The sequence below is a fragment of the Setaria viridis genome, chromosome 3 (genome assembly GCF_005286985.2).
Source record: "Setaria viridis chromosome 3, Setaria_viridis_v4.0, whole genome shotgun sequence".
Lineage (NCBI taxonomy): Eukaryota > Viridiplantae > Streptophyta > Magnoliopsida > Poales > Poaceae > Setaria > Setaria viridis.
Window position 1 is genome coordinate 48433429 of NC_048265.2, and position 102823 is coordinate 48536251.

Consider the following 102823-nt stretch of genomic DNA (forward strand, 5'->3'; position numbering starts at 1 on the left):
AATTTCGAGCCGGACAAATTCCAAGAGGTAAAAAGGAGCATTTCAATTATGCACATTCATCATTAAGAAATGTCATCGAGAGGTCATTTGGAGTTTTGAAGAACAAATGGCGTATTTTGCGCGATTTACCAGCTTATCCAATGGCAAAGCAAAGTCAAATAATTATTGCTTGCCTGGCAATTCATAATTTCATTAGAGAGAGTGCTATTGGTGATGTTGATTTTGAGAGTGCGGATCGTGAGGAAAACTATGCTACACCTTCGGAAGGAGCATCATCTGAAGCAAATGAAGGTGCTACCCAACATGGAGATGAGATCAAAGCATGAACCAGTTTCGGGATTGGATAGCCGATGGATTGTTCAATAGGACATAGGATCCTTTATTTTTTTTGTAATAATGTAATTTTTGGGCTGCACAACAATTTTTGGCTTCAATAAAAAAATGGCTGCCAGCACCTTGGCATTCCATTTTATTGCTTGGCTCAACGTAGAAATGGCGCAATGAGTACCAGGAAGGAATGGGCCAGGAAGGAATGGTGCATGGCGCCAGGGAGAAATGGCGCCAAGGACCTGGCGCCAAGGAGCTGGAGTTCAACCAGGAAGGAGGGAGGAGGGAGAAAAGTGGGATGAGAGAGAAAATAAGGGTATCATTCATTAGGGGCAAACATGTCTTTATTCTTCTCATTGAATGCCTTTTAGCAAAGGGAAGAAAACAGGTTTGGCTAAACTTTAGTTGCTAAAGTTTAGCACCTTTTAGTTGCTAAAGTTTAGCAAGTGGAAGAAAACAGACCCTTAATTATTTAGAAGGTTGCATTCTAAGATATGCCTTATATGTGCTGCTAGCTAGCTGCTGATGGAGGAGGGCATAATAATTGCATATGCATGCTAACTGAATCTCATAAATTGACTGAATAATGAATGTGTCAGTCTGATCGCGCGTCAGGATGCATAACTGCTAGCCATAAATGTACGGCTGTCCGCAGCGATCATGTGATTAATCATATGTTGCATGCACGGCCCAATTCATGTACCCCAATTCAGTACCCCAGCTGCAATGCATGTTCGATTCTCAGCTGGGTTTTACTTTTACTAGCTACTATTACCCCCAGCTTAATTTCCCATGTCAATTTATCATTCATGTCTGCAAGCCTCCTCCTTTCAAGAATTAAGGATACATAGTGCTCCCTCCATTCCAAATTATAAGTCATTCCAACTTTCTTGAAGAGTCAAAGCATCTCAAGTTTGACCAACAATAAAGTACTAACATTCATGATGTCAAATAAGTACCATTAGTTTCTTCATTAAATAAATTTTCATAGCATATCTATTCGGTGCTATAAACCTTTGTGATCCTCTCTATAATTTTGGTCAAGCATAAAATGGTTTTGACTCTCCAAGAAAGTTGGAATCACTTATAATTTAGAACGGAGGGAGTAGCAGCAAGTCAAACGTACTATGTATTGCTTCTGTTTTCATGTACTTGTCAAATTTGACTTTCTTGCCAAACTTTGAGGATGGAAAAGCTGTTTTGTCAGGATATATGCTTGATTTCAGCGCTTCAATTTGATCTGCCGGCCAATGAATCGATGAATATATCATGATCATGGTGAATTGAAGCTACCACATTATAAATTTATAATCGGCAGCTGATCGAGTTAGTGGCGCACAAGCCGGCCGTATATGCTTGGTTGACTTGATATCGCGTTCTGTAGCCGTGTCAACGGTTAATTGACTGCCAATGATAAATATTCGGATGAAGCGAATCGATCGCGATGATTTGACCCTTTTTCATCATGCATTGATCGAATGATCCATCAAATCCTTGGATTCTGTCCACGAACAGAAAGGTAATAAAGCAAAGCATCATCAGAAACTGTTGAGATCAACATACAGTTATGCATTGTCATCATGTATGTGTGGATGACGTTCTCACAGTCTGATCCCTGTGGACGACAGACACACCTTGAGGCTAAGAATATCCACACGAGGAATTATATTGCTTTTGCTGGGATGAGGGTAAGTATTACATTGTCCACAGCAAAAGTTTTATCACATCAAAATGCTGCAATCAACCGTGGAGGCCACACAAGATGGACAGCATCTTGACTAAAGACAGAAACAGTGTATAAGCTGCTGTTGAAGATGACACACTCTTATGCACCTGATCAGGTCACTCATCTGAATAACATGGGCCACACACTGACTGATCATCTCAGGTACATTTTTCTCTCTGGAAACATCACATGATATATTTGAACAGTATTTAAAGAATTTTGAAACGAAGCAAATTAAACCAAAAAATAGTGAAAGCTAAGACTGAAAGTGAACGCTGAATAAGCTTTAACATCAATATATACAGTATATGTGCTCTTAAACATTGAAGAGATCGAGAAAGAAAAAGAAATTAAGGGGACAAAAAGTGTGTTGGATCGATTTGCTTTTCCCTCATCAAATCCAGCACAGTAGCAAGCACTATAGCAGCAGCTAGCTGGGCAGGGCTACACTCTAGACGCTAGCCGGAGATTCTCCTGGGGCACATCAGCACACACAGGGCACATGGAGCAGAGAGCGACACGGCCAGCCCTTCACTGGCACTGGCACACGCTGGTGACTGGTGACATTGCCACAAGTACGAAACCAGCCCACGATGCGTCACCTCGACACGACAGTTTCGAACCCTTTCGTCTCCCTCTTGCTCAGTGCTCCATCTCTCTGCAATGATATTATATATGCTGCGCTGAGCACGGCTGTGATCATCATTTCACTCTCTCCCTGGCATATTTATAAAGATAATAAACATATATCCTTTTTACCTATCTCTAGAAAACCGTGTTTTCCTCACAAACCCGCCTCCCGAGCGACAAATAATAAGAGACGGAGGGAGTATATATACAAGTAATGTCTATATATATCTGCATTTTATGTGCATTGATTATGTTAGCCCCTTAATTTGTCAGCTTGGTTTGGAATAATGCAGGGATTCTTGTGTGGAGCATGCATACACATCACAGTCCCTGCTGGATATGGTGTCCGTATATATCATCAAGTTCTTGTATGCTAAACGTGCCGACGTGGATGCATGTATGCTCAGAGCACTGTAGGCCCTTTTCCATTAATTTGCATAGGACCTGGCCGGACTGGATGTCTTTTCCATGCCAATAAATGGGATCAAAAATTGGTCCATGGATGAAGAATGTCCTCCACACATGCTGCCGCAAGTAGCACTGGATTTTGTTGAGGGTGATTATCATATATAATGTACGAAAATAACTTCTTGCGAAACCATATATCTATAAAAAAGAAGTACCATGCATGTGATTAGAAAAAATAGCTTGGGCTACAAAGCCACATATACATAATACATACAAAGGAAAAAAAAATGCTCTCACTCCCTTGTTCTTGAATAATTGGTCTGCAACCAGTATTTATAACTACTAGGTGAGTGATCAAATTGGAGGATGTTTTCTTTTTTGCAAAAAGAGGATCTTTTTTAGAGGAAATAGGAGGAGCAAGCCCCTACTGTATATTATTATTATTATTATTATTATTATTATACAAAAACAAGAAAGGATTACAAAGAGTTTTACATGCAAAAAAAAGCATACATAACAAAAGCAAAAGTGAAATTAACCGTAGCTGTCTAACCAATCTGAGATTTATAGGTAGTAGTTATTTTTTGCACGATGGATAACCAGTGCAAATTCATACTTTAGAGGAATATTTTATCTAATTAAACGCTAAGGAAATTAGGAAGGTTTTACCTCTGTGGTATCATCAACCACTAGCACTCTAGCAGTGTAGCACCAAAATGCCAGATGAGGCCACCCCCTTTGTTTTTTTTTTTCGTTTGGGGGGGTCAACCATACAATGGGGCGTGCTAAAAGAGTACTTCATGAGAAAGTTGGCAAGGCACGTGGTACATGACCATACGGGGGACGATCAAATCAAATCAGACATCGGGAGAAATTATTGGGCGAGCAGGTGCCGCAGCCTTAAGTACTTGGGCCACTTGAGACCTTAATGAGCTCCAGGTATGACTCAGTTCATGGTGGACGGCGATGGCAGCTGCGCTCTTCGCCCACAAGTGTCGTCGGTCTGGACACCGGCACACGGTCCCTAAATACAACTTGTTGGCCTGGACCAGAGCTGTGCATGCCACACTCAGCTTCTGTCAGAATATGTTTACCGTATAATTATATGTTCATAAGACTTACTTTAGGGACTAAACTAAACTTTAGTCCCCTGTTTGATTCTAGTGACTAAAGGGTATTAAAGCAATTGAACAATGACCAATCTACCCCTAATCATTGCCTGCCCCTACCCTTTTTCCTTCTTTGCCTCCCCACACAGGCACGCACAGCACACGAGAGAAAGGCGGCGCGGGGTACGGAGGCGGCGCAGGGGTAGGGCGGCAGCTCGGCGAGCGGCGGCGTGGGTACGGGGGTGGCGCGCACGGGGGCCCGACCAGCATTTCCAGAAGCAACCAGCCACAGCTAGCAAAAGGCATCGATCCAAGTCCAGGAGTGTTTCCATGGAGAAGAAGCAGAGGAGGGCGGGAGCAGCGGGCGGGTGGCTAGGGGCGACGGGGTGAGGTCCGGGGAGGGCGAGGGCCGGTGGCGGGGCAGGCGGGAGCGGCCGGCAGGCCGGAAGTGGCGGCGGGCGGGTGGCTAGGGGTGGCGGGGGCCGGCGGCGGGACGGGTGGGGTGGGGAGGGGGGAGGGAGGTACAGGGTGTCCAGAGTACCTTTTAGTCCCTATAAACAACTCCTTAGGAACTAAAGTTTAGCAACTTTTAGTCACCCTATTTGGCAATTTAGGGACTAAAGGGGGCTAAATAGTTCCTGAAGTTTAGCAAGGGCAAACCAAACAGGGCCTAAGTCGTTCAAGTTTTCACGCTAAGTTTTTTTTTGTTTTTGACTAAGTCTATAAAAATACTAAATATATAAAATATCAAACTAAACCAGACTGCGAAATATATTCTCATAGCATATTTATTTGATATTATAGATATTAATATATTTTTTTAAACTTAGTTAAAGATGGATAAATTCGACTTTGGACAAAACTAGAACGATTTATACTCCCTCTGCTTTTATTTACATGTCACATTTATTGCTTTATCCTAATTAAGTCAATCTCATTCAACTTTGACCAAGTTTATAAAAAACATATATAATAGCATCTACAATGCCAAACAAACATATGCACTATCAAAATATAATCCATGGTAGATTCAATGAAACAAATTTGATGTTGTAAACAAATTTGATGTTATAAACCTAGTCAAAGTTAGACAAGATTGACTTATGACAAAACAAATGCATAAGTAAAAACGGCGGGACGGGGGATCGGAGTAGCAAATTAGCAAAGATGTAACCCGTAGTGACATAAAGTACTTGTCAATTTACCGAACCTGTAAATTTCACTAGCTAGTTGGCAAGTGAAAAGCGAAAGGATCAAGAGGCCTCGCCGTGTACGATGTCGCCCTCCACTGTGACTGTCCTCTCTCTCTCTCTCTCTCTCTAGAAAAGGGAGGGAAGAAGGGAAAGGAGCGGGACGTGCACTGTTGGAGATTTACTAGTATTTTAGTGCAGTGTGTACTATTGTTTCACTGTAGCAGATCGATGATGGAGGCACGAGGCAACAAGGAGCAAAATAGGCTTTTCGCAACAAGGAGAGCCTAGGAGGCGTTTCTCTCTCTCCCTCTGGGCACTCTGGGCATCATCGATGCGATGGGATGGGACAGGGCACGCGTGCGTGCGTGACAGCACAGAGGAGAGGGAGAGAGACTGAGAGGGAGGCGAGGGGCGACGGAAGGAAGACGAACCAAGGCGGAAGGCGGCTTTAGCTTTTTGCCGTTGCTGTGACGGGTCACGTCGCCATTGACGCCTCCCCTGTACTGCTGCTTCCCTCGCCAGGTCAGCCTCTTCTTCTTCTTCTGGTTGGTTGGGCTACCCTGGCCTACAGGGAGAGCTAGGCTGCCGGACAAACGAAGCAGCTAGCAGCCGGCTCACGCAGAGTGTCAGGCAGGCAGGGTCGGCCGCGACCTGGCTCGGCCCTTCCCTCCGTGGTGTCATACGTCAAGCCGTGGCACCACACAAGTCACAACTCACAAGTCAACGGATACCCCAGCCAGCCACTGTACCTCTGCCCCCCTCTGCTTTCACATACGAGTTAGTGTACTCCACATCTCCAAAAACATAATTTCCCATTCTCTAAAACAAAGTACGGCCCTACGCAACCACAAGTCCAGAACACGGAGACCTGGCAAGAATTTCAGGATGGATGAATCGCTCGTTCTTCAGATTTGCACATGGTGGCCTGCTCAAGACGAAAGCCCGAAACCACCACCAGCTGGAGGGTCATCCTCTCAAGTTCAGTTCCAGAGACACAAGAAAGCACCAGTCTTTAACTTCCAACAAATGCAACTGTTGACAATCTCGGCTGATTTTCTCCTCATGTTAGGAACCAAAATTTACCACCATCAATTACAGATTTGTTAATAAAATGGAGAAGAAAAAAAGGGACTGGGATTTGTATGGGAACTACAAGGATAAGTTATCTCTCCCCTCTGAACCCTACAGCATCTAGGGTCACAAAACATGTATGATATATCAGCCAACAACAGCCTTCCTGCGGTGCAATTCCGCCTCATTCTGGATGCTGGACATAGTAAGCCCCAAACCTCCACTTCTAACTCTGTTTCTATCTCCTCTTCCTTTGCACCAGAACTGTCCCCCCAACCAATGAACTATACACTGTCCGGGACTGGGCTCAAAATTCGCCGCCACCGCCTCCTCAAGTTGCAATATCAGAATCTATGTCTGTACCTGTATCTAAGCTATCCTCCTGTATCCGCCGGTAAAAAAGAACATAAGCTGCCGATGTCTTTATGCTGTCCTCAGTTATAGGACCCACATGACGGTCATCAAAGTCGTACCACCCTTTTTTCACTTCATCCTGCACCAAAGAAGAAAGTAAATCATATGCACCTCTAACACAGTACATGGGGGGCGTTTGGTTTCCTTTGCTTATTTTTAGCATGTGTCACATTGAATGTTTAGATACTAATTAGGAGTATTAAACGTAGACTATTTATAAAACCCATTCCATAAGTGGAGGCTAAACGGCGAGACGAATCTATTAAGCCTAATTAATCCATCATTAGCAAATGTTTACTGTAGCAACACATTGTCAAATCATGGACTAATTAGGCTTAATAGATTCGTCTCGTCGTTTAGCCTCCACTTATGTAATGAGTTTTGTAAATAGTCTACGTTTAATACTCCTAATTAGTATCTAAACATTCGATGTGACGGGTGCTAAAAATAAGCAAGAGGAACCAAACCAGGCCATGAGCTTGCCAATGATGTAAACAGATGCATCCTAAACCAGTCTGGCAAGGCAGGGGGGAAAGAGTACTTACATAAACATAAGCTGTATAGTGACCGCCTCCCATGCTTCCATAGTGGTTGCTGATAGCATACAGTCGATAATTGTGGGGAATCTGCTGGCGCCTGTGACCGATATACTTTGACAGGTCAAGATCATGAATCGGGAAGTCCACACATGTCTCCAGCTTGTTTTTGGTGTATCGGCTGTACGAAAACCTTTTAAGGTGTATTATAAGGATTTCCGGTAACCTCCAAAGGTCTAGCTTCTTGCTGGCCTGCCGATGCTCTTTACAGCCTGGGCAATACCTGTAAAATAGAAGAAACTCAGAAATAATGAACAGACAAGAATAACACTGCGGGTGTAATTCTGTAAGTTTAACCATCACTGTGATTACATTTTCCCCCTTAAATCACCAGTGTTTCAAACAATGAATAGCTAAGTGTTCTACTTCTAACAAAGCTTTGGGAGCTGACATTACAAAGGAGAGTGTGAAAAGTGATGAAAGAAAATTACCACATGTCCTCTGGGCCTAATGGTTCCTCCTTGATAAAAGCTTCCAGGCATGCATATAGAGAACATGTGTCTTGTGGTCTCCTTGAAAATAACACAGCTTTGTAAACCTCTGGAAGAGAATCCAAAGAAGCAAGGTTGTACTGCTCCAGTCCATTGTCCTGCCAACACACAGCCACATGCAGGCGCTTCTGCGGACCTTTCACTGTAATGGGTTGATCCATTTCTATCTTCATGCGTTGGTCCGGGAACCTCTCATTAGTCAGGAAAAATTGCATTGCATCTTCACTCCCTGTTTCATCCTCGAGATTATTGTTGTTTAAGCTGGTGTGCTCTGAGGCATCAATGCTCATATCGGTATCTGCAGTTTCATTAGCCAAATTGCTCTCGCCAATTGTTTGATCAGCATCTGAAACATCATTGTTTGATACTCTGAACGGAGTCATAACCTTCAGGAAAAGGTTGGAGATAGTACTTCCAGTTACTGTATCGGGAAGGCTTGACACGAGTGGGGTGCCAAAACTCTTCCACGACTTCCTGCCAAAACTGGACAGGGATGACCTGCATATCAAAGATGGTGAGAAGAGCTCTTGACATATTTCCTAACCAAAAAATTGGGGAAATTTTGATGGACATATATTGGTGCAAATTCACTAAACTTTCAACCATTCTATATTTGATTGATATGCATTATGCACATCATAGAAATTGCAAAGATTTTACTTACTCCATACGCTGGTTTCTGAAAACCACAATAGGAGCATCTTCACTGTCTTTTGGAAGTCTATATGCAACCAAACGATCTCCGTCTCTAATCAGGGAGATGACTTCAGAAGGTTCATCCAAGTACCGGATAATGGAATTATTGTAGACCTACATGTTGATCATTAAACAGTAAGGAAATATGCTGGGCATTTTTAGCAGCTTTCGAGATGAAAATAATACTTGATGAATACCTCAGCAACAAGGAGGCGCTCATCGTCTCTCAACGAACAAGCGTTGCTTAATGCATTGATAAGAGTCCTCGTATCTCCAGATTTTGGCACACTAACAGTGTAAGGAGATGGCCCAGTGGTCCCATCAGTGCTGAAGACAGTTATGGTCATTGTTCTCATTGTTGTTGAAGGCAGGGGCAAAGATAAATACATAAATGGGTCAAATGTTACAGAAACTTTCTTGCAGATAGGGCACACTAGCGTTGACTTGTATTGACCCTGTCATTGAAGCACCAAAGACAATCAATAGATGATAAAAGAACTTACATACATAGGAAAAAACAACTGTCAAATTATGCACATTCGTAACACTACAGAAATAACAGGCATGACATATCTCAGAGCCTGCACAGATATTGCATGTGGGTGGAAAGGGGTTATGCTTTTGTCCAGCACATATCCTGTCTGTCCACCAGAATAACGGCTATAGATGTATAAGTGCCATGAACTAATTAATTGTATCAGGAGAAGTTCTTGTAAACAACAAGAAGTCTGCAGAGGGTGTTAATATGTTCAGACTCAAGGGCTCGTAATCTCATTATCTGTTTAGGATCAAAGGTTGATAAATTGAGGGAATGGCATGTTTGCATTGGACCGTACAGAAAGAGGCACTTGGTATAGTTTGAAGAGAAGGTCTATCAAATAGTCACTGTGGTAAGACCTTTGGTGAGTTGGTGTCGTATAGCATTGAATCTCCTTTTTCTTTTACAAATTTGTTAACATCTAATTTTGGAGTGAAAATATAGAACTTTCATTCAACTGCGGGCACACAGATGAACTGCAATAAAATGTTAGCCCATACAACTTTTTTCTGATCTTGCACCTCATTGTGCTGAAACTTGAAAAATTATTTTATCACGGGCTCCTTGCCTAGATCGCATACATATCTAATCTGCAAAATGGCATTATAGATATGGATGATTCAATGTTCCAGAAACAGCTGTATATGCCCTAGTTGATATCCCATAATTTCCCTCTGGTGCCCCCCCAATGCAAACAACAGGATTTGTAAAGCTGCTTGCGAGAACATAGAAGGAATATACCAAGAAAAAAGGGAGTACATACTAATTTGTGATAGTAATAGAGAATATAGAAAGGACCAGCAATCTTTGTTATAGAAGAATGTGCATGTGTTGAAAATAGAGCCACTACACACATTAGAAACTAACCTGGCAGATATCAACTATGATAGAATCATTTCGTGCTAAATGGTTGCATGTGTTGAAAATAGAGCCACTACACACATTAGAAACTAACCTGGCAGATATCAACTATGATAGAATCATTTCGTGCTAAATGGTTGCCCCAGTACTCATCTGCAACCTCTTCATCCGGACGACCATCTGAATCCTTTGCTTCAGAATATGGTTTACATTTAACACGATTCAAATCTTCATGGAGTCCATCCAATAGGAAAGCAAGAAGCTCCTACATACAGCACACAAACCTAATCTGAGGAACAGTCCATTGGCATTGCAAATCATTTTAGGAAAGTAAATAAGTAATATACAAGTTATTGCTAAAAAGTCAAGTAACTAAAAACAAATCCCCAAAAAATAAAATCACCCTTTATAAACACCATAAGTCTTGGATATTGCAAGACAGCAACACGATGGACACAGTAGCACCACATCTTGGGGTTCAAGCTACTTAATCTTGAAGCCAATATTAGTAGGATCAATTGGCTATAGCCAGCTATGGCATGGGGCTCAATTTAGGAAATACTTTGGGAGTGTGTGTTTTAAGAGTCAAGATCAACGTCTTTTCAGAAGTGAAAAAGCTAACTGACCTGTGAATCATGTTGGTTAAAGCCACTGAATTGGGGAGCAAAGCGTGCAAGTTTGGCCTTGAAGTGGCGTGGAGCGACTGGGGATCTATCAATAGCCCATAGCTTCCTCAACAAATCGCCAAATGCGTAAGCGAGTTCCCCCTATTTAAGAAAAAATTTCCAATTGAGTTAAAAGAGAAAATATCAAATTCTAAGTATAAATACACTGTATTAACTGAAGAAAGAATGCGTACCTTCATCCCCAGTGGATTATGTGTGTTTATTTCTTTACAGAAATCACCAAGGAAATAGTCAACCAGCTTTGGAGTATGAGCCAAGCACTGTACTGCACTGTTCATGAAACATGTGTTTCCAAGATTATCTAATCCTGTTAAACCAGAGCCAACTTGCTTAAAGCTTCCACTTGATGAATCCAGAGCCATGTCTGTGTTACTGCCATTGCTAAAAACCGAACCACCCAACGTTAATGCTAACCCATCTCTTTTCCCATCAGCACCATTGACCACAGGTTCTGACAGATCATAAATGTGTATTTCTAGAGGCATCTGAAAATAAAGTAAAGTATAAGCAACGTACTACAAAAGTGCACACTATATGAGAGACATACAATCACAAGTGATGCTGTTCGAAAGCTACGTTCGAATAAATACAAGCTGGATAATCTCATAAAACAACAGGGAGAAGAAGGTCACTCTGGATAAGATGGCAAAAACCAAGTCATATATAGCCCTGACTATGGGTCAAAGCCCCCAATAAAAATGTATGTGGTTGACAGCTAACATCCAAGCACCAATTAAGAAAACAATGGGAACTTGCAAAAAATATAGCTCATGCACTAGTCATACAACATTCCTAGTTTACACTGGAATCATATAACTCTATATTTTCTTATATAACTTATAACTTCTAAATATGCTGTTAGGAAGCCAAAAGGAGAAATGAACAGCTTTCAAGAATGTGGAAGAAAATTTGTAAGGACAAAATAAAGGTCAAGTAACTAGACACAGATACCACAAAGAGCAAGTACATAATGAGCTGAGTGCACCTTTAAGGCATGCTGGCCCTTTCTTTTGGGCTCTAGAACATGTATCCTTTGTACAATTATACATTGAACTTTACAAGAACATCAAGAAAGCTATGAGAGATATTGAAGGGACCATCCATGCTCAGTATATAATTTAGAAATGATTAATGTCTACTTCAGAAGAGAACACCTTGACAGCATAAACTTTAAGCAGCAAGTGGTATGCGGAACTAAACTAATGAGAGGAAAACATCATCATTGACATTTTATGCAAGAAAAGATCAAAGTATCTATTAGAAGAATACAATCCCATAAAATTTATAGCAGTATGTAATAAGATGGAAGACTAAATGGAGAAGATACCTCATGATCAGCAGATCTTGAGTCGTGGGACATTCGGTTCCATGCATTCATCAATATGTATGTTGTTCGCCCAGAAAAATCCCATATGTGAACCTAAATACAAATGAGCATGCAATTAGAGGAAAATAACTTCAGGAATCTACCATAACTAAGTAGGTAAAAGGATTCTCAGAAAAATACCGGCTCAGAGTCTGCAGTCAGAATCTTGTTTGCTCTTTTAAAGTTCTCAGCCGAATTGTCCTGATATGTCGAAGTTGAGATATATTACAGAAGCAAACATCAATACTTAAAAAAAAGAACAGTTAAGGCACAGAAACTTTCTTAAGAAACCCCTCTTCCAAACTAAAAGGATAGAGCAGAACGTAAACACGTTGCATGTACCTTTTTGCCAATCTTCACTGTAAGTGCATTATCTCGGGTGACTGAGACTCTTAGCATTACAGGGTAAATATTTACTGAGCCACCATCTTCAGTAAGTGACGTATTGCCCGCGGACTTGGCAGAATCAATATGCCTATGTGAAAAAATTAAGACAAGCTGTGATGAATGGGGAAAAGGAGAATCATCATGTAAGCAAAATAAAAGAGAACCAAACCCAGGCAGCTGAGCATATAGTTCAAAGACCCATAGCCTTAACTATCAAATGCAACACTGCATTAATAAGACGTTAACATGAAACGGGTTTCTCCCATTCAGGAAGATATGTTTCAATGGTTTTAAACTAAAAAAACACGTTCACAAAGGTAGCACCAGATTTCTTGCTCTAAGCCACCCATCCTGATGAAAGCCTCAAAGCAACACCAGATTAATTGCTCTGTGTTGCTTGAGACTTTGATGCATTCCATCAAGGTGATATAAACTCTGAAGCAACCACAGGCTATTAATCCCACATAAAGCTTCAACAAGAATCTCCATGAGAAGTTGTGTTTAAAATGATCGCATCAAACATCCTAAGTACTAACATGTGTGGATGAGCCAAGGCTTTATAGCACAGCTCAGCAAAAAGGAAACAAAAACGGAGTCTAGAATTGCAGTATGGTCTCCTTATGAAAGTTAATATCGGTGTGCCTTTTGAGAAAGATTTGTGGAAACAAAATATGGCAACATAAGTAAGGATCCTGGACATTTAATAACCCATCACAGGCCATTAAAGTTTCCACCGACTTTCCAAATAACCCAAGGAGCGCCACCTCCAGTGCCCACCATGCTTGCATGCAATCCAAGAAATAAAACGGAAAGATTGTGTGCAGGAGCTGTTACTACAAAGTCGTTGAATGAAACCCATCCACGTAGGACCGTACGTACTACCAGAAAACAGCTCACTGGCGCGCCAGTGAACGTCATGTCGGCATGCACAGCAACCAATCATCGGCGGCGCCGACCGCGAAGAGAGGCAATAATAAACAGTTACCCTAAATTATCCACATAAAAAGAACCTATCCACCACACTCATTTCCTGCAGCAAGTGTAATAACATTTCGAAACTACTCCAACATAGGATCGCCATATTCAATGCACCAAATCGCATAGCAGGACTACTGTTGCAATGCAGAATCACTGATCACCCTACGCATTGCCGTCTACCACTACCACCACACAAGCAGCTCATCCAAAAATAAATCTCGCAGGGCATATAACGGCGACAACCATCCAGGGAACAGAGGAGGAAGAAGAATAAGAAGGGAAGTGGCGGGGCTGCCAGTCTCACCAGTCCCGCGCCTTGGTGAAGAGGTCGGCGGCGACGAGCGCGTAGCTCCTCCCCGCCGATGCGTCGGGTGCCTGCTGCTGCCGCTCCTGCTGCTGGTCCTGGTTGAGGGGGTCGTCCGCGCGGCGGAGCGTGTAGGTCTGGTCGGAGATGAAGATGCTGAGCACCCTCATGCCGTAGGAGGACGGCCCCGCCGGCGCGGCCGCGTAGGGGAGCCCGGCCGCCTCGATTGCCGCGCCCTCCTGCGCCTCCTTCCACCACCTGCTTGCGCGCGCATCTCGTCGCGTCAGGTAACCGCGGGGCGGCGGGGCTGAGGGGGGGGGGGGGGGGGGGGGGGGGGGGGGGGGGGGGGTTAGCCCGCCGCGCCCCCGATCGGGGAGCGGGGCTAGGGTTCAGGGTGCGCGGTGCTCACCTGCGGGGCACGAGGAAGACGCGGTCGTCCTCCTCATCGGCTGCCGCGGGCGGGGGCGACGGCGAGGGCGCCGGGGGCGCGGGTGCGGGATCCGGGTCCGGGGCAAGGGGAGGGGCGTCCTCGGCGTCGGCGGCGGCGGCCGGAGGCGGAGGAGGGTCCGGGGGCGCGGGCATTGCGGATGCCCGCGGCGGGGTGGTGCGCGGCGTGCGGGATTGGGATCGTCGTCGTCGGGACCTGAAACGGAAGAGAGGGGAAGAAGAGGGGCAGCGAGCCGGGTCCGAAGAAGAAAGCTGTTGATGAGGAGGAGCGGAGCCAGCCAAGTGAGAGTCGCGTGCGGTGCGGCCGCGCGGCTCGTCAGATGAGAATGGGATGAGATCGATCTGGTCCGGTCCGGTCGGATCGGATCGGTGTCGAGTTGGATCCCGCGACCACGATAGCCACTGAAATAAAAAGAAAAGGGAAAAACAGTGGGATTTGTTCGGGCTGGGCCCGCGTGTCAGCCTCCTCGCAGTAGTACATCCCGCGAGTCGTTTTCATTTCTATCTTTTCCCCTCGTGTCTATCTCAGCAATGCTTGTGCCCGCTGGTTTTGCTGAGAGTTTTCAGTAAGCGCGGTATTTTGTAGGCGAATATACGAATGTTCCATGCTATAAATACACGTACCGTAGCTTGAACATCCTATAAAATCTCAAATATAAACTCGTAGAGCCGTAGAGGATTGCTGCATGTTGCACGTGTAAGGAACCGTGCGCGACAGCCGACAGTAGCAGAGAACCTCTTTTTTTCACGATGAGCGCAAACATTATGCTGAATGCAAACAAGTGAGGTTCGATTTGTAAGCTAGCTTTGCACCCAAAAGGAACCGTTTAGTTCAATTTATGTGTTCTAAACTCTAAAGGTAGTGTAATGCGATGAAACTAAGCACTTTAGTTAGCTGTACAAACTCAAATGTGTCCCTTACCTCATGATCCTTGGGAGTGATAGCTTTTGTGTTAGAGTTGGCATATATAAGTAGAAAGATTTATAGCTCACCCAAATTATCTTCGTGCATGTGCCCTATCTTTGATTTTCGGTGTGGGTTTATATTTGTTCCTTTTAACTAGTATGGTGTGTTCTACATATGTTTTATGCGACAATATGATATGGCTAAGTGTATATAGGATTGATGTCAACTTCCCTTTCTCTTTTTCATGTCGCGTGTGAACAACTCGTTAAAGTTGTACTATCATTTTCAATAATAAAAAGGACTCCTCACTAAAGAATGTGTCTATAAACGTCCATCCACATAATAACAAATGCAATGAGGCAGTTCAATCTTAGTCCTAAAAGAACTATATGCTTCGTTTGGAAAGCCAAATTAATTCTCACCGCCGTGTTAGATGGATGAGAACGATCTAAGGAAACTAAGCTCTAGTAGCAACCCGGCATAGGCCAACTCTATGCTTACAATTAGATCATGCAGTTTGCCTTATGTGTAGCTTGCAAGTTAAAGTCGGCTAAAGGTAGAAGTATTTGAAAAAACAAATTCGTAGCTCTTTGATGTCACTTTCTCATCTTGCTTGTCATGCCACCTTTCATGGTCCTAGCTATCCTTCTCCATAGCTGGCTCTTATGCTTCTTGTACGTTCTTGCAATTAACATCCTGCACTATCCTTCCAAATATGTACTTTTTTAGAAAACTCTCCGAGCATTTGACGCGGAATTGTTGGATGATGATCTCTTACAAGGTTTCGTGATAGTATTTGTGCATATCATAATATCACAAACCGCTTTTACATGGATTACAAAGTGAAGGACGACAATGTGTAATGCTTGCATGTGTCTACGAGGATCTATAATCTAGGTGCTCCCTCCGTTCCAATTTGTAGGTTGTTTTGACTTTTCTAAGTTTATAGATATTATTATATATCTCCATTCCAATATCTATAAAATTTATAAAAAGCTAAAACGACATACGATCAATTGGGACGAAGTCCACTTTGTGCGGGTGGCGATAGCAGCGACGAAGACGGGGGCGCTGCACCTGCACGCCATGTGGATCGCGGCATCCGCAGAGGCATATACCCCTCCGGCGTTGTAGCACGGCAGGAAAACGAAATCCAAGGCACGCGTCGCTCTCGGAGAGGTTGATGAGAAAGCAGCCTCCTCTCGCTCTGACGTTCTCTTCTCCCGGGAATATCCCGGAGCGGATAATGCTACACGTGTCGTGACGTGACTGGGCTCGTGACACGCTCGTGACTTGTTGTTTGCTGTGCAGCATCTTTTTGCGGGCCGGGCCTCCACACGACATGGTGCTGGACTTCTTCTGGGCTCAGGCGCTCACCTCACCAGAAACAACCGTACACACGTGAGGAAAAAAAGTTCACCCCGCTCTCTCGGGACCGGATTGGTTACTGGACCCGGCCCGTACAACACTTAGTGGTGGTGGTGGTGGGCTGCAGTGCCAACCGGCGGGAGAGCCCAAAAGAAGAGAGGTGTAAGAGGTGGGCCGTAATGAGTTTTGGCCCGACTCATGAATTGTGCTCTGGGCCGGCGCGGACGATTCCGGCATTTTTTTATTTTTATATTTTTTTTCTGATTTTGCAAAAATATATAGTCAAATAAAAAATATACACAAATGGGATTATGTTGTCGGTTGAAACGGCGGTGGGGTCCCTACCGCCGTTACCGCCGTTTCAACTGGCGGTAGGGCCTTACCGCTCAACGGCTACCCATCGATTTATTGTGCGCGCGTATCGAGGAATCCCCGTCGTCTGAACCGGCGGGGCTTCTCCACTATAAAGGGCGCGGCGCGCTCCCCCTCCCGCACCGGAGCCGCTGCTGCTCCTTTGAGATATTTTTTTCAATCTCGTAGTTTAGGTAATGTAGTGTAGTGGATAGATGTAGTAGTGCATTGATCTAGTATCTAGTTTAGTGGATCTAAGACTTAGAAATATCTAATGGATTTTAGATATAGGAAAATGTAGCTTAGTTAGTATAATAGATTTAGTTTAGATATTTAGTTCGTAGTAAATTTAGTCTGTTGTTGTATGTAGATGAAATATCTAGTAAAATTATTTGCATTATTAGGGTTACATTTTATTTAGGTATTTATAATGTAGTTTTTTGATAATATTATTAGATTTAGTGAGAACCTTTGTACTTGTTGCATATATTAGTTTGGGTACATGCCTATGATAAATTGAGTTCGTAAGGTTGGTTTAGTGTTACGTAGTTGTTAGTTTTTTGAATTGAAATCGTCATTGTAGTTAACTGAGAGTAATTTGGATTGCCTATTTCGTGTATATTGGTAGACATGTTGGATAGTTTATATTTTCAAGTGTTCTATGGTCCGAGGGAGATTAGATATGGTCTTGAAGGGGTAGATTTGAGTGGATTTTCTTATTTCACGAAGTGCATTCCAAAAGCAAGAGAGAGGACTTGGGGGGCATATGCAGGTGGCTTTGTAAGGATTTGGGTGTTGATAGAGATCAAGTGGATGTGTCTGTGAGGGTTGTTGTTAAAAGACTCCCGACATAAATTTTTGGGAGCTGCTCCCGCTTGAAGGAACTCCGAGCTACCGGGTATATGTAAATGGTTGCATGAGGAAGGATTTACCGATCGTATGGTATGTTCAAATGTTCACAAAGACTGCATCTAGTAGTCACATTGAAGAAGAAATAGGAGGTGCTGAAGTTGAAGCAGAGGAAAATGTGAAGAGTATTGAGGGTGGAAATGAAGAACTTTATTATGATGGATAAGAAGGGGGAGATGAAGAGAATGATGTTGTAGCCCGTGAGCCAAATGGGGAGGCTGATGAGGGAAGAGATTTCTGAGTTAGTAGAGCAGGTTGAGATGGAAGGAGAGGAGGCTAATGGTTCCATGGATGATGACTCGTCCGATGAGGAAGATGCTTATCTTGTCCCGCAGAGCTAGTCAAATTATGACCATTCTACCCTACAGGTCAATGTAGGGGAAAATGTCTCTTGGGAGTATAGGGAGAATGAGATATATGTGGGGTCTTTGTACCCAAGTGGGGATGAAGTGAAGATGGCTATTAAGAGATAGTTCACTTTATTTTTGCAGCGTCAGTTCAGGGTGGAGGAAAGTAATCCGAAGGTGTATGATATCCATTGTGTGTGAAATAATTGCCCATTCAGAGTGTACGCATACAAGGGGAAACGGAAGGATTACTGGGAGGTGACTAGAGTGGTTGAGCACCAATGCTTGTTGGCTGAATTGGAAGGAACACACCGTAACCTCACTGCTGATTTTGTTGCTCAATACATGTATCCTCAGATAGTGCAAAATCCTAGATTCGAGCCTAAGTCCATTATTTGTGCCATGGAGGAGAAGTTCAAATATAAAATCAGCTACAACAAAGTTTACCGGGCAAAGCAGAAAGCGCTGGAGATGAAGTCGGGTATGTTCGAAGCATCCTATGATAACCTCCCTGTCCTGTTGCACACTATATGCCAGAGGAACCCTGAAAGCTTCTACGACGTGAAAACTCATCCATGTGCTCAGTTTCCAGGCAAACAGGTCCTGCAGCGGGCATTCCTCATGTTGGGTCCTTGCATTTAGGCTTTCTAGCTATGTCAACCAGTAATTTGCATTTATGGCACATTTTTGACTGTAAGGTACAAAGAAACAATATTGACAGTTATTGGGTCCGACAGCAACAATCATGTGTTGCCGCTTGCGATCGTATTTGAGGAGAAGGAGTCTGAAGATAGCTGGTATTGGTTACCGGGTATAAAACACCGACTACGGCTGATCTACTTCTAAGGTATGAAATCGACCATCTTCATAGCAATGGGTTTTGCTTCTTCAAGATACTGCGAATATGTCTCGTCGCTGCAGTTCCGAGCAATTCCATTCGCAGCCGTAGCCGTAGCCAAGTCTACCCTTGGGTAGTACGACTTCACGACCACCAACACTTGCTTGCACATGGTCTTGGCTAGGTTGGCAACCTTGGCCGGTGCATCCTTCAGCCTCTCAACTAGGGGCGCGTCTTGACTCCGTCCTCGGGTGGGTCAACGGTGTCAACTACTGCTTGTGTTGCCTTAGTCAATGTCTTGAGCTTTTCAGCACTGCTTCGGGCGCCAACCATAGACTCAACCAGCATGAGTCCGGGCGCCAACCATAGACTTAGCCAGCATGAGAACGAATTTCTTCTGTTGATCTTCTACCTTGTCACGCTCGGCTTTGACTACAGCCAGTCGGGCTCTAAGCTGGTCTACCTCGTCAGCAGCGCGACTATAAGCATTTCACCAATCCAGCACATCGCTACTCAATCTGGCCTCTTGACCCTTGAGCTCTGCATCAGATAACAAAGTGGTCAGGCAATGACTATGATTACATGGAAGTACTCAACTATAAAGGAAATGAGTACTCACCCATAAACTTGTGGTGCAACGACTCGTAGCGGCTTTCCAGTCGATTCCTCTTAGCTTCATGCTCGTGCCTTTCGATTTGAAAGTACTTCACGACTTTCTCATGGCTCTTCAGGTACTCGATGGTGCGGCACCGCTCGTCAACCAGATCCTTCTCCAACTGCGCCACCCGTTGAGCAGCCTCGCTACGCTCCAAAAGAATTTGACTATTCTTCTGAGCTTTATCATACAAGTTCCGCGAACATCAAGCAAAGACTACTGCCAAAAGTGCCAGGACCACAAGGGTACAAATACTCAAAAACTAGCACCACAAGCATACCTGGACAGTAGCGATCATGCCTTGAATCTCGGACTCTGGCAGCAACTCGGCTAGGGGGCTCTCGACTACTCCAATCTTCTGAGATCCCACCACCTCACTTGCGCCAGTCTTCTGCACTGGAGCAAAAACAAGCTTTTGGGTGAACGAGGCTCCAACCTTGGAAGCACCCCTACTCACCACTTCATCGAGTACCATACCTTCCTTCTCGAATGGCACCACACTCTCTGCAATGACTATGGCCTTCTCATTTGTAGTCGTTGTAGTCAAAGCTGTGACATCTTCATTCACGGGAGGAGGGGCGGTATCAACATTCTTGGGGGCTGGCGCTGTAAGATCCTCTAGAGACTTAATGGCATCTTGCAGCATTGCAGCATCAATACCAGTAGAACCTGTAGCTTCGACTTGTGGTGGATCCTCGGCAGTCAAATCCACCATAGGCGCAATCTCCGATACTGTTGCCGACGGACCCTGAACCAACGCAGTACTCGTCGTATCTGGAACAATATCTTCTGTGACTCTGTACCAAACAAAAGACAATCAATCAGTTACTGCATATGGTACTCCATGAACCAACACAACAACATATGAGTACTTACCAGGCTGATCGGGGAGGTACTCGTATACGCTTCTTCACGATAGGCACCGACTGAAAACCCGCAGCTGGCTCGGTCGGTGCTACAGGAGGCAGGTCTTGAACATTCTCACCAAGACCTGAAAGAACTAAAGAGCTTAGACTGTGTATGCGCGACTACAAGCACTGTTTGCGTACTCACCGCCAACATCAACATCAACCATCGTGGCATCGGCAGTTGCTTCTGGCATCTTCACAACATCAGCCAACTCTGTTGCTGTAGAGTCTACTACTCCGTCACCTGCAACCCCAGCCTCATCGACTAGTTGCGCAGTAGTCAGCTCAGAGGCTGTAGGTTCAGGAGCTGGTAGCGCATTATCCACGGGCGCCTCATCCAATGTGGTGCTGACGCCTACGGCCGCATCCTTGGCTATTTAGACTACCTCAGCAGAAGTAGTCTCCTCACTGTCAAATACTGCGGCAGAGGCCCTCTCGATGCTATCGTCAGCATCTTCGACAACCTACAAAGGATAATTATAGTTACAGACAATTCGACTACTGAACATTACATTATAAGTACTCATACCTCAGTTTGTCGCACTCTTGCGGAAGTGATCACCGACGAGGTCACCACATGCTCGATGGTTGGCTTCTTCCGCACCACTGTCCAGTGTCTCTTGGCTAGAGGAGCTGGAGGCACGTCTTCACCATCACCTCCAGTTTGTTCTTCGCCCTCACTGGGCGCGGTTGAGTACCCTTTCAACACTCGGGACTACACAGATAAAATTGAAATCAAGTAAAAGCATTAGTTGGCAGCAATGACTACTAGCAACCATGAGTACTCAAAATAAAGATTGAGTAAAGCAAGTTACCTCTCTAGGTTCATACTAGCTATCGAATTTGCTGATGGATTCGTCGACTACTAGCACTCCTTGAAAACTCTTGAAAAATTTAGCCAACAGTGTCTCCACCACATCATCAGATATATTTCTAGAGGACATATAAGATGGATCCTCAAACCGTGTGTACTCATAGCGCAAGTTCTCGCGCAGCTTCAGTGGCTGAACTTAGCGCTTTAGAAAACTAGTAGCCACATTGATACCAGTCAGTGCTGACTTCTTCAACTCCACGATCGTCACCAGTAAATCTAGCACTTCTTGGCTGTCTTCGGCTGGTTCCTCGATCCATTTGTTCGAGTGCTTGGGTGCATGGCCCGTGACTATTGGCAGTGCAGGTTCGTGGTTCCCAATGTAGAACCATTTCTCTTCCAAGTTCCATGGGAATTAGCCAACTCGTAATCCAAATACACTTCTAAGTTTCTCAACTGGAACCCGGCTCCTCCGAGTACCTCTGTCCTCACTGCACTCGGTTGCGACTTGCAGCGAAATAGCTTCCTAAACAACTCAAAATGCGGCGGAATCCCCAGGTACACCTTGCATAGGTGGACAAATATAGTTATGTGTAGAATTCCATTCGGGTTCAGATGCACGAGTTGAAGACCATAGTACTCGAGGATACCTCTGAAGAAGTCAGAGGTAGGGATGGCGAGGCCTCTCTTGATGAATTGTGCACAAATCACCGTCTCCTTGGGATGCTCCTCGAATTGCCAGGCGTTCGCGTACGCGAGCCTCCAGGATATCATCTCCTTTGACTACAACAGACTCGCAACCACCAAATCTTGGATTGCTGGCTTCTTCATCATCGACATCTTCCAGGTCGCACCTGAAGGCGGTGGCGTGGTCTGATTCATGGGGCCGCACTTGGGCGGAGGAAGCTCCGCTTCTTTCCCCTTCCTAGACCCCTTCTTCGGCGTATGAGTGGCTTTCTCTTTGGGCGCCTCGGGCTTCCTTCCCATCGTTTTCCTAGGTATTCACTCCAGTTGCGTAGGGGAGGTGGGGGAGGCGCGACTACTCTCAAAGCTCGCCAAGGCAAGGCGGGCAGCAGCAATGGCGGCGGTAGCAGCAGAGGCGGCACTATGGTCGCAAGATTGGGCTCTGGCAGATCTGAATGAACGCGTACCGCGGAGCAATGCTGGGCCTTATCTTTTATAACATCGCAATGAATAAAAATGGCTCTGAAAATTTAGGGAAACGACTAGTAAAATCGCGACGATCAAGATTCGCTCAAGATTTATCGTGAGATTAATGCTTAATGGTCATGTTGACTAATGTTGATTACTTCACCGACTGGGAGTAATCGATCAAGTGCTCGGAGACTGCGTATACCTCACCCGTTGGACAAAATTTTCTTTTTCCTCATCAGAGATTAATAAGAGTTCGAAATTGACCCTCAGCCTGATTTTTCGATTCAACCTAAGGTTTGGGGGCTACTCCATATGGAATGCGATTTTCATCGTAATACCATATAAAGACTACAAGACTACTACTCCAAGCAACACCGAATGATTCGGAGAGTACCTTCCAGCCGCATGACAGTGCTTGAGTACTCGAAGACCAGCCACAACAAAAGTACTCAACAAGCACCTAAGATTAGTCGAGTAGTGTCTGCTGAGTACTCGAAACTGTTTCATTTGACTACAAAGTACTCGGGAGTTTGTCGGCCATACATCCCCAGGCCCACGAGTAAACCTTGTACGACCCACTCAAGGGATGTACTCGGACATGATCAGGACATGGAGACTACACTATAGGGCAACGTAGACTACATGGACTCCTATAAGGACTAGTCAGATACAAAGAAACTACTCTACTGAGTTAGAGTAGGACTCTGACCTGTGTTTGATTAGGACTCTTATACTCAAACTACCCTGTAACCCTACTCCCCTGGATATATAAGGGCAAGTAGGGATCCCCTTAAAACAAGTTCAATCCCATATGAACATACAACACACAGGACGTAGGGTATTATGCGATCTAGCAGCCCGAACCTGTCTAAATCGTGTTCCTGCGTCACCATCGACTCCTTGATTCTTGACGACACCCACCAATCAAAACACCACCTCGAGTACTCCCTCGGCAGGTTGCCGGGTATAAAACACCGACAGTGCATGAGGCATATGGGTGCAAACTTCTATAGCCGGACTTGAAGAGTAGGTGCCGCACTATTTTCTGAAGGAAACCATGTGGCAAACTTGGAGGAACGAGATTTATGGATATCGATTACTAGGAGATTTTGTCAACAATCCTGGGAATGCCGCCCACTACATTCCTGACCCTGATCCAGAAATGTACTAAGGGGTCGGGCGATGCAAGAACAGGCGTATCCGAAATGACATGGATCAATCTGAAGCAGGTCCTGATGTTCGCCTCTGCTCCAAGTGCCATGAACCTGGTCACACCTACAAGAACTGCAAGGTAGCGATATATGGAGGTGCGAGTAGCCAAGCTAGTCCATCAAGCAATGACGGAAATGCTGCTACACGAGGTCGTGGTCATCGTGGATGTAGCAACAATGACGGGCTTCTGTGATTCATATGAAGTCGTTATGTTTTAAGTTTGTCTAGTCGTTGTGTCTTAAGTTCATGAAGTGGACGCTTTCATTGTGTTATTGTAACTTAAGTTGTGGACCTAATGTAATGTAATGTAGTATTTAACTTAAGTTGTGTTATTGTGACCATGTAATGTAGTATCATGGACGCTTTCGTTTGCAATACCTCATATGCTGTTTGTTTTATTTCATTTACGTCTTGAAGTCATTATTTTTTCACTACTCGTGTTGCAGGTACGGCGCACCCAATTCCAGAGGGGTACCAGACCCCTAAGTTGCTTGACTCTTCCTTGGACGGCTTTCACAGGTCGTTCATGTCAGCTGTACGGGGTTCCACTCTGTGTTTGGGCACGTAACCCGCTTTCAACAATGCCGATCTATGCGCGTTGGATCCCGAGGTATATCGTACTTAGTAAAACTTATATGTTAAGTTCAAAGACTACTTTGTTTGAACTAATTAATTTTATGCATGGTACAGGTTACGTGCTGCGGGCCTTCTCCCTGTAGCCAGGTTAGTGGAGGGTGGCATAGTCGACGGTGCTGCACGACGAGGGGAGAGGTCCACACAGTTCCACTTCAACATGTCACTGCTAGCAGCTCTGCTGGACCGGTGGCGGCCGAAGACACACACCTTCCACCTCCCGGTTGGTGAGATGACCCCCACATTTGAGGACGTCTCCATGCTACTTGGCCTTCCTTATGCCGGGCCCGCCGTAGCCGTGGTGGACGTCCCACCTAACTGATGAGCTGCTGGGCCGGTTTGCGGACGTTCACCGCCAAGATGGTGCCCCGCCGTACCACACTTTTAGCTCCACACACGGGCCCACGAAGGCGTGGCTCCTGCAGTTTAGTGTGAGTACTTAATTAACTGCATGTCCAAATAATTTTGTGTAACTATTCATAATCTTTGAACAAATTGGATTTTTTTGCAGGCCGAGTACATGAGAGCTGATGCTGACGACGCCATATTAGCGTGACACTTGGAGGCGTACCTGCTGTGGCTCTTCGGCTGGATCTTGTTGTGCACATCGCAGGGGAACTCGGTGCTTAAGCACCTACTTTCTTACGCGAGGGCCATTGTGGAGGCCCCGCTCGACGACGTTCCACATTACAGCTGGAGTTTATCTGTATTGGTAGCCACCTATAGGGGTCTTTGCACGGACTGCTGCAAGGTTGACTCGGCGGAGCCAATATTTCTTGGCTGCCCGTTGCTACTTCAGCTGTGGTTGTACGAGCGGTTCCTGATAGGGCGACCATGCATTGACATGTCCCCCTACCAGGACTTGCCTTCGAACCATGACGACATCGACAGGCCCACGATGGGGTCGTTGTGGTGCTTGAGGAAGGTACGGTGCTTCAACTACAATTATTTGATTCGTATTATGCTCTGCAATTTTCATACTCATAGCTGCCAAATTGTGATTTTATTTGTTGTAGGTATCGTGGGTTGGGGTGCAGATGAAGAAGTCCTACCCAGACTTCGTCGGTCACTTCGACACTGTTGTTGACACCGATGTGAGGTGGAGACCCTACACCTTCAAGGAGGTGCAGGCTCGTGCCCCGTATGGCCTCTCTTCGCTGTGCTATCGAGACATGGAGTATTGGAGGACGATGAGGCTACTTGTCTATGACATCCACGTCGAGGACTACGCGGTTCACCGTGTCATGAGGCAGTTCGGCCTGTACCAGCACTCCCCACTTCTGGCTATGTCTGCAGTCTCGACCGCCGTTCACTGGTACACCCCCACCCTTTTGATTCTCCTAGCAATATAGATTTTTCGTTAATCTAACTCACATAACGATGGTTATTTTAGGGCTAGCCGTCAGGGTGATGGTGGTGGTGGTCCTGGGGTCCAGTGGGCTCTGAGGATGGTTAAGTGGGTTGAGATGTGGACAACCGCACTAGACGAGGTGGTGCATGAGGACCGTGCACACGACGACGACGCTTTCGCAGCGTACCTTTGGTGGTTCTTGCCGAGGACCAGGACGCGGGTCACGTATGTTCCGAGACAACCACTGATAGAGACCGCGCCTATCACACAGATGGAGCCACGCTCGAGGGACGTCAACTTAGACTACACGGTAACCTACTACATTATCTTTGTTACTCAACTTGCATCATGTGGTGTGATTAACTTCAACCATTTCCTCATCCCAAAAGTATGATGTTATTGCAGAGGTAGCCACTGAGCTGACGTACAACATCGAGCACTACGAGCACATGACTACTCATCAGCACCGGATGCTGTATAGGAGGGCCTTGGGTGCCTGCAGTAGGTTCATGAGGGCCATCAACTGTCATGGCGATCGCGGGGACATCATCCTTCCACCACGGGCTGCCTACCCCGTTCGTCCTCTCCATCTCCTACACACCAGGTCGGTATGTCCTCTCAACCACCTGTTCGTCCGCCATCAGCCGGGACGTCCTTCGCCACACCGTCACCACCACCGTCTTGGCATGCCACAGCCGGGCCGTCCACCCTTCCATAGTACGTGATCCCGACACCCTTCCGCAGTACGTGGCCCTGACAGGTACGTGAATGTTATTCTGTCGTACATCATTGATGAAATGTTGTTCGATTCGCCTCACTAACTAATAATTTATTAACACAGCCCCGCAAATGTACGGTGCTTATGGTGGAGCGGGGCCCTCTTCAGCTACACCAAGCACAGAGCTACGACACTACGTGCGTGATGAATACATTTTTCTATTCCATTTTAAATACGCAATGAAACTAACAAAACTATTTCCTTTGTTACATAATAGGGTTCACATACCGCGGATGGGTTTCTGAGGACTCCATCGAGGAGGAGGGACAGAGGTCCAGCGCCCATGCTTGGGTGGACGAATTTTTCAGAGCCGAGCCTGACGTGATCGGTCCCTCCCAGTTGCCTGATGCTCTGCAGGGTCCTACAGGGCGTGACCCAGGACCTCACGACACCACCTGCGGCCGCAGCGGGACGTCTGACTCGCAACGTTGCCCCACCAGACCCGTTGACGTACGACCAGCAGCAGAACAGAGCAGCGCAGCGGGCAGCGAGGCGTGGTCGTGGTCGCGGTGAGCCTTGTTTCAAGCGAGGATGCATTTAGTGCGTAGGGTCACTTGTATGTTTTATCATGTGTATGATTGTGTAACGTACGATGTGTGTTCATTGATGGACTACTCCATCTAGATCGGGAGTTTAATGATTTTCAATGATTTCATGCGTTCATTATACCTCTCTAAACAATTTCAAAAAAAATTATTAGAACTATATAATTGAAATAATTGATAAAAAGGAAGGACAAATAATTTGTTAAAGTAAAAAAAAAGAAAGGGTCCCTATAGCCGTTTCAATCGGCTATAGCGTGACCAAGTCGTTACCGCTAGCTAAAATGGCGGAAGTTGCCTTACCGCCGGCTGGCTGAAATGGGAGCCTTTCACCGTTCCAGCCGGCGAGGCGTACCCCCATGTGGCTGCCGGCACCCTACCGCCGTTTCATACGGCGGTAAGAGCCTTATCGTCGTATCAACCGACGGCATAAACCCATTTTTACAAATCTTTGATTCGACTATATATTTCAGCAAAATCCAAACAAAATAAAAAAATAAAAAAATCGCCAGAGGGAAAGGGTGGCCTGCTAGCTGGAGCGGAGGGGAGCGGGCTGCTGGCTGGGCCGACTGAAGGCTTGGGCCGGTAGGCAGGCCTGGGAAGGTAAGGGTAGGATTTGTTGGTTTAGTTTGTTTTTATTTGTATTCCTTTGAATTTGATTTGTATTTGAATTAGAGTTTAAGTTTTGCATTTAATCAACACTGACACCATAACTCCAAAAAGATCCATAACTCCAAATCAAATACACAAGTTTGAAATAGAGATTTAGGAGAGAGATAGATTAGTTTTTAAACTTGCACACATGCATACACAAAAGTTTTTAAATTTTGAGAAAATTACAACCATGATAATATTTTAAATTTTTTGGAATATTACAACAGGTACCCATCCGTGTTGAGGCTCATGGCAGTGAGCTTGGTCGACTTGCTGGCTGTGACCGTGATGCCTATCTCGGCAAGCTCGATGGCACAAACAGAAAAGGATATGGTCTTGGCTTTCGAATCATGTTTTCCGGTGTAAATTTTTTGGCTTGTTCCTACAATGTGGTGCCGGAGGAGGCCAAGGAGATGCGGCGCCGGTGTGTAGTTTTCATCAAAGAGAAAGGGTTTTTCATGGCCAACGTCGTCTTGACGGTCTGGCAGCAAAAGATGCCTCATCTTTCTAACGAAGTCCTTGGACACCGATGACATGCGGGCATGAAGCTCAAGACAGCCTCGACCACATTCCACGGGATCTGGTTCTCAAGCAGCATGATGCCATGAAGGATGTCGTAGTGCTTAATTAGGGCTCAAAAAACCTTGCAAGAAATCTTTCCAGCTGCCATCATCATCGTCGTCGTCATTCTCTTGTATTCTTTTGTAACGCGTAGTACCACACCGCAGAATCATGAACTGCACCAAGAAGCAACAAGCATCAAAGAACATTATGTGCCGGAAGTCCACATAGCTGATACCTGCCATCACATTCTTGTCGTAGAGGCCGCGGGCTTGGCCTCAGCAACCTTGACATAAACCTCCTCCACTGTATGGCCCTTGGTGATGCAGTAGCGGGCAGCCACGTGCTTCACCTTCTCCGCCGGCTCGAGGGCCTCCCGGTTGTGGTGGTAAGGGCCGATTGCCACAAACCTCGGCACGGTGTGACATGTATCGACGGATTTAAGGCATGGAGGGTACCTGTGCATCTTCTTCTCCATGACCTCGATATCAGCCTTATCGAACTCGCTCGCTACATGTTTGAACACACCGTTAGTAAGTCTGTCGTCGGAGACCTGCTTAGCCATGAATTGGCACAGGTTTTACTTCCGATTTCATGTCATCTCTGACAGAAATTATTTGTACAGGATCATGTCCTGAGGCTGCAGAATAGTAGCAGTGCTCGACCAGCTGCTGCTGCCCTCCGCTAGATCCATCAGCAGGCACATATGTTTGGAGGCTGTAGGTATCAAAAATGTCCATGGAAGCATACTCCGTTGGGAAGCCAGCAGCTGGTTCTTCCACGGTCCAGTTGGCCAGCTGAAACTGCTGGCAAGGTCCCCAGGCTTCGGCGGGTTCCATGTTCCAACAATAATCGTGAAGCTACCTCTGGATTTACGGCGATGAATAAGAACTGCACGGTAACAACTGGAAGTTGATCAAGGGAGAACTAGAGACACTGAGAGACCAAGTTGAGATATACCTTGGTCTATATATAATGAGTGATTGACTGGATGATTTGAGATTTTACCGGTTGACTCCATAGTTCATATGTGCATGTTTATGCTAACGGCTAACCGGAGGTGTTGTGTTGAGTGCGTTGTGTTGTGGAGTTTGTGTAAAACAATTCTCGTATGTTGTGTCTCTTGGCTTGTGATGTGCAGGTGTAGGATGCAATATGGAGGTCGACGGAGCGTGGTGAAGGTCAAGCGAAAGGTTCATGCTGATGGGCTGGGAGAGGCGAAGGGTGAACACGAGTAGGCTTGGACTGAGGGACCTGAGGAGTCCGGGCGGAGTCATGGGCAGTTCACATGGTGCATGGAAGAGCAAGAGTACACTATGATGGAGACGGCATCGGTCAAGTCAAGCAGGATAGAGGTAAGTCGAGTAGGCGGTCCGGGAGTGGGAGCGAAAGACCTGGAGGTGTCAAGGCTTTAGCGGAGGCCGGACACGTGTCCACATTAGGCCGTGCGGCGGTCAAGGAGGTTTGATAGTTTGGGCATGGAAAAACCATCAGGAGGTTCGATGGTTTGGGCTTGGAAAAACCACTGGAGGTAGGTTTTCCAGTTTGGACCTCAAAATGCGGGGAAGCCCGGTGCGGTTGGTGCGGGGTAGGTTCGGTGCGGCTGGAGCTTCGAGATGGAGGGTACGCGGCGGCATTACGAGGCTTGCATCGAGGCGAAGCAAAGTCGTGAAGACGGCGTGTTCTACAATCAACTGGACAGTTTTGCCTCTAGAGGATATTTGAGTTGTATGCTTCATGTAAGGATATTCTGGTCATTTTCAGGATGTCTATATATATGTGGAGTGGCTATTGTGGGCAGCCATCTCTTTGGGTTGGCATGAGGTAGGCTTCTCATTTGTTTGTGAGAGCATTTGGGTGAGAGGTGAGAGGGGTAGAGAGGAGTGAATTTTTGTGTTGATCTTTTTGCCATCCTAACTTTATTTGCGCTAAGGAGTGGCTTGTAACCGAACATGGTGAAGTAATCAAAGAATCAATTTCGTACCAAATTGTTCCATGCTCTTTGAATCTGCGTTTTTCTTTTTCGGGATTTTCGAAGGTATTTTTGGAGATTTTTCGATCTTTGCGTTTGAGCTCAAATCCCGCGAGGTTTGTTAGGAGAAATCGTTGCTAGGACCCTTGCGAGCATATATCATGTGATTCACCTTCAAAATCCTCTCAGATTTGGCTTGGATTTGAAGTTTTCCTCTTTTCCCAAGTTCTTGGTAGGGTTTCGGTCTTCTCCAAAATCCGCGGTGAATACTTGAGCTTTTTGAGATTTTTTCCATGGATCTATGAAACCGCGGAGTGTTGAGGGAGGATTTTTATTCAAAGTTCTTTAGTTTATTATTTAAACTTTGATGATTAGCTTGTCTCGGCTGCTTTGTTCTCAGCTCTAAATAGCTCTCGTGAATTGCTTTGTTTTGCCTGCTAACAGTACTTTGTTCTACTGTCTGTTTATTCAATAGGTGTGTCAGGGGTGTTTGGATACTCGATGCTAAACTTTAGTAGTGTCACATCGGATGTTGGAATGCTAATTAGGAAGACTAAACATGAGCTAATTATAAAACTAATTGCAGAACCCTGTGCTAATTCGCGAGACGAATCTATTAAGCCTAATTAATCTATCATTAGCAAATGGTTACTGTAGCACCATATTGTCAAATCATGGACTAATTAGGCTTAATAGATTCATCTCGCGAATTAGACTCCATCTGTGCAATTAGTTTTGTAATTAGCATATGTTTAATACTTCTAATTAACATCCAAACATCCGATGTGATATGTGCTAAATTTTAATAGTGCGTATCCAAACACCCCAGCTTGTGTGCTAGTAGATTTTACATGCATGCTACTCTGTTCACCAGTTCTTTGTACTGCAACCAGATGCTTATTTATTTGAACGATCAGGTAGCTGTTTCTGGCATGCCGTGTAGCCTGGTTATATGAGCAAGTAATTAAATCTTTCCCTTGCATACATCATCTTGCTCTGGATATATGCTCATGGCCAAGTGTTAAGTTAATCTTTGTATGCTTAATCAAGTAAGAGATTAGTGGTGGCATTGCTCTTTTTCTTGTGCAAACGTTTTAGTGCCTTGTTTTGCTTTGCTTCCGCTATGCTTTGAGCTTTTCTAATCGTTCCTAGGGTGAGCCTGTCATGAGTTGACTTGTGTCGCGATTAGACGCAAGGTGTGTTTGGGGTGGCAATCGGGATAGAGGCCTTGTTTTCGGAGAGAATTTTTTATAGGCTCCCATTCACCCCCGGTCGCCCGTTCCGGTCCTTCAATTAGTATCAAAGCCTGGTTAAGGATCACACCACCTTAATCGCCTTTGTGATCGATGGGGCGATAAGGTAAAGGGCGCTTTTATTTGCGGATTTGGTTTTCGTGATTTGAGCTTGTTTTTCCTAATCCTAACTGGTGCTTTGAGCTATGGCACCAAGCTCTTCTTCTTGTATGTCCTTGTCCTCAGGTAGGAGTAGTAGTCCGGAGATTAAGTTGGAACCAAAAGTGAAGATGGTGATGAATCACCTCGATATGTACTAGGATGGTGTTCTCATGAAGGGTGAGGTCTACCGCGTGCTAAGAGACATGAGCCAAGGTACGCTTGTCAAATGCATCATGGTTCTATACAATCGTATTGATGATTGTGAAGATGAGAATGACTTGTTGAAATACAATGCATCTATGCCATGTTATTCACGTGTTGGTTTGAATAGTAATCTTGATAAGGCTAGAGATGAAATTGCTTTGTTGAAGTCTAATACTTCTTTTGCGTTTCTTGTGAGTCTTTTCTTGCTGAAATTAACCAACTTGACTCACACCACATGTATAGATGAACTTGAGCATGCTAAGGCTGAAATTTATGAAATAATGCTAGAGAATTTTTTAGAAGCTCCCACCCTCCCCTCTGGTCACCCGTCCTGGTCCTTTTGTCACGAGAGAAACACCATATTATATACCGAATAATGTACCTTAGGAGCAGTAATTGCAGCCTCATTACGAAGCATTCACATAATTAATCTTCACCAGCCACGCTAGAAAGATAAAAAATAAATCCTAAAACTTGTGATCAAAATTAAGAAACATCATGTCTAGCGAGAGAGACGTACCAAGGAGAGAAGAAAAAGGAAGACAGGTACAGCCTTAGAGCAAGTACATTGCTACACGTCAGCAGTCTTATAAGTCATCTCATGCAGTGCCACGTAGGATTTTTGATGATGTGGAGGAGAGAGAGCGAGGAGAGAGAAAGAGGTCGTTGCTTCGCGAAACAACTACCTCATGAGCTAAATTGTAGGACTACGAGACAACTTAACAACCATTGTACGAGTTATTGTTGCCATGCAACTCATAATATTTTATTTTTCTTATGCACAAATTAAGGAATTATATATTACTACCAGACAACTTATAGGACAACCCATTGTACAGGTTGCCTGTTAAATCGTCTCAAGATTACGTGTCAATACATGAGACTGCCTATTAGACGACACCAATATACTTGCCCCTTAGCTTTTGGAGTAAGGAGGCTCCTCGTAAGTAGAGATCAGAGCTTCAAATTAACTGCGTCAGAATACCATCTGACGTTGCTCAGCCAATTATTGGTTTACGCAACGTACCCACGTTATGACAGTACAAAGACTGTTCATTTATCAGTTTATTATGATGCCCATTATGTGTACCCAAAGCACTGTCAACCATATTTTTATCGTTGTGAATCCCCAAGCGTGACACGGGCGGCGACCCTGCCACGCCGCCATCGAGCCCCCCACCCCCATCTCCTCCCTCCTCGCCGCCCCATGAGCAGTTCGCCGGAAGCCCGTGCAGCTGCTATGAATGCGGCGGCGGGGCTGCAGCTGCTGGCCTGCTGGCCATGGCAAGGGGGCTGTGCGGGATCTCGGCAGCCGCGACCCCCGCATGCCGTCGCGAGCGCTCGCCGTTCCAGCGATGCAGGCACGAAGGTGGTGCCGCATGCCGTCGCGGGGGTCATCGTCCTGGCCTCAAGCTGCGGCGCCCCTCCAATTTCTCCTGCAGCTGGTTTGGGAGAGGAGCCCCTTTCTTCCTGTGGCTGCCCAGATCCGTGCGAGGGACGTGCAGATTCAGTTGGCCGGAGCCCAGATCTGGCTGGCCCAGACCTGGTGGGCGAGACCCGGCCGGATATGAGCCGGCGGCGGCGCGCGGGCATAGTGGAGGCGGCACGCGGGCGCAGTGGAAGGGGGCAGGCGGCGCCCGGTGCCGCTTGCACATGGGCACGCGGTGGCCGATTGGCAGACCTGCGGCGCGGTGGTGGCCCCCCGGGGCGCGGGAAGAAGAGGCCGCGCGTCGTGGCGGTGGTGCGCGGCGGTGCCGTGAGGGTGCAGGAGGCGGGGCGTCTTCAGCGCCCGCGGCAGCGGCGGCCTGGCGAGGCGCGATGGCTCTACGTCACGGTCCCGGCGCGCGGCGGCTGTTCTTCAGGCAGCGGCGGCGGTGCCCGGCTACGGCGACGCATGCGGCCAGTGCGCGCACGGTCCGCGTGCGGGTGATGGGAGCGGAGCTGAGGTGGCTGGCGTTCCCCTTCTCTTCTCCTCGACGGCGATGCAGGTTCGGCGCCGCCGTGGTGGTGGGGCCGGGGTGGCCTGTGCTGGGCGCGTCTTGGACACCCAGTGCAGGGGTACATTCGTGGCGCCGAGGTGGTGGCGTGGTGCTATGGGCTGTGCCGAGCCATCTCTCCGGTAGGGGCGTTGCGGAGGCGGCAGGGAGCGAGTTACTGCCGCAAGGTCGTGAGCGTGCAACGGGCATGGTGGTGCGCCAGGCGAAAGCCTTCACAGGCACTCTTGCCGATAGCGATGGTGGCCGCGCCCTTGGGGCGTCGTTTCCCTGTTAGGGGTGCCATTGCGAGGCACCAAGACTTGCAGCACGGGGTTCTTGGAGTGAAAACCATGTCCAGTCTTGGACGAGCGACGGCGGTGTTGTTGGCGTCGCATCCTCGGCGCTGCTTCTTGAGACCTGTCTCAACTTGTGGCAGTGAGGGCGGTGGTCCGTTCGGCGGTGTTACCTGTGCGCAGTGACGGAGGCTTCGGTCGACGACCCAATCCGACCGGGCAGGGGGAGTTGTGATCGAGGTCGATGTCCAATCCGACCTAGGTAGAGGTGGTGGGCTGTGTCTTTGGAGGCTTTATATCCGCGCTTGTGGTGTTTGTGATTCCGGTAACGGCACGACGAAGGTGAGGTTTTTGGAGTAGCTCGGTGGTTCCATGACACCACCGACGGCAAAGCAACCCTGGATCCTTGGCGAGTCCAGCGACGAGAGTGGCGAGGCCCTTGTGCGCTTCAAGGTGGTGTGTTCGAGGAGTGGTGTGCGGCGGTGGATGTGGTGAGGTTCCCATGCGCTTGAGTTATCTCGGAGATCCAGGATCTGGCGGTGCTTTGTTTTGTTTGGCGTGCATGGTGCTGCAGCGGTACTTCGGCAAGAGGCACTGCATGGCGGCAGCTCTTTCGGTGTGGTGCAGTGGGCTTCTCCTCATACTTCTGCCAATGCTTGGCTGGGATTTGGGAGATTGATGATCATGTGTGCGTGACTTGAAGGTGACGGTGGCATGGTGGAGGAGTCGTGGTGGCTACTTAGCTTGCAACGGACTACGGCGGCCAGTCCTGCATGGTAGCAGCTGGTTGGCGTAGGACCTCATCGAGGATGATGGCGCTGGCGATAAGGGTGACTTGTCAGCTCTTTCCCGGTTTGTGTAGGTTTGGTGTGGAGTTGAGTTGAGTTTGCAGCCATGTTGATGTTTCAATCCAACCGACTTTTTTGTTGAGCAGAGTTCGAGTGAAGTTACGTGGTCGTGTTGATGTCCCAATCCAACCAGTCGGTGTTTATTGCTGTTACTGTTGTGCCCAGTTTGGGTGTTGTTCTGCCCTATCGGGATCTCCTGTAGGCTGGTTTAATATTTTTATCGTTGTCGTTGTCACTCATGCAAGGGTTCTCAATGAAAAACATTATTATGCAAGAAGCCTTACAGAGCGTTGCAGGTTGATTATACAGGCTCGTTTAATATTTTTACCGTTATCGTTGTCATCAACTCATGCAAGGGTTCTCCATGAAAAATATTATTATGCAAGAAGCTTTACAGAGCGTTGCAGGTTGGTTATATTAATAATAGCAGCATGGTTCTCAATGAAAAACTTTATTATGCAAGAAGCTTTACAGAGTGTTGCAGGTTGATTATATAGGCTCGTTTAATATTTTTATCGTTATCGTTGTCATCAACTCATGCAAGGGTTCTCAATGAAAAATATTATTATGCAAGAAGCTTTACAGAGCGTTAGCAGCCGCACCAATGCTGTTTATCTTGTTCTTTTTTATTCCAATCCAGGTTGCATTATTAAAAACTTCCTTCCTTTAGTCCCACTGCACCAATCATTTCAAGTTTAGGAGGGCTTTTCTCCAAAGCGCTCGTTCCATCGACTGATACCACCATGCTCCAAACGAAGGAGACTTCATCAAGGGGAGAAGCATCCAATGCACGATGCTTCAACCATACATATTTAGCCAGAGGAAGAAGAAGCTAAGGTAGAAGAAGAAAACCAGCTCAAATAAACTTTAGAAAATTCTAATAAATTTTAATAAGTTGCAAAACTGAGAATTTAGGGTGTTGCATTGTGTGGATTTTACCTTTGCATTAAAAATTTCTTCCATAGAAGAGACACCTTTTCTATGAATTTTCTATATAGAAAGGAGAGGATCGGAAAACATTAAGTAAATGAGAAGAATGCACTGGATAATAATTAGGCTAACAGTCACCCTAAACCTAGCGATACGAATTACTGAAATCATGCAGTGGATAATGAGGATCGGAACGGAGGGAGTATGTGGTGAACCACACACAAAGTTGCGTAATGATTGCACGCATTAGCTTAGGCCAACTTGTCACGTTGCATCCATTTGATCCCTGCATAGTTCCCCAGCTTGTCATGTTGCGTAATGATTGCATGGATTAGCTGGCCAACTTGTCATGTTGCGTAAGGGGATACACCACTAAAGTTTAACACCTGTCACATCAAATGTTTGGATGATAATTAGGAGTATTAAATATAGACTAATTATAAAACTAATTGCACAGATGGAGTCTAATTCGCGAGACGAATCTATTAAGTCTAATTAGTCCATGATTTGACAATGTGGTGCTACAATAACCATTTGCTAATGACATATTAATTAGGTTAATAGATTCGTCTCGCGAATTAGCACAGGGTTCTGCAATTAGTTTTATAATTAGCTCATATTTAATCCTTCTAATTAGCCTTCGAACATCTGATGTGACACTGCTAAAGTTTAGCACCCAGTATCAAACACCCCTTAACCGAGGCCGATAGCCGCCGCGCCCGCGCGCATGAGGAGCAGAGGACAGGCCGGTGACAGGTCTCTATTTTTTGGTTTTCCTAATCAGTGTCAGCGACTCATTATTTTGCTAAAATATTTGTGAAATAGTACGTTTAAAATATCAAACTCAGGGGTGTTTGATACCCCTTGCTAAACTTTAGCAACTAAAGTTAAAGTTTAGCAAAGTTTAGCAACAAATTTGCCAAACACCCTTGCTAAACTATGGTTGCTGAACTTTAGCCCTTTAACAACTTTTTGGTTGCTAAATCTTTCTAAACTTAGGGCTGGACACCCTTTGCCCCTCATTATTGCTTATCTGGACCCTCTCTCTCCTCTCCACATTAAACAAGGGCAGACAGGTTTTTCTACACCTCATTAAATGTTGTTTAGCCCATGGATCCAAACAACCATGACTAAAATTTAGCAACTCAAGTTTAGCAAACGGATCCAAACAGACCCTTATATGACCAACATTTTAAACTTAAATGGAACGGAGGGAGTATGTGGTGGACCGCACACAAAGTTGCATAATGATTGCATGTTGCATCCATTTATTTCATTGCACGATTACCTGGACTGTTAATTAGGTAAGTATGCCACAGGAGTTTGAGACTCCTTCTCTCCTTATAAATATCTTGCCATATCAGCAAAATTTGTGATATGGCATGTAAATTAATGCTCATGAAATTCTTCCTAAGAAAATAATGGAATATAATTAAATACTACTGTCTTCCTAAGAAATAACAAAATGAAGCTTTTTCATTTGAGAGGGTTATTTCATTCAACAACTCAAATAGCTCAAGATGACGTGGCACTTTTGGCAAATAAGGAAATGAAACTATCCCTTGGGATTAGCTTTAGACATGGGTGCATCTTGGAACATACTATCCTTTGGGAAATATGTCTTGATATTACTTTTATTTGAACTTGTTGATGTCAATTTTTTTCATCAAAAGTTTTAGTTTATGTTAGAGAAGTTTGATAAAATTACTTAGAACAGCGGGAGTAACTTGAGCTATGTTGCTAGTTTATTTCCATTTAGTTGCCAAAGTTTGGTGGTGCCAAATTACTGTTACAGCACTGTAGCACACTGTAGCGTTTCGTTTGTATTTGTGAATTATTGTCCAAACATTGACTAATTAGGCTCAAAAGATTCGTCTCGCAAAGTACAACAAAACTGTGCAATTAGTTTTTAATTTCGTCTACATTTAGTACTCCATGCATGTACCGCAAGTTTGATGTGATGGGGAATCTTCTTTTTGCATAGTGCTAAAGTTGGGAGTTGGGGGTGAACTAAACAAGAGCTTAGACTATATATACGCCCACGCGCACCACTCCACAGCATAGAAAGCAAGCGATGCAGAGAGAATAGTTTACCTTTGAGAGCTATCCGAAGTAGTGGGCTAGCTGCTAGCAATAGCGCCCAGCTAGTCCAGCATGGATCTGGTGACTGGAGCAGTTGGCAGCCTCGCCTCCAAGCTGCTCCAGCTACTCGGCGAGGAGTACAAGCTGCAGACGACAGGCCTGAGGAAGCAAGTCGAGTCTCTCTCGGCGGAGCTACAGAGCATCCGCCCTTTCCTCGACACGGTCGCCAACGTGCCGTGGTACCTGCTCGATGAGCAGACCAAAGTCTGGGCACGTGAGGTCAGGGACAAGTGCTACGACGTGGAGGATGTCTTCGACACCGTGCTCGTCCAATTGGAGGGCCCTGAGACTGCCGATCCGAGCAGACTCAAACGCGCCATGCACAAGATGGGTGACTTGTTCGCCAAGGTCAAGGCTCGCCATGACATTGCCAACGACATAGAAGACATCATGAGGCAACTCGTAGAGGTTGCCGAGAGGCGTAACAGGTACAAAATTGATGATTCCATTAAGGTCAAGCCTGCATCCAAAACAATCGATCCTAGCTGTTCGGCTCTCTACACAAAGCCTTCACAGCTCGTTGGCATCAACGAGCCAAGGGATGCCCTCATTGAGATGCTGTCCATAGGTGGGCAGGAGAAGAAGATAGTCTCCATTGTCGGGTCTGGAGGATTGGGCAAGACCACCCTTGCCATGGCAGTGTACGACAAGCTTACAAAGATTAATGGACGATTTGATTGCGGTGCTTTTGTTCCAGTGGGACCAAAACCAGACATTAAGAAAACCTTAAGGGACATTCTTATTGATCTCAACAAGACGTCAAATATGATCAATGCTCTTGTTGATAATAGAAGGCTCAGCCTTCTTGGTGATCTAAAGGAATTGGATGAAAAGCAGCTCATCGATTCACTCCGTGGGCACCTTGAAGGAAAAAGGTACAGACCATCCACACATTATTCCTGATTGATAAGTGTTTTATGTCTTGGCATCTGATAAAGCCGATCACAGTTTACTGTAACTAGTCCATCAACCCGTGCTCCCGCACGGGCTAATATTTTTAGAAGCTATTGTATTTAAAAATTATTTAGAAATTAAACTCTTAGCTAATAATCAAAATTGTTTACCTACTAGTCTTTTATTTTTCCAATACTTCAACATAATACTTATATAGGTATGTACCCATCTTTGTCCAGTTGTGATTGATTTTTAATTAATAATTACTCTATGCACTTTTTCATCCATATTCATACTTTTTTCCATTTTATATCACACCTCCAATCCTCCATACATTATTTTTGGCATACAAATCAATATTTTTCATCGATTCCGCACATGCTGTATAAATGGTCTAAATGATGGCACTCATCATGTGCATATACTTTAACTTAGTATTTTTCTATTAACAATGACATAAATAGGTAATTTAGAATCATATATTAGTTTACTTTTTGACATTTTTGTATGATGCATATGAAGATAATTAGATTAAGATTTATGTGTTTACTTTAGGTTATTTTTAATAACGACATACATGGGGAACATAAATACAATTTTAGAATGACATTTTAAGTTATGCTTTATAATGATGTGTATTAGTAAATTGGATGAATATTATGGGGTTACTTTAGATTATGTTTTATAATAGTTGAGCTCGGTAATTTAGATATAGGTTTAGAGCTTATTTTTGAATATTTTAACAATGATAGTGGTGGGGTAACTTTTTAGAAAATATAATAGATCAATGGCTATGATTATTAGAGTTTACAGGATTGGTGTTTGATGTTTTTAATTTTTATGAGAATTTCTCTCTTTTTCTAACTTGTCTCGTGGGAACTAATGCGGAGTATCTAATAGAAAAAAATGAGACTACATTGCTACAAAACTATTACCATAAGCTACCTCTCATTTGTTAGATATTCGAAGACAATACTTATGTAGATATATACTTAATATCTTCATCCAATTGTGATAGATTTAAATTAGTAATTACTCTATAATATTTTCATCCACATTTATAATCTTTAACTTTTCACTTTGGATCACATGTATGCGCTTGAATTTGTTTAATGAACCCTAAGTTTGAGATTCAATTTTAGCATAGAAATCTATATTCCCATCACTTTATATCTTTAATTATAAATGGTACCACACAGCATGCATATAGACCTTAATTATTATATCGTATACTAATAGTGCAAGATATAGACAATTTAGAATCATATATTGTTGTATATTACGTAGGGTTATCTCATGTTATTTTTAATAATAGCATGTGTGGGTAATATAGATGCAAATTTAAGGGGTTATTTAAGTTTTTTAAGTAATAGTGGTAGGCAATTCAGTTGCAAATTAGGGGGTTATTTTAATTATTTTTTATAATGGCATAAGTGGATAATTTTGATTAAGATTAGGGGATTACTTTAGTTTATTTTCTATAATGGCAGAGGTGGATAATTTATATATAGATTTAGGGGGTTACTTTAAGCTATTTTCATAATGGCATATATGGGTAATTTTTTAGAAAACAAAATAGATCCAATGGCTATGATGATTTGAATCTATAGATTGATGGTCGGATATTTTGCTTTTTTGTGAAAATTTGTAGGATTTCTCTCTTTTTCTAGAGTGTCCACCTATGAATCCTAGGTGGCTTCACCTGGAAGCTTCAAAAGGAACCTCCAATTAGTAATAGGAAGATAGGCGTGCATGCTTTGTGCCTTTTTACATGTTCTAGATTATTTTACTGATTCATAGGTCTCGTCGATCATGTGCATAGGTACTTCATTGTTCTCGACGATATATGGGAGAAAGAAACATGGAGATTTGTTGAACTTGCTTTTGTTGACGGTAAATGTGGAAGTAGAATACTCACAACTACGCGTAACTCTGAAATTTCAAAGGAAATTGGTGAAGTTTATAAATTAGATGAACTTTCTGATAAGAACTCCAAAAAGCTATTCTATTCGATAACATTCGGCGGGGAAGAAAAACGTCCTTGTAGTGATAATTTGGATATGGTTTCGGATACAATCATACATAAATGTCGTGGCCTACCATTAGCCATTGTTACAATAGCTGGGGTGCTGGCTAGGAAACCAATAGAGGAGTGGTCTGATGTGTACAACTCGATTGGTTTTGGTCCTGACGAGAACAAAGTTGAAGATATGAAAAAGATATTATCTTTTAGCTACTACGACTTAGATCCTCATCTAAGGACCTGCTTATTGTATCTATGTATATTTCTAGAAGAATATTCTATAGATAAAAGGGAATTGATATTGAGGTGGATAGCTGAAGGTTTTATCTACGAGGAAAGAGGGAAAGCGTTTTTTGATGTCGGAGATAGCTATCTCCGTGAACTCATGAATAGGAACTTGGTCATACCTACAGAGGAGAAAAGCTCAGGGCTTTTACGAGGTTGCCGTGTCCATGACATGGTACATCGTCTCATAAGACAATTGTCAACTGAAGAGAACTTTGCTGTTGTACTGGATAAAGACCAACGGTCATCAGTTGCACAAGACAAAGTTCGTCGCTTAGCCCTCCGAACGTTAACAGAAGAAACTAATTATAAGGATAATTTGGCACGAGTGAGGTCCTTTAATGCCATAATATGTTTTACAAAACTGATTCCCCCAGTGTGCAGCTTTAAAGTTTTGCGAGTCCTAGTTCTGGAGTATTGTATTGGTATGAAAGGTTATCCTATCAAACATATTGCTAAGTTACTCCATCTGAGGTACATTGCGCTATCGCATACACCTGTTCGTAAGCTCCCCAAAGAAATAGGGAATCTTAAGTTTCTGCAAACACTGCTGTTGGATGACACCGGGATAAAAGAACTGCCAGCCAGTGTACGCTTGCTGAAACAATTGATGTGCCTGCGAGCTGATGAGAAGACAAGAGTGCCGGATTGGATCGGGGAGATGACGTCCCTAGTGGAGCTAGAGATGTACCACGAATTGCTGCCGAACTTTCTTCTTAGGGAGGCACCCCGCGTACAGGAGCAAGAGATGCACAGTGGTGCCGACAACAAGTGCTCTACAAGAAAGTTTGTCAAGGAATTGGGCAAGCTGATAAATCTCAGGGTACTTAAGTCTGGCATTAAACTACAAGATCAAGAGGAGGGGAGAGATTTTCTGGCGTCTCTAAGCAAGCTCCACAAGATCCAAGACATATCCATGTTACTGACGGCATACTTAGAGATAGATGTGGGTAGAGAACCTAGTTTTGCCCTCTCCTCAAGCCTCCGTACGCTTCAACTGTTGAATGTGCATTTCTCAAAGCTGCCGGCATGGATGAATGGCCAACGTCTTCCCAACCTCTGCCAGTTGAAGGTGCTGGTGAGTAATACGGACGAACAGGACCTGAGAATTCTTGGGACGTTACAAAAGCTCCGCCACCTCGTGCTAATGGATATAAAAAACCACAAATTAAAACTTACTATTTGTGGGTGTGGCGGATTCCAGAATTTGAGATTCTTACATCTCGGTGGATCGTTACAGTTTGTACCGGGAGCAATGCCAAGGCTTGAAGACATCACTTTTAGTGTCATGGTGTCTGAGTTGGTGGATGCCAACATCAGTTTCGACTTCGGCTTGGAAAATCTTTCATCTCTTCAGTCTGTGACTGTCGGCGTGGACTGTGCGGATGCCTGTCCTAGGGAAGTGGAGGAAGCAGAGGCTGCGATCAGGCACGCTGTTGACATCCACTCCAAACATCCATCACTTTTAGTGAAAAGGATGAATGAGGACAAAATGGGGACCGTGGATGCAGGTTCAAGGGAATTTTCTCGGCACATGTACAAGGTAATCGATTATTCTCTCGCTGCTTCTGATCTGGTTAATTATGTAGTTCTAACATCTCCTTTAATGATCAGATGTTGCGGGATTCCACGCTCAGTGAGCAAATCAAGAAGCTCAATGACCAAATCGACGTTCAGAACAATTGTAATAGCACACTGTATAGTCAGGCCCAAGAAATGGCGCATTCCATACCGGAGGGGCATCCCAGCATTGCAAAGGTAATCTCGTCAGGTCATCATGTGAATGGTTAATACAATGTTCGTACCATATCTAAAGTTTCCACGGTTCTGTTTTAGCCGATCTGAGTTATCAGATGCATGCTACCATAGCTTTACATGCATGCATGGCCAGTAATTAACGGGGCTACTATGGAGCCATTTTTACAGCAGATCCAGTGGTCCTCGGTAACCCTGCTGGAGATGGTGGCGCTCCGAAAGCAACTTGCCGACACATTTCAAACGATAAATGTACGTCAGACCCTGATCAACTGGTATATTCACTTCCACATGCATGGACACAAATCGCATCCCATGTAGTTTTGATTTGATTCCATTCATGTGCCCATCCACATAGGATTGATGTAATTATCTGAAGGATTGATGTACTTTGATTCCATTCATGTGTCCATGTAGCTTTAATTTGATTCCATTCTGGGCTACGTATTTGTACTCCAGATGCAACATATTAAGCTTCAGGAACGATTATTCGAGCTGTACAAAGTTGAAAATAAGCGAATGGCCGCAATCGTGGAGGAACTGAAAGCTGAGCTCAAGATATCTGATAATGTCGCCGATGCTGAGGAGCATGGAGGTACGTACTCCAATGCTAGCTATGTATCTACCCATCTGCAACTGTTTTTTTCTTTTGCAAATAAAGTACCCATCTGCAACTCTCCAGTCTCAACCCTTATCACCATTTTTTTTTCTACTTCAGTAAGTAGTTTATACAGCACCGAGCTAACACTTCGTCCCAAGCTCTGTTTTATGCTCTCTGCATCAACAGACAAGTTCAGAGTTTTTGATAGTTTAAAGAATACATAAAGATTGGGAGTTCTTTCTTCGTAAAATTTACGCCTTCATTTTTTGCAGAATAGAGATTGGGAGTACTATAAAACTGCATGCACTCAAATTCCATGAATTTTTCTGCTTTTGGTGTTCAATGTGAAAACATAACTTGCTAATTCAAAACCTCTGCTTTGAACTTGAACCACTGGATTGGGTGATGCTTATAACCAGCAACATCACGATCAAGTTGTTTCGTGAAATGAAAATGATTAAAAGATTCCAGAGTTCATAGTTAACGGCGGTTGAATACCAAGTTTAGGTAGCTCCTCCCACCGTACTGCATCGCCTTCACCACAATATTCTAGCTTAGCTTTATTTGTGTTTGTGCTTGCGCATGTGAGTGTGTGCGCACGTGTTCCTAATTTATGTTGTCGTCCTTATATATATTTTTTTTCCTACAAACCCTTTGTAGGTTTGTAGACTTCTGCAATCATACTACAAGCTCCACGGTCAACTCGTCTTTTGCAAAGAAGGGAATGTTTGCTGCGTCTTTGTCATGCTTATTAAAAAAGAAAAAAAATCCTCAATAGTAAAAAATACAAAAAAATATTACACTTAGTAGTTTGTTGCTTAATACAAAACAAAAAATACAAAAATATTGCACCTTGTCTTCTGTTGTTTAATTTGGGAAAACCAAATTTTTTGTTCATCATTTCTTCTAACATCAATATTTCTTTCTTAGATAAGGAGAAAAAAACAAAATATATAAAAACATTTAGTATTCTACATTTTTGTTGGTAGGTGTGTGTGGGGGTGGGGTGGGGTGGGGGGATGGTGGGGAACTCCGCCTATGCAGTTACGATTGCATAGCTGGTCCCAAGCCCAGAAAAAGGAGGAGGGACAACCATACATATTTAATGATAGTGGGAGAACTTTTTTTAGATAAAAGGCCATATGGCCCTGCTTTGATTAAAACCAAACATTTTGTTGCTAGGGTTACTATCTTACAATGTCTAGTATTTTTCATACAGCAAGCTAACACCATGAAGAGCAGAAATGACAGGCAGCTTACTGACACTCTCTAGAACACCCTCTAGACACAGAAAACCCAAAGCAAAAGAGCCAAAAAGTTCGGCGATTGTCTTCAACGACCACCAGACTAGCTGAAAAGCTTAAGCATGTCAAGACCTAAAAGATTCTTATGCGCAGGCAAATAAAGTCAGCCCAATGTTGCGCAACAGCCCTAGGAAAGCTTTGCCAAAAATGCATTAAGAAACATGGGCTTGGGCACTGGACTAATTTCATCGCGAGATGAATTCATCCTGCGTGCCTTGTAAAAGATGCGAGAGCCTTCTCAACTGTGCCATCGAATCAAATGGCCTAAGATATCAGGAAAAATTGATCAGGAACATATCAATAACGATAGGCAACAATAATGCACATCAGGAGCGTAACAAATATGCTTATATATAAGCATGACTGCATCAGCCGTTATTGTCCCCATCTACTTCCGTGGAATTGAGTGCTCGGTACTCCAGTAGTTTTTGCATTTTTTTAATATAAAAAGAAGCAAAGGGATAAAATTTACTATATCCAAAAATAGGAAGCCCTGGCCACCTAAAAAACGTCAGAAAAAAGAATGGCTATATCTGAAACCGAATATATTATTGTGATGCACACATAGTATAGTACTCCCTCCGTCTCAAATTACGATTCGTTTGGCTTTTTTGGTACATAATTTTTATATGTACTTGGATATATACTCATGTCTAGATACATAACAAAAGAAATGTATCAAGAAAAGCCAAAACGAATTGTAATTTGGGACGGAGGGAGTACAAGCAAGAGGGCCAAGTTGCTGCGATGCTGTCGCAAGGTGTCAAAGTGACTCTGAGCACTGGCTCTCTTTGCGCAACAGCACCATCTCCATACATGTCGACTCTAATACTCCCTCCATTCCAAATTGTAAGTTGTTCCAACTTTTTTTAGAGAGTCAAAATATTTTATCTTTGACCAAAATTATAGAGAGGATCATAAAGATTTATGGCAGCGAATATACTATAAAAATATAGTTACTGAAGAAACTAATGATATTTATTTGGTATACTAATGCTATTTATTTGATATCATGAATGTTAGTACTTTATTATATAAATTTGGTCAAATTCCATATGCTTTTGACTTTTCGAGAAACTTGAAATGACTTATAATTTGAAATGGAGAGAGTATTTGGTATCATGTTGCGCGTAAACGAGGAGGCCGATAGCCGCCATGCCCGCGCGCATGAGGAGCAGAGGACAGGCCGGTGATAGGTCTCTATTTTTGGTTTTCCTAGTCAGTGTCAACGGTTTATTATTTTGCTAAAATATTTATAAAATAGTACGTTTAAAATATCAAACTTATATGGCCAACATTTTAAACTTAATTGTGGGGTCCATGCACGTGTCGTAGTAATCATAATATTAATTTGATGATAAGTCAAAAGAACTTCACCGGTTGCTAGCGTGTGTTTCATTTGAGAGTAAAGTGGGTTGGGACAGTCCCATCCTTATTTTTTTTGATGAGATCGTCTGGTCTCGTGTTTGGTTAAGAGGGACGGATCCATTCCTGTTTGTTATTGGTTGGAGGTACAGGAACACGTTAAATGGAGGCTGTTTTGTCACCGTTAAGCAAGGGACCCACACGTCATCCGTGGAACCCTCTAGTCAGCCTCCCAATCTAATCTTCTTTCTCTTTCCGTTCTTCGTCGTAGTCACGTTTCTCACCACAGCCGCCACACATCCAGCCGGAGCTCGAGCACCGCCTCCCACAGTGGCAGGCAGCCGCGTGCTTCACCTTCTCCGCCTGCTTGAGGTGGTCGCGGCCGTGGTGGTAGGGGCCGATGGACACAATCCTCGGCATGCTGTAAGATTCATCGACATCTCCAAGGCATGCGGGGTACCTATGCATCTTCGCTTTTATCATGTCGATAGCTGCCTTGAACTCGCCCATTACTTGATCGACCACACTCTGAGCATGACTGTCGTTCGAGATCTTGGCTTCCTCGCTCGTAACATTATTGTGTTGTGAGGATGCAGAGTAGTAGTAATACTGAGGCACGCATCCTTGGAGGCCGCAGGTACCTGGTATGTCGATGGACGCATACTCCACAGGGAGGCCCGCTGCTGGTTCTTCAATGCTATACCAAACTCAGGAGGCTTCATTTGGACCATGTTCAAATAATTGGAGATCTTCCAGGGTTGCTATTAAATTGTTCTATTCTTGAGGATTTGGAGCTTATCGCCTGCTCTGGTGTGGCTGATCTGAATATACCACACCAACTAGCTAAACTTAGACATTTGCTAATTTCCAATATGTGTGTCCACAAGGTCGATTTTCATGTTACCGGCCTTACTCATTTTGGATACAAAGGAGATGTGATTCCTATAGTGCTTCATGGTTGCACAAAATTAGAGAAGGTAACTCTCACATTTCAGATGCCGTTGCATGAACAAGTCAGCAATAAAGGTCTGGGCCATGCCATCACTGGAATTCCCAGTATTTCGGCAGTCAAAGAGCTAAACATACGTGCTTATATGCAGGAAGACCAACCGATCTGGTCCTCACAGGTACCTGGTGTCTATCATTACTTGCCCCCATAATTGTTCAAACAGTTTGTTAATGTCTTCTTATTTATTTTGGTCATGTTTTCAGGTGCATATATAGGATGACAAGACCGACATTCATGTTTGTGAATTTGAGGCATCTGACCTGTGAAATAACTATTTTCACCAATAGCCCAAATACGCACACTGGAATTCTTCAGCTGGCTCACTGTTTGGATTGTGCACCCCAACTGGAGACACTGAAACTGCATGTGAGTACTTTGCTGTTTTCTTTTTGCTTTTCTTTCTTTGTAGACGAACATTAGCCTCCTGTCGATTCAGCCAGATTAACATGCAATTTATCAAATCTTTGGGAAACAGATGCAATACCATGTGATGGGCAGCCACTGCTGGCCTGGTGAGGGAATCCTCCCTATGCGCCGCCTAGATCACCTCAAGACAGTCTACACGAGCGGGTTCCGGTGCTACCGGCCTCAGGTCAAGCTGCTGCATGGCATTCTGGAAAATAGTGCTGTCGCTTGAGCATGTAACCATTGAACCAACGGTGACGCTGTATGTTGATAGCATAGCGCGAACATAGGTGTACCTGAGGACAAGATTTGTGAATGGGCGCACCGTGCCTCGTAACGCTTTGGTAAAGCCATCACTGTCGTAAAAGCCCATCGACAGCGGTGGTTGTAGTGCCGTGCATACAACTTGTATTTACTTAGGGTTGAGTGAGTGAGCAAAAGTGTGTTGTTTACTGTACGTGCTTTGTTTCCATGAGAGTAAATTTGTGTCCGTGTTAAGATTATGACAGTGAAAGTCTTGGAGCTGGTCCTTTTTGTTTTATCTTGAAAACTTTTATGTAATTATGTGGTCAGGTCCTTCAAATAACGTTTGTAGAAGAAGGGATCCCGGATTGGAGATGGATATCCGCTAGCCCCGCTGCCTTGCTCGCCTTCAGCAGTAGCGCCGGATGGAGGAGTACGCGGCGGGCAAGCAGAGGTGGCTGGTGCACCCCCGCAGCGTCAGGGATGCACTCGGCCCTTCCTCCTCCTTCCACCTGGAGGATCTCCTCGAGGTAAGCTCCTTCCCATCTCTCCGCTCCTCTTCGCTGGATCCGAATGGATTGGGGCTGTAGGAGAAAAAAAAACAACAATGAAGTTATTATCTTGGATTCTCCAATGTTTGAGCCTTTGAGGATGACTTCATGAGAAGCCAGTATTTCCTCATCTGTACTATCAACCTGGTTGTTCCTAACTGTGTTTTAGATCCCTGCGCCATATCTAGTACATTCTCCCCATACAGCATATGAGGATCAATGGTGGTCACCCTTGGATGATAGGTGATTGACAACGTTGTGTTAGTTTGATGTTGCTCTTGGCTGGTGTTGTGCAGGTGTAGGATGCGACGTGGCGGTCGCGGCGTGCGGTGAAGGTCAAGCGAAAGGTTCATGCCGATGGACCAATAGCGGTGAAGGATGAATGTAAGTAGGCTTGGACCGATAGACACGAGGAGTCCGGGCGAAGTCACGGGCGGTTCACATGGTGCACGGAATGGCGAGAGGATATGACGGGATGGAGACGGCGTCGGTCGAGTCGAGCGGGAGGCTTGGCGGAGGCCGGACACGCGTCGACATCGAGGAGGTCGTGTGGCGGCCAAGCAAAGATGGACGGTTTGGGTGGTTTGGGCCTCAAAACCACCGCACAGGCAGGCTTCCCAGTTTGGGCCTCAAAACCGGGGGCGAGCTCGGTGCGGGCAGAGCTTCGAGAAGGAGGACGCGTGGCGTCATCGCGAAGCTTGCGTCGAGGCGAAGCAAAGTCGTGAAGTCGGCGTGTCCGTCCGATGCGCGGATAAAAACTTGGACCAAAATACCCCCTCCGTGGGTAGTTATCCTAGTTGTAGTTGTAGGGGTAGTATTGTCTTTAGTCCTAGACTATAAATAGGGATGGTGGGCTGGTTATTTCAGTACCTCTTTGCTTAGAAACTCATTATCTTTTGGCTTAGAGGCTAGTCATATGCTTAAAGTGAGAGGAGAGAGGGAGATTAGAGAGTGATTACTCTTTTCTCTTGATTTCTTCATCTTTAGTGGGTGGGTGAAGGGAGGAGGCTAGTCCTCATCTTGTATAGAAGATGCTCTCGTGATTTATCTTGGTTTATTGTCTCAAATCATGCTAAATCTTTGATCCCGAGCGTTTTTCTTTTTTCCTATTTTCGGAGCTATTTTTGGGTGTTTTTCGTTCATCACGTTTGAGCCCGAATCTCGTGAGATTGGTTGAAGGGAAATGTTGCTAGGACCTTGGAGAGCGTATTTGATATGATACCCCTTCAAATCCCTCACAAATCCGGCTTGAATTTGAGTTTTCTTCAAATCGCATTCTTGAGTTAGGGTTTTTTCTCCAAGATTTGCGATGAATACTTAAGTTTTTCGTGATTTGTCTCATGGATCTATTTTCCTTAGGGGTATTGCATCCTTGTTTCAAGTTTCATCTCGATCCATGGAGATTTGAAGGAGGATTTCTCGTTTGAAGTTTCGGGTGTTCTTGTGTTTATCCGGTTTGTTCTTCCTGTTCTTGCGTTCGTGCTTATGTTTGTGTGCGCAGGCAACCAGGTGGAGCAGCAGCTGGCCAGCAGTCCAACGGTGGTGCTGCTAAGCTGCAACTCGTGGCCCATCGCTAGGAAGCCCACCAGCCACGGCCCAACAGCGACACAGGCCCAGGAGGAGCCAGCAGGCTGACCAGCTGATGAACCAGGCCGTGGCCCAGCACAGTTGCGGGAGCAGGCAAAGGCCCAGCTAGCAAGTGAATCATGCAGCTGCCAGGCCATGCTACAGCAAGCACGCATGGAAAGAAGCTAAGCACAGTGAGCTAAATTTGTTCCTCCCTGTTAATTTGTGCACTAAGCTAGTTAATCCTTGTAACTTGATTAGGTATTTATTTAGCATTTCCCTTTGCTAATCCTTGCTTGTTAGATAAGTATTTTTATTAGATCGTTGCATGATTAGTCAAAGGGAGGTTTGCTAGCGGTCAGCAGTGTCTTTGCTTAATCTCATTTGCTCAAATTTAATGGAGTCGATTCATGATTTGTTTCCGCTGTGAATTGAGCGTTTCTTATCATTGCTAGGGTGAGCTTGTCACGAGTTGATTTGCGTCATCTTGACGATAAAACGCGCAATGTGTTTTGGCGTTGCATTTGGGACATAGGCCTAGTTCTTGTTGAGAATTTTTATAGGCTCCCATTCACCCACCCCCTCTGGTCGCCCCTTCGGTCCTTCAATTGGTATCAGAGCTGGTTAAGGTTTCTCCATACCCTAATCGGTTTCAAAATTCATGATGGCGACATCTGAGCGTTCTTCCTCGACCGCTGCACCCTACTTTGATGGCTCTGATAATTGGTATTGGAAAACTCGTATGAAAGCCCATCTAAATAGTAGGGGAGCAGTGGTTTGGGAAATCACTCAGGATGTGACTTGTGTGATTCCTGCTACTCGACTGACTCAGGATGATAGGGATAAGTATCACACCAACAGCAAGGTGGTTGATATTCTGTTTGCGAGTCTGAGTCGTGCTGAGTTTGATCGAGTTGAAGATCTGTCTCTTGCTCATGAGATTTGGTCTCGACTTCAGAGTTTCCATAAGGGAAACAGTCAGGTGAAGGCTAGACTCTTTGAGACTTATTTGCCTGGTGAGTCTGCCGATGCTTTGTTTCAGCGTTTCTTGGCTGTTGTGAACAAGATGAAAACAAATATCACCGTCTTACCCTACACTGATCATGATAGAGTTTAAAAGCTCTTGTATGCCTTGGATCACGAAGTGTAGGGTACGAAGGTTGATGCTATCATTGAGTCACCGAATTATGAAACACTTTCCACTGATGAGCTATTTGCTAAGTTGAAATCCACGGAGGTTGACAAGAGGCTCCGAGCTAAACAAGGGAGCTCTACTGATCCAAATAGTATGGCTCTCATGTCAGGCTCTGGACAGCCTAAGTCTTTGAGTAACTCTTCTTCTATGTCGTTTGCCTTGTCTTCTTTGGTTTCTGTTTCAGAGGAGTAGCTGGAGGTTCTTGATGATGATGAGCTTGCCTTGATCACTCAGCGATTCATGCGCTTCAACGACAACCGCAAGAACCGGCGAAGGAACAACAACACCTGCTTCGACTGTAGGAAGCCAGGACACTTCGCCGCCAACTGCCCCGACAAGAACAAATCCAAGAGCAGGTACGACTACAACAAGCACAAGAACAAGGACGGCACCAAGAAGAAGAAGAAGTACACCAACCGCAAGAAGGAGCATCACAAGAAGGCCAAAGTGCGTGCCTTCATCACCTCCCTCAGTGACGTCGACTCCAACACCGATGACCACACCGACTCAAGCTCAAGCGAGGAGGACGACGACCGCAAGGCAAAGAAGAAGGACGGCAAGAACTTCAATGGCCTCTGCTTCTACTCCGGCAAGAACCGCGACAGGTACTGTGTCATGGCTCTCAACTCTATGAAGGATGACAAGGAAAGCGACTCCGACATAGAAACTGAGGTAAAGCCTACTACTGAACAGCTTGCTCTAGAAGTAGAAGAACTTAATGATTGCCTGATCAATCAAGATAAACTGCTTAAGAAGGCTGCTAAAGAGCGAGTTGAGCTTAAGGCTAAGTTAGAAAGTGCCTTGATTGAGATAGATATGCTTAAATCTGCTCCTACTATTTCTGATGTTGTTGAGTGTGATTAATGTGGTGTTCATATGGCTAGTCTTGCATCTTTACAATCTAAGCATGCGTTATTGGTAGATGAATTGGATTTGACTAGGGTTGCTTTAGATGAGGTTAAGACTAGGCCTGTTTTGCTTGGTGCATGTAAGTCTTGCCCTGCTTTGCAAGTTCAGTTGGATGATGCATGTGCTAAGCTTAGTGATTTAGAGAAGTCTGAGTTCATTGCTAGATCTAAACTTCCTGAATGCACTGTTTGTCCTGAACTCAAACTTAATTTGCAACATGCTAAGGATGAAAACTCTTACTTGCGCACTGTTCTTAGTTGGGTGTCAAGTAGTGAACCTCAGCTAGACATGATGATTCAGGAGTTCAAAAGGGCTGATGGTTTTGGGCTTGGGTCTGTTATGAAGGGTTGTCATTTTAATGGGTTGCACAAGTTCTTTGATGGGTTGTGTGAGAAGGTGGGTCAAAACAGTGGTGAGAGAAAGAAACCAAGCTACAACCAGTGTGAGCCACCAACTGACTACACCCCTCGAGAGTCACCCACTAAAAATAGAGAGCAACCCAATCCAGCTTGTGAGCAAAACTTGTCTGAGTGTGTGAGAGATGGAGTTTTCATTGAGACACCACCCAAAGCACCCAAGAAAGCCATTTGGGTGGAAAAGCCAAACCACCTCAAGAACAAGCTTGACACACTTCCGGAAATTACTCCTAAGAAACCCCCACCAAAACCCTAAGCTAAGCCCCAACCTAGAGTGAATCCACAGCCAAAACAACCTGCTAGATTCCACTGTGAGTATTGCAAGAGATGGGATCACCTTGAGGAGTTTTGTTTTCGCAAGAAGAAGGCTTTGAGGCATGAGCGTGAGTGGGGCAACAGGGACATGTACCACCTTTCTCATGGTGTACATGCGCCTAGAGCAGCTCCTCCACCTCGTCGTGTGGATAGTGTGCGTGTTGCTCCTTCGCGTGTTTTTGCCAGGCATGCTCCTCGCCATGATCAATATGGTCCAGGACAGCATGGCCATGGTTTTGAGTCTCGGAGTTATAACAAACCACGTTTTCCCCCTATCTTTGGTCGTAGTCCTCTTGTGAGACGAGAGATGGTTGATTTTGCTAACCCCACTCTTGAGCAAATGGTTCGACACTGGTATTCTACTTGTTTTTCTAACCCCAGTGTTGAGTCATTTGCTCATCCTTGGTCTCCCTTTGTTTGAGCAGGTCGGAGGCCTGAAAAACACGTGGCTTATTGATTTTGGTTGCTCTCGACACATGATCGGTGATCACAGATGGTTCTCCAGCCTCACCTCGGTGATGACCAAGGAGTACATTACTTTCGGGGATAATAGCAAAGATATGGTGTTGTCTGAAGGTGTTATCAAGGTGAGTGAGAATTTCATGCTCAAGCGAGTTGCTCTTGTTGATTCTCTTGGTTTCAATTTGCTCTCTGTGTCGCAACTGCTTGATGATGGTTTTGAGGTCCGTTTTAAGCAAGGAACCTCAAGGATTTTAGACTCTCGAGGCGATCTTGTGTGTATGATCGTCCCCGAGGGTCAAGTGTTTTGAGTTGATTTTTCCAAGTTATTTGGTCTCTCTCGGTGTTTAGTGGCTGGCTCATCTTCTGAACTTTGAAAATGGCATAGAAGATTGGGTCATTTGAGCTTTGATTTGCTTTCTCGGTTAAGTGCTCTTGATCTTATTTGAGGTTTGCCTAAATTAAGATTTCAGAAAGATCTTGTTTGTGCTCCCTATCATCATGGCAAAATGGTTGCCGCTTCTCATCCACCTGTGAATCAGGTGATGACTGAGCATCCATGCGAGCTGTTACATATGGACACTGTTGGTCCAACTCGTGTTTGCTCAGTTGGTGGGAAGTTGTATGTGCTTGTGATCGTTGATGATTTTTCGAGGTATTCATGGATTTTCTTCATAGAGTCTAAGGATGAGGCATTTTATTTTGTTCGAGATTTGATCTTGAGGTTGAGAAATGAGCAACCAAAAGATGCCATAAGAGCTATCCGCAGTAACAATGGCACAGAATTCAAAAACGCTCGTTTTAAAACCTTTTGCAATGATCTTGGTCTTGAACATCAGTTTTCATCGCCTTATGTCCCTCCTCAGAATGGTGTTGTTGAACGGAAGAATCGGACCCTTTGTGAGATGGCTAGGACGATGCTTGATGAACATAGGACTCCTAGAAAATATTGGGCCGAAGCCATCAACACTGCTTGCTATGTTTCCAATCAAATTTTCTTGTGAGCTTTCCTGAAGAAAACTTCTTATGAGCTAATGAATCGACGTTCCCCCAAAGTGAGTCACCTGAGGGTGTTTGGCTGCAAGTGTTTCATTCTCAAGCAAGGGAATTTGCACAAATTTGAGTCTCGTTCTACGGATGGGATTTTTCTTGGTTATGCTTCTCATAGTCGTGCTTATTGTGTGCTTAACCTTGAAACTAAACGGATCGTGGAAACTTGTGAGATTACATTCGATGAAACTATGCCTTGCACAACTCCTGTATTTGAAGTTGCAGGTGAACATGAAATGGGGCAAAGCATCTTTGAGGAAGAGGAAGAGCGTGTAGATGGTAGTGAGGAAGAGGATGATGAGATTGACCGAGCTCCAGCTGTTGCACCTGTACCTTCTACTTCTACTATGAGACTTGATAGCCCTACCTCTATTTCCACTACTTCGAGCCATCAACCAGTACCACTATAGGATGAAGAAGAAGAAGATCGGAGTGATCCAGCTGCTATTGAGGGGGAGGCGATTTCAGAGCGAGAGGCTCCACGGCACATTCAGCGTCGTCATCCTCCACAACAGATGATCGGTAACTTACATGAACGCACCACTAGGCACAACTCTAGGCAGATTTCACACTTTGCACATTTTGCATTTGTTGCCTCTTTCGAACCCCGAGATATTGGACACACTTTATTTGATTCAAATTGGGTTAATACCATGCATGATGAGTTGGAGAACTTTGAGCAAAACAAGGTTTGGGTCTTAGTTGAACCACCTCCAAATTGCCATCCTATAGGAACAAAATGGATTTTCAAAAACAAATAAGGTGAGGATGGTTTGGTTGTGAGAAACAAAGCGAGGTTGGTTTCCCAAGGTTTTAGCCAAAAAGAGGGAATTGATTATGAGGAAACCTTTGTCCTTGTTACCCGTTTGGAAGCGATTAGAATTCTTCTAGCCAGGCAACCTATGTTCGTGTGCGCAGGCAACCAGGCGGAGCAGCAGCTCGCCAGCAGTCCAACGGTGGTGCTGCAAAGCTGCAGCTCGTGGCCCATCGCTAGGCAGCCCACCAGCCACGACCCAACAGCGACACAGGCCCAGGAGGAGCCAGCAGGCCGACCAGCTGATGAACCAGGCCGTGGCCCAGCACAGTTGCGGGAGCAGGCAAAGGCCCAGCTAGCAAGTGAATCATGCAGCTGCCAGGCCATGCTACAGCAAGCACGCATGGAAAGAAGCTAAGCACAGTGAGCTAAATTTGTTCCTCCCTGTTAATTTGTGCACTAAGCTAGTTAATCCTTGTAACTTGATTAGGTATTTATTTAGCATTTCCCTTTGCTAATCCTTGCTTGTTAGATAAGTATTTTTATTAGATCGTTGCATGATTAGTCAAAGTGAGGTTTGCTAGCAATCAGTAGTGTCTTTGCTTAATCTCATTCGCTCAAACTTGATGGAGTCGATTCATGATTTGTTTCCGCTGCGAATTGAGCGTTTCTTATCGTTGCTAGGGTGAGCTTGTCACGAGTTGATTTGCGTCATCTTGACGATAAAACACGCGATGTGTTTTGGGGTTGCATTTGGAACATAGGCCTAATTCTCGTTGAGAATTTTTATAGGCTCCCATTCACCCACCCCTCTGGTCGCCCCTTCGGTCCTTCAGCATATGGTTCTCCCATGCATCTCATGTCCAAATTTCAACCTGGTTATTTCCATTGTTCTGAAATGGGTCTAACTCTTCGTAGCACAATCGGGCATAGTTTTACCTTCACTCTGTTCACTATGCTGCCAGGAATTTGGTAAAATGTAAAATCATCTGGGCTCCAGAATTCCATCCTAGCTGAATTTGGTGGTGGTAGATGCATTTCTTTTAGTATTTTGGTTCCTTTGCACTGTATTACCAGTTTCACTGTTGGATTTTTGTGTGCTTAGATTTTCCTTGCAACAAATTAGAACCTCACTGAAGTTTGGTATACATACTTTAATCGTTGTCTGTCATGAATCATGAGTACTTACGATTATCATGACTATCAGGTAGTTTTGATCATAACTCGATCTTTATTGTCCGTTCTTGTCACAGGAAATTCAACTTGTATTGTCACTGCTGCCACTAAAAGAGGCTGCAAGGATAAGCATTCTTTCGAGAAACTGGAGAATGCTCTGGACACGTTTCCCTAACCTTTGTTTTGATGGCGCCAACGACCGGTCCACTAATGATGATGTATCAAAATAGAAAGCGCAGTGTTCATCGAGACAGTAAATTCTATTATTCAGCAGCACAGTGGAATAGGGCTCAATAAGTTCAGCATCAGGTGCAGCCTTCGGGACAACTCCTCAGATCATATTGATAGGTGGATTCGTTTGCAACTGCATCAAAGGCTAAGATTATTGATATGAACCTGTGGCCGAAGAGGAATAATGTAGGACCAACCAGAAATATTTATCGCTTCCCTCTTGAGGCTTTAGATGCTCAAGATGGCCCTTTTATCCAATCCTTGTTTCTCACCAATGTTTCTATTGAGCCACACTTGGTTATTTGTGGCTTTATGAGACTCAAGAAGCTTCATTTGCACCGTGTTCATATAATTGGAGATCTTCCAGGCTTGCTATTAAATTGTTCTAGTCTTGAGGACTTGGAGCTCATCGCCTGCTCGGGTGTAACTGATCTGAATATACCACACCAACTTTATAAACTTAGACATTTGCTAATTCGTTCCAATATATGTGTCCAGATGGTTGAGTTTCGTGTTCCTGATCTTTCTCATTTCGAGTACCAAGGTGATGTAATTCCTATAGTGCTTCATGGTCGCTCAACACACTAGAGGAGGTAACCCTCAAATTTCACAATGCATTATTTGACCGAGACAATAATAGAGCATTGAGTCATGCCATCACTGGAATTCCCAGTATTTCCACAGCGAAGGTGCTAAACGTGCATACACAAATGATGGAAGATCGACCAGTCTGGTCCTCACAGGTACCAGCTGTTTATCATTATCTTTGCTCACCTCGTAATTTTAATGGTGTGTAAATGTTTCCTTATTTGTTTTGGTCATGTTTCAGGTGCACAAGTTGACAAGATCGGCATGCATGTTTTTGAATTTGAGGCATCTGACTTGTAGAATAACTATTTTCACCAGGGGTTCAAATAACCACGCTAGACTTCTGCTGGCTCACTATCTAGATCCTGCACCCCGATTGGAGACACTGCAATTGCATGTGAGTAATTTCCTGCTTTTGTTTTTCTTTTCTTCCTTTGGTTACGAACAGTATCGTCCCATCAATTTAGCCAGATTAACATGTCATTTATCATTCTTTTGGAAACAGATGTCTTATGTTGTGGCGGGTGGTAGCCACTGCTGGCATGGTGAGTAAGCCTCCTTCCATATGTACCGCCTTGATCGCCTGCATGAGTGGGTTCCATTTAGGGGTGGTAATGGATCATGGACTTTGTGCCTCCTTCACATTAATCAACTCAGTTCTATCTATTTTTAGTTCAAAATCATATAATATTATGGCCTGATCCTTATTGAGCCCGATTCTTAAATTTGTTAGGCTAAATTAGAGGACCCTTTACCACACCTGGTTCCATTGCTACCGGCCTCAGGTTGAGCTGCTGTGTGGCATTATGGAAAATGGCACTGCGCTTGAGAATGTGACCATCCAACCATTGGTGACGCTATACGGCAAGAACTCATTGAACATATACATACCTGAGTACAAGATTCGTGATTGGGTTCGTCGTGTATCGCAACGCTATGGTAAAGTGATCAATGTTGTAGAGGCCCCTCGACAGTGTTTGGGTTATGTTTATTAGCAATGTATTGCTCTGAACTGTATGCTTTGTTTGTATGGGAGTAAATTTATGTCCGCGTTAAGATTATGGCAACGTTGGAACTGGTTCTCTGATCTCATCTCGAAAACAAGTTGGTTGTGTATATTGTTGAGAAATTTGATTTTGTTTCCCAATAGATGCTATGTATTAAATTGGAAATCACAAATGTTAAAATTAAGGATATAGTTGTCTTTTTGTAGCTGCTTATGTGCTAACTCTCTGATTAAGCTAGCTCCATTCAGGGCAGCTGATGGATCATGTGCTGAATGATGCACAATGGACAAGATTTCTCTGAGACGTGCTACATGCAAACTAGTTGTGCGGGGTGCCGACGAAGAGAACATATAATGAAGAGACGAGCCCAACTGCTGTAAACATATAACTTGGCATACTCGAGGTTCATTCATCAGAACAAATACAACATCATACGTCGAATTACCCCATTACAAGTGTCAGATCATACATCATGATAGAGTACTGAATACAACAAGGTAGCTGCTACAAAAGAGATCCGTAAAATTATGGAACTGATCAGACGATGACCTGGGTAAAGAACTCTTCCTCTCTTAAGTACAATATTGTCTCTAGGCACTGATCTGATGCACGATGCATCTACTAGAGCAACCAATTTCACCCATGACCAATTGCAGAGCTGTGACTTTGTACACCTGGTGCGATACGCAACAATTTGCCAGCATACTTTGGTACTGTGATATGGGTATGTCAGAACAATCAACAAACCAATACAGAACTGTTCATTTTGGCAGTCTGTTGCAAAACCCGCTATCAATTCCCAAATATGACCAAGTGTTAGCTAGCTAGACATTTTATAGAACAAATTTGTTGGCACTACCAACCATTCTGGAAATGTTAAGAGCAATGGAGTACAATCTGTTCGCTCTTCAACAGAAAGGATAAAATAGGGATGCTGACATATTTACTTGAAAACCATATATTTGTCCAGGAGACCGTCACACTTAGTTCAAATTTGCTTGAGACAAAGGGATGCCTTAGGTAAGCATATGACAACATGTTGGTTCATAACGAACTCATGAAAAAGGAATGACAACAATACTACCAATGGGGACAAACCTGCACAGGAAGCTTAGATGGAAATACATGCACAGGAAGCAGCATCAGAGAACTTTGAAGACCATGTATGTATCAACATCAGATACTTCAGGTCATAAAACCTCCTCATTTTGCTTCGTTTGACATCTTAAACACTAAAGCTTTGCTCAAGCGTAATTATGAATACTGTAAAGCTAAAGCAACACACACAAAACTGAGGATGGACACTATTAATATGATTTCACTGAAAACAGTGTAACATGTTGGTAGAGGAAGCAATCCGAGAACTTTGAAGACCATGAATGGATGTATCAACATTCAATTCAGATCATATGACCTCCTCATTTTACTTCTTCAAATCTCCAAAAAAAAAAAGACATTTGGATTAGAAAATGTAGGTAAAGGAAGCAATCAGAGAACTACATGCGCCCCTCATTTTTCTTCTAAATGACTAATACACATCAGCTCTGATCCAAACATGAAGCATCACTAGGACCAAATTCAGATGACGTAATTAAGAAGCTTGAATACTACTGGAGTACTGGACCAACAAGCATCAACTGTATGAGAGAAGGTAGATAGAGAAAGCAATCAGAGAACTTTGAAGACCATCCAAGAATCATCAACAGACAACAGCACAGTTAGTTTCAGATGGTGTAGCTTCCTCATTTTGCTTCACATCTACTACATGTTTATTCTTAAGCAAAAAAACTAGCTAGTACACATGAAAGAATGTGACCTACTGAAGAAGATAAAAGGAACTTTTAAGCGATCAGAGAACTTTGAAGACCATTTGATGTGTTATCCACACGAAAACTTTCAGATGCTTCAGTCTCCTCACATCGCCGAAGCCAGCATGTTAAACTCAATAAAATGATCTTGAGAAGGCAGCAAAACATCCGAGCAAGAAATACATCCTGAGCTTGTTTGGCGAGACAACGGGACTCAAATCAAACTTCCAGAAATCAACTGCGCTACCCATCCGCTGTCAAGGAATACAACTAACAGAAGTGCTGCAAAACCTCCCTGCAAAGATTGGCACCTTCCCTGTCAAATACTTGGGTCTACCACTCTCTACGACACGGTTAAAGGCGGTGCATTTTCAACCATTAGTAGACAAGGCAATTGGCAAACTGAGCAGTTGGAGTGCTAGAAATATGACACCAGCTGGGAGATTGATGCTTGTCAAGTTGGTGCTAACCGCCCAACCCATTTATCTTCTCACAGCTCTAAATGCACCGAAGGAGATCATGAAGATTATTGATGCTAAGAGGAAGAAAATTCCTTTGGGCCGGCAGTGAAAACTTAACCGGCGGAAAATGCAAAGTCAACTGGATTCTGACAGCCAGACACAAGAAAGAAGGTGGACTAGGAGTGCTACATATGGAAAAAATTTCCAGAGCTCTACGTTTACGCTAGCTATGGCAACAGTGGACGAACGAGGGTACACCTTGGGATGACGGTGACGTCCCCTGCACAAAAGCCGACCGTAAGCTCTTCGCGGCAGCCACGGCCTTAACAATTGGTGATGGCAACAAAATATCTTTATGGGACAATGGATGGATAGACGGCCAAAGGCCAAGAGACATGGCACTGAACCTTTTTGCCATATCAAGAAGAAAGAATAGAACACTATGTGATGCTCTCACTGATGATGCTTGGATCGCTGATTTAGACCTCCTTCACCATGGTCTCTCGATAACACACTTCATAGGGTACCACAGGCTATGGATGGCAGTGAGCCAAGTACAACTCACGCCGGGAGTCCAGAACACCATAGTGTGGAAGTTGATGGCAGACAGGCGGTACAGCATGCAATCAGCATACCGAGCATAATTCTTTGGATCCATGATGACTAATTTCGAGGCACTCATTTGGAAATAGTGGGCACCACCAAAGTGCAAGTTCTTCAGCTGGCTGGCCATTCAGGACAAAATCTGGACGACGGATCGACTGGCGCACCGAGGATGGCAGAGTAATCCACATTGCGTTCTCTGCAACGTGACTCAGGAGATTGGAATTCACCTGTTCACTCAATGCAGTTTTGCGAGGACTATTTGGTCTCGAGTGAGTGTATGGACAAGGTGCGACGCCTTGGATCCAAACTGTTGGATTTCGCACAGCACGCTCCACGATTGGTGGTCAACTTTAGCGGGTGGGCAAGTCGTCGATACGAAAGGCTTGAGAACACTGATCATCCTCGTGTTGTGGGAGATATGGAAGGAGCACAATGCACAGATTTTCCAACGCTAGGAACAATCACTTAGGGCAGCAAATACATGGGTCGCAGCAGGAGCTAAACACCTAGGGCAGTTAATAGAGGTCGTGAGGCGTACTTAATTGTATATTGTGTCACCCTGTTCCCTTTCCCCCAGTCCTAGCCGGGGATGTGAGTGTACATAACTTCATTTTATTTTGCCTATCGGGCTTTCCCCTTTATTAATATAGCAGCAGCTCTCCTGCTGGCTCTTTTCAAAAAAAAAATCCCAAAGTACAACACGGGATCAACAGGGAGGAACAGGGCTGCAGAAACTAAACCACTATAGAAATACATAATATCTTATGGTGCTATATACTCCATCCGTTCTTAAATATATGACACTGTTAACATTTTACTTCAACATTGACCACCAATATCTATTGAACGAGCTAGTTAACTAAAGTAAAATGTGTCACTATGTCTATTGTCAAATGTACTTTAGATTTAACTTGTAGGTTTATCTATTTGCAAAAATATTTGTAGAAAAGATGAATAGTCAAACGAATGAAAAAAATTAACGGTGTCATATATTTAAGAACGGATGGAGTATACAAATCGAAGCTCCAAGGGCCTTGACTACAGAGATTTAAGAGCACAAACCAGTGACAACTGACAAGGCCTCCTGACTAACATGACTGTGGATCATATAGTTCCAAAACACATCAGAAGAACAAAAAGGACCAATAAGACTGCAGAAACTAAACGGCTACAAGACACCAGGTCATGCTGCAGATAAATGTCACCACCACCACCTAGTAGCTTCTGATCTGTGTGAACGACGTTGTTAATCCATCAAATAGATCGATGTAGACAACTGTGCTGCTTTGTCACCATAAGAGCGCTCCCGGATCATGTCAAGATTGCAGACCTATCCATAAAAACAGGTGACAGGGAAAACAATATAATGTTGTCAAATAACAATACACCAATGATGTCAAAGCGACAACACATCCCATCAATACTAAGAAACTACTTATTGAAACAACTGGTTTGCTATATACATAGATTCTCTGTATTTCCACTCGTACATTTGACTAATTAACTTTCAAAGCAACACATGCATGGCAATATAACTTGAATAAATCGCAAGGAGCAGAAGAGCATCATGGTGAAACTAACGATGGATGGAGAAAAGTTGGATGTGCCAGGTGTAAGTGAACCATGGGCCTAACAAGCTAAGGACCTATTTGGCTCCCCTGCTAAACTTTAGCACCAGTCACCTCGGATGTTTGATACTAATTAGGAGTATTAAACATAGTATAATTATAAAATTAATTACATAGATGGAGTCTAATTCGCGAGATGAATCTATTAAGCTTAATTAGTCCATGATTTGACAATGTGGTGCTACAGTAACCATTTGCTAATCATGGATTAATTAACCTTGATAGATTCGTCTCGCGAATTAGTCTAGGGTTCTGCAATTAGTTTTGTAATCAACTCATGTTTAATTCTTCTTATTAGCATCCGAACATTCGATGTGACCTTGCTAAAGTTTAGCACCTCGTATCCAAATACTACTTTAGCACCTCGTATCCAAACATCCCTTAGGCTAGTCCCAGTGCAAGGTTTCATTGCACTGTTTCCAAGGATGCCACTGTGGCGTCCCGCCCCCCCCCCCCCCCCCCGGGGCCGGGCCCGCTTACACCTGGCAGCTCTCTAGGATATCAAGAATTCCTTCACAGACCAGCACAAGTCTTTTCTACGCACTTTGTCCTCACTCGTGCGCACCCGGGAAGAACTTCCCGATCGGTCACCCATCCCGAAATTGCTCCGGGCCAAGCACGCTTAACCCCGGAGTTCTTTGAGGATGAGCTTCCGGAAAAGAAGTTGCAACTTGTTGGTATGAGTATTCTATCAATCCTATTAAGCCTTGGGTTAGGATGTCACATGCTATGGCGGAACCACCTCGGATTACCTTGATTAAAGCACGGTTAAGCCGCTCGACACGCGACACTCATGCCTTAGTCAAGTTAACTCGAAGTGCCGTCGGATTTCCTCCGATTTAACCACTTAACTGGACCGAGTTAGCATGACCCACACGAAGGTGAGCGGTTCCAGAAAATACAACAGGTCCACCATTAGATTAACAAGTTGTTACACCCTCGGTTAGAAATCAGAGTTTTACCAGTTCTAAAGAAAACAACAGAAGATAAAACAAGCGGAAGCTACTCGTCGGGGTCGGATGTCCTTGGTGAGGCCAGCCAAGACATCAATGATCCATCCCCTCATCATCCGAGGAGGGATCCCACTCGACCGACTACCCAGAAGGAAGCTGGGGCGGCCAAGAGCCAGCAGCAAGCTCTGAAGCTGCAACTTCACCTGAAAAGAGAAGCCACAAACAAGGCTGAGCTTCTAAGCTCAACAAGACTTAACCGACCGGTGGTAAAACTACTCCACCACGCCTAGACATGTAAGGCTCTTTGGCTAAGGGGTTTGTTTGCCAAAAGCGACTATGTTGGATCCTTATTTTCAATATTTTAGCTTCAGATTCTAAGTTCATTAACCAGTCTATATTGGCGACTTATGCTAAACAACCATAGTTCCAACAATCAAAGTATAGAGCAAGCATCGGGTTCATTTCATCATCATGTTCCATCTTTACTTAGTGTAGCATAGCGATCAAGCAGTCCCAAACTGTGAGAGGCAGACGAATCGATTCGAGTTTCTTAACCATGCACGGTGAACCTAATCTCACGACATCCGCGCACCACAAAGGGTTGCTTCCTGTGTCGGCCGTCCCCATCAATTCCCAGGCACGTGTCAGGTCCAAACTTCCCTTGGTATGCAATGCTCCACAGTCCCGGCCTCTACCGTACTGTGACTGCACTTGCACCCACATGATGCACCATGGGAACCTCGTTCCAGGGACAGCAGGGGTATAAGCCACGTCCTAGTTCAATCAGGTACTAGGCTTCCCCATCCCATACTAGGTATAAGATTAGTACTTTCAAACACTTGATCACGAACACCAACACTTTCCGACCTTAAGCAATTTCATATAGACAGACAGGGCGATCCACCGACCACCAAAAGAGTTCACCAGGCCCTGCCCCGTCCATCGTCCTTATAGTTGTAACCAGAAGGAGAGCAACCAACTCCTATAACTCGCGAGTGACAGGAAATCACTCGACTTTTACCGAGTCCTATTAAGCAATGCAACTACTCGGACTCATCGGACTAGTGTTCAGATCAAGGGAACTAAGTCATGCATCTAGGGTTTTAAACAACTCCTATTACGTAAATGCACATACAAATGAAGGAAGGCATGTGTAGGTTTAGAAAGTTGGGTTCATGCTCCGGGGCTTGCCTTCAAGCGGAGGGAAGGGAAACTGGTCCTCTAAGGGCTCTGCTGCAACTCCTGCGGTCGACGGCTCAGCTACTGCTCCGTCTTCTGGCACCGGACGCAGCTCATAGACGCCGTCGGCGAGATTTAGCTCTACACGAATGCAAATGCAGGAGTTAGCACTTAGACGGTTATTTCAATAGCAACACTTGCAAGTTCTAGCCCAGAAACTTGTAGCCAAGCTACGGAAAAACTGTGGAGGTTCCAGCTTCGGTTGATAGAGAACAAGACAAAGGGTCAGATTGGAAGAAAACTTATGATCTGACCCTCCAACTCAAGGAATACTGTACCGGGTTCCTCAGACTTATCACAGATAAGTCCCCAAAATCTTACACAGATACCCTCGGGTCAAGGAAAAAGATACAACCGAGTCCTCAGGCGAGGTAGATAAGGGTCGGCTAACAGACAGGGTCGGGCGAGACGGAAAAGGAGTCGGGCGAACAGATAGGGTCGGGCGAGACGGAAAAGGGGTCGGGCGAACGAATAGGGTCGGACGAGACGGAAAAGGGATCGGGCGAACGGATAGGGTCGGGCGAGACGGAAAAGGGGTCGGCAGCTTACCTTCGGTTTATAGGTGAAGCTTTGGGGTCGGGATGGGGTAGACTCAGGCGGAAGGTCTTAAGCACTAAGGCTTGGGCGGAGGCGATGTCCGGCGGTGCTCCAGCGGCGGCGGAGCTTCTTGTGGGCAACAAGGACGCTCAAGCACAGCACGGAGGAGCAGGCGGCTGGGTGGATTGGAGAGAAGCGGGTCTGAGCGGAGAAGGGGAACTCTCAAGAGTTTCCGTGGGATTGCTCAAGTGTGCTCAGAGTAGGGATGGCGAAACAGCAAAGGCGAAGGAACTCCGGTGGAACTCTGGCATTCCCTTTTATAGCGGCGCGGAAAGGAGAGAGTTGGAGTAGCACGAAGACCGGAAGAAAAGGATGGAGTGCGCTGCCATAGCGGCGATTGAGCGGCGAGGGCGGCGGAACAGGACTTCGGAGATAGCGTCTTTGGCCATTGGGCACTGGAGATAAGGCGGCGCAGGCGCGGGTTTGCCGGTGGTTGAGGTTTGGCGGAGGCGGGCGTCGTCGAGCACCGGATTTGATTGGTGTGACCTGGAGAACGGCGCTACAAGCGAGGTTGCCACAGGTGAGAAGACAGGGCGAACGGCGTCGCGGTTGAGCACGAAACAGCGGCATTGCCGGGGCACAGTTCTAGCAAGGCGGAAAAGGAGCTGTCGCTGCCGGAGTCGGGGTTGGCGAGGGAGGAATCGTCGCGTAGCGAGTTCGGGGCGGCGCGACTGTGGAGAGGCGGCGGAAAAGCCGGAAGGCATCGGGCCTTGCAGCCGGAGATCCGATAAGGTGATGATGGGCGCGAGCCACGAGGCGAGTCGACGCAGCAGGCGGCAAAACTCTGCTACAACGGCGTCGGAGCACCAAGGCGCGGCTGGCGAGGGCGCGAGCGAGACGAGGTGCTGCAGAAAGGGTTGCAGAGGGGCTTCCGCTGCGAGTGGGGAGGAGGGCACGAGAATCCATCCGGTCGCGGCCGGCGACTGGGCGAAGCGGCGGGCGTCGGGGAAGTTGAGCCACGCGGCGGGGGAGCTCTGAAGCGGTGCAGGCTGCTCGAGTGCGTCTGCATCGGGAGATCTGGGGAAAAGATTTGCGGGTCCACCCGTCAGTCTCGGTTTCTCCTCTGTTCAAGATTGAAAGGGACACTGTTGTGGAGACTTAGATGGAACCGGCGGGGTGGGTTAGATTCTTCAGGGGTCGGGACCGGGAACTAGAGCGGAGCACTCCTGCTCGAGAAGAGCTGAGACAGGAATTTGGGAACTCGGATTAAGATTAACTTGAATGATTTAACCGGGGTCGTTACAGCCACATCATCCCATGAGGTGTATTCTCATGAATGAAACAGGGAGTCCCAGTGTATAGTTTCATTTCACGATTTCATAGGATGCCCATGAAATTTAATTGTGAGGCATGTGATTGGATATGGTTAGATGAAATGAAATTCTATAGCCCCCAATGCAAGTTTCAATAGGTTTCATAATCTTGGAAACAGTGTATACACAGTTTCATCCTGATGAAACTCCTTCCCTCTCTCACTTCATAACTACCATGCCATGTCATCACATATGCTGATGTGTCACCGTATTTAATGTGCATGAAACCTCTATGAAACTCCTACTCGAATTAGCCTTAAGTAGCACACCAACGAGAAGCTATTTCCCAATGGCTGGAATAATCAAGGAGGCCGGAATGTTTTTGTACCATTTTCATATACGGATATACCTGGCGATGTTAGCAGTGGCGGAAACCTTGCATAGAGGTGACTAGATAATACCACTATACGCCTCTCGAGAAGCAGCGTCTTAAGGTCCAGCGTGTGATAATGCGAATTACACCGTGAACAAGGACCCCGGGACTCACGTGCAATCATGAGTAAATAGACCTCGTCGGCTGCGCCAGCACTGAACCATTCGTAGGTTTTCCCATTGGAGCTTCTGGGAAAAGGGGCAGTCTTGTAAGGCTGCCACTCTTCTTCACCAACACCATTGTTTCGCCAAGTTCTGCGGGAGAGGCGTATTGTGGTATCATCAAAAGTTAACAGCCCAAGCATCCCTTCCCCTGCCTCCACAACGGCGCGGAGGCGTGAACGATTCTTCGACGGGAGCGGGAGGTCAATGGTTGTGAATTTCACCTCACGTGTGTCTAGCACGAGCGAGTAGGAGTAGCCCGAATCAACAATCCAGTGGAAGCAGCCGTGCGCATAGGAGCGCTGATAATCACAACTAAACAGCCTGTGGGGCAATGGCAATGAGCATGATGAGGTGTATCTGGTGCCCTGCCACTTGCCGTTGCCGGAGCAGAAGACAAAGGCCACGACCTTGTTTTCGCTCTCAACGGTGGTGGAGATCACCGAGAATAATGGCGATCTCATATCCTCTATGTCATCGCCGTCGACGTCCTCGCATCGTGGTGGAGCCAGGAAGGAGGTTAATCTCGACCAGTAACGTTGCGAGACGGAGGCCGCCAGGTCTTCGGGGATCGGGGGAAGGAGGACGAACCGCCGGTACAAGGGGTCGCAGACGACGAGTTCGGCGAAGCCGTTGGTGCCGGTGATCCGCCGGGAGTGGAGGACGAGGCCATCGCGCGCGTCGAGGAAGCCCCAGCGCCTCGGCTCGGGGAGGAAGGAGAAGGCGAGGTCGGCGTGCCGCGCGAGGGCACGGGCAGCAGGGGCGTAGCGGTGGGGCGGCGCGACGGGGTGGAAGCCGTGGACGTCGAAGAACCCTAGCACGGAAGGGGCGTGGAGGGACCTGAAGCGGCGGAGGAATGCGCGCGCGGAGACGACGCGGCGGAAGGACGCGCAGGCGGCGGACGCGCGGGTGAGGTCGGCCGCGTCGTTGAGCCGGAGGAAGATCTCCTCCAACAGCTCGTCGGGGAAGGGTGGATGCGCCGCCGCTGGCGCAGCGGCGATCCGGCGCGCCGCCGAGGCCGCCATCTCGTGGTTCGACGACTCGTTGAACGGGGGGCCACGAAAGATGGCCGATCTCGTTGCCATATAATGAAGGCCCACCTCTGTCTGCATGGTAGTTAGCGGGCTGGGCTGCGATATATGGGCCGAGCATAAACTGTGAATCGGAAGAAAGAAGTGAAGCAGAGGCGGCGCTGCCACCCGTCGCCAGGCTCGCCGCACCGCCGGTGATGGTGACAGTCTCCACGCGGCAAAAAGCGTCTGGAGGAGCGCCGCCGGCTCTACCTCATCTTTGATGCCTGGCCGTGGGGATACAGCATCCGCGAGATAGACTTGCGCGTCTCCACCAGTCAGAAGGCTGCTTCATCACAGAAAGGCGCCGCCGCCTCCAGCGAAGGCACTGAGCGGCACTTGCCTCAGCGTATCATCCGCTTGGAGGCACCGCGGGGTACCCCTTGTTCTTCTCCGCCGTTGGTACCAGTGTCGTGGCGACGCATCCCAGAGATCCCTGGGATGATGGCTCGGTGCCCGGTGGCTTCATGCCCAATTAGCCCATCGTCGACGTCCGCTCGCGGGGCGTCACCTTTGGCCCTGGCCAGGTGGTTCACGATGTTCCCATCTACCTCCCTGTCTACGATGGGTTGTTCGCTTTGGACAACTGCACCGTCAGGATGCTCTCCTTGACGCCGCTCTGGCCCCCGCGGCTGGAAATTCGTCGCAGCAGCAACGATGGGTGGTCGTGGCGCGAACTCCCGGAGCCGCCATTCGACAGGCTGGATGTCACTTCCTACGCTGTGAGACCTGGTGGTCGGACCATCGTGGTCAGCACCAACGAGGGCACCTTCACCTTGGACATCGGGAAGCTTGATGATGCGGGGAAGATCGACTCGGAGGAGCTTGTGTGGATGCCACTGTGCAACCAGTGGACGCTGCCATTCACCGGCCGCGGGTACTTTGTCAGCTGCCTGGATACCATTGTCGGGCTCTCCAAAGATCCGGCCACCCTTGGCCACCTGGTGGGCTCCGCCACCGGCGGTAAGCTGAAGCTTTGCAAGAAGTTGTTCAGCCAGGACCCAGCTGAGACCCATGTAGGTGCTACACTCATCTATATGGGAGACGGGAATGGAGATGGGAATGAGTTTTGCCTTGTCCAGTGCGTCTCTGCTGAACATGGCAACGCTGATCAGAAGCTCAAGGAGAGTGGAGAGGTGCCCCGACGCAGTCGCTATCTTTATCGTTTGACAACGTTCTCTCTCAGCTATGACAACAATGGAGACCTGACGACCGGCGGGACTTGCCAGGTGCAATGCTACAAGGTGCCTAAACAAACCACCGAGAGATTCCTCCATGGGTACCCTGTGGCATTTTGGCTGTAAGATGCTACAATCATGTCGTGATAAGGAGTTAGTATCTTTAAATTTAACTCAGTTGTGACTCTTTTGCCTTATATGTTTTAATGATGTGTACACTCAACTGCAGTTCTGTTAATGTATTGCCTTCCTATGTTTAAGTTGTGACAATTTTTTTTAGGATGAGATGCTTCATTGATTCAACTCATACAGCAGCAAGCTTAAGCTGCAATTACTTGGGGGAGGTACTTTAAGTCAGCCAGTTGCCTGCCACCCAACCCTAGTTATGCATCATTTTCATATGTTTTCTTTTTGCGCGCGATCCACATCTTATTTTGGTTCATGAACACACACTTGCATAGTTGCATCGCTAGATTTTAAATCATGAAGGAACAGCAGACACCTCAACTGTTTGGCAGCAACGTTTTGGTGGGATCCTGGGAGGTTGCAACATAACAGTGCTTCTGAAAACTTCATTGAACTGTTTGTTTCTGAACAGCAAAGTAGCAGCAAACAAAAAGGCTGTTTAGCATTGAACATCTGAAGCAAGGATACATGGATTCAGGAGTGCCGGGCTACAACCTATTCACAATGGATGGAGCATACACCTGCCTCTTGATCCATACAATATATGCCAAAGTCTTCTCCTAGTGGCTATACTGGTAACCAAGTAATAACACATCGTCGTGGTCGCCAAGTTTAGCTAGCTAGGAATGCACATTCACTCATCCAGAGAGCTAGGTTTCCCCAACCAAACCCAATCCAACAGCTAGCAACAATTCCTAGCAACTAGTGGTTGTATTGTCAATGAGCAAGTCAATGGCGAATTGGTGATGCTATCATTGTCTTGCTCTCCACCAAGCAAATGAAAACAAGGTCGTCCTAGTGCAACTAGTGGCTCAGGGTGAGTCTCATTCGGCTTTATTTCACTCCCTTTTTACTTTTCAACCGCGAAAAGGAAAGGAAAGAAAATCGCCGCATATTCCCGGGACTTTTTTAAATAGCAATTTTTGTATGGCTTTTATGGAATTTCCAAAAAAAGTTGTGGAAATATATATAATCACTTATATTTAGCTCTATGGTAGCTAGCGCTAGCACGATTGAATAATATTTTAACACATTTTAATTAGAATACATTATTTTGTGAAAACCTTTTAAAACGAAAGCATTTATTTCATCTATTACTTGTCAAAATGCGATCGAGGAGCATAGTTTAATTTGGCGCCGTGAATTTCCGATGTGCGTCCTGCAACATCACATCATTTTGATGTACACATGACGTGAGATCAATGCTACGTTTGGTTCCACCTCCTAAAATCTTTAGTTCCTAAAAAGTGACTAAAGAACTAAACACATTGACTAAAAGTGACTAAAAATTTTTAGGAGGCTTCAATTCCTTTAGGAGCTCCACCCCTCCTAAAACCTCCTAAAACCCACTTTTAACGCGCACTGCCCCCGCAGGCCCGCACCCTCCCCCTACCACTCCCACCCCCGACCATTCCCACTCGTAATCCCCCAACCCGTCGCCGCCGCCAGGCACCTGAGGCGACGCCGACCCTCGAGCGCTCGCCTCCGTGCCATCCGTGCGCACCGACGCCAGCCCCCGCTTCCCTGTTCCCCAGTTGTCCTCCTGCCGCGGCGTCAATTTTGGCCGCCAGAGCTCCCTCGTGCCGCCGCAAGGGCCGGCCACGGCGCCCCTGCTCCCCCGACACCCCTGAAGCTCCACATGCCGGATCCGTCACCCCTGAAGCTCCCCGCCGGATCCGCCCCCTCCCTCTCATCCAATGTCGGCAGCCTCGGCTGATTCCACGCGGGCGGCGGCAGATTACAGTCCCGCGGATCTAGGCCAGCCATGAGCCTGCCGCGGCGGGGGTCCCATGGAGCTTAAGCAGCCGCCCTGGCGCCGGCGGTGCGGTGCAAGGGTGCGACGACGAGCCGGAATAAGTGGATGGTGGTGCCGGTGGGGGGGAGTCCCACGAGGTGGAGCTTGGGAAGCACCGGACCATGGAGATGGTGGGGCTGCCCACGTGCGACCTCTGTGTGCTAAACCCGGACCTCTCCTCCCCCTCCACCATCCTCGTCCGCGAGCGCGCCGTCGTCGTCAACCTCGAGCACATCGAGGCCATCATCACGGTGGTGCAATGAGCATGGTGGGAGGAGCTGAAGATGGGAGGAGCAACTGGTGGGAGGGCAGCATGGTCATTTTGCCACAACATTTATTGCTTTTAGACAGTTTTAGTCATTGGACCAAACAGCCTTTAGAAGGTAAACTAAAGTGGGACTAAAACTTTTTAGTCACTAAAATTAGGAGGTGAGAACCAAACAGGTTAGAAGTCGTCTCAAACCGCCCAATGCGTCACCGCATGTACGGCCCCCAAAAGGAATACGACTTGTGTGTAAACTAACCCCTTGTTTACTTCACTCTCAACTCCCAACTTTAACACTATGCAAAAAGAAGATTCCCCATCACATCAAACTTGTGGTACATGCATGAAGTACTAAATGTAGATGAAATTAAAAACTAATTGCATAGTTTTATTGTACTTTGCGAGACGAATCTTTTGAGCCTAATTAGTCAATATTTGGATAATAATTCACAAATACAAACGAAACGCTACAGTGTGCTACAGTGCTGTAACGGTAATTTGGCACCTCCCAATTTTGCCAACTAAACAAGACAATATAAATCATGAAGCGTGCTGCAATCAGAAAGTACAGTAATATTTTAATTTTTGCAATTTTTTTTGTTAAGCACTTTCCTCGGTATCAAAGAGCACAAGTTGCTTGGCCTGGTTTGGTTCGGTTGCTTATTTTTAAGCACCCGTCACATCGAATGTTTAGATACTAATTAGGAGTATTAAACGTAGACTATTTACAAAATCCATTACATAAGCGGAGGCTAAACAGCGAGACGAATCTATTAAGCCTAATTAGTCCATGATTTGACAATGTGTTGCTACAGTAAATATTTGCTAATGATGGATTAATTAGGCTTAATAGGTTCGTCTCGCTGTTTAGCCTCCACTTATGTAATAGGTTTTGTAAATAGCCTACGTTTAATACTCCTAATTAGTATCTAAACATTTGATGTGACATTTGCTAAAAATAAGCAAAGGGAACCAAACGCCCCCTAATACAATCTCTTTTTTCAAGAAAATACACTACATTCCTCTTTGGGCTTTTTGACTTGTGCGCATGATTTATTGCTTTTAGACAGTTTCAGTCACTCGAACCAAACAGCCTTTAGGAGGTAAACTAAAGTGGGACTAAAACTTTTTAATCACTAAAATTTTAGGAGGTGGGAACCAAACAGGTTCGAAGTCATCCCAAACCGCCCAATGCGTCACCGATGTACGGCTCCCAAAAGGAATACGACTTGTGTGTAAACTAATATAAATCATGAAGCGTGCTGCAATCAGAAAGTACAGTAATATTTTAATTTTTGCAATTTTTTTTGTTAAGCACTTTCCTCGGCATCAAAGAGCACAAGTTGCTTAATACAATCTCTTTTTTCAAGAAAATACATTACATTCCTCTTTGGGCTTTTTGACTTGTGCGCAGGATGGATTGATGGTGCCTTCAACTTGCCCTATAGCATATACATGTGTGGCTATCAGCTTTCATCCCAATGGAACGAAGTGGTGGTCAATTAATTTTCTCCCAACCAAGTGGCTCTGGATTCTTGCTTGTGTATATCATCACCTCCGTGTGCCAATTGTTCATTCAGAATTTCAGATACAAAAAACTCCATCAGACATTAGGATCAGAGATCCACACGAATGCTAAAACTCTCTGCTTTGGCATATACCTTGTTCCCTCTTCCATGATCCCAAAAATGCGTCAAATTTCTGGGTTCCAAACAGGTCACGAAAGAAAATGGTAAGTTGTTTGTGTATGGATGTGTTGATGGTCCCCACATTATTCTAGGTCTGGGACATGAACCAATGGGGCGGCCGGCCAAGCAATTGTGCTCTGAGTTTGTGGCCGGCTATAAAAAAAAATGTGCAAGGTCGGTGATGGCAATGGACAGGTATGTATGCGTCAGATCAGAGCTTAAAATGGTCGGTCTTTGTTTAAAAAAGAACGAGACGAGCAAGTGTCCACATTTTTTGGCGAACGGGACAAGAGCTCAGAGAATTTTTGGCCATGGATTGAGGTGGACAGCATCATTCCAGTGCTTACCACCAATTCTGTAGCCACATGCCCAGATGGATGGACATGTGCATCGCCACTGCTGCTGCAGACCGACCCACATAGCTTGGCTTCGGCCAGGAGCTAGCCCAGGCATGAATATTATTAGCTAGCTGTGTGTGTGAATATAATGTCAGTGGAACTGTCAGCTGGGTTATTATGTTAATGGGTGTTTGAAAACCCTCAACAACCTGTAGCTGATGAGACTGTCAATGACCACCATTTGTCCGGCTGCAGTGCACACCATCATGACCCACAGATCCGGTCACAACAAAGTAGAAGAGACAGACGTCCGTCGGGCCAGAGAAAAGAGAGACGCATGATCAAAGACGTGGACAGCACAATTAAATGGCTCATCAGCGTCCACTAGTATTTCTTAGGACACAAGCTTAGGTAGCCATTCTCTCCATTTGGCAAACACCACCCAACCCATCAGCATCAGCATCGACGACCCTTATCTTTTGCAGAAACTGATGAATGCTGAACATGAACAAGAAAATCCCCAAGAAAAAGAAAGAAAAGCTAAGGATCGATGTGCTTGCACCAAAGTCCAAACCTTGCACACAGTCCCACAAGCAATACCACATCTTCGGGCTAGGCGGCTAGCTAGGTACTTGTTGACACATCCACAGTGTGTGTCATCAGGTCGTCGATCGTGGCGGTGGTGTGTACACTAGCGCTAGTGCACGCTGACTTTTGGGCACGCCTGCAGCGGTTGACATCGCCGCACGAGCCACTTGGGTGGGTGCTGCGCGCACGCGGGTGTAGCGTCGCTTTCCGTGGTTTATGTTTTTTTCTGGCCGCGGAAAATGGGGAGTATTGTACATGTGTGAAACACGCGGGGAGAAGAGAGCTGGGGACTTAGCGTGTGTTTGGTTTGAATAGTTTTGCCGGGATATATGGAGTTGGACAAAGATATGTACATAAGTATACTCGTGATGTCTGCGCAAGTCGGCTTATGTTATATTTCTTCCTACATAATTTAGCTTAGTTATTATAGGCGTCTGATAAACGACAATTCTATTTGTTATTGTCTACGACGAAAAGTATGGATTTGGTAAAGCGAAAACATATCCACCATTAGTATGGGGAAATAACACCCGGCATGTAGAGTTGTGCTTTTCTTTTAGAAGCTCGACGTGCAGAGACATGGCGCTATTTACCAAAGATGATTTGCTTATATGTTATCTCGAGCCATACGCCAATTTTGCGTGCTTCCAACCACGACGTTTGCAATGCACAGTGTGTATAACGCTGCATCGCTGGAAATGCTTGCAGTCACGTACACTTGGGGAAATTCCCCTGCCACGGGATTGCTTGCTTGCACTTGCAGCGCTGTGCGCAGGCATATTCTCTCCATCCATGACCCATCTCTTCTATCTAGCTGGGAAGGGTTGCCCAAGGGATGAGAAATTCTTCGGCACATCGCACATGGCTGCCACCCTAGCTTTAGCATCTCTCATCGCGTCCATTGGACCATCGTCGGACAAGCCCATATATGCATATATAGAGAGAGAAAATTTACTACTTGTACATTTTATTTTTCTTCTTTAATTAATTTCTCTTTCTATCGAGTGCACTTTTACTCCTACCAACTTTACACTGGCTAATTCACCGAAAGTTATAAATCATTTTGACTTTTCTAGCTTCGTAACTTTTGCTACGCATCTAGATATATCGTATATTCAGGTGGCTAGCAAAAATCTATGAATTTTAAAAAATCAAAATGAACTACAATCAATTTAGAAAGGAGGGAGCGGTATTTTAAGTGTTTAGCTAAGGTTAACGAAATGGAGGCTAACTTTTCATCACCTTGTGTTTTGTTTTTACGGTCGTTAGCGTGGGGTGGCTAATGTAATCCACTCTCTCATGGCCCCTTAGGGCGCGTAATCATTCGATGTGTCCACCCAAATAAAACTTGTGATGCTAGCCATGCTACATAGTTTAATGGCTTGGCTTGGCGAAGATCACCATCAAGAGTAGGAGTAGCAAGACGTACACACAGGCACATAGACACGCTTTGCTTTGAATAATGCCTGGTCTTTTGGCTCTTTGTACGTGCGGACATACTTTGTGGCGCCATGATTGAGAAACCAAGCACAGCAGTTGCCCACATAATGTAGTTTAGTTATGTGACCTGACCTCCCCAGCTTTTTGTCTTGCTCCAACAAGGTCGTCTTCTTGTTCCTTAATGCAGCTGCACCCCCATGTACTTGCAGCTGTTGAGTCATTTCCACGAAAATTCAATGAATTATTTGAATCTGCATGGTGATTTCTCTAACAATTGTAGCACCTCGAAAATTGAATGAATTATTTTGAATCTGTGATTGCTAAGCATAGGTAAATTTCACATCACATGGGTAGTATTAGGGGTGTTTGGATACGAGGTGCTAAACTTTAGCAGGGTCACATCGGATGTTCGGATGCTAATTAGTTACAAAACTAATTGCACAGATGGAGTCTAATTCGCGAGATAAATTTATTAAGGCTAATTAATCCATCATTAGCAAATGGTTATTGTTGCACCACATTGTCAAATCATGGACTAATTAGGCTTAATAGATTCATCTCGCGAATTAGACTCCATCTATGCAATTAGTTTTGTAATTAGGTGGTGTTTGGATACAAAGTTCACGGACTAAAATTTAGCTCCTAAAATTGAGTTTTGCTGGGGTGTTTGGATCCATGGGCTAAATTTTAGTCCTCATCAAACAATGACTGATTTGCCCTCCCTCCTCCTCCTCTCCCTCTCTCTCCTCTCCCCTTCGCCGCTGCTCCCTCCTCACCACACGCATCATGCCGCGCCGCTGCTCCCTCCTCACTCCCACTACCACCACCACCAGCAGCAGCGAGATCCGAGGGCTGGCGCGCTCCAGCTCCTCCCGCCTCTCGTCCGCGCGAGCTCGAGCGGCGCCGGAGGCGGCGCGGCCGGCCGGAGGAGGCGGGCTCGGGCGGAGGCGGCGCGGCCGGCCGGAGGCGGCGGGCTCGGGCGGAGGCGGCGGGCGTGTGGGAGGCGGAGGAGAGAGGAAAGGGGGCAGGGGTGGAATTTGTGGTTCAAGTTCACTTTTAGCTCCTTTTAGGACCTCTTTGGGGGCTAAAATTTAGCTCCAAAATTTTAGCTATTTGTCACTTTTAGCCCTCCTGTTTGGATCCCAAGAGCTAAATTTTGGGCTAAAAGTGCAGAGCTAAAATTTAGCCCTTGGATCCAAACAGGCCCTTAGACTATATTTAATACTCCTAATTGTATCCAAACATCCGATGTGACAGGTGCTAAAGTTTAGCAAGGGCACCCCTTAGCAAGCACGCTTGACCATATTTTTAATATCATCAATTCAATGGAGAAAAAAAGATGTTAGATATGCCTTTTACCTTTTGTTGTGTGAACTGGTCACAACTTTAACCTAACAAAACCCACGAAAGACGTCATGCAGCATCGAGGCATCCTCGGTCAATGATCCAACGGCTCTACTTACACGGAGTGCAAGAAGAAACCGGATCAAAAGTTAACCGAAAAATTAGCCCAAGCAGATTATAAAAATATATAAAGAAACACCCCCACGATTAACGGACCTAACTAACTAACTCAGAATTATCCGGAAACTAAAATCCACAAAAATTAAATCAAAATTAAAATGACACCAAGGGCTGGTGGGCCCTCCTCCGCGATATCCACCCCCCCCAGAAAATTACATGCATTACAAAAACTAAACAATAAACAAATGAACAGGTAAAACGTTTTCTTGCTCCCCCTATTTATTTCCTCTCTCCTCTCCTCACTCTACTCCCCCTCCCTCCTCGTCGCGTGCGTGCATCTCTCCTCGTATATTCCCGTCCCAATCTCCAACCCCCTTCCTCCTCAATTCCCGTCCCGACCTGCCCCGACACAAATCCGCGCCCCGCTAATCCCGATTCCGGCGCCAAAATCAAACCTTGCGCCGTCCTCATCCCCCGATTCGAGGATCGATTTGGGCGCGGAGATCGAGTCTTCGCTTGGCGTCGTTCTTGGGGCCGAGCTGAAGATTGTTGGTTGCAATTGGGTGCGGGGCACGATCTTTCTGTGGAGGTTTCGGATTTTCGGTTGGGGGTTGTTGGTAAGTGCGGTCGCCGGGGAGGTTTCTTGCCGGAAGGCCCGTTTTTTTTTTCTTCCTTTCGTCGGAGGAGGCGCCTGGTTCTTTGACCGCCGGTGATGGTGGCGAGGATGATGCGGTGGCCGCGGCCGCCGCCGGCGCGGGATTTCCGCGTCCGGCTGGTGGTGCGGCGGGCGGAGGGGCTGCCGCCGCCGCCGGCGCCCCTCTCGCCCGAGGGGTCACCCGAGGCGGAGGCGAAGGTGTTTGTGGAGGTGTGCTGGAAGGGCCCGAAGATGTCGCCGCTGAGCTCGCTGCGGCGCGCCCAGCGGCCGCCCAGGAACCAGACGCGGAAGGAGGCGCTGCCGGCTGCCGGGACCGCGGCCACCCCGGCCGACGTCGAGGATGGCGCCGCCGCCCCTGCGCCTACGATGGTGGCGGTGGCCTGGGAGGAGGAGTTCGAGAGGGACGCGGCGCTCACGGCGATGTCGCACCGTGAGGCCACCGCGTTCCAACCCTGGGACATCTCCTTCTCCGTCGTCAGCGTGAGCATCTCTCCCTTGTTTCGGCTTCATCTTGCCTGCGCATCTGAGCTGGATTAAATCTGTTTGTGAGCTTGTTCTTGTGACAGAACGAGTAATTTTTTTTATGGTTACATATGCTCCTCTTCTCATTATGATCATTGGCTTGGTGGATTTGATGTTTGAGTTGATTGTAACACTGGATTAATTTTTCCATCGGTGTTACAGTAATTCTCGTTTGGATTTTTTAAGCATTTTATCTTGGTCGTATTGATGGTGAAAGTTTTGACTTTTGCTTCGAAAGGGTCAGGCCTAATTGGTTATTTGTTGGTACCATAGAAAGCTATGTGTTATTAAAATTCCTTTGGGTCTTGTCTTCACAGGGGGAGAAAATTCAAGGGAATCAAAATGATGCTTGAACCGACGAAGGCATCTAGATGGAATTAATCCTTTTTACATAGATATATACGTTCTATAAAGCCCATCATTTTAGGAGCCTTAGCAAAATTGTGCCTGTAGCCCTGAATCTACATATATATTGAAAGTTGCTGCTGATTCTAATTCTGTTTCATTTTTTGTTGTTAGGATGTTTGCATGGCCTCCTTTTATTTTTTTCGTGTAGATGTCACTGGATGGTGTTATTTCTTCTGGTTCCTGTTTTATTTAGTTTTATTTGGTTAACTTAATTAGGAAGAAAAGTGAAACACTTTTGTTATAAATTATGTTGGTTTTGAAATCAGAGTTATTTGAATATGTAATAGTCCAGCTGTCAAACACTCAAACTAACAAATAATCCTGTTGCTGATTACTAGCTAGTCTGGCCTGGCGTAGACTAGTTCAACGTGCAGTATCATCTGTTTAGAAGTAGAGATGGCAAACCAGGAAGCACCTATAGTTTATGCTCCTGTTGCCCCGTAAACTCAGGAGAAATTGGCTTTCATGAATTGTTTCGTTTTGTTGTCCTTGTCTTGCATTGTTATCTTGTGCCCCTTGACACTTGAGACAACAGAAATGCATTAACATTTTTATGGTTACAAGGATACCATTTTGTCGTTTTGCTTTGACATGTTCGCACTCCGTGGAACTGCCATTTTGCCGTGTCATTCCTTTTGGGTACTTTGTCGTTGGCGATTCACCGTTGTATCAGCTATTTTCTTTTAAGTACACTGTGATTCTTAGTAGAGCTTGTCACCCAAGTTCATGCAAACAGATCACAGAAGCTAAAACTGGGGTCATTATTTCCACTAGCTTATTTCGTGAAAGATATTTAAATTTTTATGGGAAAGAAAATCAAGTTTTTAGGGTTTTTAAACAAGAAGAGCTAGGGAAGAATGTATCTGACTTTTCTTGGTTGTTTGGATTAACTCCTGCTGTTTTTTTGGAACCTCCTTTCCTTGACATTATTTTTCTTGTTCCTGCAGGAATCGAATAAAATGTCAAAGAACAAACTTGTTCTAGGAACTGCTTCGCTGAACCTTGCAGATTACGCATCTGCTGCTGAAGAGGAAATTGAGATAATCCTACCATTGTCGGCGACTAGTGGTTCAACTGACTTGTCCCCATCACTTCATGTATGTTTCTTCTCAAATATATGGCTCCATGTATTGGAATACCAATATTTATTTTGGTTCCTGATTCTCATCAGATAGTAAACCATTGTGTGACATTTGGTGTTATTTTTATTTCCAGCTGACTTTAAGCTTGGCAGAACTTAAAGTTTCTCCACAATCACCTGGTGCTTCACAGCGTTCTGTTGTTGTTGCCCCATTGTCACCTTCCTCTGGTGACTCTGTTCCTTCTGGAAAAGATGAGGGTTCTGTCATTAAAGTGGGCCTGAGAAATCTGAAAATCCTAAGAGATCTAGTGTCGACACGGAGGTTCAAAAAGACTAACTGTGATGGCACCGAGGAGAAGTACTATGTTCATAGTGATGGTGCGGAGTTTTCTTGTGATACTGACTCCCTCGATGATGATCTGGATGACAGAGAGCAGGATGATGACTTGGAGGGTTCAACTGTCAGGAAATCCTTCAGCTATGGCTCACTTCAGACTATGAATGTTGGTGCCCTGCTTTATGCACCTAGGATTGATGGAGATGATGAGGGTTGGATACATTACAGTCACCGAAATTCTGATGCTAGTTATCATGTTGAGCAAGTGCCATCCTCCACTGCTGAGGAGCATGCTTCCATCCCTGTACGGCGAAAGAGGAGCATACTTCCAGTTCGATGGAGAAAGACAAAATTGCCAAAGGCCAAAGGGGAGCCTCTGTTGAAGCCATACGGAGAAGAGGGTGGTGATGATATTGACTATGATCGTCGGCTGTTGACCCCTTCTGATGGATCTGTTTCAGAGGTATGTTTTCAGTATCTCTAGATATTTTTAGTTTTGTTTCTTTTTTTTGCATTGGTGTTACTGTTGGAGGTTAATTGACAGCATATCATCTTTGTTTGCAGGGATCAAATGGCTCTACTAATAGTATGGTGTCAGTATTTGGTGATGACGATTTTGTTGTGGGGAACTGGGAGTTGAAGGAAGTATTTAGTCGTGATGGCCACTTGAAGCTTTCTACCCAGGTCTTCTTTGCATCAATTGACCAGAGAAGTGAACGAGCTGCGGGGGAGAGTGCCTGCACAGCACTTGTGGCTGTTATTGCAGACTGGTTCCAAGCAAACCAGGACCTGATGCCAATCAGATCACAGTTCGACAACCTCATCCGAGAAGGATCTCTAGAATGGAGGAAACTCTGCGAGAATGAGACCTACAGAGAGCGCTTTCCAGACAAGCACTTTGACCTTGAAACAGTCCTGCATGCAAAGATCCGCCCACTGACAGTTGCTCCCAGCAAGTCGTTCATTGGGTTCTTCCATCCTGAAGGTACTGAGGATGTAAGTGGATTCGATTTCCTTGATGGTGCTATGTCATTTGATAACATCTGGGATGAGATAAGCCGAGCAGCGGAGTGCTCCACTGGAAAATCTACCCTATACATTGTCAGTTGGAATGACCACTTTTTTGTCCTAAAGGTTGACGCCAATGCTTATTACATCATTGATACACTTGGTGAGAGGCTATCTGAAGGTTGCAACCAAGCATACATCTTGAAGTTTGATGACAACACTACGATTCATAAAGTACCGGCTGAAAAGAAGGAAGCTAATCCTGATTCCAGTGGACGCCTCAAGGATTCCTCAGAGAGCTCCTCAACTGAGCAGGACAGTGGAACTGACACAGAAGAGTGTGAGCTCGTGTTGAAGGGCAAGGATGCCTGCAAGGAGTACATCAAAAGCTTCTTGGCTGCCATCCCGATACGTGAGCTGCAGGCTGACATCAAGAAGGGTCTCATGGCATCAACTCCACTGCACCACCGCCTCCAGATCGAGTTCCATTACACAGAATCATGCCCTGCCGAAATGACCATGCCTGCTCAATTCCCCACTTTTGAGTTCTGTTGGCCTGAGCCACCATCACCAACACCTGCCATGGAGGCCGTGGTAACCCATCCACCACCCATGGAGGTTGCAGTAACCCGTGCTGTTGCCGTTGTATAGCGGGCCACAGCTGCTGCTGAGACCTAGGGCACCAGCTGCTTAGTTTAACATATAGAGCCGCACTTTTCAGAGCAAATTGTGAAGTGGACCAGATCGAAGATTTGGCTTCGTTTCTAGTTTGCTCCGTTTGCTTTCTAATTAAGATGAACTGACTAGTATAGCTTAATTGTCTTTTGGCATGCGTGTGTGTGTGTTTGTTCACTTCTTCCAGGCTTTTGGGAGCTCCCATCATTTTGTAAAGAGAGAAAGGGTGTTTGCTCCTGCACATCTTTACCTGTGAAGTGAGTTTGCTGGACTTGTAATCCTACAATATTATCATTATGTTAATTATCTCCCTGTTCTGCTCTAAACATTTGTATTCTGGTCTTGTTAGTTCGGAGTTATTTGCAATCCGAAAGTTTTTGAAATGTGTAATGTGTGCTTGAATGATATGGAATTTGAAATGCACTGTAGTTGAACTAGGACAAGATCACCAAGTGCGTCCGCACAAATGGACTAATAGTCTCTGAACCAAGCAAAATCGTTGGAGAACGAATGGTTGGATGTCTCCATCAGTGAAAAGGTTTATGCCAAAGCAGACCTCTCACTGTCAAGCCCTACTTTTCCGGCGCAGATCCACCACAAGCAAGCTCACACACTTAAGAAGGCCAAAAACTGTCAAACAAATGAATGAAATTGTTGGTGAGCATATGTTTTTGGTGAATGCGACAGGTGACCTGCTCTGCCACTGCAGAGATAGATAAACACACCGTCCATCCTAAGGTGCATGAACTGTGGTGTAGTATGTGTTTGTGTGTCATGGGTTCATGGCAGGTCAAAAAGATGCATATTTGGATGTAGCCTAATAGCCAATCAGAGCCATATGGATAAATGGGTTCGACATGGAATAAAGTCTTTCATATTTTCACTTTTTTTTAAAATAATTAATTTTTGGTCCTTGTGATGTAGACACGTAGTTTATTGCAAGTGTGAGTTGGCACTCCCTTCTCTTTTCTTGGTCAACGATGACTTGTATACGTTCATCACATGGCCCACAGATGAGGCGATCAAGATGGGATAATATTGCAGAAAGGAAAGAAAGTGACGGCTCAGTTTTTATCGTGCTCTAATTTTAAAGAGTGATGTATGAAATAAAATGTGAAATTCATAAAACGGTAGTAACAGATAACACCTTGCACGACTTGGCTCACTGTTTTTTTTTTAAAAAAACGACTTGACTCACTTGAGTTATACCCTTTCAGTTGAATCAAACCAGGTTCATGTGTTCATTTGACTGTCATTCCAGACAGAAAGGTTCAGAGCTTTACCAACCAAAGATACACCATTTCACACCCAGATTCTACAATTAAATTTCAGAGTTGTCTGATGAAGAGATGGAAAAAAAGGAATGATAAACAGAGCCCGCCTTCCATGGTCCAGAGTCTTGACTGCACATGTTAGTAGAATCACTGAATCGTTCCAGGCTGTTGTTTGTAGTCCTTTGACCCTGCTGATCTGTGCGCAGGCTTGCAGAAATGTTCGGAGCTTCACCAACCAGCCAAGCTGCACCAAACGCTCGGCACTGGATTAAATAAAGCGTTGGAGTCGTAGTACTTGCCACGGCCATTGCAGGACTGAAAAGCTGTTACAACTACAATGCAAGCCCTTTTTGCTGACCAATGGCTGCTTTATTGAGAGCTTCAGAAATCAAAGTGGGTTCAGTACCTGCTTCACCAAATCTTTTCCTTTGAAATCTTCTGTGGATCCCTGAAATCTTGGCAAGATCATTCATGAAGACTAGGAGAGCATCTGAAGACAGATTTCTTCAGAAATTGTGTTGTACAGACACACCAAGAGACAAAAGTATTTTTTAGGAGGACGCAGTATTTGCGTCCGTTTGCAGGTGCTGAAAAGGAGAGCTGGTGGTGGCCTGGTACAACAACAGGGACAAGAGCTGCTGCTGATAGCTTTCCTGGGACAGACAAAGGAGCCTCCACACACGCTCTGAAACTCTGTAGCTCCCGTCCGGAGACAACAGAAAGGAAACCTGATTGAGACATCACTAATCGCTGGTCCGTTGGTCTCAGCTTCTTTCTCGCCGTTTTCAGAGCGACGCACCGCTTCGATGTTTCTGGCACTCGCTGCAGTTCCAGCGAACCATCATCGTTCAGACAGAAGCACCGTAAGCATGTTCAATCATCCCTGAGGGTTTTCAGTGAGATTTTGTTCAGGCCTTGTTTGGGTCCCTTCATTTTGAAGGAATTGGAATCTATTTAATGGAGTAGGCTAATTTATGTTGGAATGTGGCATTCCACAACTTTCCAAAGTTTAGATATAAGCCTATCTTAAATTCATGGGGTGGGAGATGGAAATTGATTCTATAGATTATGGTTATTAGAATGGAATTCAATTCTTATAGCACGCTCTTAGACTCGCTTCTCTATAGTAGAAGTGCAGCATATAAGTATCTCTCCCTATCACCAACTATAATATACAACTATATTCCACATACAATTATATTAGCTTAATTAATTTATGTCTAAATTATGATTATTAGGATGGAATTCAATTCCAATGATCCAAACGGGGCCTCAGAGTTTTCAGGCAAGTCTGAATCTGTACTTGCGGACCTAGTTCTCAACTCTGTTGCTGAAGCAGCAGGACCTGCTTGCTGCAGAGCAAATGGGCCCGCCAAGGAATCCAAGGATGCATCAGAGAGTTCGTTCATTCGTATGGGCCGTGATCGTGGTCGTTTCCTACTTTTGGCCCAGACCAACATTCTCGGTCATGGCCTCGCCGCTATCACATTACAGCCCGCCAACCTGGTCCGCAAGTACATCCATGGCAGAGAAAGAATGGGCCCAGTCGAGCTGAACACACGAGTCAAAAGGAGGGAGAGGTGGTTGTCGGTCATACGCGCCTTTTCCCCCAATAAATAATAAATAAATAAATAGATAGATAAAATATAGCACAAAAGCAAAAATCCGATCGAGACGGATGCGCGCGTGCGGGCCGCTGCGGCGCGTCCACGTCCCCGCCGGCCGGCCCGCCACAGCACCAGCCCCACGGCCCGCTAACCGCAGCCTGTCACGTGCCCCGCACGCACGGCGCCGCGCCGCGTCTCTACTGCTCCGCGATCGTTATCCACGCCGAGGTTGCCACGTGGCGCCCCCGCGCACCCCTCGAGGTAGCTGCAGCCTGCATCCAGAAAACTTCGCGCACGGCTCACGCGCAGGCCCAGATCCCGACAGCAGACACCCCGGGCCCGCGACACGTGGGCCCCGCTCGTCATGAGCTGGGCGACCGCGCCGGACTCCAACAGCGCAGAGTGCAATCCGGTTTTGCCCGCCCGGCCTGTCTCTCAGTCCCGCGCCGTTCCCTGTCCTCCCTCGCCCGCCGCGCCGCCTCCCTACGCCCGGTCCACACACTCCTCCTCCCAAGTCCCACCACGACCAGACCCCATCCGGTCTACCGGTGCATGGACCGCGTCCACACGGTTCCCACCCGTCCCCCCACGTCGTCGGCAGCGCGTGACGGCCACCTCTCCCCGCTTCCACGTCCGTCACGACGCCGCTTCCCCACCACCCCGCCACCACCCTCCCTCCGCACCCGCTGACTCCCCGGTCCCACAACGACCAACGAGAAACGGACCCACGCGTCGGCGACGGTGGTAGCGCAACCCGGCGGGTGGCGTCCTCTCACGGCCTCCGGAAAGGAGCCGTTATCCAAATTAACCCCGTGGGGAGGGGATATAAAAATGGGCCCGAAAATCCCCACGCGCCCGTCGCGTCCCCCCCCCCCACCTCCAAGCGGCGAGAGCGGAGAGCTCGTGACAGCGAGAGAACCATCCATCCATCCCCCCCATGGCGACGGACGGCGAGCAGCAGCAGCAGGCGCCGCCGGCGGAGGAGGTCGTGTCCGTCGAGATGCCCGCGCCCGAGGGCTGGACCAAGAAGGTGGAGTACCAGCTGTGTGTGTCTATGTGCTTATGCTTATCCGTTCCGACCGCTCGATTGCGTTGCTCTGCTCCGCTCCGTTCGCGTCGAATTTCGGGGTTCCGGGGTGGAATTCGCGGGGTTGAGGGTCGCCGGCGCGCGGAATTCGGGTTCCCCGGCGCGAATTCGCGCCGAATTCCAGTGGTCTCGGCGGTAGCTGGTTTCTGCTGTCCGAGAGGTTCCATTTTTGCGTTTGGGGTTCCTAGGGTTTCTCAGGTTTGGTTTGGCCAGGCGAACGCGCGCGATTCGTCTCGGATTGGTGGTGCTCGTGGTGGCCTCGCGAGCATATGCAGCTGGATTCGTGCTGGGAGTAGGTGGCTCGTGGGCTCGGCGGGGAGTGTCCGAGCTCTCTGCTATGGTTGGTGTAGGTCGCCCACGGCCTTTACCTGCCCCTACAGGCTGTCGCGGTCGGCGAACCGCGCCCTATTCCGGACGCATACGGCGATAATTCTTAGTCCCGGAGCTCGATTAGGCGCTATGCTAGGGCTTGTCGAGGCAGGCCTGGGGGAAATTCCCAAATCTGGCCGGGTCCTGTCGCTGTTCAGGAATCAGGATAGGTGGACTTAGGCTCTACTCCTAACCCCAGGGCTCTGTTGGTCTGTCTTGGAGTGGAAACGCTTGACCTTCGACCTTGGATTCAGGCTGTTGACTTGCTTCGTTTGCTCGTGGTACTGCATTTGTTGTGAAGCTCGAATGGGGAATGTTTTGCAGGTTGGGGGCTTGGGGCTGATGCCATTAGGGGTGGTAGGATTTAGGTCTAGCACAACCATTTCTAATTCAGTGTTGATTATTTGATGATGGGCTAGAGTTTTTAGTGCTTTGGTTGACCTGAAATGGTTCAGCTTTTTGTCCACTGTATTTGCAGTGAAGCTTGAATGGGGGAATTTTCTGCAGCTTCTAGCTTGTCAATTACTGCTCTATAAGAATTTAGCTTACCGATTTACAATTCGATGTTGGTTATTTGATGATAGGTTAGACTTTCCAGTGCTTTAATTGGACTGAAATGGGTCAGCTTTTTGTTCATACTGAAGCGGTGTTTTCTCTTTGGCTGCTAGTGGTAGTGTATTTGCGGTGATGCTCGAGTAGGGAATTTTCTGTAGCTTGTAGCTGTGACAATTACTGCTCAATAGGACTTTAGCCTAGCAATTTCTAATTCGATGCTGATTATTTGAGGTTAGAGTTTCCAGTGCTGGGTTCAGTTCTGTCTTGAAGTGCTTCATCTAGTATTTAAGATTCAGGTACATGAAATTACTTAGCATAGTCTATTTGTAGTGAAGCTGGATTGGGGTATATCTCCTGCAGAGCTGTGGTAGTTACTGTTAATAGGGATTTAGCTTACCCGTTTCAAATTCAATGTTGAATATTTGATGATAGGATACAATTTCCAGCATTTTGTTCTGTTTGGCGTGAAATGCTTCGGCTGTTATTTCAGATTCAGGTGGTTGATGTTACTTGAGTAGTATTGTATTTGTAGAGTAGCTGGAATGGGGAATGTTTCTCAGCTTGGAGCTGTAGCAATTGCTGGTAATAGGGTTTTGGCTTACCCATTTCTAGTTCGATGTTGATTATTCGATGGTTTCTGCTTTAGCGAATCTGGGCATATATTGATTCATGGGTTTGATTTTGCTGTGATTAGTACTAAAATTTTAGAATGAGTGCCTGTTGTGCTGAGTCATGCAAAAAATGAAAGCACGCTGCAACAGAACAGGGCGGTGCTGTGCTGGTATGGGCTACTACGAAAACCCCATCTGCTCAGATGTTCTTGTATTGCATTATCACCCTCCTGAAAGTCTCGAAGGTTCAAGATTTGAGTTTAGGAATATGCTATTAGTTTATTATCGGATGTGCTGGTTTCAGTATCCAGGTTTTGAACTGGATAACAGAAATGTGCCAAACTTACTTAATAGTCCGGGAATTGCTTCTACTGGGTAGTCTAACATGGTTAGTTTCTATTTTAGCCGGAGATTAATGATGCTTAAGATTTGCTGTTGGAGGTCCTCATATTGTTGGTTGGGGTGCACTTTTTCATGTAATTGACGGTTGGAGTATCTAGTGTTTCTATTGGTGGGAAGCATTGAATAGCTCAGGCAGTTGATATGGCTTGTCGTCTAGCAGGATTTATTTCTGTTTTTAGCTGGGGAAACCGACACTTGAATGCCTGATAGAGTTCAATCTTGGAATAATCCAAAAAGAGTTCTTAGAGCTGGACATAGTTGTTGTGGATTGAGGAATTTGCCTTTAATGTCTTACGTTACCACAATAATTTGACCGTTTGAGGTGACGTTCTACTTCTTTGTTTGCTACCTATTTTTGCGATTCGGTTATTAACTGTATGCAATTTTGTCATGCTCTAGGGCAGCTAGGGTACAATCTGTTGGCCATATAGCAACCAGACACGTGGCGGTGCTAAACTAGTCAGTAGTCACTAGGTTTCTTGTTGTCAGTTGTTGTGTTGAATTGTTTTTTGGTGTTCAAAGTGTGAAAATGTTTTCTAATACCAAAAGATAATATGTGCACATGCCTGTATAGAATTACTTTTTGCATATTTCCTTTCTTTTTGTGGTTTTGCAGCTTTCTGTTGTGTTTGTGTTATTCAAAATTGGCTGTATATATATGTGTTGATGGCATTGTATCTGAAGTGGGTACAAGGCTGTTATCCTCCTTCGAAGTTTGTGATAAGGGTTATCAAATATCTCATGAAACACTTTGTTACTCTCCTTTGGAGTTTTCTATGGTTTTAAAATTCCCCATTACAAAGGCATTCATTTATTTTATTGATAACCTTTTAGGAATCTTACTCTACTAAGAAGATATTCAATAAATCTGTACCACTTATATTAACTTTGTGAAATAACTGTTTTTCTCTTTCATGTCTGTCAATACTGTGCAGAGGCAAAGCTGCTAGTAACTATAGAAGCTTATCCAGTGGCACTTTATTTCTGCTAGGCTATTCCTAAAATTTCACACCCAAAATTCATATGGAATCTATGTGGTCGATTTTCATAGGCAGTAAGTTTGATAAGTATCCTTTTGAGGCTATGTTCTGCCTGCTTTTAAGTTCTATTCCTGTGAGGGTCAGTAATTAGTTAGCATACTTCACTCTAGTTCATGTGAGAGGAGGATGACACTTATTATGGTGGTGAAGCCAACAGCAAATCGTGAAGCAAAAGTTCTGTACTATGTTATTTGTGTAACAGTGTAATTCTTCTTTGTTGATAGTAGTCTGAGGGTAGTTTTGAATTTTTTTGGGTAGGATTTCCATTAACCATCTAAACCTAGCAGTAAATTGGCAAGTATGTGTTCCACTGTCTCTGAGCATCCTGCCCTTTACTAGCTTGCCTCCCTAGTTGTTTTTCTGCTTCTCATTGTTTACATCACGGCAGTTTTCTGAGTAGTGTTAATAGCTACCTGCTGGTTCAGCCAGCAATTTCTCAGTTAGTGGTGCCTCTGCTTTTCAGTATATAATTCTCTGGAGATAGATGAACAACCAAGCACTGGATGGCATCAAGGCTTGTACTGTCGCACAAAAATATTTTCCTGAGAGCATGTTCATGTGTGCCTTTCCTTTTCTGATGTTGCATAGAAATGCTTCTTTTGGTTCTTTTTGCAAGGAATTACAAAGAGCTGTCATTAGGCTTATATTTCTTTTACTATTTGTTTGCATTTTATTGTATGTGCTAATATCCTTTCTTTTTCAATGTTACAGTTTACTCCCCAGAGAGGGGGAAGATCTGAGATTGTTTTTGTTTCACCAACTGGAGAAGAAATTAAGAACAAGAGGCAACTAAGCCAGTACCTAAAGGCACACCCCGGAGGCCCTGCTGCTTCTGAGTTTGATTGGGGAACTGGTAGATACCTTTCCTTATTGCTCCTTTTTTTATTTCTTCATATCTCCCTGGCTGTAATAGAAGTCTGCATGAATTTAGAGGTCTTTTCTTCTCCATCTAAAATATACTCTGTAAACAGGTGACACCCCAAGACGTTCTGCTCGCATTAGTGAGAAAGTCAAGGTTTTTGATAGCCCAGAAGGTGAGAAGATCCCGAAACGCAGCAGGAACTCGACTGGCAGAAAGGGCAGGCAGGAGAAAAAGGAGGCCCCTGAAACTGAAGAAGCCAAAGATGCTGAAGCTGGCAAGGATGCAGCAGAGGAGGCCCCTGGTGAAGATGCAGTGAAGGACACTGATGTGGCGATGAAGCCTGCTGAAGAGGTGAAGGAGGCTCCTACTGAAACTGAAGGTGCAGAGAATGCTGTGGACAAGGCTGATGCTCCTGCTCCAGCACCAGCAGCAGAAGAAAACAAGGAAACTGAGAAACCTGCTGAATCTGTTGTCGCTCCTCCCGCTCCATTGGAGGAGAAGAAAGACGCTGTTGAAGAGAACAAGGAAGATGCAAAGCCTGCTGAGGCTGAAGCTGCTGCTCCAGCTCCAGCAAGCAACCCTACTGAGATCTCGGCCCCTGCTCCCGCCGAGCCTGCTGCAGCTGCTGCTCCAGCGCCTGAAACCAAATCAGATGCTGCCGCTGCCGCCGCCGCTCCAGCATCTGGAACCAAACCAGACGCCGCTCCAGTAGAGAACTCCGCTGACAAAGGCGCTAGCCAGGAGAGCCAGCCGAACGCCGTCAACAACGGCCAGCTGCCACCCTCCGCGGTGAAGTGCACCTGAAGCTGGATCCGGAAGGAAGCCTTCCGGCGCCGTGTATCTCATTTTAGGAACAAATTGCATTTGCATTCCGCATTGTAATCAGTCAGTCAAAAATCGATGGACCGGTAAGCATGTTAATTAGTCAGTCTGACGCTGCTGGGTGACAAGTCGGTAAGTTAAAAATTAGGCTCTGCGTTTTTAGCTATTTGTATGTGTGTATCCATCCATCATGACATCTTCGTTGCATTGTACCTAACTGTGTAAGCATGTTAATTTTAGGACATGTATACTCCTCTCCTCTCTGAATCTGTAGTCTGTACCTGTGCTGGATGCTGTCACTCAAAACCTGCATAACCAGTTGTGTGTTATCTATGAGAAATAAAGGCCGCTGACTGGCTAACTTGGCTGTGGATGCCCATCCTGGTCAGGAACAAGGATGTTCCTCTTGATCTCATCCGAACCTGATGCCATTTGTGATGTGATGTTTTGTGCTGAATTCCTGGGGTAGCTCTTGTATTCCATATGCTAAAATGCTTCTACTTTACAGCTACCTCTGTGTGGGCGCGGCCGGCGGCGTCGCGGCCGGGTTGCGCACCGGCGGCGAGCGGCAAACGGGGCACGTCGGGTGCAGCCGCAGCCAGCGGTCGACGCAGCGCTGGTGGAAGGCGTGCGCGCATGGAGGCAGCACGCGTAGCACGTCGCCGCCGGCGTACTCGCCCAGGCACACCGCGCAGCACGCCGCGGTGTTCGCCTTCTTCCCCGCCTGATCAGCAGCTTCCTCGTCGGCGTCGCCGTAGATGACCTTGGGCAGCGCCTTCAGCGCGGCGTCGTCGAGCCCCGCCTCGACGCCCGCCACGCCGCCCACGAAGAAGGCGTCGACCGTGCGGCGGCGGCGGCGCCCTGCCTCCTCCCTCCGGCGCGGAGGCGCCGGCGCGGCGCGGCGGGAGCACGCGCGGAGCAGGACGGCGACGGTGACCACGCCCAGGACGCTGAGGACGGCGAAGGCGGCCTCCGGCTCCACCATCATCGGGGGTGAGCTGATGAGCGAGTGAGCTGGAGCTTCGTTGCGTGTGCGAGTGCGGTGTGGGGGCGAGTGCGACGAGCTGACGCCGATCAGTGGTTGCTTGTGTGGGTGGGGACATGGGGTAGCCGTAGCCTCGGCCCTCCTCGGGCATGCCCTGCCGACGCTGATGGCACCCGGTGACGACGACAGTGATGACTGTGATGCGGTGAGGTGGAAGTGACAGAATCTGTGACTCCGATGATTGGTCGATACTGGTGCTAAACTTTAGCAGCATCACATCGAATGTTCGGATGCTAATTAGGAGGATTAAATATGATCTAATTACAAAACTAATTGCACAGATAAAGTCTAATTCGCGAGACGAATCTATTAAAGCTAATTAATCCATTATTAGCAAATGGTTACTGTAGCACCACATTGTCAAATCATGGACTAATTAGGCTTAATAGATTCGTCTCGCGAATTAGACTCCATCTGTGCAATTAGTTTTATAATTAAACTATGTTTAATACTCCTAATTAGTATCAAACATCCGATGTGTGACAGGTGCTAAAGTTTAGCAGGGGTATCCAAACACCCCCTTAGTTTTTGTTCATATTTTTTTGTTCTCTCTTCTAATAAATTTGGACAGCAAAGCTTTTGCTGTCGTTAACAACTTAGTTTTTGGGTTTAGCACGCGTTAAGGTTCGAAAATCCATCGCTGTAAAACAATATTCTTTTCGATTTAGCGCACATTAAGGTTCGAAAAGTCATCGCTGTAAAACAATTTTTTTTTGACGATCATCATCTCAGAAAAGGAAACAAAATGTGCACGTACAAAATGCGTCGATCGAGTTTGACAGCATGTACGATCCACTTTTTCATTACTACGGACGCCACGCGCTTGCAATACAAATGAAGTTTGTTATGCCCGCCTAAAAAGAAAAAGTACCACTTTCAAAAAGTGAAGTTTGCTACGCCACTGAATTCCGAAATGGTGACTTTTGTGTTCTGGCCTGTCGCTTACCATTTACGTTAGGTACTCTGATTGGGCTGTTCATCCATGCATACGACGCTTTTGTACACTTACTATGGCTCCTCTCTCTACGTAGAGGGTGTTTGGATACTAGGTGCTAAACTTTAGCAGTGTCACATCGGATGTTCGGATGCTAATTAGGAGGACTAAATATGAGCTAATTATACTAATTGCAGAAACCCTGTGCTAATTCACGAGATGAATCTATTAAGCCTAATTAATCCATCATTAGCAAATGGTTACTGTAGCACCACATTATCAAATCATGGACTAATTAGGCTTAATAGATTCATCTCGCAATTAGACTCTATCTGTGCAATTAGTTTTGTAATTAACCTAGCTATATTTAATACTCCTAATTAGCATCCAAACATCCGATGTGATAGATGCTAAACTTTAGCAGGGGTATCCAAACGGGACTGTAGTTCTGATCATGTTATCCTTTTGGAGGGTCCTTCTTTCACATAATAAATTATCGTCGCTGCATTTTTTTTCTTGGCATTAATGTCATTGGACAATAAAACCAAGTTCTATAGTAGCGTGAAGAGCATATATATATATATATATATATATATATATATATATATATATATATATATATATAATATAGGATTATACTATACAATACCCTGGGTACGGAATAATCTATTCCGTACCCGAGCCTATCGGTGCGCTCATGCACGGCCGGTTCACGAACTGGTGTTTTCCGATTTTTATACCGAACGTGGGTCATTATCATCCTGTTCCCGTTCCTCCTAGCAGGAACCGCTCTCCAACCCCCGCCGCGCGCCGTCCCTCTCCATCCCCCGCCCCCGCCGCTCGCCACCCCTCCCCGCCGCCGCTCGCCACCCCTCCCTGCCGCCGCCGCTCGCCACCCCTCCCCGCCGCCGCTCGCCACCCCTCCCTGCCGCCGCCGCTCGCCACCCCTCCCCGCCGCCGCTCGCCATCCCCCGCCGCCGCCGCTCGCCACCCCTCCCCGCCGCCGCTCGCCATCCCCCGCCGCCGCCGCTCGCCACCCCTCCCCGCCGCCGCCGCTCGCCATCCCCCGCCGCCGCCGCTCGCCACCCCTCCCTGCCGCCGCCGCTCGCCACCCCTCCCCGCCGCCGCTCGCCATCCCCCGCCGCCGCCGCTCGCCACCCCTCCCAGCCGCCGCCGCTCGCCATCCCCCGCCGCCGCCGCTCGCCACCCCTTCACCAGGGTATTCTTCGGATCTGATTTTGTAACTGTTACAAGATCAGAAGAAACTTCTTGGGATTACCTTAAACCTGAGGTTTTTGCTGCGATAATGGATTTTACTCATCTGGGCAACCAATTTTTCTGGACTCAAACGTTGCAGCTTCTATGGACACAGCAATTCATGAGGTATCTCAATTAGCTTCTGTATACATTCTGTCTTGCAATATTTCTTGTCTTGTTTTTCTGAATTTCCCAGACTGCTCCGACATTTATTGTTAGAAGACCCTGCAAACCATGTGATTATCTAGGTTTCGGTGAAACATGAAAATTATCTAGGTTTAACTTTGTAAGATGTATTGTTGTGAACCCACAAATTATAACTAGATGACAGTGGATGCCTAGATATTCAGCTTTTATCATGTTCTTGGTTTCGGATGCTAAGGAGAACACAAATTACTTTTGGAGCATTGTTATTCATTAATGTTTGTCACCTATATTAAAATAGGGATTAATGTTTACTTTTCTGTTTTGAATGCTGTGTACAGCAATACTTCTTTGTGATTTCGGGGAGTATTTCATGTTTGCTGAATGTGATTTTTATGTTTTCTTCTAAATACTACAAACTCAATTCATCCTTGATTCGACCATTGTGGATAAGAATTTAATGCTTTGAGGGATGATGTTAATTTTTTCCTCCTATTTCTGTCTTAATTCAAAAAACATTTACCTGTGTATCGATCCATGCAGCTATTTTGAAATATTTCGGGGCATACTTCATGAAGGAGAAATAGACAAGAGAGTACAATATTGATTGAAGACTATTTTGCAATTAGAAAGTTTCAGGTGAAATTATACTTGCTGTAACCTGGTGTTTTTTTCATTGCATGATCATTCAATGTTCTGATAAATGATTTTTTCCTTATAGGGATTCCTTGCCATCCGACACCATAGCTCCGTGGCCGAGGCAGTCAGGTGACTGCGCTGACCACCAACATTTCTTGCATGTTGCGTGTATCTATTTTTGACTGAGGAACTACTAACAATGTTGATGCACACTTCGTATTCGAGTTAATGCCCCTGCTGGTTGGATTAAAAACCTAAGAGTGCGGTTCAATGGAGAATTTGTTTGGTGATACAAGTGATACAACCTATATGTGCACTTATGTTTTCCTTGACCTGTGTACATTTAACCGTGAAATGTGTTGAAATGCCTTTTGATCAAACCTTCTTTGACATTTTCTTTCATTTTTTTGCTTGAATCTCCTTTATGTGGCAGAATAGCCCATTGTCAGCGGTTTTTGTTATACTTTGTCTGAATGGTAACTTCAAGGCGGTCATATGGCCAGTTGAGCCGCTGTCAATGAAACATTGAAACTTACTTGACCTGCACATGTCTATTTTCCTGTACAAATATAATATCTTTTGTTGATACGGGGTTCTGTCATAGGTCTATTTATTCTTGTCTGACGATAGAGTATGAGCCTATAGAGATTTGTTCAGATTTGTTTCACTCATCTTTGTTCAGATTTGTTTGCATAATTGTTATAATTTTATGATCTATATTGGCCAAAAGAAGCTATTGATCATAATTGTTCAGATTCCCATTGTAAATATGCAATATAGATCAACTGGGAAATCAAGCTGAATTTTAGGGTCTCTCATCTATGAATGTTATGAACATCAAAGCACACATCTGTATTCCGAAGCAAGCTGAATTTGCTTTTTGGCTAGTAACAGTTCTATAATGAACATTCCTGTTTTGTCTCTTAGGGTGTCCTGGCATTTTCAGCCTGAAAGAGAGCCAAATGGGATCCTTGGAAGGCTGTTGAAGGTTTGTTCATACCTGTTGCGCAATCTCTCACTGCCAAACTCCCAACTGACCATTGTGCGTCCTTGCAATTGTTGTCTGAACAGGAAAATCCAAGGATGAAGCAATGACCGACTACATCACCAAAGTGAAACAGCTGCTGGAGGAGGCCGCAGCATCCACTTCCTAGACTACGAAAACATCATAATCCGTAGTTGCGTATATAGTCATGCTATATGTCGTCAATAAATCTTGTCACTGCATGCTAGCGGAGGCCTGCAATTCCAAAGTGACAACTGATGTATTCTGTTACAATCTGCATATTGTTGTTTGTATATTCTGTTACGATCGGCTAGTTGAAACAAACAAGTTCCATACTGCAATAATGCCTGTCATGCTATGTGCAAACCAAGAGTGAGTCTCTTCAGTTCCACTTGTCCAGTTTCAAATGATTTTGACAGGTGATAGGTGTTCAAATTTGATGGCACCACTCTTAATACCGAGTCCCTCAATAGTGTCAGCATGATTGCATAGCTGGAATGGTGGCTAAATTAAACATTGGGCTCAGTTCAATTGTCATTTTAGAGCACCCTCTGCACTGTTCTCGAGCTCCAGGACCATCTTCTTGCGAAACTTCAATGACCTTAGGTTAGGTTCAGCTTTGATTTGGTTTTCTATTGTTGCCAGTCTGTTGTTCTTCAGTTCCCATTCATTTTGTTATGGCTTTTCCATGAGATGGATCCTGCAAACTGCTATCTGCTTTGCATATAATTGCAATATAAGCTATTTCCATTCACATGCGTCATCATTTGTGAATAGAAAAGTATATGCCACAATGCATAGGTTGTTAGCTCTTGTGTTCCAGCATAGTATTATTTGTGCTCAAGCTACTTTGGATGCAAATAACTGAGGTTTCTATGGGGTAAAGAAACTATTTTGCCTCCATCAAAATCTGGTTTTATTTGACCGACACCCTCAGACTCCAGTGTGCACAAAAAACCATCCGAAATTTTCAATTTCTGCTGGTCATCTCGCAAAAACCGGATGAGTGCTAGTACAGACTTCAATTTTCTGAGATTTTGTGGGTAACATAGGTTGGATTTGAAACTTTCATATTTGAAGATGGGAATAAACAAAATTGAATGGTGCTGAACTGCTGGGAAGAGGGTAAATTAGCATTAACAACTAGCTGCCATGCGTGCATGCTGATAGCAGGAGCGGCGGCCGTGCGTCCATGTTGATAGCAGCAGTGGCGGCTGCGCGCGAGCGGCAAACATGATGACGGCAAGGTGACAGCAGCAGTAGAAGGACAACAGCGGCCGCAAGCGACGAGCCCGACGACGGCAGTAGGGGCGGCTGCGAGCGATGAGCGCGACGATAGAGGCAGGGGCAGCCACGAGCGGCGAGCGGCGGCCGCGTGCTAGTAGATTTGAAAAAATCGGACCGGCAGGGAGAAGCGGGCGCGGGCGGGACAGCGGGAGGGAGGCGCGCGCTGGGTCGTGGGGGGCTCGGGTACCGAATAGCGGAGGCCTAATATATATATATATAATATATATATATAATATATATAATATATATATATATCCCTCCCTTATAGTAGGGTTTAGAGTTTTATTTGTTCTTCTCATGACCTGCATGTCTATATATATAGGCGCCCGCCATCTTAGCTCTATATCGTCAGACTACCTGTCTATATAGCTATACAATTATAAGCAGATAGCAACTCGAGAACAAAAAAAAACATAGATTAAGGCGACATGTAAACACACACGCATCCAAAGGGACACTAACTAGAGGGTAAAGTGGTTCCATGAGGTTGGAAAGTGGCTGTGAGTGAAGAGAGAGAACATAGGAGCGGTAGAGGTGAATGCCATAAGAATGAGAAACTACTCTATGAGCTTGGAAATAGGAGGCGTCTGGAACTACTTCTTCTCCTTGTGATAGGCATGCGCATGTACAAGAATTAAAGCTGGGTTTGGCAGGGATCCGTTGAGCTCCGGCTTTACCCGCTCCTGGTACTGTAGCGCTAACGCGCGACCAGTGAAGCCAAAAGTTTGGGCTTCTTCGGTTCCTCCTACAACAGCGGAGCCAGAGCACCCAGAAGCCATGCCAAAAAAAGGTCCTAGAAACATATGTCATCTGGTGGACCTCAACGCTACAATGCTACATTGCCCTCTATGGCTGCCTCATGATGCATGCATGCAGCAGGTTATTAGGTGCTGCCAGATGGCCTTGCTGATCAGCTTCACAATGACATGGGTAATTAGTTTAATGCGGTCAGCTGATCGATGACCCAATGAAATTTAAGTAAATTCCATAGAAGACCGCTCAGCCTCATGTATAGCTACTCTCCAAAGTCACTCTTTCTAGCTCTAATGATCCCGTCCTCTAATAATGATGCTTTTTAAATAAAGGAATAGTAAATATTCCGACCTCTACATCAAAGTCAATATCCGACCATTATTACAAGAATAAAAGCACACTTCTTCCAAATGAAAACCAAATAAGTTGGACATATTAAAAGTACTAAACTGCCGTCCGTTATTTCCGAAGATTTCTCTAGCTATAAATTCCAAAGCTCGACATGCCCCGATATAGCGCCCTCTATAGAGCTGATTCCAGTCCTCTTGTCACCTAGCTCCGCCTCTCAGGTCATCCACCCGCAATGGCCGCGTCACACTTCTCCTTGCCTTACACCGTGGCTGATTGAAAAGCAAAATTGTATACACACTAGTGATTTGCGCACGCCCATGCGCGCGTAAAGCCTAGCTAACGACTCACTGATGAGCATAAGCCGTTATTGGACCATAAAAAATTAAAATATAGAAGACACATTTGGTTAAGCTACACCTTGAGAGTATCATCCCTTTATCACGCGGAAATTGAAAGTTTCAGTTGAACAATCAAAATTTAAAAGAGTCGTCAGTTTTAATCTTTTACTAAGCACATAAACCAAGATTTTACTTACATAGTAAGTAGATGACAGTATGGAGCGAAACTTCGAGGTATAATGCTTCCTTTGGCTAGACACAGGCTAAAATTGCAGACTTTAAGCCTTCTATATAAGCTCTCGCAAAATCGTTGAAACCCTTACTGATACATAAATTGAAGATTTTAATGGAATATTGTTGCTTAATACAAAGCTGAGGACTCCTAAAATTCGGAAGCAGTTCAAGGGATAACAACTAAAATACTGAATTAAATTATTATCATGACAAAATTCAGATGCTACATAGTGCTATCAGTATGGTGATGGACCGATGGATAATGGCAAAATGTTAACAGTCCAAGAAGTTCTGCGTGCATAGAAAGGCTATGTTCTTTTAGTTAATGTATCCCGATATACGACAATATACCAGAGTCAATTATTTATCGCTAGTTATGATGCAGCCTAGAGAAGAAGCAATTTGCACCTCCAGAATCCATGAAACAACAGCTTTTCATGCAGGGTTCCAATCTAGCTTCATGGAAACATGACATCCGCTCCATCTGAATCCCGCAGCTTGAGAAGCCAAAACAGCAGTGAGATCCTTGACAAAAAAAGAAAATATATGTGCTAGAAGAAACAATTCTTATACCAAGGACTAATCTTTACCTCGTGAACATCACGATCGCGCGGGTGGAGGAAGTCAGGTGCGGCAGAACGCGAGGCCTGGAGAGGCGCGCCGTCGCTGTGCACCCGCCGTTGCACCTCTTGTGTGCCGCCATCGCCACTGTCTACCCACGTACCCTAGCCAGACCCCTTGCACCCACCGTTGAGGAAAGTGGTGTTGGTCGGAGAAGAGAGGAAGGGTGAGATTTTTTCTCCACTGTGGACAACAAGCAGTTGGGGTCAAGAGAGTTCTAGGCGAACGAGAAGTCGACACCTATATTTGGAAGTGTGGGATGTATATTTGGAAGCAGGGTACGGTTTCTTGATAATGCGATGAGCTTAACGCAAAATGCCTGTAGCACTGCTAAGCCACTAGCCATTGGATGCCCTTTCGACAGCTGAAAGAATTTCAGCTGATGTGGCCAACTGGGCTGGCCGCCGATTTCATATATAGTTATATATTTGGAAGTGCAAAATAATTTCTTGATAATTCAAGGACCTTAACGCAAAATGTATTGTAATATATTCGGAAAGCAGGATGATTTATTGATAATGCGAGGACCTTAACGCAAAATACCTTGGTCGCTGCTAAGCCACTAGCCATTGGATGACCATTCAATAGTAATATATATGGAAGCATGGGATGATTTCATAGTAATATATTTGGAAGTGTGGGACGATTTCTTGATAATGCGAGGATCTTAATGCAAAGTATCTAATAATATATTTGGAAGCGCAGGATGATTTCTTGATAATGCGAGGACCTGCATGCAAAAATTCTTTGTGCGCTGCTAAGCTACTGGACATTGGATGTTCATTCTATAGTAATGTATATATGGAAGCATGGGATAATTTCTTGATGATGCAAGGACATTAACATAAAAATGCCTAGTAATATATTTGGAAGCCCGGAGTGATTTCTTGATAATGCGAGAGCCTTAACACAAAATACCTTGGACACTGCGAAGCCACTAGACATTGGATGGCCATTCGACGGCCGAAAGAATAATTGGAAGTACGGAATGATTTCTCAATAATGCGAGGATCTTAATGCAAAATGCCTGGGACACTGTTAATCCACTAACCATTGGATGGCTATTTGATGGAAGCGCGGGATGATTTCTTGATAATGCGAGGAACTTAACGCAAAATACCTTTGGTACTGCTAAGCCACTAGTTATTGGATGGCCATTGTATAGTAATATATTTGGAAGCGTGGAGCCATTTGATGGTCGAAAGAATTTCGGCTGATGTGGCTAGCCTGGTTGGCTGCAGGTTTCATATATATTAATATATTTGGAAGCGTCGGATGATGATAATGCGAGGACCTTAATGCATGATGATTTCTTAATAATGTGAGGACCTTAATGTAAAATATCATGAGCATTGCTAGGCCACCAGCCATTGGATGGCCATTCGACAACCGAAAGAATTTCGGCCGACGTGGCCACCTTGGCTGGCTGCCGAGCCTGCCTCCTTTCATAAGAAGTATATATATTAATATATTTGGAAGCGTCGGATGATGATAATGTGAGGACCTTAACGCGGGATGATTTCTTAATAATTTGAGGACCTTAATGCAAAATGTCATGAGCATTGCTAGACCGTTAGCCATTGGATGGCCAACCAACAGCCAAAAGAATTTCGGCCGATGTGGCCACCCTGGCTGGCTGCCGAGCCCAGCTCCTTTCGTAAGAGGTAATATATTTGGAAGCGCCGGATGATGATAATACGAGGACCTTAACGCGAGTGATTTCTTAATAATATAAGGACCTTAATACAAAATGCCATGAGCAGACCGCCAACCATTGGATGGCCAACCGATGGCCGAAAGAATTTCGGCCAACGTGGTCACCCTGGCTGGCTGCTGAGCCTGCCTCCTTTGATAAGAGGTAATGTCTAGGCTATAGTTAGCTCTTTAAGACCCGACATCTAACTTTAGTTGCTCTGTAAGTTTGCAGTTGGTTTATTGAATTAAGTGCATGCAGATTGTCATGTGATTTGTGAGATACCGTATTTGTATGAAGCAATAACCATCTTGCACTAAAGAACATAGATCATTTATTCACTCACTCACCCTTCTCAACCATCAAAACCAGTGGAAGTATTTCAAGACATGAATATGGCCAAGGAAACGCATGGATGAAATATGTTGCCACATTTCTTTTGTTTCAACTCGTTCATTTTAAACACCAAACGATGCATATATGGAGTGTCTAGAGATTGACGAGCATGGAGCGTATGCGCGTATGTTGATCAAACTGTAAGGTGCACATAGAGCTACTATATCGGTATGTAACGAGTTGCTGAACCAATCTGATGTACCATATACGTATCGGCATTTCTTTGGTCCGGGCCAGTTTTTTAGGTTTTAGATTTCAGCATTCTACTAATTAAGAACCTAAAGCTTTCAGAGGGATCAGTCTCTTGGCCAAGAAATTAACTCCAGATTTGATAGAGAGGGTTCTGCTTGAAAATGGTGAATGCTATACCCTTGGGTATTTCTTAGATCAGACAGCCAGGATTGATAAAGCTAGCTTTCTGTAGCAGTTCTCTAACATTATCAGCAGTGTCTTTTAATTTCTCCGATGTTGATAAAGCTAGCTGGAAGGTATGCGTACATAACTACTATACTCGATGTACAACCTATGCATCACCATTTCTTCAGTTAAGGCTGGTTTTTTCTGGTTTTATATTTGTTGTTGAGGAGCATATATTGCCCTTGAACACCTTGTACCATATCTGTCATTGGTAGTCTTTTAGCTTCTTAATTCTTGTTGTGACCTCTGCCTATATACCAAAGTTTGGTAGAAAAGGGAAGATATATAGTGTGTGTTGTAGGAGACACATAGTCCAAGACCAATCTAGCTATCATTTCAGTTGGTAGAAGATCGAGAATTTTGCGCTGAGAGGAAGTGGTGGTGAAAAAATTATCTAGTGATTACAATGAAGGTGCAGTGCATTGTCATTAGGAATGGGAGAGGTCAGGAAGATCAGGGTCTCCACTAATCCTCAAATCACTACATTCCTCCTCCTGGAGAGAGAAAACCATCGGCGGTGCTCTTCTTGTCCTTTTTGATTTCTGCTCCGCTGCTGTTGACAATGTCCTATAAGCTACCGGCTTGTCACTGATTCCCAGTTCTCCGGATCGGCCGGACAGGTAACGACGGAGGCTTGATGTGTTGCTGCAGGCATGGTGCCCTGGGATGCAAGTGCACAAAAGATCAGCATGAGCGCTCCAGATCTATGAGGGGGGTGAGTGGAGAACAAAGGTCAGTCCCCGAGCCCAGGTTCGGCACAGCCTGCTTACCCACCCACCAGTCCTCCACCAGGTTGGGCACTTCAAGGTGATGCGGCAGATATACGTGATCATCTCCATCTAAATTCATATGAAAGAAGTTGTGTGATTTTCTCAATGATTAGACAACCAGGTAGACATTTTCCCTCATCTTGGACATGTATGTCAGACTGTCACTATGCAAACCTTATCCTTCTAATGACATAAGAAACATTGTGAACTTTACATCTTTTATCCTGTGTAGCAACTCTGGGGAGGCAATCCTTGAAGGGAAATGTTACGCCATTAACCGTTGAACTCTATCAAATGACTGAGACCTGAAACTGTTCTATTCCCTCTGATAGTGCAGGTGCAGCAGGTATATATTTAATTTCCTAACAATTCCACAGTCAAGCGAGTGACTGAACATCAAACCC

The 102823-nt window shown here is 45.5% G+C and overlaps 5 protein-coding genes, 2 non-coding genes and 2 pseudogenes across 11 annotated transcripts; 3 read left to right on the forward strand and 6 right to left on the reverse strand.

The window, feature by feature from the left end:
* Positions 1-6404: 6404 nt before the first annotated feature.
* Positions 6405-14512, reverse strand: LOC117849435 (ubiquitin carboxyl-terminal hydrolase 8). The gene is made up of 13 exons (XM_034730987.2): positions 14191-14512; positions 13782-14039; positions 12455-12587; positions 12254-12313; positions 12074-12166; positions 10920-11231; positions 10687-10827; positions 10155-10325; positions 8859-9116; positions 8630-8775; positions 7906-8463; positions 7424-7697; positions 6405-6957 (listed from the first exon to the last, which is right to left on the reverse strand). The coding sequence occupies exons 1-13, from the start codon at positions 14361-14363 to the stop codon at positions 6796-6798; spliced, it is 2739 nt and encodes a 912-aa protein (XP_034586878.1). The 5' UTR covers positions 14364-14512; the 3' UTR covers positions 6405-6795.
* Positions 14513-37868: 23356 nt separating this feature from the next.
* On the forward strand, positions 37869-49479 carry LOC117849826 (disease resistance protein RGA5). 5 transcript variants are annotated; one of them, XM_034731528.2, is made up of 10 exons: positions 37869-38842; positions 40684-42247; positions 42410-42712; positions 42784-42927; positions 43096-43176; positions 43384-43519; positions 46832-47321; positions 47407-47569; positions 47679-48381; positions 48699-49479. In XM_034731528.2, exons 1-7 carry the CDS (start codon positions 37980-37982, stop codon positions 46933-46935), a joined length of 3195 nt encoding a protein of 1064 aa, XP_034587419.1. In that variant the 5' UTR covers positions 37869-37979; the 3' UTR covers positions 46936-47321; positions 47407-47569; positions 47679-48381; positions 48699-49479. The 5 variants fall into 5 exon arrangements, with proteins under 5 accessions (XP_034587419.1, XP_034587414.1, XP_034587416.1 ...); XM_034731523.2 differs by having other exon boundaries at positions 37870-38842; positions 40684-42712; XM_034731525.2 differs by having other exon boundaries at positions 37870-38842; positions 40684-42712; positions 47190-47321.
* A 9727-nt stretch (positions 49480-59206) lies between these two features.
* On the reverse strand, positions 59207-59281 carry LOC117851109 (small nucleolar RNA R160; annotated as a pseudogene).
* A 138-nt stretch (positions 59282-59419) lies between these two features.
* LOC117851107 (small nucleolar RNA R160) lies at positions 59420-59496 on the reverse strand. Its single transcript, XR_004639472.1, has one exon. It is a non-coding gene; the product is annotated as a small nucleolar RNA R160 (small nucleolar RNA).
* A 235-nt stretch (positions 59497-59731) lies between these two features.
* Positions 59732-59820, reverse strand: LOC117851111 (small nucleolar RNA R160; annotated as a pseudogene).
* A 92-nt stretch (positions 59821-59912) lies between these two features.
* On the reverse strand, positions 59913-59992 carry LOC117851110 (small nucleolar RNA R160). The gene has a single exon (XR_004639473.1). It is a non-coding gene; the product is annotated as a small nucleolar RNA R160 (small nucleolar RNA).
* A 17511-nt stretch (positions 59993-77503) lies between these two features.
* LOC117848925 (uncharacterized) lies at positions 77504-82231 on the forward strand. Its single transcript, XM_034730514.1, has 4 exons — positions 77504-78354; positions 79752-79901; positions 80020-80685; positions 80787-82231. Exons 1-4 carry the CDS (start codon positions 77932-77934, stop codon positions 81879-81881), a joined length of 2334 nt encoding a protein of 777 aa, XP_034586405.1. The 5' UTR covers positions 77504-77931; the 3' UTR covers positions 81882-82231.
* A 3400-nt stretch (positions 82232-85631) lies between these two features.
* Positions 85632-90907, forward strand: LOC117848359 (uncharacterized). The gene is made up of 3 exons (XM_034729720.2): positions 85632-85816; positions 89562-89703; positions 89822-90907. Exons 1-3 carry the CDS (start codon positions 85724-85726, stop codon positions 90514-90516), a joined length of 930 nt encoding a protein of 309 aa, XP_034585611.1. The 5' UTR covers positions 85632-85723; the 3' UTR covers positions 90517-90907.
* On the reverse strand, positions 90668-92008 carry LOC117848360 (RING-H2 finger protein ATL70). Its single transcript, XM_034729721.2, has one exon. The coding sequence runs from the start codon at positions 91520-91522 to the stop codon at positions 91043-91045; it is 480 nt and encodes a 159-aa protein (XP_034585612.1). The 5' UTR covers positions 91523-92008; the 3' UTR covers positions 90668-91042.
* Between the last annotated feature and the right edge of the window lie 10815 nt (positions 92009-102823).

Bases quoted from the DNA above. Each gene is read 5' to 3' on its own strand.
- LOC117849435 (XM_034730987.2), bottom strand. From the start codon at position 14,363: ATGCCCGCGCCCCCGGACCCTCCTCCGCCTCCGGCCGCCGCCGCCGAC. The intron at 12,167-12,253 runs GTATTTTTCTGA...ATTTGTATTTAG, and splicing joins TGACTGCAGACTCTGAGCCG to GTTCACATATGGGATTTTTC. The intron at 9,117-10,154 runs GTTAGTTTCTAA...CTTCAATGACAG, and splicing joins TCATAGTTGATATCTGCCAG to GGTCAATACAAGTCAACGCT.
- LOC117849826 (XM_034731523.2), top strand. From the start codon at position 37,980: ATGGATCTGGTGACTGGAGCAGTTGGCAGCCTCGCCTCCAAGCTGCTC. The intron at 42,713-42,783 runs GTAATCGATTAT...TTTAATGATCAG, and splicing joins TTTCTCGGCACATGTACAAG to ATGTTGCGGGATTCCACGCT. The intron at 43,177-43,383 runs GTACGTCAGACC...TTTGTACTCCAG, and splicing joins ACACATTTCAAACGATAAAT to ATGCAACATATTAAGCTTCA.
- LOC117848925 (XM_034730514.1), top strand. From the start codon at position 77,932: ATGGTGGCGAGGATGATGCGGTGGCCGCGGCCGCCGCCGGCGCGGGAT. The intron at 78,355-79,751 runs GTGAGCATCTCT...TTGTTCCTGCAG, and splicing joins TCTCCTTCTCCGTCGTCAGC to GAATCGAATAAAATGTCAAA. The intron at 80,686-80,786 runs GTATGTTTTCAG...CTTTGTTTGCAG, and splicing joins CTGATGGATCTGTTTCAGAG to GGATCAAATGGCTCTACTAA.
- LOC117848359 (XM_034729720.2), top strand. From the start codon at position 85,724: ATGGCGACGGACGGCGAGCAGCAGCAGCAGGCGCCGCCGGCGGAGGAG. The intron at 85,817-89,561 runs GTGGAGTACCAG...TCAATGTTACAG, and splicing joins CCGAGGGCTGGACCAAGAAG to TTTACTCCCCAGAGAGGGGG. The intron at 89,704-89,821 runs GTAGATACCTTT...CTCTGTAAACAG, and splicing joins TGAGTTTGATTGGGGAACTG to GTGACACCCCAAGACGTTCT.
- LOC117848360 (XM_034729721.2), bottom strand. From the start codon at position 91,522: ATGATGGTGGAGCCGGAGGCCGCCTTCGCCGTCCTCAGCGTCCTGGGC.